Below are 144,179 nucleotides of genomic sequence, written 5' to 3'. Positions count from 1 at the left end.
CACCTTGGTCCATCTCCTGGACAGGATGTTGTTTTGCTTCAAACCCAGCTTAGTTTCCCAGATGCTGACACAATGAGGCATTGTTCTAAACTCTTCCAGGCTCTCAATATCTCGGGTCACACACACCACATCCTGTCTAAAGAATGCCAGCTTTTAGATTTGTATCACCAAGTCCATTGTCAGCTCAAACTATCTCCAGCAAAACTCACTTCCTTAACCAGATGCCCAGACAGGAAGTTAGAGTGGAAACCATAAAAACTCAGCCTTAGCAGGTCTTACTCTTAGTTAAATATTTAACAGTTTACTATTAATCTTAGCTCACGGTCTATTTTCCTGAACTTCCGCCTGTCTGACGTGCCCAAAGTTTTTCATTTTTCAAAATAAAAGCCTGAAACTATGTCTAAAGACTGTTCACACCATGGGGAAGCCATAGGAAAATGATCTGGTTGATGTCCCTTTAAATGGAGCGAAGGCAGGCAATGGAACAGAGAACTTTCAGGAAAAACAGCACTTCCGGGTTGGATTTTCCTCAGGTTTTCGACTTGCAATATCAGTTCTGTTATACTCACAGACAATATTTTGACAGTTTTGGAAACTTTAGAGTGTTTTCTATCCTAATCTGACAATTATATGCATATTCTAGGTTCTGGGCCTGAGAAATAGGCGTTTAAATTTGGGTACGTTTTACATCCAAACATCAAAATACTGCCCCCTACACTCAACAGGGTAACATAACTGATAGCGCAGGCAGAAACTAGAGGAAAATCCATCCGTGAATGTTTTTTGGGGGGGGTCGCTGTCATTTTTAATGGAAGCCTATGGGATATACAAATAAGTAGCCCCCAGAATACAGTATCTATGGCTTCCACTAGATGTCAACAGTCTTTATAGAAGGTTTCAGGCTTGATTCTTCAAAAAGTAGTTGTAGTTTATCCAAGGTGTCCCTCATTAGGAAAGTAGTCTTGTGACGCGTGTGAATGAGGGCGCTCTCTTCGCTATATATCTTCCCTTTTGAACATACTATTCTCCTTATTAAATAAGACGTTTTATTTGGATATTAGAGTACCTGAGGATTAATTAGAAACATCGTTTGACTTGTTTGGACAGATTTTACCGGTAACTGTTTGGATTCCTTTGTCTGCATGTTGAACGAGTGGATTACTGAAATCAATGGCGCCACCTAAACATTATTTTATGGTTATAAAGAAGGACTTTATTGAACAAAACAACCATTCATTGTGTAGCTGGGACCCTTGGGATTGCAAGCAGAGGTAAGTGATTTATTTAGCGCTATTTGTGATTTTGTGACACCTGTGCGGGTTTGAAAAATATGGCGCTGTCCTCAGATAATCGAATGCTATGCTTTCGCTGTAAAGCCTTTTTGAAATCTGACAGTTCGATTACCAAGATTCAAAGCTTTTGAATGATGTAAGACACTTGTATTTCCATGAATGTTTAATATTCCAATTTTTTATTTTGAATTTGGCGCTCTGCAATTTCACCGGATGTTGTCGAATTTCTTCCCGCTAGCGGGATCCGTGCGCTAAGAAGTATCAAAACAAATCAGGTAGGTATGTAATATTTCCCTGACACCATCCACCTTGATCCCGCTCAAGAGTACAGGCCTCGCTCATTCCTTCGACGATAAACGCGAATTTGACCATTACCCCTGGTGAGACAAAACCGAGACTCGCCAGTGAAGAGCACTTTTTGCCAGTCCTGTCTGGTGAGCAACAGTGGGTTTGTGCCCATAGACAATGTTGTTGCCGGTGATGTCTGGTGAGGACCTGCCTTTCCAAGGACTACAAGTCCTAAGTCCAGCCTCTCTCAGCCTACTGTAGACATTCTGATGGAGGTATTTTGCATTCCTGGTGTAACTCGGGCAGTTGTTGTTGCCATCCTTTACCTGTCCCGCAGGTGTGATGTTCGCATGTTCCGATCCTGTGCAGAGTTGCAAAGAAAAATCCATATCTCAGACTGGCCAATAAAAATAAAAGATTAAGATGGGCAAAATAACACAGACACTGGACAGAGGAACTCTGCCTAAAAGGCCAGCATCCCGGAGTTGCCTCTTCACTGTTGATGTTGAGACTGGTGTTTTGCGTGTACTATTTAATGAAGCTGCCCGTTAAAACTTGTAAGGTGTCTGTTTCTTAAACTAGACACTCTAATGTATTTATCTTCTTGCTCAGTTGTGCACTGGGGCCTCCAACTCCTCTATCTATTTTGGTTATAGACAGTTTGCGCTGTTCTGTGAAGGGAGTAGTACACAGCGTTGTACGAGATCTTCCGTTTCTTGGCAATTTCAAGCATGGAATAGTCTTCATTTCTTAGAACATGAATAGACTGATGAGTTTCAGAAGAAAGGTCTTTGTTTCTGGCCATTTTGAGCCTGTAATTGAACTCACAAATGTTGATGCTCCAGATACTCAACTAGTCTAAAGACGGACAGTTTTATTGCTTCTTTAAAAAGAACAACAGTTTTCAGCTGTGCTAACATACTGTAATTGCAAAAGGGTTTTCTAATTATCAATTAGCCCTTTAAAATGATAAACTTGAATGGGCACCTATATTCCATTAAAAAAAAAGTGTTTTTCTTTTCAAAAACAAGGACCCCAAACTTTTGAATGGTAGTCTCTCTCTCTCTGGATATATATATACATATACACACACCTCTCAACCACTCTGTCCCTCTCTCTCTGTGTGTGTGAAAGAGAGTGCTGTAGCTCTGTCCCTGTCTGTGGACAAATGCATGCTATAACGGGAGCTGAGGAGGCAACAGCATGTGTGTCACAATGACTTTAGAAAAGGTTTACCTCAAATCCTCTAGGACTGAAGACTTTAGACCAGAGATGGAAGGGGGAGCCACAAAAAATATGAAGAGAGATGAATACCCAACAGGAAGTCTATACACTACTCTCAGCTCTATAGAGATGAATACCCAACAGGAAGTCTATACACTACTCTCAGCTCTATAGAGATTAATTCCCAACAGGAAGTCTATATGCTACTCTCAGCTCTATAGAGATGAATACCCAACAGGAAGTCTATACACTACTCTCAGCTCTATAGAGATGAATACCCAACAGGAAGTCTATACGCTACTCTCAGCTCTATAGAGATGAATACCCAACAGGAAGTCTATATGCTACTCTCAGCTCTATAGAGATGAATTCCTAACAGGAAGTCTATACACTACTCTCAGCTCTATAGAGATGAATACCCAACAGGAAGTCTATATGCTACTCTCAGCTCTATAGAGATGAATTCCTAACAGGAAGTCTATACACTACTCTCAGCTCTATAGAGATGAATACCCAACAGGAAGTCTATATGCTACTCTCAGCTCTATAGAGATGAATTCCTAACAGGAAGTCTATACACTACTCTCAGCTCTATAGAGATGAATACCCAACAGGAAGTCTATACACTACTCTCAGCTCTATAGAGATGAATACCCAACAGGAAGTCTATACGCTACTCTCAGCTCTATAGAGATGAATACCCAACAGGAAGTCTATACACTACTCTCAGCTCTATAGAGATGAATACCCAACAGGAAGTCTATACACTACTCTCAGCTCTATAGAGATGAATACCCAACAGGAAGTCTATACGCTACTCTCAGCTCTATAGAGATGAATACCCAACAGGAAGTCTATACGCTACTCTCAGCTCTATAGAGATGAATACCCAACAGGAAGTCTATATGCTACTCTCAGCTCTATAGAGATGAATACCCAACAGGAAGTCTATACACTACTCTCAGCTCTATAGAGATGAATACCCAACAGGAAGTCTATATGCTACTCTCAGCTCTATAGAGATGAATACCCAACAGGAAGTCTATACACTACTCTCAGCTCTATAGAGATGAATACCCAACAGGAAGTCTATACGCTACTCTCAGCTCTATAGAGATGAATACCCAACAGGAAGTCTATACTCTACTCTCAGCTCTATAGAGATGAATACCCAACAGGAAGTCTATACGCTACTCTCAGCTCTATAGAGAAGAATACCCAACAGGAAGTCTATACACTACTCTCAGCTCTATAGAGATGAATACCCAACAGGAAGTCTATACGCTAATCTCAGCTCTATAGAGATGAATACCCAACAGGAAGTCTAAACATACAAACACACACAATATAATTCAATCGATCCAGTTCAAATTATACGTGTGTATAAATATTGACAAGCTGTAAATCAAATCACCAATCCCTCTGTTTCCCGCTGTAGATCTAATGCATAAATATAACACAGCCCCCTCTGGTGGTTATAGTGCGTGTGTGTGAGTGTTTGGTTCTTCTGTATGTCTCAGTCGTTTGAAACGGTACCAGACTGTCATTTTGTGGTTCTGAAGGTCACAGAACGGCAGGACAGAATGCCACATAGAGTGAGTTGGGCAATTCCACGGTTACGGAATTGCGATGAGACTCAGATTTTTACGTACAAATTTATGCCAAACTAAAACCGTTGATTTTAAAGTAAGTTCTATATTTTGTTTATGTACATGGACTGCGCTTGAAAAATTGTTATGGCTGCAGTCCCAATACCGGGATCGATATGACAACTACCAGTGAAAATAGAGGGCGCCAAATTCAAACCACAGAAATCTCATAATTAAAATTCCTGAAAAATACATGTGTTTTATATAATTTTAAAGGTAATCTTGTTGTTAATCCCACCAAAATGTCAGATTTCAAATAGGCTTTTCAGCGAAAGCACTACAAACGATTATGTTAGGTCTCCACCAAACCACAATAAGCACAGCCATTTTCCAGCGAAATATAGCATTCACAAAAAGCAGAAATAAAGATAAAATTAATCACTAACCTTGAATTATCTTCATCAGATGACACTCATAGAACTTCATGTTACACAATACATGCATGTTTTGTTTGATAAAGTTCATATTTATATAAAAAAATCTGAGATTACATTGGTTTATTAGATTCACTAGTTCCAAAAACATCAAGTGATTTTGCATAGCCACATCGTTTCAACAGAAATACTCATCATAAATGTAGATGATAATACAAGTTATACACATGGAATTATAGATATACCTCTCCTTAATGCAACCGCTGTGTCAGATTTCAAAAAAAGTTTACGGAAAAAGCAACCCATGCAATAATCTGAGACGGAGTTCAGAACAGAAGCCAAATTAGCCGCCATGTTGGAGTCAACAGAAACCAGAAAATACATGATAAATGTTTCCTTATCTTTGATGAACTTCATCAGAATGCAGTCCTAGGAATTCCAGGTCCACAATAAATGCTTAAATTGTTTGAAAATGGACGTTTTTTATGTCCAATTAGCTACTTTGGTTAGCGCGTTTGGTAAACAATTCCAAAGTCACAAAGCGCGTCCACTATAACGTCAGTAGAAACATGTCAAACGATGTACTGAATCAATCTTTAGAAGGTTGTATACCAGAGAGAATTAGAATGACTTCAGATGAGCGGTGGAACGCAGGTGCTTCCCCTGTGAACGCGCATAGTGAAAGCATGGTCAACTCGTGGCAGTGGGGACTATTTCCTGTGTCATTCGACCCCCCTTCACATTAGAGTCATCAGACAAAGTTATATTGACTGTTGACATCTAGTGGAAGGCTTAGGAAGTGAAAACTCATCCATATCGCGCTGTAATTTCAATGAGAACTTGGTTTAAAAATCTGCCACCCCCAGAAAAAATAACAGGAAATGGAATTTCTCAGGTTTTTGCCTGCTATATGAGTTCTGTTTTACTCACAGACATAATTCAAACAGTTTTAGAAACTTCAGACACTGACTAGTTAAACATTGACTAGTTAAACACTGACTAGTTAAACATTGACTAGTTAAACACTGACTAGTAAAACATGCCAAACATATAGTCTTGACCAGACCCAAAGTCCAATCAGCAAACATTGCACAAAAGTCAATAATTCACAATATTTTATGTGGAGAATACCAGATCAGCAATCTCTTAAAGGTCCATCAATATATCCAATCAGACTCATTTTCTGGTATATTGCTGCTAATCATGAGGGTTAATCATAATAGTGCCCAATTTTCATGAAGACTATAATGGACCCACAATCCACTGAGAAACCAGTGCACACAGGAAGTCGTTTTGAACCATTTAACTTTTGTATGAACTCACTAAGAGTTGTCTTTTTCAAAACCACACCCCTAAATTTCACAACACAAAAATGCGTATCAAAACAGATTAAACTCCTTAAGCTCACTGTTGCATATCTGAAACATTCAGAAAACACGTTTGCCGTGAAAGTATTCAGTAAACCTCACTAAACAGAACCTTTCCAGTTAAAATGTTTTATTCCCACAGTTTGTAGTACAAACATTCTGTAACTGTAGTTGAAAACCATTAAGAGGTGTTCAACTAGCTAGTAAAACATGGCAAACAAGTAGTTCCAGTCTTGACCAGAACCAAAGTCCATTTTTGTAAATAATATAAAATGAACCTACATTTCGTTAAGAAGTTACCTGCCGTTCGAGATTGTCTAGGATATCTTCCATCTCCTGTCGAAGAGCTCCCCTTCTGGCTCTGTATAGTTTGAGGTGAGAGGTGAGAGGTGAGAGGTGAGTGGTGAGTGGTGAGAGGTGAGTGGTGAGAGGTGAGAGGTGAGAGGTGAGAGGTGAGAGGTGAGTGGTGAGAGGTGGGTGGTGAGAGGTGAGAGGTGAGAGGTGAGTGGTGAGTGGTGAGAGGTGAGTGGTTAGTGGTGAGAGGTGAGAGGTGAGTGGTGAGAGGTGAGTGGTGAGAGGTGAGAGGTGAGAGGTGAGTGGTGAGTGGTGAGAGGTGAGTGGTTAGTGGTGAGAGGTGAGAGGTGAGAGGTGAGTGGTGAGTGGTGAGAGGTGAGTGGTTAGTGGTGAGAGGTGAGAGGTGAGTGATGAGTTGTTGATGCGCTTAAACTCAGAGATCTGTTGATGAAAACAAATCAAAAAGTATTTGTTAGTAATGTTTTATCAGTAACTTTTTGAACAGGACCATCTGCGATTTGTATGTTTCGTTTAGCAAGTATCTTTGATATTTCGAAGCATATGAAATTTGTTACTGTACAAAATATCTTGAAATTCTTCAATTATGTTCAGTGTTGCACTTTTAGAAACTTGTAAAATGGTTTGCATACATAAAAACAGAGATGTTCAAGTATTTCACCATCTACATTCTCTCTGCTCCTCTCCTCTGACATGTATCAGACCAGGAAGTCCCTGCCTCTAGATCAGCGGTCAATGTTGTTTGACAGTTTCTGCTGTTATAGATTTTCGAAAATCTATAAGTGTGTGAATTTTTATGGTTTCTACTTCTATGACAGCTGAAGCTTGAACATAAAGACCCAGATACAAACACAGGAGGCTTCACTGCAGCCGACGTGAGTAAAACATTTAAACGTGTTAACCCTCGCAAGGCTGCAGGCCCAGACTTCAGGAAACAGCAGCCTCTTCAACCTCAGGAGGCCGAAGAAATTTGGCTTGTCACCAAAAGCAATCAACAGATGTTTACAGATGCACAATCGAGAGCATCCTGTCAGGCTGTATCACCGCCTGGTACGGCAACTGCTCCGCCCACAACCGTAAGGATCTCCAGAGGGTTGTGCGGTCAGCCCAACACATTACCAGGGGCAAACTACCTGCCCTCCAGGACACCTACACCACCCGATGTCACAGGAAGGCCATAAAGATCATCAAGGACAACAACCACCCGAGGCACTGCGTGTTCACCCCGCTATCACCCAGAAGGCGAGGTCAGTACAGATGCATCAAAGCTGGGACCGAGAGACTGAAAAACAGCTTCTATCTCAAGGCCATCAGACTGTTAAACAGCCACCAGTAACATAGAGTGGCTGCTGCCAACACACTGACACTGACTCAACTCCAGCCACTTTAATAATGGGAATTGATGTAAAATATATCACTAGCCACTTTAAACAATGCTACTTAATATAATGTTTACACACGCTACATTACTCATCTCATATGTATATACTGTACTCGATACCGTCTACTGCATCTACTGCATCTTTATGTAATACATGTATCACTAGTCACTTTAAACTATGCCACTTTGTTTACATACCCTACATTACTCATCTCATATGTATATACTGTACTCTATCTGTCAGGCAGGCAGAAGGGTCAGGCAGGCAGAATGGTCAGGCAGGCTCGAGGTCAGGTCAGGGCAGGCAGAATGGTCAGGCAGGCTTGAGGTCAGGGCAGGGCAGGCAGAATGGTCAGGCAGAATGGTAAGGCAGAATTTCAAGCAGGCTCAAGGTCAGGGCAGGGCAGGCAGAATGGTCAGGCAGGTGGGAATCCAGAAAACAGACAAAGGTCAAAACCGGGAGGACTAGTAAAAGAGAATAGAAAAGCAGGCGCACGGGAAAAACACACTGGTTGACTTGAACATACAAAGACAAACTGGTACAGAGACACAGGAAACACAGGGATAAATACGCTGGTACAGGGAGACAGGAAACACAGGGATAAATATGCTGGTACAGGGAGACAGGAAACACAGGGATAAATACGCTGGTACAGGGAAACAGGAAACACAGGGATAAATACACTGGGGAAAATAAGCAACACCTGGAGGGGGTGGAGACAATCACAGGGACAGGTTAAACAGATCATTGTGTGACATTGAAAGCTTGTTTATTTAAACTCATATGCTCGAAAATGGCACCACCTGTCACGCCCTGACCATAGTAAGCTGTTTATTCTCTGTGTTGGTTTTGGCGTGATTGTGACTTGGGTGGGTCATCTAGGTGTTTTGTATTTCTATGGTAGCCTGGTATGGTAGCCTGGTATGCTAGCCTGGAAGGAAGGTGGGCTGGCATGCTAGCCTGGTATGCTAGCCTGGTATGGTAGCCTGGTATGCTAGCCTGGTATGCTAGCCTGGTATGGTAGCCTGGTATGGTTCTCAATCAGAGACAACTGTTTATCGTTGTCTCCGATTGGGGATTATATTTAGGCAGCCATTGTACTCTGGTCTACTGTACAATGTTCTACTGTACTCTGTTCTACTGTACCCTGGTCTACTGTACTCTGGTCTACTGTACTCTGTTCTACTGTACTCTGGTCTACTGTACTCTGGTCTACTGTACTCTGGTCTACTGTATTCTGTTCTATTATACTCTGGTCTACTGTACTCTGGTCTACTGTACTCTGGTCTACTGTATTCTGGTCTACTGTATTCTGTTCTATTATACTCTGGTCTAATGTACTCTGGTCTACTGTACTCTGGTCTACTGTATTCTTTTATATTGTACTCTGGTCTACTGTACTCTGGTCTACAGTACTCTGGTCTAATGTACTCTGTTCTATTGTACTCTGGTCTACTGTACTCTGTTATACTGTACTCTGTTCTACTGTACTCTGTTATACTGTACTCTGGTCAACTTTATTCTGTTCTACTGTACTCTGGTCTACTGTACTATGTTCTGCTGTACTCTGGTCTACTGTACTCTGGTCTAATGTACTCTGGTCTAATGTACTCTGGTCAACTGTACTCTGTTCTACTGTACTCTGTTCTACTGTACTCTGGTCTAATGTACTCGGTTCTACTGTACTCTGGTCTAATATACTCTGTTCTACTGTACTCTGGTCTACTGCACTCTGTTCTACTGTACTCTGGTCTACTGTACTCTGTTCTACTGCACTCTGGTTAAAAAAGGAAAAAGGCCACAACACACATGCCAGAACCAGACATGAGACAGAGAGAGGGAGGGGAAGTGTGTTTATAGTAATGTGTATTTTCTCATTACTTTGTTTGTCTGTCAGAAAACTTTGAGAGGGAGAGAGAGAGGGATCAATTAATACCAGTTGACCTTATGGTAATAGCAAAACAATTTACTGATTTGGACAACATATAGTGCATTCGGAAAGTTTTCAGACCCCTAGACTTTTTCAACAAAAAAATATGTTACAGCCTTATTCTAAAATTGATTAAATTGTTTTTTTCTCCCTCATTAATCTACACACAATACACCATAATGACAAAGCAAAAACAGGTTTTTGGCAATAAAAAATAGAAATCTCAAATGTGCATAAGTATTCAGACCCTTTACTCAGTACTTTGTTGAAGCACCTTTGGCAGCAATTACAGCCTCAAGTCTTCTTGGGTATGACGCTACACACCTACATTTGAGGAGTTTCTCTCATTCTTCTCTGCTGATGCTCTCATGCTCTGGAGCATGTTTTCATCAAGGATCTCTCTGTACTTTGCTCTGTTAATATTTCCTTCAATTCTGACTAGTGTCCCGGTCCTTGCAGCTGAAAAACATGCCCATAGTATGATGCTGCCATGAACATGCCTCACCGTAGGGATGGTGCCAGGTTTCCTCCAGACGTAACGCTTGGCATTCAGGCCAAATAGTTACATTTTGGTTTCATCAGACCAGACAATCTTGTTTCTCACGGTCTGAGAGTCCTTTAAGTGCCGTTTGGAAAGCTCGATGCCTTTTACTGAGGAGTGGTTTCCGTCTGGCCACTCTACCATAAAGGCCTGATTGTTGGAGTGCTGCAGAGATGGTTGTCCTTATGGATGGTTCTCCCATCTCCACAGAGGAACTCTGGAGCTTTGACAGAGTGACCACCTCCCTGACCAAGGCCCTTCTCCCCCGATTGCTCAGTTTGGCCGGGCGGACAGCTCTAGGAAGAGTCTTCTTCCATTTAAGAATGAGGGAGGCCATTGTGTTGTTGGGGACCATTAATGCTGCAGCAATGTTTTGTCTATCCTTCCCCAGATCTGTGCCTTGACATAATACTGTATCAGAGCTCTTCGGACTATGGGACCTTATATAGACAGGTGTGTGCCTTTCCAAATCATGTCCAATCATTTTAAATTACCCTAGCTTGTCTCCAATCAAGAGAGGGAGAGCGCGAGAGAGACGGAGACAGATTTGTTGATCCTGATACCAACATATTTGACTGTTTTGATCTATGTTGAGCTATGAGCTATGTTAATTAATGTATAATTCCAATCTATAATTCTCTACCAAGGGGCCACATCAGCGACCTTGTTATCAATGATTTACTCTGCGCTCCCTCATGTAAAAAACATGAACGAGTGAGATGGGGGTGCAGAGAGAGAGAAAGGGCGGGTGTATAAAAAGAGGGAGATGAAGAAAGAGACAAAAAGAGAGGGATTGAAATAGAGACCGAGAGAGACAGGGATAAATACTAGTTGACCCTGTGATAATACCAACATATTGAACTGATTAGGAAAACCAGTCAATGATGAATAATGCCAATCTACCAATGGACCACCAATTCAGAGACCTTTACAAACACAATCACTTAATTGGGTGTTGAAGGAATTTAGTCAATAATGACTAAATAATGTATACATTTGGCATAGAGTTATAACAAACAGAGTTATATGTTGTCTGTTAAATAATATGTTGGTACATAGGCAAAGAGGAAGGGTCAACGGACAACTCGTGATCACAGTGAAACTAACAACAGGAAATATGTCTTGTCCCCAACCAGGGAGGGGAGAAACCCGTTGGGTGTGTAGTAGATTGTAGAACATATGGTAGCAGAAGAAAAGCAATGTGTTGGAATGAATTGAAAAACAGCTTTGTCATGGTCCAGGAGGAGGAGGGACATTTTCGCAAGACATGACGCAATGTGTGTTATATAAACTAACTGTACTTTGTGATTATGTTCAGTACACTCGAGAATAAACGCTGTTAATTGATTTTGAGACTGGTCTCTGTCCATTTTATGCAAATAAGTATCTTACAAATTCTTAGAAATGGACAGAGTGTTTTAATTGAATTGGTTAATGAATATATAGGAGTTAAATTCCTCTAACATTGGGGCATACAGAACCATTCACAGGTCCCACTCACCTCAGCCAGACTACGATCCTCTGCACCTCTGATACATTATTTTGCCTCTTGAAATGACAAAAAATACAAATAATTAAAATTAAAAATATTATACATATCTTTATGAACGTCATATCAACTTTGCACAGCACTATAACAACTGTGTCAGTCCTATCAAAAGATGAGTACTCACATTTTGTGAGGTCGCTGTTTCTTACTTTACTCCGTCAGAGGTTTGTCAAGGTTCTGGAAATTCTGCTATGGATTTTTTTTTGACAGATTAGGATTGTGAGCATGTCTGTCCCAGAGAAAGCCACAATATGTGTTCTGGGCTAACACAGTGACAGTAGCAAGCTAAATCCTCATGCCAGCTCACCAACAAATTAACTTGACTTAAACTAATGTTACCTCCAAATTACAAGATAATGTATAACTTCTTAACGGTGGCTAGCTAGCTATATGCACTTCGGCACTAGCGCCATGGAAACATGTTATGAGCTAAACATGTATACGCTAGCTAAATTTGGTTGTTAGCAAAAGTTAACATTCACCGGAGTTTCCATCTTGTCCTATATTTTTTGTGATCTCCATCCCTCAATCATTCCCGTAGCTTTAGCTAGCTAGCTTCGCCTTTTTTGACTATATTTTGCACGGGTCCCTTTATGTAGAAACGTGACGTAGTGATGTAGCTTGAAAAATGAGAAATTCTGCAGTCAACGAGTCACCACGATGACAAGTTGAAAGCAGCAAGTAGGAGAGAGACATAGCTAGCTAGGTATTATTTTTATTTTTTTTCTGAAATTAGTCAAACAGTCACCATGACGACAAGTTGAAAGTACAAAGAGATGAAGATAGCCACGTGGACCTTCTGAGAGTGGCATACCTTGCAACAGGGTTTCATGTGTCGACAACTTCTACACCAGCACAGCCCTATTCCACCACTTGCACAGGTTGAAGTACGGCACCTGTGGCACTTTCAGGGAGACCCGTATTGGACTCTCCTGCAACCGAGAGAAGGCAGACAAGGGGACCATCAGATGGGACACTACTGTACATCCAGTGGAAGGGCACCCGGGATGTTTCCATGCTCTCCTCCATCCACAAGGTGACTCAGTCAGCAGAGAGTCAGTAACCATGACGGGAAATGGACCCCTCGTTGTATCCCAGCACCAGTGAGGGCATTTAACAGCTTAAGCCTTGTGTTCGCATCTGTTGGACCCATTTTCAATGTTTACTGAAAGGAAAATAATACAATTCATTATTTTTTTAACCTGGTCCACTGGACCCCCCTATACATTTATATTATATATGTGGTGTTCTGGTCTGGACCCCTATACATTTATATTATATATGTGGTGTTCTGGTCTGGACCCCTATACATTTATATTATATATGTGGTGTTCTGGTCCACTGGACCCCCTACACATTTATATTACATACAGTGCCTTGCGAAAGTATTCGGCCCCCTTGAACTTTGCGACCTTTTGCCACATTTCAGGCTTCAAACATAAAGATATAAAACTGTATTTTTTTGTGAAGAATCAACAACAAGTGGGACACAATCATGAAGTGGAACGACATTTATTGGATATTTCAAACTTTTTTAACAAATCAAAAACGGAAAAATTGGGCGTGCAAAATTATTCAGCCCCCTTAAGTTAATACTTTGTAGCGCCACCTTTTGCTGCGATTACAGCTGTAAGTCGCTTGGGGTATGTCTCTATCAGTTTTGCACATCGAGAGACTGAAATGTTTTCCCATTCCTCCTTGCAAAACAGCTCGAGCTCAGTGAGGTTGGATGGAGAGCATTTGTGAACAGCAGTTTTCAGTTCTTTCCACAGATTCTCGATTGGATTCAGGTCTGGACTTTGACTTGGCCATTCTAACACCTGGATATATTTATTTTTGAACCATTCCATTGTAGATTTTGCTTTATGTTTTGGATCATTGTCTTGATGGAAGACAAAAATCCGTCCCAGTCTCAGGTCTTTTGCAGACTGCATCAGGTTTTCTTCCAGAATGGTCCTGTATTTGGCTCCATCCATCTTCCCATCAATTTGAACCATCTTCCCTGTCCCTGCTGAAGAAAAGCAGGCCCAAACCATGATGCTGCCACCACCATGTTTGACAGTGGGGATGGTGTGTTCAGGGTGTTGCTTTTACGCCAAACATAACGTTTTGCATTGTTGCCAAAAAGTTCAATTTTGGTTTCATCTGACCAGAGCACCTTCTTCCACATGTTTGGTGTGTCTCCCAGGTGGCTTGTGGCAAACTTTAACCGACACTTTTTATGGATATCTTTAAGAAATGGCTTTCTTGCCACTCTTCCATAAAGGCCAGATTTGTGCAATATACGACTGATTGTTGTCCTATGGACAGAGTCTCCCACCTCAGCTGTAGATCTCTGCAGTTCATCCAGAGTGATCAGGGGCCTCTTGGCTGCATCTCTGATCAGTCTTCTCCTTGTATGAGCTGAAAGTTTAGAGGGACGGCCAGGTCTTGGTAGATTTGCAGTGGTCTGATACTCCTTCCATTTCAATATTATCGCTTGCACAGTGCTCCTTGGGATGTTTAAAGCTTGGGAAATATTTTTGTATCCAAATCCGGCTTTAAACTTCTTCACGACAGTATCTCGGACCTGCCTGGTGTGTTCCTTGTTCTTCATGATGCTCTCTGCGCTTTTAACGGACCTCTGAGACTATCACAGTGCAGGTGCATTTATACGGAGACTTGATTACACACAGGTGGATTGTATTTATCATCATTAGTCATTTAGGTCAACATTGGATCATTCAGAGATCCTCACTGAACTTCTGGAGAGAGTTTGCTGCACTGAAAGTAAAGGGGCTGAATAATTTTGCACAGCCAATTTTTCAGTTTTTGATTTGTTAAAAAAGTTTGAAATATCCAATAAATGTTGTTCCACTTCATGATTGTGTCCCACTTGTTGTTGATTCTTCACAAAAAAATACAGTTTTATATCTTTATGTTTGAAGCCTGAAATGTGGCAAAAGGTCGCAAAGTTCAAGGGGGCCGAATACTTTCGCAAGGCACTGTATGTGGTATTCTGGTCCAGCCTCAGCAACCAGCCCCAGGACCAGCCCATCAGCAACCAGCCCCAGGACCAGCCCAACAGCAAACAGCACCAGGACCAGCCCATCAGCAACCAGCCCCAGGACCAACCCGTCAGCAACCAGCCCCAGGACCAGCCCTTCAGCAACCAGCACCAGGACCAGCCCTTCAGCAACCAGCCCCAGGACCAGCCCATCAGCAATCAGCCCAGGACCAGCCCATCAGCAACCAGGACCAGGACCAGCCCGTCAGCAACCAGCCCCAGGACCAGACCGTCAGCAACCAGCCCCAGGACCAGCTCATCAGCAACCAGCCCCAGGACCAGCCTGTCAGCAATCAGCCCCAGAACCAGCCCATCATCAGCCAGCACCAGGACCAGCCCATCAGCAACCAGCCCCAGGACCAGCCCATCAGCAATCAGCCCAGGACCAGCCCATCAGCAACCAGGACCAGGACCAGCCCGTCAGCAACCAGCCCCAGGACCAGACCGTCAGCAACCAGCCCCAGGACCAGCTCATCAGCAACCAGCCCCAGGACCAGCCTGTCAGCAATCAGCCCCAGAACCAGCCCATCATCAGCCAGCACCAGGACCAGCCCATCAGCAACCAGCCCCAGGACTAGCCCATCAGCAACCAGCCCCAGGACCAGCCCATCAGCAACCAGCCCCAGGACCAGCCCGTCAGCAACCAGCCCCAGGACCAGACCGTCTGCAACCAGCCCCAGGACCAGCTCATCAGCAACCAGCCCCAGGACCAGCCTGTCAGCAATCAGCCCCAGGACCAGCTCATCAGCAACCAGCCCCAGGACAAGCCCCAGGACCAGCCTGTCAGCAACCAGCCTCATGACCAGGACCAGCCCCAGGACCAGCCCTTCAGCAACAAGCCCCAGGACTAGCCCATCAGAAACCAGCCCCATGACCAGCCCATCAGCAACCAGCCCCAGGACCAGCCCATCAGCAACCAGCCCCAGGACCAGCCCATCAGCAATCAGCCCCAGAACCAGCCCATCATCAGCCAGCACCAGGACCAGCCCATCAGCAACCAGCCCCAGGACTAGCCCATCAGCAACCAGCCCCAGGACCAGCCCATCAGCAACCAGCCCAAGGACCAGCCCGTCAGCAACCAGCCCCAGGACCAGACCGTCAGCAACCAGCCCCAGGACCAGCTCATCAGCAACCAGCCCCAGGACCAGCCTGTCAGCAATCAGCCCCAGGACCAGCTCATCAGCAACCAGCCCCAGGACAAGCCCCAGGACCAGCCTGTCAGCAACCAGCCTCATGACCAGGACCAGCCCCAGGACCAGCCCTTCAGCAACAAGCCCCAGGACTAGCCCATCAGAAACCAGCCCCATGACCAGCCCATCAGCAACCAGCCCCAGGACCAGCCCATCAGCAACCAGCCCCAGGACCAGCCCATCAGCAATCAGCCCCAGAACCAGCCCATCATCAGCCAGCACCAGGACCAGCCCATCAGCAACCAGCCCCAGGACTAGCCCATCAGCAACCAGCCCCAGGACCAGCCCATCAGCAACCATCCCAAGGACCAGCCCGTCAGCAACCAGCCCCAGGACCAGACCGTCAGCAACCAGCCCCAGGACCAGCTCATCAGCAACCAGCCCCAGGACCAGCCTGTCAGCAATCAGCCCCAGGACCAGCTCATCAGCAACCAGCCCCAGGACAAGCCCCAGGACCAGCCTGTCAGCAACCAGCCTCAGGACCAGCCCCAGGACCAGCCCTTCAGCAACAAGCCCCAGGACTAGCCCCAGGACCAGCCCAGTCAGCAGCCAGCCCCAGAACCAGCCCGTCTGCATCCAGCACAACGAACAGCCCATCATCAGACAGCACCAGGACCAGCCCATCAGCAACCAGCCCCAGGACTAGCCCATCAGCAACCAGCCCCAGGACCAGCCCATCAGCAACCAGCCCCAGGACCAGCCCATCATCAGACAGCACCAGGACCAGCCCATCAGCAACCAGCCCCAGGACTAGCCCATCAGCAACCAGCCCCAGGACCAGCCCGTCAGCAACCAGCCCCAGGACCAGCCCATCAGCAATCAGCCCCAGAAGCAGCCCGTCAGCAACCAGCCCCAGGACCAGACGGTCAGCAACCAGCCCCAGGACCAGCTCATCAGCAACCAGCCCCAGGACCAGCCTATCAACAATCAACCCCAGGACCAGCTCATCAGCAACCAGCCCCAGGACAAGCCATAGGACCAGCCTGTCAGCAACCAGCCCCAGGACCAGGACCAGCCCCAGGACCAGCCCGTCAGCAACAAGCCCCAGGACTAGCCCCAGGACCAGCCCATCAGCAACCAGGACCAGGACCAGTCCATCAGCATCCAGCCCCAGGACCAACCCGTCAGCAACAGCCCCAGGACCAGCCCATCAGCAACCAGCCCCAGGACCAGCCCATCAGCAACCAGCGCCAGGACCAGCCCATCAGCAACCAGGACAAGGACCAGCCCATCAGCAAACCAGCCACAGGACCAGCCCCAGGACCAGCCCGTCAGTAACCAGCCCCAGGACCAGCCCGTCAGCAACCAGCCCCAGGACAAGCCCCAGGACCAGCCCGTCAGCAACCAGCCCCAGGACAAGCCTCAGGACCAGCCCGTCAGCAACAAGCCCATCAGCAACCAGCACCAGGACCAGCCCGTCAGCAACCGGCCCCAGGACCAGCCCATCAGCAACAAGCCCCAGGACCAGCCCATCAGCAACAAGCCCCAAGACCAGCCCGTCAGAGCCAGCCCCAGGACCAGCTCATCAGCTGCCAGCCCCAGGAGCAGCCTGTAAGCAACCAGCCCCAGGACCAGGACCAGCCCCAGGACCAGTCCATCAGCAGCCAGCCCCAGGACAAGCCCCAGGACCAGCCTGTCAGCAACCAGCCCCAGGACAAGCCCCAGGACCAGCCCGTCAGCAACAAGCCCATCAGCAACCAGCCACAGGACCAGCCCGTCAGCAACCAGCCCCAGGACCAGCCCATCAGCAACAAGCCCCATGACCAGCCCATCAGCAACCAGCCCCAGGACCAGCCCATCAGCAACAAGCCCCAGGACCAGCCCATCAGCAACCAGCCCCAGGACCAGCCCGTCAGCAACCAGCCCCAGGACCAGCCCGTCAGCAACCAGCCCCAGGACAAGCCCCAGGACCAGCCCGTCAGCAATCAGCCCCAGGACAAGCCCCAGGACCAGCCCGTCAGCAACCAGCACCAGGACAAGCCTCAGGACCAGCCCGTCAGCAACAAGCCCATCAGCAACCAGCCCCAGGACCAGCCCGTCAGCAACCGGCCCCAGGACCAGCCCATCAGCAACAAGCCCATCAGCAACCAGCCCCAGGACCAGCCCGTCAGCAACCGGCCCCAGGACCAGCCCATCAGCAACAAGCCCCAGGACCAGCCCATCAGCAACAAGCCCCAAGACCAGCCCGTCAGAGCCAGCCCCAGGACCAGCTCATCAGCTGCCAGCCCCAGGAGCAGCCTGTAAGCAACCAGCCCCAGGACCAGGACCAGCCCCAGGACCAGTCCATCAGCAACAAGCCCCAGGACTAGCCCCAGGACCAGCCCGTCAGCAGCAAGTCCCAGGACCAGCTCATCAGCAGCCAGCCCCAGGACCAGCCCATCAGCAACCAGCCCCAGGATCAGCACATCAGCAATCAGCCCCAGGACCAGCCCATCAGCAACCAGGACCAGGACCAGCCCGTCAGCAACCGGCCCCAGGACCAGCCCATCAGCAACAAGCCCATCAGCAACCAGCCCATCAGCAACAAGCTCCAAGACCAGCCCGTCAGAGCCAGCCCCAGGACCAGCTCATCAGCTGCCAGCCCCAGGAGCAGCCTGTAAGCAACCAGCCCCAGGACCAGGACCAGCCCCAGGACCAGTCCATCAGCAACAAGCCCCAGGACTAGCCCCAGGACCAGCCCGTCAGCAGCAAGTCCCAGGACCAGCTCATCAGCAGCCAGCCCCAGGACCAGACCATCAGCAACCAGCCCCAGGATCAGCACATCAGCAATCAGCCCCAGGACCAGCCCATCAGCAACCAGGACCAGGACCAGTCCATCAGCAACCAGCCCCAGGACCAACCCGTCAGCAACAGCCCCTGGACCAGCCCATCAGCAACCAGCCCCAGGACCAGCCCATCAGCAACCAGCGCCAGGACCAGCCCATCAGCAACCAGGACCAGGACCAGCCCATCAGCAACCAGCCCCAGGACCAGCCCCAGGACCAGCCCGTCAGCAACCAGCCCATCAGCAACCAGCCCCAGGACCAGCCCGTCAGCAACCAGCCCCAGGACCAGCCCATCAGCAACCAGCCCCAGGACCAGCCTGTCAGCAACCAGCCCCAGGACCAGGACCAGCCCCAGGACCAGTCCATCAGCAACAAGCCCCAGGACCAGCCCGTCAGCAGCCAGCCCCAGGACCAGCTCATCAGCAGCCAGCCCCAGGACAAGCCCCAGGACCAGCCCATCAGCAACCAGCCCCAGGACAAGCCCCAGGACCAGCCCGTCAGCAACAAGCCCATCAGCAACCAGCCCCAGGACCAGCCCGTCAGCAACCAGCCCCAGGACCAGCCCATCAGCAACAAGCCCCAGGACCAGCCCATCAGAGCCAGCCCCAGGACCCAGCTCATCAGCTGCCAGCCCCAGGACCAGCCTGTCAGCAACCAGCCCCAGGACCAGGACCAGCCCCAGGACCAGTCCATCAGCAACAAGCCCCAGGACCAGCCCGTCAGCAGCCAGCCCCAGGACCAGCTCATCAGCAGCCAGCCCCAGGACCAGCCTGTCAGCAACCAGCTCATCAGCAGCCTCCAGGAGGAGAAATATGGATGCAAGTGGGTGGACCGCCTTCCCCTGTCTTACAACCCTGGGCCCAACGTTACTGTTGATGAGCAGTTTATGCCGTTTAGGGGCGCGTTTGGCATCGGAATGGCATTGAACCCAAATTGGAAGGGGGAAGCTCCAGAGCTGGGCAAGGCATTGGTAAGACCTCAAATCCAGAAGAGGCAACATATCCCAAGGACCCCACTTTCTGCAGCCATTGTTAAGAGGATTCAGGAGGAGGATGCTGGTGCCCCATCCGCCCGACCCACAGAACCAACAACTCCAATACCGGACATAAGTGTGAGTGATGTCAACCTTGGCCCGCTGTAACTAGAAATGTAAGTGAGTGAGTGAGTGAGTGAGACATTAGTAACATTCCTGAATTCATCGTTCTGGATTGCAGCTGGTAGCAACAAGAAGAAGCGTGATGTGTGAAGAGTCCTCTCTTTTTATTTATTTTATTTATTTTACCTTTATTTAACCAGGTAGGCAAGTTGAGAACAAGTTCTCATTTGCAATTGCGACCTGGCCAAGATAAAGCAAAGCAGTTCGACAGATACAACAACACAGAGTTACACATGGAGTAAAACAAACATACAGTCAATAATAAAGTATAAACAAGTCTATATACAATGTGAGCAAATGAGGTGAGAAGGGAGGTAAAGGCAAAAAAGGCCTTGGTGGCAAGGTAAATACAATATAGCAAGTAAAACACTGGAATGGTAGTTTTGCAATGGAAGAATGTGCAAAGTAGAAATAAAAATAATGGGGTGCAAAGGAGCAAAATAAATAAATAAATTAAATACAGTTGGGAAAGAGGTAGTTGATAGGGCTAAATTATAGGTGGGCTATGTACAGGTGCAGTAATCTGTGAGCTGCTCTGACAGTTGGTGCTTAAAGCTAGTGAGGGAGATAAGTGTTTCCAGTTTCAGAGATTTTTGTAGTTCGTTCCAGTCATTGGCAGCAGAGAACTGGAAAGAGAGGCGGCCAAAGAAAGAATTGGTTTTGGGGGTGACTAGAGAGATATACCTGCTGGAGCGTGTGCTACAGGTGGGAGATGCTATGGTGACCAGCGAGCTGAGATAAGGGGGGACTTTACCTAGCAGGGTCTTGTAGATGACATGGAGCCAGTGGGTTTGGCGACGAGTATGAAGCGAGGGCCAGCCAACGAGAGCGTACAGGTCGCAATGGTGGGTAGTATATGGGGCTTTGGTGACAAAACGGATTGCACTGTGATAGACTGCATCCAATTTGTTGAGTAGGGTATTGGAGGCTATTTTGTAAATTACATCGCCAAAGTCGAGGATTGGTAGGATGGTCAGTTTTACAAGGGTATGTTTGGCAGCATGAGTGAAGGATGCTTTGTTGCGAAATAGGAAGCCAATTCTAGATTTAACTTTGGATTGGAGATGTTTGATATGGGTCTGGAAGGAGAGTTTACAGTCTAACCAGACACCTAAGTATTTGTAGTTGTCCACGTATTCTAAGTCAGAGCCGTCCAGAGTAGTGATGTTGGACAGGCGGGTAGGTGCAGGTAGCGATCGGTTGAAGAGCATGCATTTAGTTTTACTTGTATTTAAGAGCAATTGGAGGCCACGGAAGGAGAGTTGTATGGCATTGAAGCTTGCCTGGAGGGTTGTTAACACAGTGTCCAAAGAAGGGCCGGAAGTATACAGAATGGTGTCGTCTGCGTAGAGGTGGATCAGAGACTCACCAGCAGCAAGAGCGACCTCATTGATGTATACAGAGAAGAGAGTCGGTCCAAGAATTGAACCCTGTGGCACCCCCATAGAGACTGCCAGAGGTCCGGACAACAGACCCTCAGATTTGACACACTGAACTCTATCAGAGAAGTAGTTGGTGAACCAGGCGAGGCAATCATTTGAGAAACCAAGGCTGTTGAGTCTGCCGATGAGGATGTGGTGATTGACAGAGTCGAAAGCCTTGGCCAGATCAATGAATACGGCTGCACAGTAATGTTTCTTATCGATGGCGGTTAAGATATCGTTTAGGACCTTGAGCGTGGCTGAGGTGCACCCATGACCAGCTCTGAAACAAGATTGCATAGCAGAGAAGGTATGGTGAGATTCAAAATGGTCGGTAATCTGTTTGTTGACTTGGCTTTCGAAGACCTTAGAAAGGCATGGTATGATAGATATAGGTCTGTAGCAGTTTGGGTCAAGAGTGTCCCCCCCTTTGAAGAGGGGGATGACCGCAGCTGCTTTCCAATCTTTGGGGATCTCAGACGACACGAAAGAGAGGTTGAACAGGCTAGTAATAGGGGTGGCAACAATTTCGACAGATAATTTTAGAAAGAAAGGGTCCAGATTGTCTAGCCCGGCTGATTTGTAGGGGTCCAGATTTTGCAGCTCTTTCAGAACATCAGCTGAATGGATTTGGGAGAAGGAGAAATGGGGAAGGCTTGGGCGAGTTGCTGTTGGGGGTGCAGTGCTGTTGACAGGGGTAGGAGTAGCCAGGTGGAAAGCATGGCCAGCAGTAGAAAAATGCTTATTGAAATTTTCAATTATGGTGGATTTATCAGTGGTGACAGTGTTTCCTATCTTCAGTGCAGTGGGCAGCTGGGAGGAGGTGTTCTTATTCTCCATGGACTTTACAGTGTCCCAGAACTTTTTTGAGTTAGTGTTGCAAGAAGCAAATTTCTGCTTGAAAAAGCTAGGCTTGGCTTTTCTAACTGCCTGTGTATAATGGTTTCTAGCTTCCCTGAACAGCTGCATATAACGGGGGCTGTTCGATGCTAATGCAGAACGCCATAGGATGTTTTTGTGTTGGTTAAGGGCAGTCAGGTCTGGGGAGAACCAAGGGCTATATCTGTTCCTGGTTCTAAATTTCTTGAATGGGGCATGTTTATTTAAGATGGTTAGGAAGGCATTTAAAAAAAATATCCAGGCATCCTCTACTGACGGGATGAGGTCAATATCCTTCCAGGATACCCCGGCCAGGTCGATTAGAAAGGCCTGCTCGCTAAAGTGTTTCAGGGAGCGTTTTACAGTGATGAGAGGAGGTCGTTTGACCGCTGACCCATTACGGATGCAGGCAATGAGGCAGTGATCGCTGAGATCTTGGTTGAAGACAGCAGAGGTGTATTTAGAGGGGAAGTTGGTTAGGATGATATCTATGAGGGTGCCCGTGTTTAAGGCTTTGGGGAGGTACCTGGTAGGTTCATTGATAATTTGTGTGAGATTGAGGGCATCAAGTTTAGATTGTAGGATGGCTGGGGTGTTAAGCATGTTCCAGTTTAGGTCGCCTAGCAGCACGAGCTCTGAAGATAGATGGGGGGCAATCAGTTCACATATGGTGTCCAGAGCACAGCTGGGGGCAGAGGGTGGTCTATAGCAGGCGGCAACGGTGAGAGACTTGTTTTTAGAGAGGTGGATTTTTAAAAGTAGAAGTTCAAATTGTTTGGGTACAGACCTGGATAGTAGGACAGAACTCTGCAGGCTATCTTTGCAGTAGATTGCAACACCGCCCCCTTTGGCAGTTCTATCTTGTCTGAAAATGTTGTAGTTTGGAATTAAAATGTCTGAATTTTTGGTGGTCTTCCTAAGCCAGGATTCAGACACAGCTAGAACATCCGGGTTGGCAGAGTGTGCTAAAGCAGTGAATAGAACAAACTTAGGGAGGAGGCTTCTAATGTTAACATGCATGAAACCAAGGCTATTACGGTTACAGAAGTCGTCAAAAGAGAGCGCCTGGGGAATAGGAGTGGAGCTAGGCACTGCAGGGCCTGGATTCACCTCTACATCGCCAGAGGAACATAGGAGGAGTAGAATAAGGGTGCGACTAAAAGCAATAAGAATTGGTCGTCTAGAACGTCTGGAACAGAGAGTAAAAGGAGGTTTCTGGGGGCGATAAAATAGCATCAAGGTATAATGTACAGACAAAGGTAAGGTAGGATGTGAATACAGTGGAGGTAAACCTAGGTATTGAGTGATGAAGAGAGAGATATTGTCTCTAGAAACATCATTGAAACCAGGAGATGTCATTGCATGTGTGGGTGGTGGAACTAATAGGTTGGTTAAGGTATAGTGAGCAGGACTAGAGGCTCTACAGTGAAATAAGCCAATAAACACTAACCAGAACAGCAATGGACAAGACATATTGACATTAACCTGTCTACGATACTGGTTCCCAATTGGGAATCAACCCTCCCACGTGCAGCTGGAACGGTGGCGCATGGAACGCAAAAATATTCTTAAAAATATTTAACCTCCACACATTAACAAGTCCAATAGCTCAAATGAAAGATAAACATCTTGTTCATTTAGCCAGCAAGTCAGATTTCTAAAATGTTTTACGGCGAAAACATAGCACATATATATGTAAAACCACCACCAGACACAGCTCATTTCAATAGCCAAAACATGCAATCAACAAACGCAGGATTAAAAAATAAATCGCTCACTAACCTTTTGAAAATCTTCATCAGATGACAGTAATATGACATATTACACAGTACATATTTTTTTTTTTCAATAATATGCCATTTATATCCATAAATGTCCATTTACAGTGAGTTCACCTTCAGAAATTACTCAAAAACGCCCGCAGGAAATCTATGTAGCGCGGCAAGATAACGTAAAATAGACATCATAAACTTTGACTAAATATACATGTTCTACATATAGTTAGAAAGATACACTGCTTCTTTATGCAACCGCTGTGTTAGATTTATTTTTAACGTTACAGAAATCGCACACTATTCCATATTGTGAGACAGCGCTCAGTTCCAAGCTACATTTCCACGTAATGTTGGAGTCAACAGAAACACAGATTTAAGCATAAATATTCCCTTACCTTCGATGGTCTTCGTTCAGAATGTTCTGGAAGGCTTCATACTTACCCAATACATCGTTTGGTTTCAAGTCTTGCGTCTTTGTATTAGCTACTGCTAATAACATCAGCTGAAATGCACCCAAAACGTCCTCTGGTCCGGATAAGTTGCGCATCAAAACTTCAAAATTACACATTATATGTCGACTAAACAGGTCAAACTAAGTGCAGAAGCAAGCTTTATGATGTTTTAGACGTGCAAAACAAACTTCAATTCAATCGCCCATCGTCTGCCCTTCTCTTCAGTGCTGGAAACAAAGGAATGACTGTGACCAATTCGCGCCCATACGCACAGCCTATTCTCTCGTGGCACGCACTAATTTCACTCCCATAGGGTCAATTCTCGCGCGATTTGAACGGTTTGAAGCTCTAATGAAAGAGGACATCTAGCGGAAGAGATAGAAAGTGTCCCCAGAATCATAGCTGGTTGGGAGGGGTGGGGGCATGACGTCAAAGTTGCTCCAACTTTCATGGCCACAGAAACTAGTTTGGAAGAATGCCTGCCCTGTGAGTTCTGCTATACTTACAGACATAATTCCAACGGTTTTAGAATCTTTAGAGTGTTTTCTATCCAATAATAATTTTTATTTGCATATATTAACAATTTTTGAAAGATTTTTTTTCCAGTTTACTAGGGGTACCCAATCTCTCCAAAGGGGGCGTATATCTGCCATATCCTCAACAGGTTTTAGGAGAGGCATGCTTAGTCGAGTGATCAAAAGGGTCCAGTGAGTGGAGAGGTTGGTTGAGGGTCGCGGCGATTTAGACAGCTAGCCAGGCCAACCGGTAGCAAGCTAGCATAGGATGGAGTCTGTTGTTAGCCACCTCTTGCGTTCGGTCAGTAGATTAGTGAGGTTCCGTGTGGTAGAGGGGATTAATCCAAATCACACAACAACAACAAAAATAAGAACAATAGATATAGTTATAGAGGCCCGAGAAGAAAACATAATAATAATAAAAATAAATAAATTGTCCGATTGTCTATTCAGATAGCAGCCGGTAAGACAGCTAACGGTTAGCGGGCCGCAGATGGGCGTTCAGGTAACGTCGTTGAAGATCTGAATAACTTATATATCAATAGCAGTCAATCAGTCATTAATAATGTTTTACCTAATATCAGTCTCATCTGAACGTCGTAAAGTTCTTGGTTATCTGTAAGAACCCAGACTTTACTTATGAATCAACACAAATTGACTCAATTATTTATTTACTAATTAATTAAACAATTACAGAATATACAATACATAATAACATTATACTGTAAGTATCGTCCCTAGTGGACAGACCAAAAACAGTTTGGTTATAACATGATAGATTCAGAGAGAAGAGAAGGGGGTTTTGTAAGGAAGACAAAGGAACATGGGTTTATATCGTACCTGGGTAGCTACTGTCATGAAGTTGGCCTTGGGGTAGGTTTATGACAGTCATAAATACCTCTTCCCCCCTTTTTCCACTCTCTACTCTACTGAGGTAAAAAAAAAATTTAAACATAGAGATTCTGGGAACATCAGTAGGTGGGTTGAAATTAACTATATTTGGGTAATCCGAACAATTGAACATATGCAGTGGTACTTAATGAATATGATGTCAGTTCGGTTGTCATCTCAGACATTATCATCAATGATAAGATGACATAAACTCTACAGTGGAAAGTCTACACATCAGAGTTATCGGATTCACATGGAATTGTTGTTCAATTTAAATGTTTGAATATGAAATTATTTGTGACAGGATGAAATGTGATTTTAGCTTCTAAAATGTGAGATGTGGGTTTTCATAAGTTAGGGCTGCTCCCTCAGTGGCCCGCCTCTGTGAAGGGACATGGGCTATAAAACTTTTCAAACACGCCCTCTTCTCTCTTCCTATATAAAGCCTGTTCCGAAGATGTGGGGACGACGGTTCTAAGTCAAAATGGTTCAGATTAATAACTACAGAACGAAGCCAACATCAGCGTGAGCTTTGGTTGCGAATGGTATGAACTTTGAACTCTTATTCACTACAGAAGTGATACCTCCTAGCCGTTGAGTTAGCAACAGCAGATGCAACAAGGGTTAGGAAGGAACAGACAGAGTATCCCGTCTATCACCCAACGACGTTACTACAACTTATCCAATTGACAACAAGAGACATTCTTCAAAGGACAAAGGACTCGGTTTGGCAACACGGCCTTCCATCTACCACCAACCTACTGAGGCGCAGCTCAGAGTAAATATTTATTGCATTTTCCTTTTCCAAATGGGCGGTAATTTAGAATGCATAAGATACTGTATTTACGATAGCACAGCTTCTTCCCTTTGTTCCTCAGTCTTCCCGCTCTTTCACTCAAACCCAGCCCCTTTTCCTTTGTGTAACAAGCTCTCATATCTGTTCCACCCTCTAGGGACGTTTTCCTTTATGACGTAATTTGTAATCAAGTTATGATTTAATTATGTGTATGTGTAATTCTGTGTGATTAGTTAGATATTTAGTAAATAAATATTTAACCCAATTTTGTATTGCTGATTCAAATTGTTAGCCAGGGTTCTTGCAGATAGCCAAGAATTTACAACTTTCAGATTATGAGACTGAAGTAAAATGACGATTGATATTGACTGCTATTGATGTTGATGTAAAATATTTCTATTACTAGGTCTTTAAGAGTTTATTCATAAGATAACAGCTCTATAAATATTATTTTGTGGTGCCCGACTCTCTAGTCAATTACATTTACATGATTAGCTCAATCAGGTGATATTAATTACTGGATAAATATAATTTTATAGAATAGCATGTCTTATCAATTAATCCGGCATAGCCAAAGACACAACACTTTTCTCACATAAATACATATGCCACTAACGATCGCTCATTCGGTAAAGCAATGCATTGTAGCTGGCTTCGGATGTTGAGCTGGTGATGTGAGGCTCTGGTTTGCCCAGTCGATGTCACCATTGTCCTTTGTGGAATCTTCCAGGTCGTCGTGTGAGAGGTTTGTCTCACTCTGGAGATGCTTCCGCGTCGGTCAGTGTTCAGATGTTCAGACACAGTATGATATACTGTATGCACTTCTTCTTCAGGTGATCAATAGTTCAGAGTTCATACCATTTCACATGTGGAGCAAGCTGTCATGTTTCCTGGACTGTAGAGTTGAAATTAGAATGAGCCTTTTTAAACCATCACGGTATTTGGAACTGAGGTGCTGAGGAACGTCACAGAGGCTTTTATTCATGAGTGGAAAAGGGGTTGGTTCCTCATGTCTAAACAATGTCTATTCACTTGGGCGTGGCTACTGACTTCGTTAGAATTTACCTTTCATGTAAAGTTTAAGTATTAAGTATTTTTAGGTAAATTGTTATGTCTGTATTGTTATAAAAACCCAATAATGATGTGGGTCCATCAGAACATTGGGTGAAGAACAAAAACATTAACCACAAGGGTTAATGGGGGGAGATGTCTGATGTCCTCTGGAAGTGTAAAAACGTAGATGAAGATGCCAAAGTGGTACCAGAAACTGATCTGTTTCACTTGTCTTTGTGCTTGTCTTCACCCCCCTCCAGGTGTCGCCCATCCTTCCCAGTATCCCCAATGTATTTATGCCTGTGTTCTCTGTTTGTCTGTTGCCAGTTCGTTTTGTCTACCAGTGGTTTTACCAGTGGTTTTCCCCCTACCAGTGGTTTTCAATAACGTATTAATCTAGCTCTCTATCCATCTGTTTAGGAGGAAGAGGAGGCTCGTAAAGGGTAATTGGCTGCCGTGGCTGAAGAGGTGGACTGCAAACCCCATTACAATCGTGGATTTACTCACCACTGCCTACTTCAAGTACACCAAGGACAGGCTGAGAAGCTTGAAAATAAGACCCCTTGGAAATGTGAGTCTCGCAACGTGCCACTCTGTCTTACAGTAGACAAGAACTGTTATCTGGCACAAGAGGAGGAGAGAAAGGACAGACGTGTCCGCACCATTGATTGTTGATGTAATCTAGGGCTGAGTGTTGTTGATGGCTGATGTAATCTAGGGCTGAGTGTTGTTGATGGCTCTATGTAATCTAGTGCTGAGTATTGTTGATGGCTCTATGTAATCTAGTGTTTAGTGTTGTTGATGGCTGTATGTAATCCAGGGCTGAGTGTTGTTGATGGCTGTATGTAATCTAGGGCTGAGTGTTGTTGATGGCTGTATGTAATCCAGGGCTGAGTGTTGTTGATGGCTCTATGTAATCTAGTGTTTAGTGTTGTTGATGGCTGTATGTAATCCAGGGCTGAGTGTTGTTGATGGCTGTATGTAATCCAGGGCTGAGTGTTGTTGATGGCTCTATGTAATCTAGGGCTGAGTATTGTTGATTGTTGACATACCTTAAGGGAACATTTTGGCATTTCGTGTATGATTAGTGAAAAAGTCCATATTGCAAATGTACGGTCCCTTACTAGACGTCCGAAATCGTTTGTAAAATTTGCGGTCGGCGTCGGGCCGTGCGGTAGGGCCGGACCTACCGGGAAGTCATCAAATGAACTTTGTCGGACATTCGGTTTCCGTTTTATAAAATAAACAAGTTTTGGACCATTTTTCCGCTATCCCGGAAATTCCCACAAGAGGGCATACGGAACCATATGGCAATTTGGCAAAACATCACGAATCACGACGGGGCCTTATCTCGAAAACGGAAAATATTTCGAAGCCGAAACTTGGTGAGCGTAGGTTTGGCATAATGGGCAGTTGGCCCCGAACAAGATGGCGTCTAGGCCTCAACGGTTTTTGAGTTATGGCCATTTTTCTGGGATTAAAGGTCCAAAATGGAAATAGAGAAATTATTTTTCCACTTCAGGTCAAAGTCAAGGAGCCTCCGGTGTCAATAAAAAAAGAACCAGCCATTTATCTATCGTCATTTAAGAGAAACGGAACAATGACAAATTTGTGATGTTCACAAACAGGCATTTTTTTTGCAGTTGCAGGGTGTTCATACGAATCTTTTTAAAGTGTGCTGCGGAGCTTTGCGAGATTTCTGTGATTTTCTATGATTTTCTGAAATAACACACACATACTAAACCCTCCGTAAATAACTCAGTTCTTAACGTAAATACTTAAAACTCAGGATTCTGTAAAAGAATACCCCAATGAGGATATGTGGTGACTTATAGCTTCCTGTGCCAACCGGAAGTGCCATAATTGGTGTCTCAGGGGCTGTTTCGAGGGGTTAAAAAAGTCTGATCTTTCCAAAACTTCATATGTGTGATTAGGCAACCCCCATGAACTGTAAATCAGTCATTTTTCCCAAAAAAATTCAAAGGAAAAAAAAATCACACTAAAACACAACTTGGAAGGAGGGACGTATTGGGTTGCGTAGAGACAGACAGTGGCTGCAATAGTTAGCTTTGTTTGAGCTAAAAAAGAACCGTCCGACCTAGAGTTCCGAAACTTTAGAAACCTGTTCTAGAACTCCGGTCGATGGTGCGTGGTGAGTTACGTGGCTCTAGAAGGTTCTCGGACCGAGAAACAGCCTCGTACATTTGCAATACCTTCAATTCATTTTTGCATCATGAAAATGACGACATTTAGAAATGTCCCAGAGTCGCAAGACTAGGTGCATTGCGAACGTCTCGGCCCATATAGACAGACCCCAACGTTTCTGTCCGATAGCTCGTTCAAGGACCCCGTAGCAAGTCATGGAAAATAGTGGATTTTCAGCACCAATTAGGGTTTTTCTCGGACACCAAATGACCTATCGAGCCGAAACTTGGATTCGGGGTCGCCTCAGCTAGGCCAACACATAACATAAGAAATGGACCCGCAGCTAGAACGTAACTACGTGTTTTATGTTTTTTTTATGGTTTGAACCGAAGGCGTTGTGAATTTTGGGCCAGCTCTGAAGTATGTAATAGTTGGCTACTAAACGAGTTGGAAAAAGTGGCTTTGGTGTCAGTTTGTATCAGTTTGGTGTCAGAATGATATCTAATTGACTGATGGACTCTTGTCCACTTGACTCTTGTCCATTTGCAATATGTTTAAACAGTGAGGTACCATCACCAAAAGCGACATTCTGAAATCTACCCTAACGAGCGATTGAGATGAACCAGAATCACTGCAAAGCCATCCCGAGTTCATCGGGCAAGTCAATTTCACATTCCTGCAGGATTTTTATAGCATGACAAATTTGTGATGGTACCTGCCCATTAAAACATATTGCAAATGCACAGTGACTTTGAAAAAGTAAGGAAACATAAACAAAAAAAATCACAATTTTTTGGGGGGGGTTACCAGTTGCACATTTCAGATCATCACATTTCAGATCACCATTATGGACATAATGAAATCATCATTTTTTTTTTCGGTTACCAGTTGCACGCGCATTTGCAATATGATTCTATAGTGAAAAAACATCACCAAATGGACATGATGAAATCAACACAACGAGTGATGGAAATGAACAACTATCACTGCCCGGCCATCCCGAGTTTATCAGTTCAGTCAATTTTGGCCCCCCAAAAAATTGACGTTTGACTTTGACTTTTGACTTCCTATGACATCATATTGCAAATGGACAAAACATATGCCTTATGCACATGTAAAACAAAAACAAAATTATGATAATACAAGTTGACAAAGGTATAGTTTGAGCAAAGTATAGTTTGAATTTTGAGCATGACAAATTCGTGATGGTGCCTGCCCATTAAAACATATTGCAAATGCACAGTGACTTTGAAAAAGTAAGGAAACATAAACAAATGGACATAATGAAATCATCATATTTTTTTTTACGGTTACCAGTTGCACGCGCATTTGCAATATGATTCTATAGTGAAAAAACATCACCAAATGGACATGATGAAATCAACACAACGAGTGATGGAAATGAACAACTATCACTGCCCGGCCATCCCGAGTTTATCAGTTCAGTCAATTTTGGCCCCCCAAAAAATTGACGTTTGACTTTGACTTTTGACTTCCTATGACATCATATTGCAAATGGAAAAAACATATGCCTTATGCACATGTAAAACAAAAAAAAAATATGATAATACAAGTTGACAAAGGTATAGTTTGAGCAAAGTATAGTTTGAATTTGGAGCATGACAAATTCGTGATGGTACCTGCCCATTAAAACATATTGCAAATGCACAGTGACTTTGAAAAAGTAAGGAAACATAAACAAATGGACATAATGAAATCACCAATTTTTTGGGGGGGTTACCAGTTGCACGTGCATTTGCAATATGATTCTATAGTGAAAAAACATCACCAAAGTGACATTCTGAAATCAACCCAAACGAGCGATTGAGATGAACAACTATCACTGCCCGGCCGTCCCGAGTTCATCAGTTCAGTCAATTTTGGCCACTGCAAAGCCATCCCGAGTTCATCGGGCCAGTCAATTTCACATTCCTGCAGGATTTTTATAGCATGACAAATTCGTGATGGTAAATGCCCATTGAAACATATTGCAAATGCACGTGCATTTGCAATATGATTCTATAGTGAAAAAACATCACCAAATGGACATGATGAAATCAACACAATGAGTGATGGAAATGAACAACTATCACTGCCCGGCCGTCCCGAGTTCATCAGTTCAGTCAATTTTGGCCCCAAAAAAATTGACTTTTGACTTTGACTTTTGACTTCCTATGAAATCATATTGCAAATGGACAAATCATATTCCTTATGAGTGATAGCAGATGTAATCAAGGGCTGAGTGTTATTGATAGCGGATGTAATCTAGGGCTGAGTGTTGTTGATGGCTCTATGTAATCTAGGGCTGAGTGTTGTTGATAGGTGATGTAATCTAGGGCTGAGTGTTGTTGATGGCTGATGTAATCTAGAGCTGAGTGTTGTTGATGGCTCTATGTAATCTAGGGCTGAATGTTGTTTATGGCTGATGTAATCTAGGGCTGATGGTTGTTTATGGCGGATGTAATCTAGGGCTGAGTGTTGTTGATGGCCGATGTAATCTAGGGCTGAGTGTTGTTGATAGCGGATGTAATCTAGGGCTGAGTGTTGTTGAAGGCTGATGTAATCTAGGGCTGAGTGTTGTTGATTGCTCTATGTAATCTAGGGCTGAATGTTGTTGATGGCTCTATGTAATCTAGGGCTGAATGTTGTTTATGGCTGATGTAATCTAGGTCTGAGTGTTGTTGATGGCTGATGTAATCTAGGGCTGATGGTTGTTTATGGCGGATGTAATCTAGGGCTGAGTGTTGTTGATGGCTGATGTAATCTAGGGCTGAGTGTTGTTGATAGTGGATGTAATCTAGGGCTGAGTGTTGTTGATGGCTGATGTAATCTTGGGCTGAGTGTTGTTGATGGCTGATGTAATCTAGGGCTGAGTGTTGTTGATGGCTCTATGTAATCTAGGGCTGAGTGTTGTTGATGGTGGATGTAATCTAGGGCTGAGTGTTGTTGATGGCTCTATGTAATCTAGGGCTGAATGTTGTTGATGGCTCTATGTAATCTAGGGCTGAGTGTTGTTGATAGGTGATGTAATCTAGCGCTGAGTGTTGTTGATGGCTGATGTAATCTAGAGCTTAGTGTTGTTGATGGCTCTATGTAATCTAGGGCTGAATGTTGTTTATGGCTGATGTAATCTAGGGCTGAGTGTTGTTGATGGCTGATGTAATCTAGGGCTGATGGTTGTTTATGGCGAATGTAATCTAGGGCTGAGTGTTGTTGATGGCTGATGTAATCTAGGGCTGAGTGTTGTTAATAGCGGATGTAATCTAGGGCTGAGTGTTGTTGATGGCTGATGTAATCTAGGGCTGAGTGTTGTTGATGGCTGATGTAATCTAGGGCTGAGTGTTGTTGATGGCAGATGTAATCTAGGGCTGTGTGTTGTTGATGGCTGATGTAATCTAGGGCTGAGTTTTGTTGATGCCTTATGTAATCTAGGGCTGAGTGTTGTTGATGGCTGATGTAATATAGGGCTGAGTGTTGTTGATGGCTGATGTAATCTAGGGCTGAGTGTTGTTGATGGCTGATGTAATCTAGAGCTGAGTGTTGTTGATGCCTTATGTAATCTAGGGCTGAGTGTTGTTGATGGCTGATGTAATCTAGGGCTGAGTGTTGTTGATGCCGGATGTAATCTAGGGCTGAGTGTTGTTGATGGCTGATGTAATCTAGGGCTGAGTGTTGTTGATGGCTCTATGTAATCTAGGGCTGAGTGTTGTTGATGGCTCTATGTTATCTGGGGCTGAGTGTTGTTGATAGGTGATGTAATCTAGGGCTGAGTGTTGTTGATGGCTGATGTAATCTAGGGCTGAGTGTTGTTGATGGCGGATGTAATCTAGGGCTGAGTGTTGTTGATGGCTCTATGTAATCTAGGGCTGAGTGTTGTTGATGGCTGATGTAATCTAGGGCTGAGTGTTGTTGATGGCTCTATGTAATCTAGGGCTGAGTGTTGTTGATGGCTCTATGTAATCTAGGGCTGAGTGTTGTGTATGGCTCTATGTAATCTAGGGCTGAGTCTTGACAGGAATCCATCAGGTCCAATCCCATTGCTGTCTTTCTCCAGGCCGTACATTAGGATTTTGTAATGACCTGAGGGTGCTACTACCACTCTCACACCTAGCAATATTATTGGACGACAGCAGACCAGCCCCCTTTTCTAGGTTGGGGCTCACACACACACTCGGAGAGAGACACACACACACACACACACACACACACACACACACACACACACACACACACACACACACACACACACACACACACACACACACACACACACACACACACACACACACACACACACACACACACACACACACACACACACACACACACACACACACACACACACACACACACACACACACACACACACACACACACACACACACACACACACACACACACACACACACACACACACACACACACACACACACACACACACACACACAACACACACACACACACACACACACACACACACACACACACACACACACACACACACACACACACACACACACACACACACACACACACACACACACACACACACACACACACACACACACACACACACACACACACACACACACACACACACACACACACACACACACACACATACAAGTAGGGTGAGTAAACATGTTGTCTCTACTTGCACACACACACACACACACACACACACACACACACACACACACACACACACACACACACACACACACACACACACACACACAGAGGGAGCCACACACACACACAGTTATCAGTGTTGTTGGGTGATGAACATGTGATTGCCTGCTCTGTACCTCTGTAACTAGGCTCTGACTCACACACCCAGCCATCTGATTGGACCACACTGGACCTGCCCCCTCTCAGACCACAACATGCTTTGGGTTGGGGATGGGAGGGTGAGCTGGAGGGTTCTGTGGAGGCCTGTGGGAGAATTCAGACCCCTTTACTTAATCTCATTCCTCCCTCGTCTCTCCTCCCCCATCTCTCCTCCCCCTTCTCTCCTCCCCCGTCTCTCCTCCCCCATCTCTACTCTCCCGTCTCTCCTCCCCCTTCTCTTCTCCCCCTTCTCTCCCCCCCTTCTCTCCTCCTCCCTTCTCACCCGATTTCTCTCCACATCTGCTATGCATTTTAACCCCCCCCCCCCCCCCTCTCCATCTCTCGGGGCTGTAGTATATCACTAAGTGTTCTACTTTATCCAAACCAGTGGCAGGTCTCCAGATTCCTGCTTCAACATGTGCCTCTGCCTGTCTCACTGGCCGATATAGACAGATGCTTTAACACAGGAACTAATGCCAAGGCAGCAGCTATTCTTCCTGGGGTTTATTATGGATCCCCATTAGTTCCTGTCAAGGCAGCAGCTACTCTTCCTGAGGTTTATTATGGATCCCCATTAGTTCCTGTCAAGGCAGCAGCTACTCTTCCTGGGGTTTATTATGGATCCCCATTAGTTCCTGTCAAGGCAGCAGCTACTCTTCCTGGGGTTTATTATGGATCCCCATTAGTTCCTGTCAAGGCAGCAGCTACTCTTCCTGGGGTTTATTATGGATCCCCATTAGTTCCTGTCAAGGCAGCAGCTACTCTTCCTGGGATTTATTATGGATCCCCATTAGTTCCTGTCAAGACAGCAGCTACTCTTCCTGGGGTTTATTATGGATCCCCATTAGTTCCTGCCAAGGCAGCAGCTACTCTTCCTGGGGTTTATTATGGATCCCCATTAGTTCCTGTCAAGGCAGCAGCTACTCTTCCTGGGGTTTATTATGGATCCCCATTAGTTCCTGCCAAGGCAGCAGCTACTCTTCCTGGGGTCCAGCAAAATTAAAGCTGATTAAAACATTACAATAAATTCAATAGATGTCACAACACACTGTGTACCCTCAGGCCCCTACCCCACCACTACCACTTATCTACAGTACTAAATCCATGTGTACGTGTGTCTGTAGTGTTTATGTTATCATGTGCGAGTGTGTATATGCATGTGTCTGTGCCTATGTGTTGCATCATAGTCCCCGCTGTTCCATGAGGTGTATTTTAACCCCATCAAACACCTTTGGGATGAATTGGAACGGCGACTGCGAGCCAGGCCTAATCGCTCAACATCAGTGCCCAACCTCACTAATGCTCTTGTGGCTGAATGGAAGCAAGTCCCCGTAGCAATGTTCCTACATCTATTGGAAAGCCTTCCCATAAGAGTGGAGGCTGTTATAGCAGCAATGTTCCAGCATCTAGTGGAAAGCCTTCCCAGAAGAGTGGAGGCTGTTATAGCAGCAAAGAGGGGACCAACTCCATATTAATGCCCATGATTTCAGAATGAGATGTTCGATGAACAGGTGTCCACATACTTTTGGCCATGTAATGTATCTCAAATAGCTCATAAAGGTCCAGCTGGCCGTGAATTGAGATGTGTGTGGGTGAGAGGGTGTGAGTCCGTGTGTGGGTGAGAGGCTGTGGGTGAGAGGGTGTGAGTCCATGTGTGGGCGAGAGGGTGTGGGTGAGATTGTGTGAGTTTCCATGTGGGTGAGAAGGTGAGAGGGTGAGAGGGTGTGGTTGAGAGGGTGTGGGTGAGAAAGTGTGGTTGAGAGGGTGAGAGTGTGTGGTTGAGAGGGTGTGGGTGAGAGGCTGTGGTTGAGAGAGTGTGGTTGAGAGGGTGTGGTTGAGAGGGTGTGGGTGAGAGGGTGTGGGTGAGAGGGTGTGGTTGAGAGGCTGTGGTTGAGAGAGTGTGGTTGAGAGGGTGTGGTTGAGAGGGTGTGGTTGAGAGGGTGTGGGTGACAGGGTGAGGGTGTGGGTGAGAGTCTGTGGGTGCGAGGGTGTAAACATTTGTGGAAGAATTTATGGCGAGTCGAACTGAATAGAAATTAAGAGAGTCTTGGCACGGTTATGAGCTTTGCTTGACATACCAATTGGTGTCATTCAACACTGCAGACTTCCTTATTGTTTTTTTTGTTAAAAATCAGGCAAAACAGCGTCCTCTTGTGTTGAAGAAAGCACTGAGCTTATTGCATTGAAAAGACAAAATAAAGACGATCCACACACCTGAAACAGTGAATGAGATCAGTTTAATGTGTTAATTAACGTAACCCGTCTTCAGATTTCATAACTTTTACTAACATACAGCGTCTCTCTGGCAGTGAAGCTGTAAATTATGGTCAATCTCACAAAAATATATGAATCAAACAACTATGAATCAAACAACTATGAATCAAACAACTATGAATCAAACAACTATGAATCAAACAAATATGAATCAAACAACTATGAATCAAACAACTATGAATCAAACAACTATGAATCAAACGTCTATGAATGAAACGTCTATGAATGAAACGTCTATGAATGAAACGTCCATGAATCAAACGTCTATGAATCAAACGTCTATGACGGATGCCAAGAGAAGCCCAAAAAATTTCCAAGACAAAAATATGCAAAATAATCTCTCTTTGTGTTTCATACATTTCCTTCAATTTGCAAGAAGCTGAATGTATCTCACCGGAGAAAACATCTGATGAACAAAACAGCGTCTGTCTATCCGTATCTATCCAATGGTGTCTGGTCAGAAAAGAGTATGACATTGTTGCCCCATGTAGCATTGAATGGAAGGGAAGCCAGTGAGCGTTTGACCTCCTAAAAAAAAACGGTCAAATAATAGCCAATCAGCATTGAGATATACTGTGTGAGCTCAGCTGTGATTGGTCCTGGCGCACCACAACAATGTGTCAAGGGAAGCCGGTTTGGATTTGGCTTCACACCAATCACATCACATCAGAAGCCAGTTTGGATTTGGCTTCTGTTGGGGAATAATCAGAATTGGTTGGTAACATAGGTAAGATGTTTTATATTCATCATATGTTTGTAAGTTACTTCTCATCAGAATGTTATTTTTGTATAATACTGTGGCGGGGTTGCAGTATCTGTTCTATGTCAAGACTAAGTTGTTTTGGGCCGGAGAGAGGGGAGAGGTCAAGCGTGTATCTCTTGGCTCCACAATGTCTGTGTGCCAGTCAGGGTGTCTCTGTGATCTTGTCAAGATAGGATGGATTTGATATATGCCTGTTGATATGGAGGATTGGTTTATGGTTCTGAGTTTGAGAAAGGAGACAAAGCTGAACGATTTATTACGTCTATGCTGTCTTATCCTGTGTGTGTCTTTACTATAAAGGACCTAATTTGAAATGTGGAAGGGGCTCTCAGAGAATTCATTGATAGACACTGAATTGATCTGAGAGTCACAGGGTTGTGATAGAGCTCATATAATTAAAGATGGACTTTGATAACTCTGACTTGTGTTGTGGTTTGCTCTCATGATTTGGTAAATAGAGGAAATTTCCACGACACTTCACACCAATCACATCACATTAGAAGCCAAACGTCATTGACAGAAAACAACTTGAATCGTTGCATCTTGTTGTGTTGTCCTCCAGTGGCTAGCTAGCTAGCTAAAATCGTCACTTGCCTAAATTAACCACGGATGAGGATGAGGATTTGTGGTTTTGCTTAATTCTCCGTACTGGCTAATGATTATATCGTCGATTCTGATCCAACCATTAATTCGTACATTGTTGTGTCCCTGGCCTGAGAGGATGGAAGTTCAATGTAGCTAGACGTAGAAGGCTAATGTTAACTAGATGGCCTGGTGTATCATTTACCATGAAGGGAAGACAGGCAGGCGAGCAAGTATTTTAGCCAGGTAGCCTAGGACAACAAAAAATAAAAGTGTGTACTGTATAACAGAGTCACAGACCGTTTGGTCAACATGAAAGAGAGGAGGATGGATTGGCGTTTCTCTACAAGTAGGGTGAGTAAACATGTTGTCTCTACTTGCACACACACACACACACACACACACACACACACACACACACACACACACACACACACACACACACACACACACACACACACACACACACACACACACACACACACACACACACACAGATAAGTCAGTACCATGGACAACCACGTCATATTGTTGATTGGACAAAAGCATTTTTGGTATAATTTAGTTATCTCTGTATGAGACTAAACATACAGTAGGTGATTTGATGATGTTGAAATGTTGAAGTTGAATTGGTGCTGGAACAGTGGAGGGAGCTCCTGTTGTTGAAATGGTGCTGGAACAGTGGAGGCAGCTCCTGTTGTTGAAATGGTACTGGAATAGTGGAGGCAGCTCCTGTTGTTGAAATGGTGCTGGAACAGTGGAGGGAGCTCCTGTTGTTGAAATGGTACTGGAATAGTGGAGGCAGCTCCTGTTGTTGAAATGGTGCTGGAACAGTGGAGGGAGCTCCTGTTGTTGAAATGGTGCTGGAACAGTGGAGGGAGCTCCTGTTGTTGAATTGGTGCTGGAACAGTGGAGGGAGCTCCTGTTGTTGAATTGGTGCTGGAACAGTGGAGGCAGCTCCTGTTGTTGAAATGGTACTGGAATAGTGGAGGCAGCTCCTGTTGTTGAAATGGTACTGGAATAGTGGAGGCAGCTCCTGTTGTTGAAATGGTGCTGGAACAGTGGAGGGAGCTCCTGTTGTTGAAATGGTGCTGGAACAGTGGAGGCAGCTTCTGTTGTTGAAATGGTGCTGGAACAGTGGAGGCAGCTCCTGTTGTTGAAATGGTGCTGGAACAGTGGAGGCAGCTCCTGTTGTTGAAATGGTACTGGAATAGTGGAGGCAGCTCCTGTTGTTGAAATGGTGCTGGAACAGTGGAGGGAGCTCCTGTTGTTGAAATGGTACTGGAATAGTGGAGGCAGCTCCTGTTGTTGAAATGGTGCTGGAACAGTGGAGGGAGCTCCTGTTGTTGAAATGGTGCTGGAACAGTGGAGGGAGCTCCTGTTGTTGAATTGGTGCTGGAACAGTGGAGGGAGCTCCTGTTGTTGAATTGGTGCTGGAACAGTGGAGGCAGCTCCTGTTGTTGAAATGGTACTGGAATAGTGGAGGCAGCTCCTGTTGTTGAAATGGTACTGGAATAGTGGAGGCAGCTCCTGTTGTTGAAATGGTGCTGGAACAGTGGAGGGAGCTCCTGTTGTTGAAATGGTGCTGGAACAGTGGAGGCAGCTTCTGTTGTTGAAATGGTGCTGGAACAGTGGAGGCAGCTCCTGTTGTTGAAATGGTGCTGGAACAGTGGAGGCAGCTCCTGTTGTTGAAATGGTACTGGAATAGTGGAGGCAGCTCCTGTTGTTGAAATGGTGCTGGAATAGTGGAGGCAGCTCCTGTTGTTAAAATGGTGCTGGAGCAGTGGAGGCAGCTCCTGTTGTTGAAATGGTGCTGGAATATTGGAGGCAGCTCCTGTTGTTAAAATTGTGCTGGAGCAGTGGAGGCAGCTCCTGTTGTTGAAATGGTGCTGGAACAGTGGAGGCAGCTCCTGTTGTTGAAATGGTGCTGGAACAGTGGAGGGAGCTCCTGTTGTTGAAATGGTACTGGAATAGTGGAGGCAGCTCCTGTTGTTGAAATGGTGCTGGAACAGTGGAGGCAGCTCTTGTTTTCTCTGGGGTTTTCTCTGGGAAATCTCTGTAGTTTTAAATCCATAGTTGTTTAGTAGTCATTGTTTACTTGTCATTAACATTAACTTTCTTGACCATGCTATAGGTCATGTCTGTTACATGCAATATGCTTAGTGGACTTCACCATACAGAGGTTGCTCTCTGGTTCTGTGGACTTCACCAGACAGAAGTTGCTCTCTGGTTCTGTGGACTTTACCAGACAGAGGTTGCTGTCTGGTTCTGTGGACTTCACCGTACAGAGGTTGCTCTCTGGTTCTGTGGACTTCACCGTACAAAGGTTGCTCTCTGGTTCTGTGGACTTCACCAGACAGAGGTTGCTCTCTGGTTCTGTGGACTTCACCAGACAGAGGTTGCTCTCTGGTTCTGTGGACTTCACCACACAGAGGTTGCTCTCTGGTTCTGTAGACTTCACCGAACAGAGGTTGCTGTCTAGTTCTGTTGACTTCACCGTACAGAGGTTGCTCTCTGGTTCTGTGGACTTCACCAGACAGAGGTTGCTCTCTGGTTCTGTGGACTTCACCGAACAGAGGTTGCTGTCTAGTTCTGTGGACTTCACCGTACAGAGGTTGCTCTCTGGTCCTGTGGACTTCACCGAACAGAGGTTGCTGTCTAGTTCTGTGGACTTCACCGTACAGAGGTTGCTCTCTGGTTCTGTGGACTTCACCAGACAGAGGTTGCTCTCTGGTTCTGTGGACTTCACCGTACAGAGGTTGCTGTCTGGTTCTGTGGACTTCACCAGACAGAGGTTTCTCTCTGGTTCTGTGGACTTCACCGAACAGAGGTTGCTGTCTAGTTCTGTGGACTTCACCGTACAGAGGTTGCTCTCTGGTTCTGTGGACTTCACCGAACAGAGGTTGCTGTCTAGTTCTGTGGACTTCACCGTACAGAGGTTGCTCTCTGGTTCTGTGGACTTCACCGTACAGAGGTTGCTCTCTGGTTCTGTGGACTTCACCAGACAGAGGTTGCTCTCTGGTTCTGTGGACTTCACCGTACAGAGGTTTCTCTCTGGTTCTGTGGACTTCACCGTACAGAGGTTGCTGTCTGGTTCTGTGGACTTCACCAGACAGAGGTTGCTCTCTGGTTCTGTGGACTTCACCGTACAGAGGTTGCTCTCTGGTTCTGTGGACTTCACCAGACAGATGTTTCTCTCCTCTTTCTTGCATTCTATACCGACTGGCATGAGGGTTTGTGCATCGCTGCGTTAGTTGTTTGTCACAGCCATCCAGAGGGATTGGGACGTGTAGAAATCACTGATGACAGCACACAGCATGTTCGTGTGAGATTTGTGTGTATGTACTTTTATTTCCGTGAGTCTAAGAAATGTGGGTCAGTGGGTGAGTAGTCACTGTAGCTGTCTGTGTGTGTGTGCTCGTACATGTGAGCGTGTGCCTATATGCCTCTTTCTGTCAGTGTGTTAGACTGTATTAGATTGGGGAGGAGCTGTAGCCTTGCAGTCAGAGGAGCTAGCTGCGTTAGATTGGCTGTGTTAGAGTGGGGAGGAGCTGTATCCTTGCAGTCAGAGGAGCTAGCTGCCTGGAATAGCTGTGCTGCCATGTGATTCCTCATGGTTCTATTTTAGAACAGCACTGGTCTCTACACCACCAGCACTCACACTGGAGGAGTTAACAGATATACCTACTAATCAATCTACTATGCTCTCTGTCCGTCTCTCTTCCTTCCTTTCTCTCTCTCTCTCTCTCTCTCTCTCTCTCCGTCCTCTCTTTCAAGTATAACTCCTGGCGGTTGGTTGTGAGTGAGTACATGCTTCCCTTCTGTTAATCTGTGTGTTAAGGAACTTGCTCTGTTAATCTGTGTGTGTAGGAACTTGTTCTGTTAATCTGTGTGTTAAGGAACTTGTTCTGTTAATCTGTGTGTTAAGGAACTTGTTCTGTTAATCTGTGTGTTTAGGAACTTGTTCTGTTAATCTGTGTGTTAAGGAACTTGTTCTGCTAACCTGTGTGTTTAGGAACTTGTTGCATCTAACTTCAGAATAGTCACTACAGAACTTGTAATACATGGTGTGACAGAGCTGAAGTCCATGGTGTGATAGAGCTGTAGTCCATGTGTGACAGAGCTGTAGTCCATGGTGTGACAGAGCTATAGTCCATGGTGTGACAGAGCTGAAGTCCATGGTGTGACAGAGCTGTAGTCCATGGTGTGACAGAGTTGTAGTCCATGGTGTGACAGAGCTGTAGTCCGTGGTGTGACAGAGCTATAGTCCATGGTGTGACAGAGCTGTAGTCCATGGTGTGACAGAGTTGTAGTCCATGGTGTGATAGAGCTGTAGTCCATGTGTGACAGAGCTGTAGTCCATGGTGTGACAGAGCTGTAGTCTATGGTGTGACAGAGCTGAAGTCCATGGTGTGACAGAGCTGAAGTCCATGGTGTGATAGAGCTGTAGTCCATGGGGTGACAGAGCTGTAGTCCATGGTGTGACAGAGTTGTAGTCCATGTGTGAAAAAGCTGTGGTCCATGGTGTGACAGAGCAGTAGTCCATGGTGTGACAGAGCTGTAGTCCATGGTTTGACAGAGTTGTAGTCCATGTGTGACAGAGCTGTAGTCCATGGTGTGACAGAGCTGTAGTCCGTGGTGTGACAGAGCTATAGTCCATGGTGTGACAGAGCTGTAGTCCATGGTGTGACAGAGTTGTAGTCCATGGTGTGATAGAGCTGTAGTCCATGTGTGACAGAGCTGTAGTCCATGGTGTGACAGAGCTGTAGTCTATGGTGTGACAGAGCTGAAGTCCATGGTGTGATAGAGCTGTAGTCCATTGTGTGACAGAGCTGTAGTCCAAGTCCATGGTGTGACAGAGCTGTAGTCCATGGTGTGACAGAGCTGTAGTCCATGGTTTGAAAGAGTTGTAGTCCATGTGTGACAGAGCTGTAGTCCATGGAGTGACAGAGCTGTAGTCCATGGTGTGATAGAGCTATAGTTTATGGTGTGACAGAGCTGTAGTCCATGGTGTGATAGAGCTGTAGTCCATGGTGTGACAGAGTTGTAGTCCATGTTGTGACTGAGCTGTAGTCCATGGTGTGATAGAGCTGTAGTCCATGTGTGACAGAGCTGTAGTCCATGGTGTGAAAGAGCTGTAGTCCATGGTGTGACAGAGCTAAAGTCTATGGTGTGACAGAACTGTAGTCCATGTGTGACAGAGCTGTAGTCCATAGTGTGACAGAGCTGTAGTCCAAGTCCATGGTGTGACAGAGTTGTAGTCCATGGTGTGACAGAGCTGTAGTCCATGGTGTGACACAGCTGTAGTCCATGGTGTGACAGAGCTGTCGTCCATGGTGTGACAGAGCTGTAGTCCATGGTGTGACAGAGCTGTAGTCCATGGTGTGACAGAGCTGTAGTCCAAGGTGTGACAGAGCTGTAGTCCATGGTGTGACAGAACTGTAGTCCATGGTGTGACAGAGCTGTAGTCCATGGTGTGACAGAGCTGCAGTCCATGGTGTGACAGAGCTGTCATCCATGGTGTGACAGAGTTGTAGTCCATGGTGTGACGGAGCTGTAGTCCATGGTGTGACAGAGCTGTAGTCCATGGTGTGACAGAGCTGTAGTCCATGGTGTGACTGAGCTGTAGTCCATGGTGGGACAGACTTGTAGTTCATGGTGTGACTGATCTGTAGTCCATGGTGTGAATGAGCTGTAGTCCATGGTGTGACAGAGCTGTAGTCCATGGTGTGACAGAGCTGCAGTCCATGGTGTGACAGAGCTGTAATCCATGGTGTGACAGAGTTGTAGTCCATGGTGTGACTGAGCTGTAGTCCAAAGGTGTGACAGAGCTATAGTCCATGGTGTGACAGAGCTGTAGTCCAAGGTGTGACAGAGCTGTAGTCCATGGTGTGACAGCGCTGCAGTCCAAGGTGTGACAGAGCTGTAGTCCATGGTGTGACAGAGCTGTAGTCCATGGTGTGACAGAGCTGTAGTCCATGGTGTGACAGAGCTGTAGTCCATGGTGTGACTGAGCTGTAGTCCATGGTGTGACAGAACCGTAGTCCATGGTGTGACAGAGCTGCAGTCCATGGTGTGACAGAGCTGTCATCCATGGTGTGACAGAGTTGTAGTCCATGGTGTGACTGAGCTGTAGTCCATGGTGTGACAGAGCTGTAGTCCATGGTGTGACAGAGCTGTAGTCCATGGTGTGACAGAGCTGTAGTCCATGGTGTGACAGAGCTGTAGTCCATGGTGCGACAGAGCTGTAGTCCATGGTGTGACAGAGCTGTAGTCCATGGTGCGACAGAGCTGTAGTCCATGGTGTGACAGAGCTGTAGTCCATGGTGTGACAGAGCTGTAGTCCATGGTGTGACAGAGCTGTAGTCCATGGTGTGACAGAGCTGTAGTCCATGGTGTGACAGAGCTGTAGTCCATGGTGTGATAGAGCTGTAGTCCATGGTGTGACAGAGCTGTAGTCCATGGTGTGATAGAGCTGTAGTCCATGGTGTGACAGAGCTGTAGTCCATGGTGTGACAGAGCTTTAGTCCATGGTTTGAAAGAGTTGTAGTCCATGTGTGACAGAGCTGTAGTCCATGGTGTGACAGAGCTGTAGTCCATGGTGTGACAGAGCTATAGTCCATGGTGTGACAGAGCTGTAGTCCATGGTGTGATAGAGCTGTAGTCCATGGTGTGACAGAGTTGTAGTCCATGTTGTGACTGAGCTGTAGTCCATGGTGTGATAGAGCTGTAGTCCATGTGTGACAGAGCTGTAGTCCATGGTGTGAAAGAGCTGTAGTCCATGGTGTGACAGAGCTAAAGTCTATGGTGTGACAGAGCTGTAGTCCATGTGTGACAGAGCTGTAGTCCATAGTGTGACAGAGCTGTAGTCCAAGTCCATGTCCATGGTGTGACAGAGCTGTAGTCCATGGTGTGACAGAGTTGTAGTCCATGGTGTGACAGAGCTGTAGTCCATGGTGTGACACAGCTGTAGTCCATGTGTGACAGAGCTGTAGTCCATGGTGTGACAGAGCTGTAGTCCATGGTGTGACTGAGCTGTAGTCCATGGTGTGACAGAACTGTAGTCCATGGTGTGACAGAGCTGCAGTCCATGGTGTGACAGAGCTGTCATCCATGGTGTGACAGAGTTGTAGTCCATGGTGTGACTGAGCTGTAGTCCATGGTGTGACAGAGCTGTAGTCCATGGTGTGACAGAGCTGTAGTCCATGGTGTGACAGAGCTGTAGTCCATGGTGTGACAGAGCTGTAGTCTATGGTGCGACAGAGCTGTAGTCCATGGTGTGACAGCTGTAGTCCATGGTGCGACAGAGCTGTAGTCCATGGTGTGACAGAGCTGTAGTCCATGGTGTGACAGAGCTGTAGTCCATGGTGTGACAAAGCTGTAGTCCATGGTGTGACAGAGCTGTAGTCCATGGTGTGACAGAGCTGTAGTCCATGGTGTGATAGAGCTGTAGTCCATGGTGTGACAGAGCTGTAGTCCATGGTGTGATAGAGCTGTAGTCCATGGTTTGACAGAGCTGTAGTCCATGGTGTGACAGAGCTGTCATCCATGGTGTGACAGAGTTGTAGTCCATGGTGTGACTGAGCTGTAGTCCAAGGTGTGACAGAGCTGTAGTCCATGGTGTGACAGAGCTGTAGTCCATGGTGTGACAGAGTTGTAGTCCATGGTGTGACGGAGCTGTAGTCCATGGTGTGACAGAGCTGTAGTCCATGGTGTGACAGAGCTGTAGTCCATGGTGTGACTGAGCTGTAGTCCATGGTGGGACAGACTTGTAGTTCATGGTGTGACTGATCTGTAGTCCATGGTGTGAATGAGCTGTAGTCCATGGTGTGACAGAGCTGTAGTCCATGGTGTGACAGAGCTGCAGTCCATGGTGTGACAGAGCTGTAATCCATGGTGTGACAGAGTTGTAGTCCATGGTGTGACTGAGCTGTAGTCCAAAGGTGTGACAGAGCTATAGTCCATGGTGTGACAGAGCTGTAGTCCAAGGTGTGACAGAGCTGTAGTCCATGGTGTGACAGCGCTGCAGTCCAAGGTGTGACAGAGCTGTAGTCCATGGTGTGACAGAGCTGTAGTCCATGGTGTGACAGAGCTGTAGTCAATGGTGTGACAGAGCTGTAGTCCATGGTGTGACTGAGCTGTAGTCCATGGTGTGACAGAACCGTAGTCCATGGTGTGACAGAGCTGCAGTCCATGGTGTGACAGAGCTGTCATCCATGGTGTGACAGAGTTGTAGTCCATGGTGTGACTGAGCTGTAGTCCATGGTGTGACAGAGCTGTAGTCCATGGTGTGACAGAGCTGTAGTCCATGGTGTGACAGAGCTGTAGTCCATGGTGTGACAGAGCTGTAGTCCATGGTGCGACAGAGCTGTAGTCCATGGTGTGACAGAGCTGTAGTCCATGGTGCGACAGAGCTGTAGTCCATGGTGTGACAGAGCTGTAGTCCATGGTGTGACAGAGCTGTAGTCCATGGTGTGACAGAGCTGTAGTCCATGGTGTGACAGAGCTGTAGTCCATGGTGTGACAGAGCTGTAGTCCATGGTGTGATAGAGCTGTAGTCCATGGTGTGACAGAGCTGTAGTCCATGGTGTGATAGAGCTGTAGTCCATGGTGTGACAGAGCTGTAGTCCATGGTGTGACAGAGCTTTAGTCCATGGTTTGAAAGAGTTGTAGTCCATGTGTGACAGAGCTGTAGTCCATGGTGTGACAGAGCTGTAGTCCATGGTGTGACAGAGCTATAGTCCATGGTGTGACAGAGCTGTAGTCCATGGTGTGATAGAGCTGTAGTCCATGGTGTGACAGAGTTGTAGTCCATGTTGTGACTGAGCTGTAGTCCATGGTGTGATAGAGCTGTAGTCCATGTGTGACAGAGCTGTAGTCCATGGTGTGAAAGAGCTGTAGTCCATGGTGTGACAGAGCTAAAGTCTATGGTGTGACAGAGCTGTAGTCCATGTGTGACAGAGCTGTAGTCCATAGTGTGACAGAGCTGTAGTCCAAGTCCATGTCCATGGTGTGACAGAGCTGTAGTCCATGGTGTGACAGAGTTGTAGTCCATGGTGTGACAGAGCTGTAGTCCATGGTGTGACACAGCTGTAGTCCATGTGTGACAGAGCTGTAGTCCATGGTGTGACAGAGCTGTAGTCCATGGTGTGACTGAGCTGTAGTCCATGGTGTGACAGAACTGTAGTCCATGGTGTGACAGAGCTGCAGTCCATGGTGTGACAGAGCTGTCATCCATGGTGTGACAGAGTTGTAGTCCATGGTGTGACTGAGCTGTAGTCCATGGTGTGACAGAGCTGTAGTCCATGGTGTGACAGAGCTGTAGTCCATGGTGTGACAGAGCTGTAGTCCATGGTGTGACAGAGCTGTAGTCTATGGTGCGACAGAGCTGTAGTCCATGGTGTGACAGCTGTAGTCCATGGTGCGACAGAGCTGTAGTCCATGGTGTGACAGAGCTGTAGTCCATGGTGTGACAGAGCTGTAGTCCATGGTGTGACAAAGCTGTAGTCCATGGTGTGACAGAGCTGTAGTCCATGGTGTGACAGAGCTGTAGTCCATGGTGTGATAGAGCTGTAGTCCATGGTGTGACAGAGCTGTAGTCCATGGTGTGATAGAGCTGTAGTCCATGGTTTGACAGAGCTGTAGTCCATGGTGTGACAGAGCTGTCATCCATGGTGTGACAGAGTTGTAGTCCATGGTGTGACTGAGCTGTAGTCCAAGGTGTGACAGAGCTGTAGTCCATGGTGTGACAGAGCTGTAGTCCATGGTGTGACAGAGCTGTAGTCCATGGTGTGACAAAGCTGTAGTCCATGGTGTGACAGAGCTGTAGTCCATGGTGTGACAGAGCTGTAGTCCATGGTGTGATAGAGCTGTAGTCCATGGTGTGACAGAGCTGTAGTCCATGGTGTGATAGAGCTGTAGTCCATGGTGTGACAGAGCTGTAGTCCATGGTGTGACAGAGCTGTCATCCATGGTGTGACAGAGTTGTAGTCCATGGTGTGACTGAGCTGTAGTCCAAGGTGTGACAGAGCTGTAGTCCATGGTGTGACAGAGCTGTAGTCCATGGTGTGACAGAGCTGTAGTCCAAGGTGTGACAGAGCTGCAGTCCATGGTGTGACAGAGCTGTAGTCCAAGGTGTGACAGAGCTGTAGTCCATGGTGTGACAGAGCTGTAGTCCATGGTGTGACAGAGCTGTAGTCCATGGTGTGACAGAGCTGTCATCCATGGTGTGACAGAGTTGTAGTCCATGGTGTGACTGAGCTGTAGTCCATGGTGTGACAGAGCTGTAGTCCATGGTGTGACAGAGCTGTAGTCCATGGTGTGACTGAGCTGTAGTCCATGGTGTGACAGAGTTGTAGTTCATGGTGTGACTGATCTGTAGTCCATGGTGTGAATGAGCTGTAGTCCATGGTGTGACAGAGCTGTAGTCCATGGTGTGACAGAGCTGCAGTCCATGGTGTGACAGAGCTGTCATCCATGGTGTGACAGAGTTGTAGTCCATGGTGTGACTGAGCTGTAGTCCAAAGGTGTGACAGAGCTATAGTCCATGGTGTGACAGAGCTGTAGTCCAAGATGTGACAGAGCTGTAGTCCATGGTGTGACAGAGCTGCAGTCCAAGGTGTGACAGAGCTGTAGTCCATGGTGTGACAGAGCTGTAGTCCATGGTGTGACAGAGCTGTAGTCCATGGTGTGACAGAGCTGTAGTCCATGGTGTGACTGAGCTGTAGTCCATGGTGTGACTGAGCTGTAGTCCATGGTGTGACAGAGCTGCAGTCCATGGTGTGACAGAGCTGTAGTCCATGGTGTGACTGAGCTGTAGTCCATGGTGTGACAGAGCTGTAGTCCATGGTGTGACAGAGCTGTAGTCCATGGTGTGACAGAGCTGTCATCCATGGTGTGACAGAGTTGTAGTCCATGGTGTGACTGAGCTGTAGTCCATGGTGTGACAAAGCTGTAGTCCATGGTGTGACAGAGCTGTAGTCCATGGTGTGACAGAGCTGTAGTCCATGGTGTGACAGAGCTGTAGTCCATGGTGCGACAGAGCTGTAGTCCATGGTGTGACAGCTGTAGTCCATGGTGCGACAGAGCTGTAGTCCATGGTGTGACAGAGCTGTAGTCCATGGTGTGACAGAGCTGTAGTCCATGGTGTGACAGAGCTGTAGTCCATGGTGTGACAGAGCTGTAGTCCATGGTGTGACAGAGCTGTAGTCCATGGTGTGATAGAGCTGTAGTCCATGGTGTGACAGAGCTGTAGTCCATGGTGTGATAGAGCTGTAGTCCATGGTGTGACAGAGCTGTAGTCCATGGTGTGACAGAGCTGTAGTCCATGGTGTGACAGAGCTGTAGTCCATGGTGTGACAGAGCTGTCATCCATGGTGTGACAGAGTTGTAGTCCATGGTGTGACTGAGCTGTAGTCCAAGGTGTGACAGAGCTGTAGTCCATGGTGTGACAGAGCTGTAGTCCATGGTGTGACAGAACTGTAGTCCAAGGTGTGACAGAGCTGTAGTCCATGGTGTGACAGAGCTGTAGTCCAAGGTGTGACAGAGCTGTAGTCCATGGTGTGACAGAGCTGTAGTCCATGGTGTGACAGAGCTGTAGTCCATGGTGTGACACAGCTGTAGTCCATGGTGTGACAGAGCTGTAGTCCATGGTGTGACAGAGCTGTAGTCCAAGGTGTGACAGAGCTGTAGTCCATGGTGTGACAGAGCTGTAGTCCAAGGTGTGACACAGCTGTAGTCCATGGTGTGACTGAGCTGTAGTCCATGGTGTGACAGAGCTGTAGTCCAATGTGTGACAGAGCTGTAGTCCATGGTGTGACAGAGCTGTAGTCCAAGGTGTGACAGAGCTGTAGTCCCTGGTGTGACAGAGCTGTAGTCCATGGTGTGACAGAGCTGTAGTCCATGGTGTGATAGAGCTGCAGTCCATGGTGTGACAGAGCTGTCATCCATGGTGTGACAGAGTTGTAGTCCATGGTGTGACTGAGCTGTAGTCTATGGTGTGACAGAGCTGTAGTCCATGGTGTGACAGAGCTGTAGTCCATGGTGTGACTGAGCTGTAGTCCATGGTGTGACAGAGTTGTAGTAAATGGTGTGACTGAGCTGTAGTCCATGGTGTGCCAGAGCTGTAGTCCATGTTGTGACAGAGTTGTAGTCCATGGTGTGACAGAGCTGTAGTCCATGGTGTGACAGAGCTGTAGTCCATGGTGTGACAGAGCTGTAGTCCAAGGTGTGACAGAGCTGTAGTCCATGGTGTGACAGAGCTGTAGTCCATGGTGTGACAGAGCTGTAGTCCATGGTGTGACATAGCTGTAGTCCAAGGTGTGACAGAGCTGTAGTCCTTGGTGTGACAGAGCTGTAGTCCATGGTGTGACAGAGCTGTAGTCCATGGTGTGACAGAGCTGTAGTCCATGGTGTGACAGAGCTGCAGTCCATGGTGTGACTGAGCTGTCATCCATGGTGTGACAGAGTTGTAGTCCATGGTGTGACTGAGCTGTAGTCCATGGTGTGACAGAGCTGTAGTCCATGGTGTGACAGAGCTGTAGTCCATGGTGTGACAGAGCTGTAGTCCATGGTGTGACACAGCTGTAGTCCATGGTGTGACAGAGCTGTAGTCCATGGTGTGACAGAGCTGTCATCCATGGTGTGACAGAGTTGTAGTCCATGGTGTGACTGAGCTGTAGTCCAAGGTGTGACAGAGCTGTAGTCCAAGGTGTGACAGAGCTGTAGTCCATGGTGTGACAGAGCTGTAGTCCATGGTGTGACAGAGCTGTAGTCCATGGTGTGACAGAGCTGCAGTCCATGGTGTGACAGAGCTGTCATCCATGGTGTGACAGAGTTGTAGTCCATGGTGTGACTGAGCTGTAGTCCAAAGGTGTGACAGAGCTATAGTCCATGGTGTGACAGAGCTGTAGTCCAAGGTGTGACAGAGCTGTAGTCCATGGTGTGACAGAGCTGCAGTCCAAGGTGTGACAGAGCTGTAGTCCATGGTGTGACAGAGCTGTAGTCCATGGTGTGACAGAGCTGTAGTCCATGGTGTGACAGAGCTGTAGTCCATGGTGTGACTGAGCTGTAGTCCATGGTGTGACAGAGCTGTAGTCCATGGTGTGACAGAGCTGCAGTCCATGGTGTGACAGAGCTGTAGTCCATGGTGTGACTGAGCTGTAGTCCATGGTGTGACAGAGCTGTAGTCCATGGTGTGACAGAGCTGCAGTCCATGGTGTGACAGAGCTGTCATCCATGGTGTGACAGAGTTGTAGTCCATGGTGTGACTGAGCTGTAGTCCATGGTGTGACAAAGCTGTAGTCCATGGTGTGACAGAGCTGTAGTCCATGGTGTGACAGAGCTGTAGTCCATGGTGTGACAGAGCTGTAGTCCATGGTGCGACAGAGCTGTAGTCCATGGTGTGACAGCTGTAGTCCATGGTGCGACAGAGCTGTAGTCCATGGTGTGACAGAGCTGTAGTCCATGGTGTGACAGAGCTGTAGTCCATGGTGTGACAGAGCTGTAGTCCATGGTGTGACAGAGCTGTAGTCCATGGTGTGACAGAGCTGTAGTCCATGGTGTGATAGTGCTGTAGTCCATGGTGTGACAGAGCTGTAGTCCATGGTGTGATAGAGCTGTAGTCCATGGTGTGACAGAGCTGTAGTCCATGGTGTGACAGAGCTTTAGTCCATGGTGTGACAGAGCTGTAGTCCATGGTGTGACAGAGCTGTCATCCATGGTGTGACAGAGTTGTAGTCCATGGTGTGACTGAGCTGTAGTCCAAGGTGTGACAGAGCTGTAGTCCATGGTGTGCCAGAGCTGTAGTCCATGGTGTGACAGAACTGTAGTCCAAGGTGTGACAGAGCTGTAGTCCATGGTGTGACAGAGTTGTAGTCCATGGTTTGACTGACCTGTAGTCTATGGTGTGACAGAGCTGTAGTCCATGGTGTGACAGAGCTGTAGTCCATGGTGTGACTGAGCTGTAGTCCATGGTGTGACAGAGTTGTAGTCCATGGTGTGACTGAGCTGTAGTCCAAGGTGTGACAGAGCTGTAGTCCAAGGTGTGACAGAGCTGTAGTCCATGGTGTGACAGAGCTGTAGTCCATGGTGTGACAGAGCTGTAGTCCAAGGTGTGACAGAGCTGTAGTCCATGGTGTGCCAGAGCTGTAGTCCATGTTGTGACAGAGTTGTAGTCCATGGTGTGACAGAGCTGTAGTCCATGGTGTGACAGAGCTGTAGTCCATGGTGTGACAGAGCTGTAGTCCAAGGTGTGACAGAGCTGTAGTCCATGGTGTGACAGAGCTGTAGTCCATGGTGTGACAGAGCTGTAGTCCATGGTGTGACACAGCTGTAGTCCATGGTGTGACAGAGCTGTAGTCCATGGTGTGAAAGAGCTGTAGTCCATGGTGTGACAGAGCTGTAGTCCATGGTGTGACATAGCTGTAGTCCAAGGTGTGACAGAGCTGTAGTCCTTGGTGTGACAGAGCTGTAGTCCATGGTGTGACAGAGCTGTAGTCCATGGTGTGACAGAGCTGTAGTCCATGGTGTGACAGAGCTGCAGTCCATGGTGTGACAGAGCTGTCATCCATGGTGTGACAGAGTTGTAGTCCATGGTGTGACTGAGCTGTAGTCCATGGTGTGACAGAGCTGTAGTCCATGGTGTGACAGAGCTGTAGTCCATGGTGTGACTGAGCTGTAGTCCATGGTGTGACAGAGTTGTAGTTCATGGTGTGACTGATCTGCAGTCCATGGTGTGACTGAGCTGTAGTCCATGGTGTGACAGAGCTGTCGTCCATGGTGTGACACAGCTGTAGTCCATGGTGTGACAGAGCTGTAGTCCATGGTGTGACAGAGCTGCAGTCCAAGGTGTGACAGAGCTGTAGTCCATGGTGTGACAGAGCTGTAGTCCATGGTGTGACAGAGCTGTAGTCCATGGTGTGACCGAGCTGTAGTCCATGGTGTGACTGAGCTGTAGTCCATGGTGTGACAGAGCTGTAGTCTATGGTGTGACAGAGCTGCAGTCCATGGTGTGACAGAGCTGTCATCCATGGTGTGACAGAGTTGTAGTCCATGGTGTGACTGAGCTGTAGTCCAAGGTGTGACAGAGCTGTAGTCCATGGTGTGACAGAGCTGTAGTCCATGGTGTGACAGCGCTGTAGTCCAAAGTGTGACAGAGCTGTAGTCCATGGTTTGACAGAGCTGTAGTCCATGGTGTGACAGAGCTGTAGTCCATGTTGTGACAGAGCTGTAGTCCATGGTGTGACAGAGCTGTAGTCCATGGTGTGACAGAGCTGTAGTCCATGGTGTGACAGAGCTGTAGTCCAAGGTGTGACAGAGCTGTAGTCCATGGTGTGACAGAGCTGTTGTCCATGGTGTGACAGAGCTGTAGTCCATGGTGTGACAGAGGTGTAGTCCATGGTTTGACAGAGCTGTAGTCCATGGTGTGACAGAGCTGTAGTCCATGGTGTGATAGAGCTGTAGTCCATGGTGTGACAGAGCTGTAGTCCATGGTGTGATAGAGCTGTAGTTGTAGCAAAGCTGAAACCGTGGATCTACACATCTTAACGATCATTAAAAACAGATTACACCCATAATACATATTAAAATACCAAGTATTAGTAATCACAAAACTCTTATAATGGTGTGACAGAGCTGTAGTCCATGGTGTGACAGAGCTGTCGTCCATGGTGTGACACAGCTGTAGTCCATGGTGTGATAGAGCTGTAGTCCATGGTGTGACAGAGCTGTAGTCCATGGTGTGATAGAGCTGTAGTCCATGGTGTGACAGAGCTGTAGTCCATGGTGTGATAGAGCTGTAGTCCATGGTGTGACAGAGCTGTAGTCCATGGTGTGACAGAGCTGTAGTCCATGGTGTGACAGAGCTGTCATCCATGGTGTGACAGAGTTGTAGTCCATGGTGTGACTGAGCTGTAGTCCAAGGTGTGACAGAGCTGTAGTCCATGGTGTGACAGAGCTGTAGTCCATGGTGCGACAGAGCTGTAGTCCATGGTGTGACAGCTGTAGTCCATGGTGTGACAGAGCTGTAGTCCATGGTGTGACAGAGCTGTAGTCCATGGTGTGACAGAGCTGTAGTCCATGGTGTGACAGAGCTGTAGTCCATGGTGTGACAGAGCTGTAGTCCATGGTGTGATAGAGCTGTAGTCCATGGTGTGACAGAGCTGTAGTCCATGGTGTGATAGAGCTGTAGTCCATGGTGTGACAGAGCTGTAGTTGTAGCAAAGCTGAAACCGTGGATCTACACATCTTAACGATCATTAAAAACAGATTACACCCATAATACATATTAAAATACCAAGTATTAGTAATCACAAAACTCTTATAACACACACACACACACACACACACACACACACACACACACACACACACACACATACACACACGTTTGCGGAATATGAACTGAACGACCTTACCCCGAGTAAAGAGCTATCACCAGGACAACACATGTTATATTATGACAGCAGAGTAAACAGCTATTATTATCAGCTGTGTTATTATGTAATTATTACCGGTTTAAATTAGCTGTGTTGTTCTGTTATTATTACCAGTTCATTGTGCGGCGCACAGTTGGCCTCTCGTCGTCTGGGTTAGTGGAGGGTTTTGCCGGGGTATGTCATCATTGTAAAATAAGAATTTGTTCTTAAGTTACATGCCTAGCTAAATAAAGGTGTAAAAGAGGGCCTGTGTTGTTGTGTAATTATTACCAGTTTAAATGAGTTGTGCTGTTGTGACCTGGAGACATGATCATTCTGGTGGACCGTCTCTTATCCCTATAAAGGGTCTCCTGCTGTCTTCATCACTCTAGGGACAGGAAATCCCTGACTAGCCCACCTACCAACCACTCAACACAAACTTTATGTAAACATTGGACACAGAGAAGTGAAACACAGAAACATACGGACGTACACACAACAACGTACACAGCACAACACATCACAACACATCATAATGCAACACAATGCTCGAAAAACACACAACACCAGGAGCAGGCATATAAACAACTTGCACAAGTCCTATTTAAAGTAGTTTTTCTCAGAGTTGACTGGATGCCAAGTGCCTCCACTTATATGAGGAGATCATAACAACATGACCGTTCTGAAGCTGCTGTACGATGTCCTGTCACTTCCTCTTCCTCTCTGTTTACATCTGTACATTGTCCTGTCACTTCCTCTTCCTCTCTGTTTACATCTGTACGTTGTCCTGTCACTTCCTCTTCCTCTCTGTTTACATCTGTACGTTGTCCTGTCACTTCCTCTTCCTCTCTGTTTACATCTGTACGTTGTCCTGTCACTTCCTCTTCCTCTCTGTTTACATCTGTACGTTGTCCTGTCACTTCCTCTTCCTCTCTGTTTACATCTGTACGTTGTCCTGTCACTTCCTCTTCCTCTCTGTTTACATTTGTACGTTGTCCTGTCACTTCCTCTTCCTCTATGTTTATATCTGTACGTTGTCCTGTCACTTCCTCTTCCTCTCTGTTTGCCTACTGTTGCCTCAGTGAATACCAATATATAGTATTGGTGGAAGGCGGGGGTAGGAGAAAGAGGGGTTAGAGGTGGAAGGGGGGGAGTGACAGGAGGAGCATGTAAACAGTCCCTACATTGGAGGGCTGCAGTTCTGCTACTGTGTTCTTATCAGCATTCTAATGTGTTCAATCTGTCCCATCCTCTTTCTCGTCCTCTCTCGTGCTCAGGTGTATGTGACCTCTCCCCTCTGACCTTTGACCTCCGTCTGACTGTGACCCCTCAGCATGGCCCTGGAGAAGCTGCTAGGCTTTGGGAAGCAGCTGCTGCGTGTCAAGGTTGTGGACTGTAACAGTGAAGATTCCCGTCTGTCCCGATGTCTCAACACCTTCGACCTGGTGGCTTTGGGGGTGGGCAGTACTCTGGGAGCTGGGGTCTACGTCCTGGCTGGGGCCGTGGCCAGAGAGAATGCAGGTAATGTACTGCAGTAGTAGTAGCAGTAATAGGAGTTTTAGTAGTTGTAATAGTAGTTGTAGTAGTAGTTATAGTAGTGGTAGTAGTGGTAGTAGTACTAATAGTAGCAAAATAGTTGTAGTAGTAGTAGTGTAGTTGTATAGTAGCAGTACTGTAGTAGCAGTAGTAGTATAGTGTACTATAATAGTAGTAGTAGTAGTAGTAGTAGTAGTAGTGGTAGTAGTACTGTAGAAGTGGTATTATTAGTCTAATAGTAGTAGTATAATAGTAGTAGTATAGCAGTAGTAAAATAGTAGTAGTTTAGTGGTAGTATAATAGTAGTAGTATAGGGGTAGTATAATAGTAGTAGTATAGTGGTAGTATAGTGATGGTATAATAGTAGTAGTATAGTGGTAGTATAATCGTAGTAGTATAATAGTAGTAGTATAATGGTAGTATAGTAGTAGTATAGTGGTAGTATAATAGTAGTAGTATAATAGTAGTAGTATAGTAGTAGTATAGTGGTAGTATAATAGTAGTAGTATAATAGTAGTAGTATAGCGGTAGTATAATAGTAGTAGTATAGTGGTAGTATAATAGTAGTAGTATAATAGCAGTAGTATAATGGTAGTAGTATAGTGGTAGTATAATAGTAGTATTATAATAGTAGTAGTATAGTGGTAGTATAATAGCAGTAGTATGGCGATAGTATAATAGTAGTAGTATAGCGGTAGCATAGTAGTAGTATAATAGTAGTATTATAGTTGTAGTATAATAGTAGTAGTATAATAGTAGTAGTATAGTTGTAGTATAATAGTAGTAGTATAGTGGTAGTATAATATCGGCAGTATAGTGGTAGTACAAAATATGTAGTATAGTGGTATCATAATAGTAGTAGTACAATAGTAGTATAATAGTAGTATAATAGTAGTAGTATAATAGTAGTAGTATAGTAGTAGTATAATAGTAGTAGTACAGCGGTAGTATAATAGTAGTAGTATAATAGTAGTAGTATAGCGGTAGTATAATAGTAGTAGTATAGTGGTAGTATAATAGTAGTAGTATAATAGCAGTAGTATAGTGGTAGTATAATAGTAGTAGTATAATAGCAGTAGTATAGTGGTAGTATAATAGTAGTAGTATAATAGTAGTAGCATAGTGGTAGTATAATAGTAGCAGTATAGTGGTAGTATCATAGTAGTAATATAATAGTCGTAGTATAGTGGTTGTACAATAGTAGTAGTATAATAGTAGTAGTATAGTGGCAGTATAATAGTAGTAGTATAGTGGTAGTATAATATTAGTAGTATAGTGGTAGTATAAGAGTAGTAGAATAGTGGTAGTATAGTCGTAGTATAATAGTAGTAGTATGGTGGTAGTGTAATAGTAGTGGTATGGTGGTAGTATAATAATATTAATATAGTGGTAGTATAATATCGGTAGTATAGTGGTAGTATAAAATATGTAGTGTAGTGGTAGTATAACAGTAGTAGTATTGTGTTAGAATATTAGTAGTAGTATAATAGTAGTATTATAGTGGTAGTATAATGGTAGTATAGTGGTAGTATGGTGGTAGTATAATAGTAGTAGTATAGTGGTAGTATAATAGTAGTAGTATAGTAGTAGTATAATAGTAGTAGTGCTGTAGTAGTGTAGAGTAGTATAGTGGTAGTGTAATTGTAGTGGTGTAGAGTAGCATAGTGGTAGTATAATAGTAATAGTACTGTAGTAGTATAGTCCTAGTATAGCAGTAGTATAGTAGGAGTACAATAGTAGTAGTATAGTAGTATAGTGGTAGTATAATAGTGGTAGTACTGTAGCAGTGTGGAGTGGTATAGTAGTAGTACATTATTAGTATGGCAGTAGTATAGTTGTAGTAAAATAGTAGTAGTATGTATGGTGGTAGTATAATAGTAGTAATACTGTAGCAGTGTGGAGTAGTATAGTGGTAGTATAATATTAGTATAGCAGTAGTATAGTAGTAGTAAAATAGTAGTAGTATAGTAGTATAGTGGTAGTATACGGGTAACAATCCTTCATTGAAGGGCTTATATTATTATGCGTATTATTTGTCAATTGTGGGAATAAATTAAGATAATCAAGTTTGTATTTTTTAATAGCTAGATGGAGTACAACTGAGGTGAAGTAAGTAGAACAAAACACACATCACGACAAGAGACAACACACCACTTCATAAAGAGAAACCTAAGACAACAACATAGAGTAATTGGAAAGATTTGTTTGTTCTATTAATAATGTCAAATGAACATCTGTAGAGAAAGACTCATGTGAAAGCCAAAATACAGAGGTACTTCTTGATGCAATTAAAATTGTTAAGTCCTGGAAAACTCCAGGGCTGGATGTCATAGCAGTTGACCAAACCTTGTTTTAATGTACTCATGTTTTAACCACTCCTATAAAATGGCAGACTATCAGATACTCAGCAAGAAGAACAGTAACAGGACCCAAGTGGTACATATACAGATCCAGTCCATTTAAAAACAACTGGGGACCCCTTACACATCAGTGTAGTGATGCAAATATTCTTGCAAAATGTAGAAAACATTGAATTAAAAAGGTATTGTCAGATATTATGTATCCTAATCAGACATGGACGATACATTGGAGATAATATAAGTGGGGTGGTAGCCTAGTGGTTAGAGCATTGGGCCAGTAACCAGCAGGTAGCCTAGTGGTTAGAGTGTTGGGCCAGTAACCAGCAGGTAGCCTAGTGGTTAGAGCATTGGGCCAGTAATCAGCAGGTAGCCTAGTGGTTAGAGCGTTGGGCCAGTAACCAGCAGCGTAGCTTAGTGGTTAGAGCATTGGGCCAGTAATCAGCAGGTAGCCTAGTGGTTAGAGCATTGGGCCAGTAATCAGCAGGTAGCCTAGTGGTTAGAGCATTGGGCCAGTAGTCAGCAGGTAGCCTAGTGGTTAGAGCATTGGGCCAGTAATCAGCAGATAGCCTAGTGGTTAGAGCATTGGGCCAGTAATCAGCAGGTAGCCTAGTGGTTAGAGCATTGGGCCAGTAATCAGCAGGTAGCCTAGTGGTTAGAGCATTGGGCCAGTAATCAGCAGGTAGCCTAGTGGTTAGAGCATTGGGCCAGTAATCAGCAGGTAGACTAGTGGTTAGAGCATTGGGCCAGTAATCAGCAGGTAGACTAGTTGTTAGAGCATTGGGCCAGTAATCAGCAGGTAGACTAGTGGTTAGAGCATTGGGCCAGTAATCAGCAGGTAGACTAGTGGTTAGAGCATTGGGCCAGTAATCAGCAGGTAGCTTAGTGGTTAGAGCATTGGGCCAGTAACTGAAAGGTTGCTAAATCGAATCCCCGAGTTGACAAGGTAAAAATCTGTCGTTCTACCCCTGAACAAGGCAGTTAACCCATTGTTCTCCGGTAGGCTGTCATTGTAAATAAGAATTTGTTCTTAACTTGTCTAGTTAAATATAGGTTCAATCAAATTATTGGAAACAATAGAACACTATGAACAATCTGTGAAACTAGGCCTGGTGTTCATAGATGACTTTGAAAAGGCCTTTAATAAAGTAGGACTGGAGTTTCTATATATACGTAATTGCCTGGAATACTTTGATTTTGGAGAATCTCTTACACAATGGGGTAAAGTTATGTACAGTATTAAACTGTCAAGAGGAGTAAAAACAAGGTTTTTCACTTTTAGCATATTTATTTACCATGGCCATCAAAATGTCAGCTGTTAAATTAGATCCAACAGTAGCATCAATGGGCTTAAAAACAAAGGTGTTGACGATTGATATTTTCCCTTAAATCCTCATTTTGGATCCCTCCACAGCCTCATAGAGGATCTAGATAATTTTTCTAATGTAACGGTTTTCTTCGTGAGAAGGAGAGTCGGACCAAAATGCAGCGTGTAGATTGCGATCCATGTTTTAATGAACAAACGTAAAACACGAATCAATGCAAACACTACAAAATAAAGAACGTGATGAACGTAACGAAAACCTAAAACAGCCTATCTGGTGAAAAACACATAGACAGGAACAATCACCCACAAACACACAGTGAACCCCAGGCTACCTAAATATGGTTCCCAATCAGAGACAATGACGAACACCTGCCTCTGACTGAGAACCATATCAGGCTGAACATAGAAATAGACAAACAAGACATGAAACATAGAATGCCCACTCAGATCACACCCTGACCAATCAAAACATAGAAAATACAAAGTAAACTATGGTCAGGGCGTGACAGTACCCCCCCCCCCAAGGTGCGGACTCCGGCCGCAAAACCTGAACCTATAGGGGAGGGTCTGGGTGGGCATCTGTCCGCGGTGGCGGCTCTGGCGCTGGACGTGGACCCCACTCCATGACAGTTTTAATCCCCCTCCTAAACGTCCCTAAATAGGTTATCCACCACAATGATAACATGGGACAGAGGGACAGCTCGGGACAGAGGTAACTCGGGACAGATGGGTAGCTCAGCCCTGAGAGGAAGCTCAGCACTGAGAAGAAGCTCAGCACTGAGAAGAAGCTCAGGCAGGTGGTTAGATCCGGCAGATCCTGGCTGGCTGGCGGTTCTGGGAGAATCTGGACGGCTGGCGGTTCTGGGAGAATCTGGACGACTGGCAGATCTGGGAGAATCTGGCCGACTGGCAGATCTGGGAGAATCTGGCCGACTGGCAGATCTGGGAGAATCTGGCCGACTGGCAGATCTGGGAGAATCTGGCCGACTGGCAGATCTGGAAGAGTCTGGACGACTGGCAGATCTGGAAGAGTCTGGACGACTGGCAGATCTGGAAGAGTCTGGACGACTGGCAGATCTGGAAGAGTCTGGACGACTGGCAGATCTGGAAGAGTCTGGACGACTGGCAGATCTGGAAGAGTCTGGACGACTGGCAGATCTGGAAGAGTCTGGACGACTGGCAGATCTGGAAGAGTCTGGACGACGGGCAGATCTGGAAGAGTCTGGTCGACTGGCAGATCTGGAAGAGTCTGGTCGACTGGCAGATCTGGAAGAGTCTGGTCGACTGGCAGATCTGGAAGAGTCTGGACGACTGGCAGATCTGGAAGAGACTGGTCGACACAGACTGGCTGCTCTGGCTGCTCCATGCTGACTGACAGCTCTGGCTGCTCCATGCTGGCAGACTGCTCTGGCTGCTCCATGATGACTGGTAGCTCTGGCTGCTCCATGCTGACTGGCTGCTCCATGCTGACTGTCAGCTCTGGCTGCTCCATGCTGACTGGCTGCTCCATGCTGACTGGCAGCTCTGGCTGCTCCATGCTGACTGGCTGCTCTGGCTGCTCCATGCTGACTGGCTGCTCCATGCTGACTGGCTGCTCCATGCTGACTGGCGGACCTGGCTGCTCCATGCTGACTGGCGGCCCTGGCTGCTCCATGCTGACTGGCGGCCCTGGCTGCTCCATGCTGACTGGCGGCCCTGGCTGCTCCATGCTGACTGGCGGCCCTGGCGGCTCCTTGCAGACTGGCAGCTCTGGCGGCTCCTTGCAGACTGGCAGCTCTGGCGGCTCCTTGCAGACTGGCAGCTTTGGCGGCATCCTGCAGACTGGCAGCTCTGGCGGCTCCTTGCAGACTGGCAGCTCCATGCAGACTGGCAGCTCTATGCAGACTGGCAGCTCCTTGCAGACTGGCAGCTCCTTGCAGACTGGCAGCTCCTTGCTAACTGGCAGCTCTAAGCTAACTGGCAGCTCTATGCTAACTGGCAGCTCTATGCTAACTGGCAGCTCTATGCTAACTGGCAGCTCTATGCTAACTGGCAGCTCTATGCTAACTGGCAGTTCTGAACAGGCGGGAGACTCCGGCAGCGCTGTAGAGAAGGCAGGCTCTAACAGCGCTAAACAGGCGGGAGACTCCGACAGCGCTGAAGAGAAGGGAGGCTCTGGCAGCGCTGGACAGGCGAGGCGCACTGTAGGCCTGATGCGTGGTGCTGGCACTGGTGGTACTGGGCCGAGGACACGCACAGGAAGCCTGGTGCGGGGAGCTGCTACCGGAGGGCTGGGGTGTGGAGGTGGTACTGGAAAAACCGGACCGTGCAGGCGCACTGGAGCTCTTGAGCACCGAGCCTGCCCAACCTTACCTGGTTGAATGCTCACGGTCGCCCTACCAGTGCGGCGAGGTGGAATAGCCCGCACTGGACTATGCAGGCGAACCGGAGAAACCGAGCGCAAGGCTGGTGCCATGTAAACCGGCCCAAGGAGACGCACTGGGGACCAGCTGCGTAGAGCCGGCTTCATGGCATTAGGCTCGACGCTCAATCTAGCCCGGCCGACACGCGGAGCTGGAATATACCGCACCGGGCTATGCACCCGCACTGGAGACACCGTGCGCACCACTGCATAACACGGTGCCTGTCCGGTCTCTCTAGCCCCCCGGTAAGCACAGGGAGTCTGCCCAGGTCTCCTACCTGGCATAGCCATACTCCCTGTTAGCCCCCCCCCAAGAAATTTTTGGGGCTGCCTCTCGGGCTTCCTTCCGCGTCGCCGTGCTGCCTTCTCATACCAGCGCCTCTCTGCTTTCACCGCCTCCATTCTACGGTAACCTTCCTCGCACTGCTCCAGCGAATCCCAGGCGGGCTCCGGCACTCTCCCTGGGTCGGCCGCCCACCTGTCGATCTCCTCCCAAGTAGTATACTCCATACTGTACTCCTCCTTGGGCTGTTCCTGTTGTTTCTTCTCCCGCTGCACCTTAGTGCGGCTACACTCCCCTGGTTTAGCCCAGGGTCCTCTCCCGTCGAGGATTTCCTCCCATGTCCAGAAATCCTTATTGCGCTTCTCCTCGCGCTGCTCCTGCCTGTTGACACGCTGCTTGGTCCTTTTGTGGTGGGTGATTCTGTAACGGTTTTCTTCTATCTCCTCCTCTGATGAAGAGGTAGAACAAGGATCGGACCAAAATGCAGCGTGTAGATTGCGATCCATGTTTTAATGAACAAACGTAAAACACGAATCAATGCAAACACTACAAAATAAAGAACGTGATGAACGTAACGAAAACCTAAAACAGCCTATCTGGTGAAAAACACATAGACAGGAACAATCACCCACAAACACACAGTGAACCCCAGGCTACCTAAATATGGTTCCCAATCAGAGACAATGACGAACACCTGCCTCTGACTGAGAACCATATCAGGCTGAACATAGAAATAGACAAACAAGACATGAAACATAGAATGCCCACTCAGATCACACCCTGACCAATCAAAACATAGAAAATACAAAGTAAACTATGGTCAGGGCGTGACATCTAACCTCTCTGGATTACAACCCAAAGTATATATTACTTATATATATATATAAGTATATATTGTATCATATTACATATTGATTCACAAAAAAATACAAGTGGACAAACTCAGTATTCATATCCAAAAATAAATAAATAATCTCACTACAATATATTTTAATAGAAAGTTAGCCAAATTAGATCAAATCTTGCTACCGTGGAAAGGACAACACCTGTCTATTTGTGGAAAAAAATCACCCTGATTAATTCTATAGTCATGTCACAGTTAACCTATTTACTTATGGCCCAGCCTACACCTAACGATTAGTTTTAATAATTTTATGAGCAAAGAATATTCCACTTTATTTGGAACAGCAAGCCAGACAAAATTAAACAGAATACCTGAATACGAATTCGGAGGGCAGAAATGATTCAATATTAAAGCATTGGACCTCTCACTAAAGGCTTCAGTCTTACAAAAAAATATTCTTTAATCCGACTGGATCTGTAGCAGATTAGTAAGAATGGCTTACCCCATGTTTTCCCTTTATTCAGATAACAACCTCTCACTTTGAATTATTTTAAAATAAAAACAGCTCCAAATATCGCAATTTTTAAAACAAGCGATAGAAAGTTGGTTGCAATTTCAGTTTAATCCACCAGAAAAGACAGAACAAATATTACCACAAATATTGTGGTTCAACTCAAATATACTAATTGACAAAAAAAAAAACTTATTGTATAATGTATAAATATGTAAAGGATATAACCAATAGGATTGGTGGACTTATGTCATACAAGCAGCTAACAAAATATATGGAAATATCTGCTCTATCGAAAAGTAAAACCAACTGATTGCAGGATTACAGGCAAGTGGGAGTAGGTAAGGAACTTGTCTGTCGGCATTAAAGAGCAAAATTGACTAAAGAAAATTGTGATGAATAAAAAAGTATAACAGTTTAATTTAAGGACCCAAAAACAGCTGTTCCATACAGGTTGACAGCTGTGCCATACAGGTTGACAGCTGTGCCATACAGGTTGACAGCTGTTCCATACAGGTTGACAGTTGTTCCATACAGGTTGACAGCTGTGCCATACAGGTTGACAGCTGTTCCATACAGGTTGACAGCTGTTCCATACAGGTTGACAGCTGTGCCATACAGGTTGACAGCTGTGCCATACAGGTTGACAGCTGTGCCATACAGGTTGACAGCTGTTCCATACAGGTTGACAGTTGTTCCATACAGGTTGACAGTTGTGCCATACAGGTTGACAGTTGTTCCATACAAGTTGACAGTTGTTCCATACAGGTTGACAGTTGTGCCATACAGGTTGACAGTTGTTCCATACAGGTTGACAGCTGTTCCATACTGGTTGACAGCTGGTCCATACAGGTTGACAGCTGTTCCATACAGGTTGACAGCTGGTCCATACAGGTTGACAGCTGGTCCATACAGGTTGACAGCTGTTCCATACAGGTTGACAGCTGTTCCATACTGGTTGACAGCTGTTCCATACAGGTTGACAGCTGTTCCATACAAGTTGACAGTTGTGCCATACAGGTTGACAGCTGTTCCATACAAGTTGACAGTTGTACCATACAGGTTGACAGCTGTGCCATACAGGTTGACAGCTGTTCCATACTGGTTGACAGCTGGTCCATACAGGTTGACAGCTGTTCCATACAAGTTGACAGTTGTGCCATACAGGTTGACAGCTGTTCCATACAAGTTGACAGCTGTTCCATACAAGTTGACAGCTGTTCCATACAGGTTGACAGCTGTTCCATACAGGTTGACAGCTGTTCCATACAAGTTGACAGCTGTTCCATACATGTTGACAGCTGTTCCATACTGGTTGACAGCTGTTCCATACTGGTTGACAGCTGTTCCATACAGGTTGACAGTTGTTCCATACAGTTTGACAGCTGTTCCATACATGTTGACAGTTGTTCCATACAGTTTGACAGCTGTTCCATACATGTTGACAGCTGTTCCATACTGGTTGACAGCTGGTCCATACAGGTTGACAGCTGTTCCATACATGTTGACAGCTGTTCCATACATGTTGACAGCTGTTCCATACTGGTTGACAGCTGGTCCATACAGGTTGACAGTTGTTCCATACAGTTTGACAGCTGTTCCATACATGTTGACAGCTGTTCCATACTGGTTGACAGCTGGTCCATACAGGTTGACAGCTGTTCCATACATGTTGACAGCTGTTCCATACATGTTGACAGCTGTTCCATACTGGTTGACAGCTGGTCCATACAGGTTGACAGCTGTTCCATACAGTTTGACAGCTGTTCCATACATGTTGACAGCTGTTCCATACTGGTTGACAGCTGGTCCATACAGGTTGACAGCTGTTCCATACATGTTGACAGCTGTTCCATACTGGTTGACAGCTGTTCCATACAGGTTGACAGCTGTTCCATACAGGTTGACAGCTGTTCCATACAGGTTGACAGCTGTGCCATACAGGTTGACAGCTGTTCCATACAGGTTGACAGTTGGTCCATACAGGTTGACAGCTGTTCCATACAGGTTGACAGCTGTTCCATACAGGTTGACAGCTGTTCCATACAGGTTGACAGCTGGTCCATACAGGTTGACAGCTGTTCCATACCATACAGGTTGACAGCTGTTCCATACAGGTTGACAGCTGTTCCATACAGGTTGACAGCTGTTCCATACAGGTTGACAGCTGTTCCATACAGGTTGACGGCTGTTCCGTACAGGTTGACAGCTGTTCCATACAGGTTGACAGCTGTTCCATACAGGTTGACAGCTGTTCCATACCATACAGGTTGACAGCTGGTCCATACAGGTTGACAGCTGTTCCATACCATACAGGTTGACAGCTGTTCCATACAGGTTGACAGCTGTTCCATACCATACAGGTTGACAGCTGTTCCATACAGGTTGACAGCTGGTCCATACAGGTTGACAGCTGTTCCATGCAGGTTGACAGCTGTTCCATACAGGTTGACAGCTGTTCCATACAGGTTGACAGCTGGTCCATACAGGTTGACAGCTGTGCCATACAGGTTGACAGCTGGTCCATACAGGTTGACAGCTGTTCCATACAGGTTGACAGCTGTTCCATACAGGTTGACAGCTGTTCCATACAGGTTGACAGCTGTTCCATACAGGTTGACAGCTGTTCCATACAGGTTGACAGCTGGTCCATACAGGTTGACAGCTGGTCCATACTGGTTGACAGCTGTTCCATACAGGTTGACAGCTGGTCCATACAGGTTGACAGCTGTTCCATACAGGTTGACAGCTGTTCCATACAGGTTGACAGCTGTTCCATACAGGTTGACAGCTGTTCTATACAGGTTGACAGCTGTTCCATACAGGTTGACAACTGTTCCATGCAGGTTGACAGCTGTTCCATACAGGTTGACAGCTGTTCCATACAGGTTGACAGCTGTTCCATACAGGTTGACAGTTGGTCCATACAGGTTGACAGCTGTTCCATACAGGTTGACAGCTGTTCCATACAGGTTGACAGCTGGTCCATACAGGTTGACAGCTGTTCCATACAGGTTGACAGCTGGTCCATACAGGTTGACAGCTGTTCCATACAGGTTGACAGCTGTTCCATACAGGTTGACAGCTGTTCCATACAGGTTGACAGCTGGTCCATACAGGTTGACAGCTGTTCCATACAGGTTGACAGCTGGTCCATACTGGTTGACAGCTGTACAATACAGGTTGACAGCTGTTCCATACAGGTTGACAGCTGTTCCATACAGGTTGACAGCTGTTCCATACAGGTTGACAGCTGGTCCATACTGGTTGACAGCTGTTCCATACAGGTTGACAGCTGGTCCATACTGGATGACAGCTGTACAATACAGGTTGACAGCTGTTCCATACAGGTTGACAGCTGTTCCATACAGGTTGACAGCTGTTCTATACAGGTTGACAGCTGTTCCATACAGGTTGACAGCTGTTCCATACAGGTTGACAGCTGTTCCATACAGGTTGACAGCTGTTCCATACAGGTTGACAGTTGTACCATACAGGTTGACAGTGGTTCCATACAGGTTGACAGTTGTACCATACAGGTTGACAGTTGTACCATACAGGTTGACAGTTGTTCCATACAGGTTGACAGTTGTACCATACAGGTTGACAGTTGTACCATACAGTTTGACAGCTGTTCCATACAGGTTGACAGCTGGTCCATACTGGTTGACAGCTGTTCCATACAGGTTGACAGCTGTTCCATACAGGTTGACAGCTGGTCCATACTGGTTGACAGCTGTACAATACAGGTTGACAGCTGGTCCATACAGGTTGACAGCTGTTCCATACAGGTTCTACATTGTAGAATAATGGTGAAGACATCAAAACTATGAAATAACACATATGGAATCATGTAGTAACCAAAAAAGAAAAACTGTGGAATGAGTAGGTGTGTCCAAACTTCTCTATATGTGGGATGCAACCTTTCCAGCGCTGTAGATTTCGCTGTGAAGAGACAGAATCATTAGATCATTTGTTTTGGTACCGTCCTTATGTAGCTAGCTTTTGGATCGATGTTCAGGAATGGCTGAATAATTGTAATATTTACCTGGAGCTAACTCTGCAGATAACACTCTTGAAAATCAATAACATAATAATACACTTTGTAAATGAAATGTTTTTTTTTTGCTATCTGTAGAAACTATTAGAATAGAAAGGTTCAGAACGTTTGTGAAACATCACAGCACAGTGGGAAAATATATGGCAAATAGAAACTGTATGGTCTTCAGAGATAGATGGGAGGGGCTGAGGGTTAGGTGTAGAGTAGTAGTAGTAGTGGTAGTATGGTTTATTGTAGTAGTAGTAGTACTGTATTAGTGTAGTAGTAGTATAGTAGTAGTAGTACTAATAGTAGTAGTTGTAGTAGTGGTGGTAGAGTGTTGTATAGTAGTAATAATACTGTATTAGTATAGCAGTAGTAGTAGTGGTAGTGTAGTATATTAACGGTAGTGGTAGTGTGGTTTAGTATAGTACTAGTAGTAGTGTAGTATAGTAACGGTAGTGGTAGTGTGGTTTAGTATAGCAGTAGTAGTAGTAGTGGTAGTGTGGTTTAGTATAGTAGTAGTAGTAGTAGTGTAGTATAGTAACAGTAGTGGTAGTGGTAGTGTGGTTTAGTATAGTAGTAGTAGTAGTGTAGTATAGTAACAGTAGTGGTAGTGTTATAATGTTGTATAGTAGTAGTAATACTGTATTAGTATAGCAGTAGTAGTAGTAGTAGTGTAGTATAGTAGTGGAAGTGGTAGTGTGGTTTAGTATAGTAGTAGTAGTAGTAATGGTAGTGTGGTTTAGTATAGTAGTAGTAGTAGTAGTGGTAGCAATACTGTATTAATATAGTAGTAGTATAGTAATATTATATTAGCAGTAGTACCGCATTAGTGTAGTAGTAGTAGTAGCAGTGGTAGTGTGATTTAGTGTAGTAGTAGTGTTAGTAGTAGTGGTAGTACTGTATTAATATAGTAGCAGTATCATAGGAGTAGTAGTACTGTATTAATATAGTAGCAGTATTATAGTAGTAGTAGTACCGCGTTAGTGTAGTAGTAGTAATAGCAGTAGTAGTAGTAGTAATAGTATAGTGTAGTAGAAGTAGTACTGCATTAGTATAGCAATAGTATTATAGTGTGGCACAGTAGTAGTAGTGATGTATTAGTATAGTGGTAGTACTGGTGGTAGTATAGTGTAGTATAGTAGTACAGTTGTACTGTATTAGTATAATAATAGTATAGTAGTACTATTTTGGTGGTGGGAGGTACTCTGGGAGTTGGGATTTAAGTACTATCTGGAGCCGTGGCCAGAGAAAATGCAGGTAATGCACTGTAGTAGTATACTAGTAATATAGTAGTAATATAGTAGTAATATATTAATAATATAGTAGTAATATAGTAGTAATATATTGGTAGTAATATAGTAGTAAAATAGTAGTAATATATTAGTAATATATTAGTAATATAGTAGTAATATAGTAGTAATATATTAGTAATATAGTAGTAATATATTAGTAATATAGTGGTAATATAGTAGTAATATATTAGTAATATGGTGGTAATATATTAGTAATGTAGTGGTAATATATTAGTAATATAGTGGTAATATAGTAGTAATATAGTGGTAATATAGTAGTAATATAGTGGTAATATAGTAGTACTATAGTAGTGATATAGTAGTAATATAGTGGCAATATATTAGTAATATAGTAGAAATATAGTGGTAATATAGTGGTAATACAGTAGTAATATAGTAGTAATATATTAGTGATATAGTAGTAATATAGTAGTAATATATTAGTAATATAGTAGTAGTATAGTAGTAATATATTAGTAATATAGTGGTAATATAGTAGTAATGTAGTGGTAATATAGTAGTAATATAGTGTTAATATATTAGTAATATAGTAGTAATATAGTGGTAATATATTAGTAATATAGTGGCAATATAGTAGTAATATATTAGTAATATAGTGGTAATATATTAGTAATATAGTAGTGATATATTAGTGATATAGTAGTAATATATTAGTAATATAGTAGTAATATATTAGTAATATAGTAGTAATATATTAGTAATATAGTAGTAATATATTAGTAATATATTAGTGATATATTAGTGATATAGTAGTAATATATTAGTAATATAGTAGTAATATATTAGTAATATAGTAGTAATATATTAGTAATATAGTAGTAATATATTAGTAATATAGTAGTAATATATTAGTAATATAGTAGTAATATAGTGGTAATATAGTAGTAATATATTAGTAATATAGTGGTAATATAGTAGTAATATAGTGGTAATATAGTAGTAATATAGTGTTAATATATTAGTAATATAGTAGTAATATATTAGTAATATAGTGGTAATATATTAGTAATATAGTAGTAATATAGTAGTAATATAGTGGTAATATAGTAGCAATATAGTAGCAATATATTAGTAATATAGTGGTAATATATTAGTAATATATTAGTGATATATTAGTGATAAAGTAGTAATATATTAGTAATATGGTGGTAATATATTAGTAATGTAGTGGTAATATATTAGTAATATAGTGGTAATATAGTAGTAATAGAGTGGTAATATAGTAGTAATATAGTGGTAATATAGTAGTACTATAGTAGTGATATAGTAGTAATATAGTGGCAATATATTAGTAATATAGTAGTAATATAGTGGTAATATAGTGGTAATACAGTAGTAATATAGTAGTAATATATTAGTGATATAGTAGTAATATAGTAGTAATATATTAGTAATATAGTAGTAATATAGTAGTAATATATTAGTAATATAGTGGTAATATAGTAGTAATATAGTGGTAATATAGTAGTAATATAGTGTTAATATATTAGTAATATAGTAGTAATATAGTGGTAATATATTAGTAATATAGTGGCAATATAGTAGTAATATATTAGTAATATAGTGGTAATATATTAGTAATATATTAGTGATATATTAGTGATATAGTAGTAATATATTAGTAATATAGTAGTAATATATTAGTAATATAGTAGTAATATATTAGTAATATAGTAGTAATATATTAGTAATATAGTAGTAATATATTAGTAATATAGTAGTAATATAGTGGTAATATATTAGTAATATAGTGGTAATATAGTAGTAATATAGTGGTAATATAGTAGTAATATAGTGTTAATATATTAGTAATATAGTAGTAATATAGTGGTAATATATTAGTAATATAGTGGCAATATAGTAGTAATATATTAGTAATATAGTGGTAATATAGTAGTAATATATTAGTAATATAGTGGTAATATAGTAGTAATATAGTAGTAATATAGTGGTAATATATTAGCAATATAGTAGCAATATATTAGTAATATAGTAGTAATATAGTAGTAATATATTAGTAATATAGTGGTACTATAGTGGTAATATAGTAGTAATATAGTGGTAATATAGTAGTAATATATTAGTAATATAGTAGTAATATAGTGGTAATATAGTAGCAATATAGTAGCAATATATTAGTAATATAGTGGTAATATATTAGTAATATATTAGTGATATATTAGTGATATAGTAGTAATATACTAGTAATATGGTGGTAATATATTAGTAATATAGTGGTAATATAGTAGTAATATAGTGGTAATATAGTAGTACTATAGTAGTGATATAGTAGTAATATAGTGGTAATATAGTAGCAATATAGTAGCAATATATTAGTAATATAGTGGTAATATATTAGTAATATATTAGTGATATATTAGTGATATAGTAGTAATATATTAGTAATATAGTGGTAATATAGTAGTAATATAGTGGTAATATAGTAGTAATATAGTGGTAATATAGTAGTACTATAGTAGTGATATAGTAGTAATATAGTGGCAATATATTAGTAATAAAGTAGTAACATAGTGGTAATATAGTGGTAATACAGTAGTAATATAGTAGTAATATATTAATGATATAGTAGTAATATAGTAGTAATATATTAGTAATATAGTAGTAATATAGTAGTAATATATTAGTAATATAGTGGTAATATAGTAGTAATATAGTGGTAATATAGTAGTAATATAGTGTTAATATATTAGTAATATAGTAGTAATATAGTGGTAATATATTAGTAATATAGTGGCAATATAGTAGTAATATATTAGTAATATAGTGGTAATATATTAGTAATATATTAGTGATATATTAGTAATATAGTAGTAATATATTAGTAATATAGTAGTAATATAGTGGTAATATAGTAGTTATATATTAGTAATATAGTGGTAATATAGTAGTAATATAGTGGTAATATAGTAGTAATATAGTGTTAATATATTAGTAATATGGTGGCAATATAGTAGTAATATATTAGTAATATAGTGGTAATATATTAGTAATATAGTAGTAATATATTAGTAATATAGTAGTAATATATTAGTAATATAGTAGTAATATATTAGTAATATAGTAGTAATATAGTGGTAATATAGTAGTTATATATTAGTAATATAGTGGTAATATAGTAGTAATATAGTGGTAATATAGTAGTAATATAGTGTTAATATATTAGTAATATAGTAGTAATATAGTGGTAATATATTAGTAATATGGTGGCAATATAGTAGTAATATATTAGTAATATAGTGGTAATATATTAGTAATATAGTAGTAATATATTAGTAATATAGTGGTAATATAGTAGTAATATAGTAGTAATATAGTGGTAATATATTAGCAATATAGTAGCAATATATTAGTAATATAGTAGTAATATAGTAGTAATATATTAGTAATATAGTGGTACTATAGTGGTAATATAGTAGTAATATAGTGGTAATATAGTAGTAATATATTAGTAATATAGTAGTAATATAGTGGTAATATAGTAGCAATATAGTAGCAATATATTAGTAATATAGTGGTAATATATTAGTAATATATTAGTGATATATTAGTGATATAGTAGTAATATATTAGTAATATAGTAGTAATATATTAGTAATATAGTAGTAATATATTAGTACTATAGTAGTAATATAGTGGTAATATATTAGTAATATAGTAGTAATATATTAGTAATATATTGGTAATATAGTAGTAATATATTAGTAGTAATATAGTGGTAATATATTAGTAATATAGTAGTAATATATTAGTAATATAGTGGTAATACGTGGGGGTATTACTCTGGAAGCTGAAGTATATTTACTGGATTTGACTAAACCTGATGATCATCCCAACCCTCTCCCTGTCCCCAGGTCCTGCCATTGTCCTATCCTTCTTCATCGCAGCGCTGGCCTCTGTGATGGCTGGTCTGTGTTATGCTGAGTTTGGGGCCCGCGTCCCCAAGACGGGCTCAGCCTACCTGTACAGCTACGTCACAGTGGGAGAACTCTGGGCCTTCATCACGGGATGGAACCTCATCCTTTCTTACGTTATCGGTGAGACAGGCAGACATTGGTATTATTAAAAGGTAGACTAATCAAGGTGCTGTTGCATGCACAAAGTAAACACAAAGCGGATTAATTTCCACAACAACTAAGAGTGTTGAAGAAAGAGGCTAAACTTGTCCTCTGTTTTCGTCCCGTCCCGTAACAGCATGAAGCGCACCACAGACACCGTATGAAGGAATGTGGAAGTCAAGCATCAAGCTGATCTCAATATTTGTGGTGCTTTGTGTCCATTTATTTTCACCTTTATTTTCACCAGATTTGAAAATGTTTATCAGCTACAAGCTGGGCAATGAAACTCAAATCAAATGTATTTATAAAGCCCTTCGTACATCAGCTGATATCTCAAAGTGCTGTACAGAAACCCAGCCTAAAACCCTAAACAGCAAGCAATGCAGGTGTAGAAGCACGGTGGCTAGGAAAAACTCCTTAGAAAGGCCAGAACCTAGGAAGAAACATAGAGATGAACCAGGCTATGTGGGGTGGCCAGTCCTCTTCTGGCTGTGCCGGGTGGAGATTATAACAGAACATGGCCAAGATGTTCAAATGTTCATAAATGACCAGCATGGTCAAATAATAATAATCACAGGCAGAACAGTTGAAACTGGAGCAGCAGCACGGCCAGGTGGACTGGGGACAGCAAGGAGTCATCATGTCAGGTAGATCATTCTTGATACACACAGGAAACTGTTGAACATGAAACGCCCAGCAGAGTTGTTGTTCCTGACACAAACCGGTGCACCTGGCACCTACTACCATACCCAGTTCAAAGGCCCTTTTATAGTCTTGCCCATTCACCCTATGAATGGCACACTAACACCATCCATGTTTAAATTCTATCAAGACTTTACAATCCTTCTTTAACCCGTCTCCTCCCTTTCATCTACACTGATTTAAGGGGATTTATCAATAAGGGATCATATATTTCACCTGGATTCACCTGGTCAGTCAATGTCATGGTGCTCCTAACGCTTTGTATACTCAGTGTAAAGACAGAGCTTTTATTGTTAGATCACTAACTTGCTTCATATGTGGTGACGGTTGGGTAGAGACTTGGGTAGAGAGTTGGGTAGAGAGTTGGGTAGAGTGTTGGGTAGAGAGTTTGGTAGGGTGTTGGGTAGAGAGTTGGGTAGAGACTTGGGTAGAGAGTTGGGTAGAGTGTTGGGTAGAGAGTTGGGTAGAGTGTTGGGTAGAGAGTTGGGTAGAGAGTTGGGTAGAGAGTTAAGTAGTTTAGAAAGGGCTAGGGGTTGAGTTGGTTCTTTAAATAAATTCTATATGCAAATGTTTGGTTCATACATTTCACTCTCTTTTCATCTCTCTGTCTCTCCCTCTATCTGTCTCTGTCTCCGTCTCTCCCTGTCTCTGTCTCTGTCTCTCCCTCTATCTGTCTCTCCCTCTATCTGTCTCTGTCTCCGTCTCTCTTTGTCTCTGTCTCTACCTCTATCTGTCTTTGTCTGTCTGTCTCTCCCTCTATCTGTCTCTGTCTCTCCCTCTATCTGTCTCTCCCTCTATCTGTCTCTGTCTCTCCCTCTCTGTCTCTCCCTCTATATGTCTCTGTCTCTCTCCCTCTCTGTCTCTCCCTCTATCTGTCTCTCCCTCTATCTGTCTCTCTGTTTGTCTCTGTCTCTGTCTCTCCCTCTCTGTCTCTCCCTCTCTGTCTCTCCCTCTATCTGTCTCTGTCTCTCCCTCTATCTGTCTCTCCCTCTATCTGTCTCTGTCTCTCCCTCTGTCTGTCTCTGTCTCTCCCTCTATCTGTCTCTGTCTCTCCCTCTCTGTCTCCCCCTCTCTGTCTCTCCCTCTATCTGTCTCTCTGTTTGTCTCTGTGTCTGTCCCTCCCTCCCCAGGTACCTCCAGTGTAGCACGGGCATGGAGCGCAACGTTTGATGAGTTGACAGGGAAACATATAGAGGCGTTCTGCAGACAGTACATGACCATGAAAGCACCTGGGATACTGGCAGAGTACCCTGACATGTTCGCTGTGCTCATCATCATTACCCTCACAGGTACACACACACACACACACACACACACACACACACACACACACACACACACACACACACACACACACACACACACACACACACACACACACACACCTTCACCCGTCTTTTCAGCTCTAATCTTCAACTCTCTTTTCTACCCTTTTTCCTATCTTATTATAAACGTTCTCTCCCTCTAGGTCTGTTGTCGTTTGGAGTGAAGGAGTCAGCTGTTGTCAACAAGGTGTTTACGTGTATCAACGTCCTGGTGTTGTTGTTTATGGTGGTCTCTGGACTGGTCAAAGGAACCCTGAAGAACTGGCATCTGGACCCTGATGTCATCTTACACAACAACTCCAGCCAAAAGTAAACACACACACACACACACACACACACACACACACACACACACACACACACACACACACACACACACACACACACACACACACACACACACACACACACACACAGAGTATACTAGTGTGTATTTAATGATCTCTCTTTCTCTCAGCATGACAGAGCCCTTGCTGTCGGCGGAGAGTCTAGGAGTGGGCGGGTTCATGCCATTTGGCTTCACCGGTGTCCTATCAGGCGCTGCCACCTGTTTCTACGCCTTCGTGGGATTTGACTGCATCGCCACGACAGGTCAGTGTGGGAGGGGCCAACTTACATCACCAGTGGAGGTAAACACACGTCGCTGGTGAAACCTCCACAGTCTTCAAATTACATCTAAAAGGGATTGTTCTTTACTATCGATCTACACAACTTACTAAACATTTTCAAAAGAGAAATAAAACGTTGTGAACATTTTATACATTTCTAAGACATGTAAAATGAAGATGAATTGATTGCATATGTCTTCACCCCCCTGAGGTATTACTTGGTGGAAACACCTTTGGCAGCCATTACAGCTGGGAATCATTTGGAATATGATTCAACCAACTTGAATCAACTCTTAGGGAGACATTCAGTCTCTTCAGAATGTTTTCTACCAACCTGAATCAACTCTTAGGGAGACATTCAGGCTCTTCAGAACGTATTCTACCAACCTGAATCAACTCTTAGGGAGACATTCAGTCTCTTCAGAACGTATTCTACCAACCTGAATCAACTCTTAGGGAGACATTCAGGCTCTTCAGAACGTATTCTACCAACCTGAATCAACTCTTAGGGAGACATTCAGGCTCTTCAGAACGTATTCTACCAACCTGAATCAACTCTTAGGGAGACATTCAGGCTCTTCAGAACGTATTCACACCCCTTCACATTTTCTACAGTTTGTTGAGTTACAGCCTGAATTTAAAACATTGAGAGTTGTTGTGACTGACCTCCTCACAATACCTCATTATGTCAAAGTGGAATTACATTTTTCTAAACATTACCAAATTTATAAAAAATTAAAATCTGAAATATCTTGAGTCAAGTATTCAACCTCTTTGTTGTTATGGCCTAAATAAGTTCAGGAGTAAAAATGTGCTGAACAAGTCACGTCATGTTTGAATGACGACCTAATCTCAGTAGCCCACAAATACAATTATATCTAGGGTCCTCAGTGAAGCAGTGAATTTAAAACCGATTGTTCCACGAAGACGGTGTGGATAAGGGGGTGATTGAGGTCATGGGCTAAGCTGCTGTCCAGTCAGACAGTCACAGGGTTTAGGGTTAGGGTTAAGGTTAGGGATAGGGTTTAGGGTCAGGAGGTTCTACAGGGGTCAGAGGTCATTGAGGTCATGGGCTAAGCTGCTGTCCAGTCAGACAGTCACAGGGTTTAGGGTTAGGAGGTTCTACAGGGGTCAGAGGTCATTGAGGTCATGGGTTAGGGTTAGGGTTCTTAGCTCTCAGTCAAATTCCACAAAAGTGAAACTAAAACTTTAGTTTAGGTATTAATTCTGAGTGGTTAAGTTAAGGGTTAAGGTTAGGGATAGGGTTTAGGGTTAGGGTTGGGGATAGGGTTTAGGGTTAGGGATAGGGTTTAGGGTTAGGGTTAAGGTTAGGGATAGGGTTTAGGGTTAGGGTTAGGGATAGGGTTTAGGGTTAGGGTTAAGGTTAGGGATAGGGTTTAGGGTTAGGAGGTTCTACAGGGGTCAGAGGTCATTGAGGTCATGGGTTAGGGTTAGGGTTAACCCTACATTTCCACTGCCTCTAAATCAGTTGAACCAGGCTGTTTTACCTGTGGACAGTGGATACGGAAAGTTTTCAGACCCCTTTGGCTTTTTACACATTTTGTAATGTTACAAAATTACTATTTAAGTTTATTTTCCTCATCAATCTGCACACCATACCCCATGAAGACAAAGGAAAAACAGGTTTTTAGATTTTTTTTCAAAAGTATATAAAAAAATGTATCTATCACATTTACATAAGTATTCAGACCCTTTACTCAGTACTCTGTGCCTCGACACAATCCTGTCTCAGAGCACTATGGACAATCCCTTCAACCTAATAGCTTGGTTTTTGCTCTGATATGCACTGTCAACTATAGGACCTTATATAGAGAGGTGTGGGAATTTCCAAATCATGTCCAATCAATTGAATTTACCACAGGTGGACGGACTCCAATCAAGTATTTTTTTATTTCACCTTTATTTAACCAGGTTGGCCAGTTGAGAACACCTTTATTTAACCAGGTAGGCCAGTTGAGAACACCTTTCATTTAACCAGGTAGGCCAGTTGAGAACACCTTTATTTAACCAGGTAGGCCAGTTGAGAACAAGTTCTCATTTACAACTGCGACCTGGCCAAGATAAAGCAAAGCAGTGTGACACAAACAACAGCACAGAGTTACACATAAACAAACATACAGTCAATAACACAATAGAACAATCTATATACAGTGTGTGTAAATGAGGTAAGAGTAGGGAGGTAGGCAATACATACACCATAGAGGATAATAATAAATACAATTTAGCAAATTAAACACTGGAGTGATAGATGTGCAGATGATGATGTGCAAGTAGAGATAGTGAGCAAGAAGATAAATAACAATATGGGGATGAGGTAGTTGGATGGGCTATTTATAGATTGGCAGTGTACAGGTACAGTCATCGGTTAGCTGCTCTGACAGCTGATGCTTAAAGTTAGTGAGGGATATATAAGTCTTCAGCTTCAGTGATTTTTGCAATTCGTTCCAGTCATTGGCAGCAGAGAACTGGAAGGAAAGGGGGCCAAGGCCTTTGGGAAAGACCAGTGAAATATACCTGCTGGAGAACGTGCTACAGGTGGGTGTTACTATGGTGACCAGTGAGATATACCTGCTGGAGAGCATGCTACAGGTGGGTGTTGCTATGGTGACCAGTGAAATATACCTGCTGGAGAGCATGCTACAGGTGGGTGTTGCTATGGTGACCAGTCAGCTGAGATAAGGCGGGGCTTTACCTAGCAGAGACTTATAGATGACCTGGAGCTTGTGGGTTTGGTGACAAATATGTGGTGAAGGCCAGTCAACGAGAGCATACAGGTCGCAGTGGTGGGTATATTGGTTCCTAACTGACTGAGTAAATTGGTTCCTGACTCGCAGGGGCTATTTGATGCTAATGCAGTAAGCCACAGGATGTTTTTGTGCTGGTTGAGGGCAGTCAAGTCTGGGGTGAACCAAGGGCTATATCTGTTCTTAGTTCTAAATTTTTTGAATGTGGAATGCTTATTTAAGATGGTGAGGAAAGCACTTTTAAAGAGCAACCAGGCATCTTCTACTGATGGAATGAGGTCAATATCCTTCCAGGATATCCGGGACAGGTCGATTAGAAAGGCCTGCTCGCTGAAGTGTTTTAGGGAGCGTTTGACAGTGATGAGGGGTGGTCGTTTGACCGTGGATCCATTATGCACGCAGGCAATGAATGATCGCTGAGATCCTGGTTGAAGACAGCAGAGGTGTATTTAGAGGGCAAGTTGGTCAGGATGATATCTAAGAGGGTGCCCATGGTTACGGATTTAGGGTTCTACCTGGTAGGTTCCTTGATTATCAGTGTGAGATTGAGGGCATCTAGCTTAGATTGTAGGACGGCCGGGGTGTTAAGCATGTCCCAGTTTAGGTAACCTAACAGTACGACCTCTGTAAATAGATGGGGGGCGATCAATTCACATATGGTGTCCAGGGCACAGCTGGGGGCTGAAGGGAGTCTATAACAAGCAGCAACGGTGAGAGACTTGTTTCTGAAAAGGTGAATTTTTTTGAAAGTTAAAGCTCGAACTGTTTGGACACTACCTGGATAGTATGACAGAACTCTGCAGGCTCTCTCTGCAGCAGATTGCAACTCCGCCCCCTTTGGCAGTTCTATCTTGTCGGAAAATGTTACAGTTAGGGATGGAAATTTCAGGATTTTTGGTGGCCTTCCTAAGGCAGGATTGAGACACGGCTAGTAAATCCGGGTTGATGGAGTGTGCTAAAGCAATCGATAAAACAAACTTAGGGAGGTGGCTTCTAAGGTTTTTACAGTTTCAGAAGTCAACAAAAGAGAGCGCCTGGGGAATAGAAGTGGTGCTGGGGGCTGCAGGGCCTGGATTAACCTCTTCATTACCAGAGGAACAGAGGAGGAGTAGGATAAGGACACGACTAAAGGCTATAAGAACTGGTTGTCTAGTGCGCTCGGAACAGAGAGTAAAAAGAGCAGAATTCTCGCCACGGGAGAAAAATTCAAGGCATAATGTTTAGACTATGGAAGGATATAAGTACAATGGAGGTAAACCTTGGCATTGAGTGACAATGAGAGAGGTTTTGTCTCTAGAGGCACCATTTAAGCCAGGTGAGGTCACGCATGTGTGGGGGGTGGAATTAAAGGGCTATCCAAGGAATATTGGGCAGGGCTGGAGGCTCTACAGTGAAATAAGACAATCACTAACAAAAACAGCTATGGACAATGTAGTGCACTAATAATAATCAGTAACCAAAACAGCAATAGGCATACTGGCATTAGGGCGAGGCATGTGTATCCGAGTGATCATAGGGTCCAGTGAGTAGCAATACCTGAGTCAGGGAGCCAATTCAGTACCATGCTAGGCGAGCTGGAGACACAGCGATTCAGACAGCGGGCAGATGGGCATGGGACGGAAGAGTTTAAACCTCATCGAATGGTCGGCAGACCAGCTGCAGTGTGTGCAAACCTGGTCAAGAACTACAGTATTTTTGTTTTAGATTCCGTCTCTCACAGTTGAAGTGTACCTATAATAGAAATGACAGACCTCTAAATGCTTTGTAAGTAGGAAAACCTGCAAAACCGACAGTGTATCAAACACTTGTTCTCCCCACTGTATGATGAAAATGATATATACACGGGACGGGACAAGGCCAAGACTTCTACGCCATCTTGGAATCTAAAGTCATAGAAACATCTCAAGGATGATCAATGGAAACAGGATGCACCTGAGCTGAATTTCAAGTCTCATAGCAAAGGGTCTGAATACTTATGTAAATAAGGTATGTGTTTTTTATTTTTAATAAATGTGCAAAACAATTATCCAAACCGGTTTTCGCTTTGTTATTATGGGGTATTGTGAGGATAAAAAAAAATATATATATATGTAAGGCTGTAAATGTAACAAAACGTGGAATAAATGAGTAGTTCTGAATACTTTCTGAAGGCACTGTTGTGTCGGTAGAATATTATTCAACACGACAACCTGGGGTTCAATCCCAAGCTGTGTCATTACCGGCCGTGACCAGCAGTCCCAATTGGCCCAGCATCGTCCGGGTTAGGGGAGGGTTTGGCCGGAGGGGCTTTACTTGGCTCTAGCGACTCCTTGGGTTGGCTGGGAAAGTGCAGGCTGACTTCGGTCGTCAGTTAAACGGTGCCTCCGACACATTGGTGCAGCTTCCTGGTTAAGCGGATAGGTGATATTATTAAGAAGTACGGTTTGGTCATGTTCCGGAGAACGCATGACTCGACATACTCCTCTCCCGAGCACGTTGGGGAGTTGCAGAGATGAGACAAGATCGTAATCACGAAATTGGGGAGGAAAAGGGGGGTAAAAATTACAACAACTAAAAATATATACATATTTTTTGAATATCAAAATGATTGACAGCTGCCCAAGGTGCTCCCACCAATAATTAATTATAATTCTGGGGTGTGAAGACCTACGCAACGAAGACGTCTTCATTCATTTAGAACATTAACTTTCTTTCTCTTTGAAATAGGTTGTGTAGATCTTGAGGAACCTTTGACATCTAACCCCTGACATCTGACCTCTGACCTCTAACTCCTGACCTCTGCCCCCAGGTGAGGAGGTGAAGAACCCTCAGAAGGCCATTCCCATAGGCATCGTGTCGTCTCTCCTCATCTGCTTCGTGGCCTACTTCGGAGTGTCTGCTGCTCTCACCATGATGATGCCCTACTACCTCCTAGACAACAACAGTCCTCTGCCCGCAGCCTTTAAATATGTAGGCTGGGAGGGAGCCACTTACGCTGTGGCTGTAGGGTCACTGTGTGCTCTGTCCACCAGGTTAGTACACATACTGTACATCTATGTATAGAAGGTGATTCAACACACACACCTAGCCTCACCTAGACAAACTAACCTGTATGTACACACACACACCCTGCTGATGTGATCAGTGAGTTTAGCTCACACCACCAGGTGTGTGCGTGTGTGTGTCTCTTAGTGAGTATATATTTAACCATGGGGGTATTTGATTCCCCAGCTGTCTATTAATATCAGTAGAGAGATCTGTCATATTGTCCCATAAATCTAACAGGTATATCATGTTCATTATAAACTGGGTGGTTCGAGCCCTGAATGCTGATTGGCTAACAGACGTGGTATATGAAATCAATCAATCAAATGTATTTATAAAGCCCTTCTTACATCAGCTGATGTCACAAAGTGCTGTACAGAAACCCAGCCTAAAACCCCAAACAGCAAGCAATGCAGGTGTAGAAGCACGGTGGCTAGGAAAAACTCCCTAGAAAGGCCAAAACCTAGGAAGAAACCTAGAGAGGAACCAGGCTATGTGGGGTGGACAGTCTCTTCTGGCTGTGCCGGGTGGAGATTATAACAGAACATGGCCAAGATGTTCAAATGTTCATAAATGACCAGCATGGTCAAATAATAATAATCACAGGCAGAACAGTTAAAACTGGAGCAGCTGCACGGCCAGGTGGACTGGGGACAGCAAGGAGTCATCATGCCAGGTAGTCCTGAGGCATGGTCCTAGGGCTCAGGTCCTCCAAGAGAGAGAGAGAGAATTAGAGAGAGCATACTTAAATTCACACAGGACACCGGATAGGACAGGAGAAGTACTCCAGATATAACAAACTGACCCTAGCCCCCATGACACAAACTATTGCAGCACAAGTACTGGAGGCTGAGACAGGAGGGGTTGGGAGACACTGTGGCCCTGTCTGATGACACCCCCGGATAGGGCCAAACAGGCAGGATATACTGTATATCAGACCGTATACCACGGGTATGACAAAACATGTAGTTTTCCTGCTCTAATTCAGTTGATAACCAGTTTATAGTAGCAGTAAGGCTCTCGGGGGGTTGTGATATATTGCCAATATACCACTGCTAAGGGCTCTGTCCAGGCACTCCACATTGCGTCGTGCTTAAGAACAGCCCTTAGCCTTGGTATATTGGCCACATACCACACCCCCTCGGCCTTATTGGTTAAGTATGACAAACCTATACACTCTTACTTCCTATTTCAACTATTAAAAATGTTAAATTATTGAAAAACAGAAATGAAATGTATTACTATTCAGCCCGTTCGCGGTTCTAAAGGCATTGAGTTGTATTCATTTGTAGACTTCTAATTTGATTCCCAGACGTTAGGGAAAAAAAGTATTTCAAAAGGGTTCTCCGGCTGTCCCCGTAAGAAAACCCTTGTTGGTTCCAGGAAGAACCATTTTGGGTACCATGTAAAATGCTGTGTAAAAAGGATTCTACATTGAAGCCAAAACAGCTCTACTTAAACCCAAAAAGGTTCTACCTGGAACCAACAAGTGTTCTTCAAAGGGTTCCTCTATGGGGACAGTCGAATAACCCTTTTAGGTTCTAGAGGGCACCTTTTTCCCCTGAGGGTGTAGTTCCATTCCGTGTCTGTGATAAGATGTCTAAATGATTAGCGTCTCCTGATATTCCAATATGAAATGTGTTTTATTTCAACCTTGATCTCTCTGTCTGAATTGCCTGTTTCGTGATTATGGGTTTGTCCCACACGGCATCCTATTCTCATTATAGTGCACTACATTACACCAGGGTCCATAGGGCTTTATAGGGTCCATAGGGCTCCGTAGTGCTTTATAGTGCACCACATTACACCAGGGTCCATAGGGCGTTATAGTGCACTACATTACACTAGGGTCCATAGGGCTTTATAGTGCACTACATTGCACTAGGGTCCATAGGGGTCTTGTCTAAAGAAGTGTGCAATATAGGGAGTACGATGTCATTTGGGATTGAGCCTCTAACTCTGTGTTTATGCATGAAGGAATATGAACTATTTTAAATGGTTATTGCTCTCACTAACACCCTTCATCACTATCGTAACCCCCGCCTGCTAACACTTTCAGTCCTGTGATCGGATGCCCCAGCCTTCAGTCAAATCTCAGCACCCTGCTCATACGTCGTAAGTGCGGGAAAATCACACCCCTTTGGAAATAAAAGTCCAATCAAACCAAAATGTTCAAATGATACTGTCTTTCCAAAACTCCATCCATGGACCTTCAACATAAAAAAAATCTACTCCAACCTTCCAAAAGAACATAAGCCTAAAACAATTATGAAACATGTTCATTTATCTACTATTTGGAATCAATTGAATGTGTTAGCTGCTCTGTGATTAACTCCCAACGTGACTGGCCTGCGTGGCATTGCCTGTATTCTGTCTGTATGTGTCCGGCTGTCCATCTGTGTGTGTGTGTGTGTCTGTTTGTGCATGTGTGTGTGTGTGTGCATGCATGCGTCTGTGTGATCGTCCATCTTGTGCCTGTATGTGTCTGTGTGTGTGCAGCCTGTTGGTGTGCTATGTTCCCTATGCCTCGTGTGATCAGGGCCATGGCGAATTATGTTCTGCTGTTCAAGAACATAGCAGAGATCATAGCACCAAAACACCCCTAATCCCCACCCTCACCTCTGGCTTTATGGCAGAGATCAGCCCTCTCACCAAAATACCATGGTACAACATGGTTATCACTAACAACATGGTTATCACTAACAACAAGGTTATCGCTAACAACATGTTATCACTAACAGCATGGTTATTTCTAACAACATGGTTATCTCTAACAACATGGTTATCTCTAACAACATGTTATCACTAACAACATGGTTATCTCTAACAACATGTTATCACTAACAAAATGGTTATCTCTAACAACATGTTATCTCTAACAACATGGTTATCGATAACAACATGGTTATCACTAACAGCATGGTTATCGATAACAACATGTTATCTCTAACAACATGGTTATCTCTAACAACATGTTATCACTAACAACATGGTTATCACTAAAACCATGGTTATCACTAACAACATGGTTATCTCTAACAACATGTTATCTCTAACAACATGGTTATCTCTAACAACATGGTTATCGATAACAACATGTTATCTCTAACAACATGGTTATCTCTAACAACATGTTATCTCTAACAACATGGTTATCTCTAACAACATGTTATCACTAACAACATGGTTATCTCTAACAACATGTTATCTCTAACAACATGGTTATCTCTAACAACATGGTTATCTCTAACAACATGGTTATCTCTAACAACATGGTTATCTCTAACAACATGTTATCACTAACAACATGGTTATCTCTAACAACATGTTATCTCTAACAGCATGGTTATCGATAACATGGTTATCACTAACAACATGGTTATCACTAACAACATGCTTATAACTAACAACATGGTTATCACTAACGACACGGTATAGCTAACAACATGGTTATCACTAACAACATGCTTATAACTAACAACATGGTTATCACTAACATGGTTATCACTAAAACCATGGTTATCACTAACACTATGGTTATCACTAACAACATGGTTATCACTAACAACATGCTTATAACTAACAACATGGTTATCACTAACAACATGCTTATAACTAACAACATGGTTATCACTAACGACACGGTATAGCTAACAACATGGTTATCACTAACAACATGCTTATAACTAACAACATGGTTATCACTAACATGGTTATCACTAAAACCATGGTTATCACTAACACCATGGTTATCACTAACAACATGGTTATCACTAACAACATGGTTATCACTAACATCATGTTATCACTAACATGCTTATAACTAACAACATGCTTATCACTAACGGCACAGATTAGCTAACAACATGGTAATCACTAACATCATGGTTATCGCTAAGAACATGGTTATCACTAACAACATGGTTATCAATAACACCATGGTTATCACTAACAACATGGTTATCACTAACAACATGCTTATAACTAACAACATGGTTATCACTAACAACATGGTTATCACTAACAACATGCTTATAACTAACAACATGCTTATCACTAACGACACAGATTAGCTAACAACATGGTAATCACTAACATCATGGTTATCGCTAAGAACATGGTTATCACTAACAACATGGTTATCAATAACACCATGGTTATCACTAACAACATGGTTATCATTAACAACATGGTTATCACTAGCGACAAGGTTATCGCTAACAACAGGGTTATCGCTAACACCATGGTTATCGTCAGAAACAAGGTTATCACTAACAACATGGTTGTAGCTAACACCATGGTTATCGCTAACAACAAGGTTGTCCCAAACAACATGGTTATCACTAACAACATGGTTATGACTAACAACAAGGTTATCGCTAACAACAAGGTTATCACTAACACATGGTTATCGCTAACAACATGCTAACCACTAACAACATGCTTATCACTAATGACATGGTTATCACTAACGGCATGGTTATCACTAACACCATGGTTATCACTAACAACATGGTTATCGCTAACAACATGGTTATCGCTAGCTACAAGGCTATCGCTAACTCCATGGTTATCGCTGGCAACAAGGTTATCGCTAACGACATGGTTATCGCTAGCGACAAGGTTATCGCTAACAACAAGGTTATCTCTAACTGCAAGGTTATCTCTAACGGCAAGGTTGTCGCTAGCGCGGTTATCGCTAGCGCAGTTATCGCTAACAACAAGGTTATCGCTAACGGCAAGGTTATCGCTAGCAAGGTTATCGCTAACAACAAGGTTATCGATAGCAACAAGGTTATAGCTAACAACACGGTTATCACTAACAACAAGGTTATCGCTAACGACATGGTTATCGCTAACAACAAGGTTATCGCTAACAACCTGGTTATCGCTAACAGCAAGGTTATCGCTAACGACATGGTTATCGCTAACAACAAGGTTATCGCTAACAACCTGGTTATCGCTAACAGCAAGGTTATCGCTAACAGCCTGGTTATTACTAACAACATGGTTATAGCTAACGGCATGGTTATCGCTAACAACATGGTTATCGCTAACGACATGGTTATCGCTAACAACATGGTTGTCGCTAACAACAAGGTTGTCGCTAACAACATGGTTGTCGCTAACAACAAGGTTGTCGCTAACAGCAAGGTTGTCACTGACAACATGGTTATCACTAACAACATGGTTATCGCTAACAACATGGTTATCGCTAGCAACATGGTTATCGCTAACAACATGGTTATCACTAACAACATGATTGTCGCTAACAACATGGTTATCGCTTGCAACATGGTTATCGCTAACAACAAGGTGGTACCCAGACAGAGGGACATCAATAACGGAAGCCAAGATCATGATATGCTGAAACAGACTGGCACCCACTCTAGACTCAAGAGGTTAATGGTGGAAGGGTCAGGTCTGGTAAGGGAGCTACATTACAGCTAAATTACAGGGAGCAACATTACAGCTACATTACAGGGAGATACATTACAGGGAGCTACGTTACATGGAGCTACATTCCTGGGAGCTACATTATAGGGAGCTACATTACAGCAACATTACAGGGAGCTACGTTACAGGGAGATACATTACAGCTACATTACATGGACCTACATTACAGCTACATTACAGGGAGCTAGCTACATTACAGGGAGCTATGTTACATGGAGCTACATTACAGGGAACTACATTCCTGAGAGCTACATTACACCTACTTTACAGGGTGGATTTTGTAGTTTGACTCCTTGTCTCTTCTTGCTCTATACTAGTTTGACCCTCTATTAAGCCGTCACACTCCTCCTCCCTTGACTGTCACTTCACCCTCTCTCCTAGCGAATATCTCCCTCTCAACCCTTCCTCCTCCCCTCTATCAAATCTCCCCCCTCATCCCTTCCTCCTCTCCTCTATCAAGTCTCTCTTCTCTCAACCCTTCCTCCCCCCTCAAGCCTTCCTCCTCCCCTCTATCAAGTCTCTCTCCCATCAACCCTTCCTCCTTCCCACAACCCTTCCTCCTCTCCTCTATCAAGTCTCTCCCCTCAACCCTTCCTCCTCCCCTCAGCCCTTTCTCCTTCCTCATTCCTTCCTCCGCCCCTCAACCCTTCCTCCTCTCCTCTTTCAAGTCTTTCTTCTCTCAACCCTTCCTCCTCCCCTCAACACTTCCTCCTCTCCTGTATCAAGTCTCTCTTCTCTCAACCCTTCCTCCCCCCTCCCCCCTCAACCCTTCCCCCTCCCCTCTATGAAATCTCTTCCCTCAACCCTTCCTCCACCCCTCAACCCTTCCTCCTCTCCCCTATCAAGTCTTGCCCTCAACCCTTCCTCCTCCCCTCAACCCTTCCTTCTCTCCTCTATCAAGTCTTTCCTCTCAACACTTCCTCCGCCCATCAACCCTTCCTCCACCCCTCAACCCTTTATCAAGTCTCTCTCCTCTCAAATCTTCCTCCCCCTCAACCCTTCCTCCCCCCCTCAACTCTTCCTCCCCTCAACTCTTCCTCCCCTCAACCCTTCTTCCTCTCCTCTATCAAGTCTCTCTCCCCTCAACCCTTCCTCCTTCCCACTACTCTTCCTCCCCCCTCAACCCTTCCTCCTCTCCTCTATCAAGTCTCTCTCCCCTCAACTCTTCCTCCTTCCCTCAACCCTTCCTCCTCCCCTCCCCTCAACTCTTCCTCCTCCCCTCAACCCTTCCTCCTCCCCTCAACTCTTCCTACTCCCCTCAACTCTTCCTCCTTCCCACAACTCTTCCTCGCCCCTCAACCCTTCCTCCACCCCTCAACCCTTACTCCTCCCCTCAACCCCTCCTCCTCTCCTCTATCAAGTCTCTCCCCTCAACCCTTCCTCCTCCCCTCAACCCCTCCTCCTCTCCTCTATCAAGTCTCTCTCCCCTCAACCCTTCCTCCTTCCCACAACCCTTCCTCCTCTCCTCTATCAAGTCTCTCTCCCCTCAACCCTTCCTCCTCCCCTCAGCCCTTCCTCCTCCCTCAACCCCTCCTCCACCCCTCAACCCTTCCTCCTCTCCTCTATCAAGTCTCTCTTCTCTCAACCCTTCCTCCACCCCTCAACCCTTCCTCCTCTCCTGTATCAAGTCTCTCTTCTCTCAACCCTTCCTCCCCCCTCAACCCTTCCTCCTCCCCTCCCCTCAACTCTTCCTCCTCCCCTCAACCCTTCCACCTCCCCTCAACTCTTCCTACTCCCCTCAACTCTTCCTCCTTCCCACAACTCTTCCTCCTTCACACAACCCTTCCTCCTCCCCTCAACCCTTCCTCCTCCCCTCAACCCCTCCTCCTCTCCTTTATCAAGTCTCTCTCCTCTTAACCCTTCCTCCTTCCCACAACCCTTCCTCCTCTCCTCTATCAAGTCTCTCTCCCCTCAACCCTTCCTCCTCCCCTCAGCCCTTCCTCCTCCCTCAACCCCTCCTCCACCCCTCAAGCCTTCCTCCTCTCCTCTATCAAGTTTCTCTTCTCTCAACCCTTCCTCCACCCCTCAAGCCTTCCTCCTCTCCTCTATCAAGTCTCTCTTCTCTCAACCCTTCCTCCCCCCTCAACCCTTCCTCCTCCCCTCTATCAAATCTCTTCTCTCAACCCTTCATCCACCCCTCAACCCTTCCTCCTCTCCTCTATCAAGTTGCCCCTCAACCCTTCCTCCTCTCCACAACCCTTCCTCCCCCCTCATCCCTTCCTCCTCCCCTCATCCCTTCCTCCTCCCCTCAACCCTTCCTCCGCCCCTCAACCCTTCCTCCTCCCCTCAACTCTTCCTCCTTCCCTCAACACTTCCTCCTTCCCGCAACTCTTCCTACCCCCCTCAACCCTTCCTCCTCTCCTCTATCAAGTCTCTCTCCCATCAACCCTTCCTCCTTCCCACAACCCTTCCTCCTCCCCTCAACTCTTCCCTCTCCTCTATCAAATCTCTCTCCCCTCAACCCTTCTTCCTCTTCTCTACCAAATTCTCCTCCCCTGTTCCCCCACTTTACCCTCACCCCTCATACCTACTATTCTACCAAAATATCCCTTTCTCATCCCTTTCCTCTCCCTCCCTTCCTCCCCCCAGTCTCCTGGGCTTTATGTTCCCTCTCTCCTCAACCCTCTCCCCTCACTTCCTTCCTCCCCCCAGTCTCCTGGGGTTTATGTTCCCTCTCTCCTCATCCCTTTCCTCTCCCTCCCTTCCTCCCCCCAGTCTCCTGGGCTCGATGTTCCCTCTCCCTCGTATAATATTTGCCATGTCTCGCGACGGCCTCCTCTTCTCCTTCTTGGCCCGCATCAGTGAGAGGAAGACACCCATCATGTCCACCATGGCTGCTGGAGTCATGTCTGGTAAGCAGCGTCAGGGGTTAAATTACTAGAGTTAGAGGTTAGGGAAGACACCCATCATGTCCACCATGGCCACTGGAGTCATGTCTGGTAAGCAGCGTCAGGGGTTAGGGGTTAGAGGTTAGAGGTTAGGGAAGACACCCATCATGTCCACCATGGCTGCTGGAGTCATGTCTGGTAAGCAGCGTCAGGGGTTAGGGGTTAGAGGTTAGAGGTTAGGGAAGACACCCATCATGTCCACCATGGCTGCTGGAGTCATGTCTGGTAAGCAGCGTCAGGGGTTAGGGGTTAGAGGTTAGAGGTTAGGGAAGACACCCATCATGTCCACCATGGCCACTGGGGTCATGTCTGGTAAGCAGCGTCAGGGGTTAGGGGTTAGAGGTTAGAGGTTAGGGAAGACACCCATCATGTCCACCATGGCTGCTGGAGTCATGTCTGGTAAGCAGCGTCAGGGGTTAGGGGTTAGAGGTTAGAGGTTAGGGAAGACACCCATCATGTCCACCATGGCCACTGGGGTCATGTCTGGTAAGCAGCGTCAGGGGTTAGGGGTTAGAGGTTAGAGGTTAGGGAAGACACCCATCATGTCCACCATGGCTGCTGGAGTCATGTCTGGTAAGCAGCGTCAGGGGTTAGGGGTTAGAGGTTAGAGGTTAGGGAAGACACCCATCATGTCCACCATGGCCACTGGGGTCATGTCTGGTAAGCAGCGTCAGGGGTTAGAGGTTAGAGGTTAGGGAAGACACCCATCATGTCCACCATGGCTGCTGGAGTCATGTCTGGTAAGCAGCGTCAGGGGTTAAATTACAAGAGTTAGAGGTGGGAAGACAGTGGTAGAGCGAGCAGCTGCATGGTGTCGTTGTTTACCTAGCTGTGATTACCTAGCTGTCATCTCCTCGAAGAGAGAGGTTAAAGTTAATAAATACATAATAATAAATCAACCTGGTGTTCAGAGTGCTGTGACCCAGTTAGTCACCTGAGGACCTACAGTCAGATTGGACCCCAGCTCTGTGGATGATGTGGCCAAGCTGTTCTGTGTTTGAACCACACATCATCAGTTTGTAGTATTGTTGTCACTCTTTCAGAAGTCTCGGGCCAGTGATATTTACTTATCTGACAACTATTATCAAGCATACGACTGAAAAGAGTGGAGGGAGAGCAGAGAGCGTAGTGAAAGGAGAGAGTAGAGAGAGTAGGGAGAGGAGAGAGAGTAGGGGGAGGAGAGATTGTAGGGGGAGGAGAGATTGTAGGGGGAGGAGATAGAGTAGGGAGAGGAGAGAGAGTAGGGAGAAGAGAGAGAGTAGAGAGTAGGGAGAGGCAGGAGATATTAGGGGGAGGAGTTAGAGATAGAGGGGTAAGTGTAGACAGAGGAGATAGAGGGGTTAGTGTAGACAGAGGAGATAGAGGGGTTAGTGTAGATAGAGGAGATAGAGGGGTAAGTGTAGACAGAGGAGATAGCGGGGTTAGTGTAGATAGAGGAGATAGAGGGGTTAGTGTAGACAGAGGAGATAAAGGGGTTAGTGTAGACAGAGGAGATAGAGGGGTTAGTGTAGACAGAGGAGATAGAGGGGTTAGTGTAGACAGAGGAGATAGAGGGGTTAGTGTAGACAGAGGAGATAGAGGGGTTAGTGTAGATAGAGGAGATAGAGGGGTTAGTGTAGACAGAGGAGATAGAGGGGTTAGTGTAGATAGAGGAGATAGAGGGGTTAGTGTAGACAGAGGAGATAAAGGGGTTAGTGTAGACAAAGGAGATAGAGGGGTTAGTGTAGATAGAGGAGATAGAGGGGTTAGTGTAGACAGAGGAAATAGAGGAGATGGAGGAGATAGAGGGGTTAGTGTAGACGGAGGAGATAGAGGGGTTAGTGTAGACAGAGGAGATAGAGGGGTTAGTGTAGACAGAGGAGACATAGGGGTTAGTGTAGACAGAGGAGATAGAGGGGTTAGTGTTGACAGAGGAGATAGAGGAGATGGAGGGGTTAGTGTAGACAGAGGAGATAGAGGGGTTAGTGTTGACAGAGGAGATAGCGGAGATAGAGGGGTTAGTGTTGACAGGGGGATAGCGGAGATAGAGGGGCTGTGTAGACAGAGATAGAGGAGAAAGAGGGGTTAGTGTAGACACAGGAGATAGAGGAGATAGAGGGGTTAGTGTAGATAGAGGGGTTAGTGTAGACAGAGGAGATAGAGGGGTTAGTGTAGACAGAGGAGATAGCGGAGATAGAGGAGTTAGTGTAGACAGAGGATATAGAGGGGTTAGTGTAGATTGAGATAGAGGGGACTTATGGCCTTTCTGTCTCTCCCCCAGCTATCAATGCCTCATGGCCTTTCTGTCTCTCCCCCAGCTATCATGGCCTTTCTGTCTTTCCCCCAGCTATCATGGCCTTTCTGTCTCTCCCCCAGCTATCATGGCCTTTCTGTCTCTCCCCCAGCTATCATGGCCTTATGGCCTTTCTGTCTCTCCCCCAGCTATCATGGCCTTATGGCCTTTCTGTCTCTCCCCCAGCTATCATGGCCTTATGGCCTTTCTGTCTCTCCCAAAGCTATCATGGACTTTCTGTCTCTCCCCCAGCTATCATGGCCTTTCTGTCTCTCCCCCAGCTATCATGGCCTTTCTGTCTCTCCCCCAGCTATCATGGCCTTTCTGTCTCTCCCCCAGCTATCATGGCCTTTCTGTCTCTCTCCCAGCTATCATGTCCTTTCTGTCTCTCCCCCAGCTATCATGGCCTTTCTGTCTCTCCCCCAGCTATCATGGCCTTTCTGTCTCTCCCCCAGCTATCATGGCCTTTCTGTCTCTCCCCCAGCTATCATGGCCTTATGGCCTTTCTGTCTCTCCCCCAGCTATCATGGCCTTACGGCCTTTCTGTCTCACCCCCAGCTATTATGGCCTTATGACTTTTCTGTCTCTCCCCCAGCTGTCATGGTCTTTCTGTCTCTCCCTCAGCTATCATGGCCTTTCTGTCTCTCCCCCAGCTATCATGGCCTTTCTGTCTCTCCCCCAGCTCTCATGGCCTTTCTGTCCCTCCCTCAGCTCTCAAGGCCTTTCTGTCTCTCCCCCAGCTATCATGGCCTTATCGGCTTTCTGTCTCTCCCACAGCTATCATGGCCTTTCTGTCTCTCCCCCAGCTATCATGGCCTTATGGCCTTTCTGTCTCTCCCCCAGCTATCATGGCCTTATGGCCTTTCTGTCTCTCCCCCAGCTATCATGGCCTTTTGGCCTTTCTGTCTCTCCCAAAGCTATCATGGCCTTATGGCCTTTCTGTCTCTCCCCCAGCTATCATGGACTTTCTGTCTCTCCCCCAGCTATCATGGCCTTTCTGTCTCTCCCCCAGCTATCATGGCCTTATCGCCTTTCTGTCTCTCCCACAGCTATCATGGCCTTTCTGTCTCTCCCCCAGCTATCATGGCCTTATGGCCTTTCTGTCTCTCCCCCAGCTATCATGGCCTTTCTGTCTCTCCCCCAGCTATCATGGCCTTTCTGTCTCTACCCCAGCTATCATGGCCTTTCTGTCTCTCCCCCAGCTATCATGGCCTCATGGCCTTTCTGTCTCTCCCCCAGCTATCATGGCCTTATGGCCTTTCTGTCTCTCCCCCAGCTATCATGGCCTTATGGCCTTTCTGTCTCTCCCCCAGCTATCATGGCCTTATGGCCTTTCTGTCTCTCCCAAAGCTATCATGGCCTTATGGCCTTTCTGTCTCTCCCCCAGCTATCATGGACTTTCTGTCTCTCCCCCAGCTGTCATGGCCTTTCTGTCTCTCCCCCAGCTATCATGGACTTTCTGTCTCTCCCCCAGCTATCATGTCCTTTCTGTCTCTCCCCCAGCTATCATGGCCTTTCTGTCTCTCCCCCAGCTATCATGGCCTTATCGCCTTTCTGTCTCTCCCCCAGCTATCAATGCCTCATGGCCTTTCTGTCTCTCCCCCAGCTATCATGACCTTTCTGTCTCTCCCCCAGCTATCATGGCCTTTCTGTCTCTCCCCCAGCTATCATGGCCTTTCTGTCTCTCCCCCAGCTATCATGGCCTTATGGCCTTTCTGTCTCTCCCCCAGCTATCATGGCCTTTTGGCCTTTCTGTCTCTCCCCCAGCTATCATGGCCTTATGGCCTTTCTGTCTCTCCCAAAGCTATCATGGACTTTCTGTCTCTCCCCCAGCTATCATGGCCTTTCTGTCTCTCCCCCAGCTATCATGGCCTTTCTGTCTCTCCCCCAGCTATCATGGCCTTTCTGTCTCTCCCCCAGCTATCATGGCCTTTCTGTCTCTCTCCCAGCTATCATGTCCTTTCTGTCTCTCCCCCAGCTATCATGGCCTTTCTGTCTCTCCCCCAGCTATCATGGCCTTTCTGTCTCTCCCCCAGCTATCATGGCCTTTCTGTCTCTCCCCCAGCTATCATGGCCTTTCTGTCTCTCCCCCAGCTATCATGGCCTTATGGCCTTTCTGTCTCTCCCCCAGCTATCATGGCCTTACGGCCTTTCTGTCTCTCCCCCAGCTATCATGGCCTTTCTGTCTCTCTCCCAGCTATCATGTCCTTTCTGTCTCTCCCCCATCTATCATGGCCTTTCTGTCTCTCCCCCAGCTATCATGGCCTTTCTGTCTCTCCCCCAGCTGTCATGGTCTTTCTGTCTCTCCCTCAGCTATCATGGCCTTTCTGTCTCTCCCCCAGCTATCATGGCCTTTCTGTCTCTCCCCCAGCTCTCATGGCCTTTCTGTCCCTCCCTCAGCTCTCAAGGCCTTTCTGTCTCTCCCCCAGCTATCATGGCCTTATCGGCTTTCTGTCTCTCCCCCAGCTATCATGGCCTTTCTGTCTCTCCCCCAGCTATCATGGCCTTTCTGTCTCTCCCCCAGCTATCATGGCCTTTCTGTCTCTCCCCCAGCTATCATGGCCTTTCTGTCTCTCCCCCAGCTGTCATGGTCTTTCTGTCTCTCCCTCAGCTATCATGGCCTTTCTGTCTCTCCCCCAGCTATCATGGCCTTTCTGTCTCTCCCCCAGCTCTCATGGCCTTTCTGTCCCTCCCTCAGCTCTCAAGGCCTTTCTGTCTCTCCCCCAGCTATCATGGCCTTATCGGCTTTCTGTCTCTCCCACAGCTATCATGGCCTTTCTGTCTCTCCCCCAGTTATCATGGCCTTATGGCCTTTCTGTCTCTCCCCCAGCTATCATGGCCTTATGGCCTTTCTGTCTCTCCCCCAGCTATCATGGCCTTTTGGCCTTTCTGTCTCTCCCAAAGCTATCATGGCCTTATGGCCTTTCTGTCTCTCCCCCAGCTATCATGGACTTTCTGTCTCTCCCCCAGCTATCATGGCCTTTCTGTCTCTCCCCCAGCTATCATGGCCTTATCGCCTTTCTGTCTCTCCCACAGCTATCATGGCCTTTCTGTCTCTCCCCCAGCTATCATGGCCTTATGGCCTTTCTGTCTCTCCCCCAGCTATCATGGCCTTTCTGTCTCTCCCCCAGCTATCATGGCCTTTCTGTCTCTACCCCAGCTATCATGGCCTTTCTGTCTCTCCCCCAGCTATCATGGCCTTATGGCCTTTCTGTCTCTCCCCCAGCTATCATGGCCTTATGGCCTTTCTGTCTCTCCCCCAGCTATCATGGCCTTATGGCCTTCATGTCTCTCCCCCAGCTATCATGGCCATATGGCCTTTCTGTCTCTCCCAAAGCTATCATGGCCTTATGGCCTTTCTGTCTCTCCCCCAGCTATCATGGACTTTCTGTCTCTCCCCCAGCTGTCATGGCCTTTCTGTCTCTCCCCCAGCTATCATGGCCTTTCTGTCTCTCCCCCAGCTATCATGTCCTTTCTGTCTCTCCCCCAGCTATCATGGCATTTTGGCCTTTCTGTCTCTCCCAAAGCTATCATGGCCTTATGGCCTTTCTGTCTCTCCCCCAGCTATCATGGACTTTCTGTCTCTCCCCCAGCTATCATGGCCTTTCTGTCTCTCCCCCAGCTATCATGGCCTTATCGCCTTTCTGTCTCTCCCACAGCTATCATGGCCTTTCTGTCTCTCCCCCAGCTATCATGGCCTTATGGCCTTTCTGTCTCTCCCCCAGCTATCATGTCCTTTCTGTCTCTCCCCCAGCTATCATGGCCTTTCTGTCTCTACCCCAGCTATCATGGCCTTTCTGTCTCTCCCCCAGCTATCATGGCCTTATGGCCTTTCTGTCTCTCCCCCAGCTATCATGGCCTTATGGCCTTTCTGTCTCTCCCCCAGCTATCATGGCCTTATGGCCTTTCTGTCTCTCCCCCAGCTATCATGGCCATATGGCCTTTCTGTCTCTCCCAAAGCTATCATGGCCTTATGGCCTTTCTGTCTCTCCCCCAGCTATCATGGACTTTCTGTCTCTCCCCCAGCTGTCATGGCCTTTCTGTCTCTCCCCCAGCTATCATGGCCTTTCTGTCTCTCCCCCAGCTATCATGTCCTTTCTGTCTCTCCCCCAGCTATCATGGCCTTTCTGTCTCTCCCCCAGCTATCATGGCCTTATCGCCTTTCTGTCTCTCCTCCAGCTTTCATGGCCTTTCTGTCTCTCCTCCAGCTATCGTGGCCTTTCTGTCTCTCCCCCAGCTATCATGACCTTTCTGTCTCTCCCCCAGCTATCATGGCATTTCTGTCTCTCCCCCAGCTATCATGGCCTTTCTGTCTCTCCCCCAGCTATCATGTCCTTTCTGTCTCTCCCCCAGCTATCATGGCCTTTCTGTCTCTCCCCCAGCTATCATGGCCTTATCGCCTTTCTGTCTCTCCCACAGCTATCATGGCCTTTCTGTCTCTCCCCCAGCTATCATGGCCTTATGGCCTTTCTGTCTCTCCCCCAGCTATCATGGCCTTATGGCCTTTCTGTCTCTCCCCCAGCTATCATGGCCTTTTGGCCTTTCTGTCTCTCCCAAAGCTATCATGGCCTTATGGCCTTTTTGTCTCTCCCCCAGCTATCATGGCCTTTCTGTCTCTCCCCCAGCTATCATGGACTTTCTGTCTCTCCCCCAGCTATCATGGCCTTTCTGTCTCTCCCCCAGCTATCATGGCCTTATCGCCTTTCTGTCTCTCCCACAGCTATCATGGCCTTTCTGTCTCTCCCCCAGCTATCATGGCCTTATGGCCTTTCTGTCTCTCCCCCAGCTATCATGGCCTTTCTGTCTCTCCCCCAGCTATCATGGCCTTTCTGTCTCTCCCCCAGCTATCATGGCCTTATGGCCTTTCTGTCTCTCCCCCAGCTATCATGGCCTTATGGCCTTTCTGTCTCTCCCCCAGCTATCATGGCCTTATGGCCTTTCTGTCTCTCCCCCAGCTATCATGGCCTTATGGTCTTTCTGTCTCTCCCAAAGCTATCATGGCCTTATGGCCTTTCTGTCTCTCCCCCAGCTATCATGGACTTTCTGTCTCTCCCCCAGCTGTCATGGCATTTCTGTCTCTCCCCCAGCTATCATGGCCTTTCTGTCTCTCCCCCAGCTATCATGTCCTTTCTGTCTCTCCCCCAGCTATCATGGCCTTTCTGTCTCTCCCCCAGCTATCATGGCCTTTCTGTCTCTCCCCCATCTATCATGGCCTTTCTGTCTCTCCCCCAGCTATCATGGCCTTTCTGTCTCTCCCCCAGCTATCATGGCCTTATGGCCTTTCTGTCTCTCCCCCAGCTATCATGGCCTTACAGCCTTTCTGTCTCTCCCCCAGCTATCATGGCCTTATGGCTTTTCTGTCTCTCCCCCAGCTGTCATGGCCTTTCTGTCTCTCCCCCAGCTCTCATGGCCTTTCTGTCCCTCCCTCAGCTCTCAAGGCCTTTCTGTCTCTCCCCCAGCTATCATGGCCTTATCGCCTTTCTGTCTCTCCCACAGCTATCATGGCCTTTCTATCTCTCCCCCAGCTATCATGGCCTTATGGCCTTTCTGTCTCTCCCCCAGCTATCATGGCCTTATGGCCTTTCTGTCTCTCCCCCAGCTATCATGGCCTTTTGGCCTTTCTGTCTCTCCCAAAGCTATCATGGCCTTATGGCCTTTCTGTCTCTCCCCCAGCTATCATGGCCTTTCTGTCTCTCCCCCAGCTATCATGGCCTTATCGCCTTTCTGTCTCTCCCACAGCTATCATGGCCTTTCTGTCTCTCCCCCAGCTATCATGGCCTTATGGCCTTTCTGTCTCTCCCCCAGCTATCATGGCCTTTCTGTCTCTCCCCCAGCTATCATGGCCTTTCTGTCTCTCCCCCAGCTATCATGGCCTTTCTGTCTCTCCCCCAGCTATCATGGCCTTTCTGTCTCTCCCCCAGCTATCATGGCCTTCCTGTCTCTCCTCTAGCAATCATGGTCTTTCTGTCTCTTCCCAGCTTTCATGGCCTTTATGTCTCTCTCCCAGCTATCATGGCCTTATGGCATTCCTGTCTCTCCTCATCTATCATGGCCTTTCTGTCTCTCCCCAGCTATCATGGCCTTCTGTCTCTCCCCCAGCTATCATGGCCTTTCTGTCTCTCCCCCAGCTATCATGGCCTTTCTGTCTCTCCCCCAGCTATCATGGCCTTTCTCTCTCTCCCCAGCTATCATGGCCTTTCTGTCTCTCCCCAGCTATCATGGCCTTTCTGTCTCTCCCTCAGCTATCATGGCCTTTCTGTCTCTCCCTCAGCTATCATGGCCTTTCTGTCTCTCCCTCAGCTATCATGGCCTTTCGGTCTCTCCCTCAGCTATCATGGCCTTTCTGTCTCTCCCTCAGCTATCATGGCCTTTCTGTCTCTCCCTCAGCTATCATGGCCTTTCTGTCTCTCCCCAGCTATCATGGCCTTATGGCCTTTCTGTCTCTCCTCCAGCTATCATGGCATTTATTTTCTCTCTCCTCCAGCTATCATGGCCTGCCTGTCTCTCCTCCAGCTATCATGGCCTTTCTGTCTCTCCCCCAGCTATCATGGCCTTATGGCCTTTCCGTCTCTCCTCCAGCTATCATGGCCTTTCTGTCTCTCCCCCAGCTATCATGGCCTTTCTGTCTCTCCCCCAGCTATCATGGCCTTTCTGTCTTTCCCCCAACTATCATGGCCTTTCTGTCTCTCCCCCAGCTATCATGGCCTTTCTGTCTCTCATCCAGCTATCATGGCCTTTTTGTCTCTCATCCAGCTATCATGGCCTTTCTGTCTCTCCCCCAGCTATCATGGCCTTATCGCCTTTCTGTCCCTCTCTCAGCTATCATGGCCTTTATGTCTCTCCCCCAGCTATCATGGCCTTTCTGTCTCTCCCCCAGCTATCATGGCCTTATCGCCTTTCTGTCCCTCCCTCAGCTATCATGGCCTTTCTGTCTCTCCCCCAGCTATCATGGCCTTTCTGTCTCTCCCCCAGCTATCATGGCCTTTCTGTCTCTGCCCCAGCTATCATGGCCTTTCTGTCTCTCCCCAAGCTATCATGGCCTTTCTGTCTCTCCCCCAGCTATCATGGCCTTATCGCCTTTCTGTCTCTCCCCCAGCTATCATGGCAATTTCTGTCTCTCCCCCAGCTATAATGGCCTTTCTGTCTCTCCCCCAGCTCCCATGGCCTTTCTGTCTCTCCCCCAGCTCTTGTGGCCTTTCTGTCTCTCCCACAGCTATCATGGCCATTCTGTCTCTCCCCCAGCTATCATGGCCTTTCTGTCTCTCCCCCAGCTATCATGGCCTTTCTGTCTCTCCCCCAGCTATCATGGCCATTCTGTCTCTCCCCAGCTATCATGGCCTTATGGACTTTCTGTCTCTCCCCCAGCTTTCATGGCCTTAAGGCCTTTCTGTCTCTCCCCAGCTATCATGGCCTTATGGCCTTTCTGTCTCTCCTCCAGCTATCATGGCCTTATGGCCTTTCTGTCTCCCCTCCAGCAATCATGACCTTATTGCCTTTCTGTCACTCCCCTAGCTATCATGGCCTTTCTGTCTCTCCTCCAGCAATCATGGCCTTTCTGTCTCTCCCCAGCTTTCATGGCCTTTATGTCTCTCTCCCAGCTATCATGGCCTTTATGTCTCTCCCCCAGCCATCATGGCCTTATGGCCTTCCTGTCTCTCCTCATCTATAATGGCCTTTCTGTCTCTCCCCAGCTATCATTGCCTTCTGTCTCTCCCCCAGCTATCATGGCCTTTCTGTCTCTCCCCCAGCTATCATGGCCTTTCTGTCTCTCCCCCAGCTATCATGGCCTTTCTGTCTCTCCCCAGCTATCATGGCCTTTCTGTCTCTCCCCAGCTATCATGGCCTTCCTGTCTCTCCCTCAGCTATCATGGCCTTTCTGTCTCTCCCCCAGCTATCATGGCCTTTCTGTCTCTCCCTCAGCTATCATGGCCTTTCTGTCTCTCCCTCAGCTATCATGGCCTTTCTGTCTCTCCCTCAGGTATCATGGCCTTTCTGTCTCTCCCTCAGCTATCATGGCCTTTCTGTCTCTCCCCAGCTATCATGGCCTTATGGCCTTTCTGTCTCTCCTCCAGCTATCATGGCATTTCTTTTCGCTCTCCTCCAGCTATCATGGCCTTTCTGTCTCTCCTCCAGCTATCATGGCCTTTCTGTCTCTCCCCCAGCTATCATGGCCTTTCTGTCTCTCCCCCAGCTATCATGGCCTTTCTGTCTTTACCCCAACTATCATGGCCTTTCTGTCTCTCCCCCAGCTATCATGGCCTTTCTGTCTTTCCCCCAGCTATCATGGCCTTTCTGTCTCTCCCCCAGCTATCATGGCCTTTCTGTCTCTCCCCCAGCTATCATGGCCTTTCTGTCTCTCCCCCAGCTATCATGGCCTTTCTGTCTCTCCCCCAGTTATCATGGCCTTTCTGTCTCTCCCCCAGCTATCATGGCCTTTCTGTTTCTCCCCCAGCTATCATGTTCTTTCTGTCTCTCATCCAGCTATCATGGCCTTTCTGTCTCTCCCCCAGCTATCATGGCCTTTCTGTCTCTCCCCCAGCTATCATGGCCTTATCGCCTTTCTGTCCCTCCCTCAGCTATCATGGCCTGCCTGTCTCTCCTCCAGCTATCATGGCCTTTCTGTCTCTCCCCCAGCTATCATGGCCTTATGGCCTTTCCGTCTCTCCTCCAGCTATCATGGCCTTTCTGTCTCTCCCCCAGCTATCATGGCCTTTCTGTCTCTCCCCCAGCTATCATGGCCTTTCTGTCTTTCCCCCAACTATCATGGCCTTTCTTTCTCTCCCCCAGCTATCATGGCCTTTCTGTCTCTCATCCAGCTATCATGGCCTTTTTGTCTCTCATCCAGCTATCATGGCCTTTCTGTCTCTCCCCCAGCTATCATGGCCTTATCGCCTTTCTGTCCCTCCCTCAGCTATCATGGTCTTTATGTCTCTCCCCCAGCTATCATGGCCTTTCTGTCTCTCCCCCAGCTATCATGGCCTTATCGCCTTTCTGTCCCTCCCTCAGCTATCATGGCCTTTCTGTCTCTCCCCCAGCTATCATGGCCTTTCTGTCTCTCCCCCAGCTATCATGGCCTTTCTGTCTCTGCCCCAGCTATCATGGCCTTTCTGTCTCTCCCCAAGCTATCATGGCCTTTCTGTCTCTCCCCCAGCTATCATGGCCTTATCGCCTTTCTGTCTCTCCCCCAGCTATCATGGCAATTTCTGTCTCTCCCCCAGCTATAATGGCCTTTCTGTCTCTCCCCCAGCTCCCATGGCCTTTCTGTCTCTCCCCCAGCTCTTGTGGCCTTTCTGTCTCTCCCACAGCTATCATGGCCATTCTGTCTCTCCCCCAGCTATCATGGCCTTTCTGTCTCTCCCCCAGCTATCATGGCCTTTCTGTCTCTCCCCCAGCTATCATGGCCATTCTGTCTCTCCCCAGCTATCATGGCCTTATGGACTTTCTGTCTCTCCCCCAGCTTTCATGGCCTTAAGGCCTTTCTGTCTCTCCCCAGCTATCATGGCCTTATGGCCTTTCTGTCTCTCCTCCAGCTATCATGGCCTTATGGCCTTTCTGTCTCCCCTCCAGCAATCATGGCCTTATTGCCTTTCTGTCACTCCCCTAGCTATCATGGCCTTTCTGTCTCTCCTCCAGCAATCATGGCCTTTCTGTCTCTCCCCAGCTTTCATGGCCTTTATGTCTCTCTCCCAGCTATCATGGCCTTTATGTCTCTCCCCCAGCCATCATGGCCTTATGGCCTTCCTGTCTCTCCTCATCTATCATGGCCTTTCTGTCTCTCCCCAGCTATCATTGCCTTCTGTCTCTCCCCCAGCTATCATGGCCTTTCTGTCTCTCCCCCAGCTATCATGGCCTTTCTGTCTCTCCCCCAGCTATCATGGCCTTTCTGTCTCTCCCCAGCTATCATGGCCTTTCTGTCTCTCCCCAGCTATCATGGCCTTCCTGTCTCTCCCTCAGCTATCATGGCCTTTCTGTCTCTCCCCCAGCTATCATGGCCTTTTTGTCTCTCCCTCAGCTATCATGGCCTTTCTGTCTCTCCCTCAGCTATCATGGCCTTTCTGTCTCTCCCTCAGGTATCATGGCCTTTCTGTCTCTCCCTCAGCTATCATGGCCTTTCTGTCTCTCCCCAGCTATCATGGCCTTATGGCCTTTCTGTCTCTCCTCCAGCTATCATGGCATTTCTTTTCGCTCTCCTCCAGCTATCATGGCCTTTCTGTCTCTCCTCCAGCTATCATGGCCTTTCTGTCTCTCCCCCAGCTATCATGGCCTTTCTGTCTCTCCCCCAGCTATCATGGCCTTTCTGTCTTTACCCCAACTATCATGGCCTTTCTGTCTCTCCCCCAGCTATCATGGCCTTTCTGTCTTTCCCCCAGCTATCATGGCCTTTCTGTCTCTCCCCCAGCTATCATGGCCTTTCTGTCTCTCCCCCAGCTATCATGGCCTTTCTGTCTCTCCCCCAGCTATCATGGCCTTTCTGTCTCTCCCCCAGCTATCATGGCCTTTCTGTTTCTCCCCCAGCTATCATGTTCTTTCTGTCTCTCATCCAGCTATCATGGCCTTTCTGTCTCTCCCCCAGCTATCATGGCCTTTCTGTCTCTCCCCCAGCTATCATGGCCTTATCGCCTTTCTGTCCCTCCCTCAGCTATCATGGCCTTTATGTATCTCCCCCAGCTATCATGACCTTTCTGTCTCTCCCCCAGCTATCATGGCCTTTCTGTCTCTCCCACAGCTATCATGGCCTTTCTGTCTCTCCCCCAGCTATCATGGCCTTTCTGTCTCTCCCCCAGCTATCATGTCCTTTCTGTCTCTCCCCCAGCTATCATGGCCTTTCTGTCTTTACCCCAACTATCATGGCCTTTCTGTCTCTCCCCCAGCTATCATGGCCTTTCTGTCTTTCCCCCAGCTATCATGGCCTTTCTGTCTCTCCCCCAGCTATCATGGCCTTTCTGTCTCTCCCCCAGCTATCATGGCCTTTCTGTCTCTCCCCCAGCTATCATGGCCTTTCTGTCTCTCCCCCAGCTATCATGGCATTTCTGTCTCTCCCCCAGTTATCATGGCCTTTCTGTCTCTCCCCCAGCTATCATGGCCTTTCTGTTTCTCCCCCAGCTATCATGTTCTTTCTGTCTCTCATCCAGCTATCATGGCCTTTCTGTCTCTCCCCCAGCTATCATGGCCTTTCTGTCTCTCCCCCAGCTATCATGGCCTTATCGCCTTTCTGTCCCTCCCTCAGCTATCATGGCCTTTATGTATCTCCCCCAGCTATCATGACCTTTCTGTCTCTCCCCCAGCTATCATGGCCTTTCTGTCTCTCCCACAGCTATCATGGCCTTTCTGTCTCTCCCCCAGCTATCATGGCCTTTCTGTCTCTCCCTCAGCTATCATGGCCTTTCTGTCTCTCCCTCAGCTATCATGGCCTTTCTGTCTCTCCCTCAGGTATCATGGCCTTTCTGTCTCTCCCTCAGCTATCATGGCCTTTCTGTCTCTCCCCAGCTATCATGGCCTTATGGCCTTTCTGTCTCTCCTCCAGCTATCATGGCATTTCTTTTCGCTCTCCTCCAGCTATCATGGCCTTTCTGTCTCTCCTCCAGCTATCATGGCCTTTCTGTCTCTCCCCCAGCTATCATGGCCTTTCTGTCTCTCCCCCAGCTATCATGGCCTTTCTGTCTTTACCCCAACTATCATGGCCTTTCTGTCTCTCCCCCAGCTATCATGGCCTTTCTGTCTTTCCCCCAGCTATCATGGCCTTTCTGTCTCTCCCCCAGCTATCATGGCCTTTCTGTCTCTCCCCCAGCTATCATGGCCTTTCTGTCTCTCCCCCAGCTATCATGGCCTTTCTGTCTCTCCCCCAGCTATCATGGCCTTTCTGTTTCTCCCCCAGCTATCATGTTCTTTCTGTCTCTCATCCAGCTATCATGGCCTTTCTGTCTCTCCCCCAGCTATCATGGCCTTTCTGTCTCTCCCCCAGCTATCATGGCCTTATCGCCTTTCTGTCCCTCCCTCAGCTATCATGGCCTTTATGTATCTCCCCCAGCTATCATGACCTTTCTGTCTCTCCCCCAGCTATCATGGCCTTTCTGTCTCTCCCACAGCTATCATGGCCTTTCTGTCTCTCCCCCAGCTATCATGGCCCTTCTGTCTTTACCCCAACTATCATGGCCTTTCTGTCTCTCCCCCAGCTATCATGGCCTTTCTGTCTTTCCCCCAGCTATCATGGCCTTTCTGTCTCTCCCCCAGCTATCATGGCCTTTCTGTCTCTCCCCCAGCTATCATGGCCTTTCTGTCTCTCCCCCAGCTATCATGGCCTTTCTGTCTCTCCCCCAGCTATCATGGCATTTCTGTCTCTCCCCCAGTTATCATGGCCTTTCTGTCTCTCCCCCAGCTATCATGGCCTTTCTGTTTCTCCCCCAGCTATCATGTTCTTTCTGTCTCTCATCCAGCTATCATGGCCTTTCTGTCTCTCCCCCAGCTATCATGGCCTTTCTGTCTCTCCCCCAGCTATCATGGCCTTATCGCCTTTCTGTCCCTCCCTCAGCTATCATGGCCTTTATGTATCTCCCCCAGCTATCATGACCTTTCTGTCTCTCCCCCAGCTATCATGGCCTTTCTGTCTCTCCCACAGCTATCATGGCCTTTCTGTCTCTCCCCCAGCTATCATGGCCTTTCTGTCTCTCCCCCAGCTATCATGGCCTTTCTGTCTCTGCCCCAGCTATCATGGCCTTTCTGTCTCTCCCCCAGCTATCATGGACTTATCGCCTTTCTGTCTCTCCCCCAGCTATCATGGCAATTTCTGTCTCTCACCCAGCTATAATGGCCTTTCTGTCTCTCCCCCAGCTCCCCTGGCTTTTCTGTCTCTCCCCCAGCTCTCGTGGCCTTTCTGTCTCCCCCACAGCTATCATGGCCTTTCTGTCTCTCCCACAGCTATCATGGCCTTTCTGTCTCTCCCCCAGCTATCATGGCCTTTCTGTCTCTCCCCCAGCTATCATGGCCTTTCTGTCTCTCCCCCAGCTATCATGGCCTTTCTGTCTCTCCCCCAGCTATCATGGCCTTTCTGTCTCTCCCCCAGCTATCATGGCCTTTCTGTCTCTCCCCCAGCTATCATGGCCTTTCTGTCTCTCCTCCAGCTATCATGGTCTTTCTGTCTCTCCCCCAGCTATCATGAACTTTCTGTCTCTCCCCCAGCTATCATGGCCTCATCGCCTTTCTGTCCCTCACACAGCTATCATGGCCTTTATGTCTCTCCCCCAGCTATCATGGCCTTTCTGTCTCTCCCACAGCTATCATGGCCTTTCTGTCTCTCCTCCAGCTATCATGGCCTTTCTGTCTCTCCCCCAGCTATCATGGCCTTCTTGTCTCTCCCCCAGCTTTCATGGCCTTATGGCCTTTCTGTCTCTCCTCCAGCTATCATGGCCTTTCTGTCTCTCCTCCAGCTATGATGGCCTTATGGCCTTTCTGTCTCTCCCCAGCTATCATTGCCTTTCTGTCTCTCCCCCAGCTGTCATGGCCTTTCTGTCTCTCCCCCAGCTATCATGGCCTTCCTGTCTCTCCCCCAGCTATCATGGCCTTATGGCCTTTCTGTCTCTCCTCCAGCTATCATGGCCTTTCTGTCTCTCCCCCAGCTATCATGGCCTTTCTGTCTCTCCTCCAGCTATCATGGCCTTTCTGTCTCTCCTCCAGCGATCATGTCCTTTCTGTCTCTCCCCAGCTATCATGGCCTTTCTGTCTCTCCCCCAGCCATCACTGCCTTATGGCCTTTCTGTCTCTCCCCAGCTATCATGGCCTTTCTGTCTCTCCCCCAGCCATCATGGCCTTATGGCCTTTCTGTCTCTCTCCCAAGCTATCATGGCCTTTCTGTCTCTCCCCCAGCTATCATGGCCTTATGGACTTTCTGTCTCTTCCCCAGCTTTCATGGCCTTCAGGCCTTTCTGTCTCTCCCCAGCTATCATGGCCTTATGGCCTTTCTGTCTCTCCTCCAGCTATCATGGCCTTATCGCCTTTCTGTCCCTCACACAGCTATCATGGCCTTTATGTCTCTCCCCCAGCTATCATGGCCTTTCTGTCTCTCCCCAAGCTATCATGGCCTTTCTGTCTCTGCCCCAGCTATAATGGCCTTTCTGTCTCTCCCCCAGCTATCATGGACTTATCGCCTTTCTGTCTCTCCCCCAGCTATCATGGCAATTTCTGTCTCTCCCCCAGCTATAATGGCCTTTCTGTCTCTCCCCCAGCTCCCATGGCTTTTCTGTCTCTCCCCCAGCTCTCGTGGCCTTTCTGTCTCTCCCACAGCTATCATGGCCTTTCTGTCTCTCCCACAGCTATCATGGCCTTTCTGTCTCTCCCCCAGCTATCATGGCCTTTCTGTCTCTCCCCCAGCTATCATGGCCTTTCTGTCTCTCCCCCAGCTATCATGGCCTTTCTGTCTCTCCCCCAGCTATCATGGCCTTTCTGTCTCTCCCCCAGCTATCATGGCCTTTCTGTCTCTCCTCCAGCTATCATGGTCTTTCTGTCTCTCCCCCAGCTATCATGAACTTTCTGTCTCTCCCCCAGCTATCATGGCCTCATCGCCTTTCTGTCCCTCACACAGCTATCATGGCCTTCATGTCTCTCCCCCAGCTATCATGGCCTTTCTGTCTCTTCCCCAGCTATCATGGCCTTTCTGTCTCTCCCCAGCTAACATGGCCTTCCTGTCTCTCCCCCAGCTATCATGGCCTCCTGGCCTTTCTGTCTCTCCTCCAGCTATCATGGCCTTTCTGTCTCTCCCCCAGCTATCATGGCCTTCTTGTGTCTCCCCCAGCTATCATGGCCTTATGGCCTTTCTGTCTCTCCTCCAGCTATCATGGCCTTTCTGTCTCTCCTCCAGCTATCATGGCCTTATGGCCTTTCTGTCTCTCCCCAGCTATCATTGCCTTTCTGTCTCTCCCCCAGCTGTCATGGCCTTTCTGTCTCTCCCCCAGCTATCATGGCCTTCCTGTCTCTCCACCAGCTATCATGGCCTTATGGCCTTTCTGTCTCTCCTCCAGCTATCATGGCCTTTCTGTCTCTCCCCCAGCTATCATGGCCTTTCTGTCTCTCCTCCAGCTATCATGGCCTTTCTGTCTCTCCTCCAGCGATCATGTCCTTTCTGTCTCTCCCCAGCTATCATGGCCTTTCTGTCTCTCCCACAGCCATCATTGCCTTATGGCCTTTCTGTCTCTCCCCAGCTATCATGGCCTTTCTGTCTCATCCCCAGCCATCATGGCCTTATGGCCTTTCTGTCTCTCTCCCAAGCTATCATGGCCTTTCTGTCTCTCCCCCAGCTATCATGGCCTTATGGACTTTCTGTCTCTTCCCCAGCTTTAATGGCCTTAAGGCCTTTCTGTCTCTCCCCAGCTATCATGGCCTTATGGCCTTTCTGTCTCTCCTCCAGCTATCATGGCCTTATGGCCTTTCTGTCTCTCCTCCAGCTATCATGGCCTTATCGCCTTTCTGTCCCTCACACAGCTATCATGGCCTTTATGTCTCTCCCCCAGCTATCATGGCCTTTCTGTCTCTCTCACAGCTATCATGGCCTTTCTGTCTCTTCCCCAGCTATCATGGCCTTTCTGTCTCTCCCCCAGCTATCATGGCCTTTCTGTCTCTCCCCCAGCTGTCATGGCCTTTCTGTCTCTCCCCCAGCTATCATGGCCTTTCTGTCTCTCCCCCAGCTATTATGGCCTTTCTGTCTCTCCCCCAGCTGTCATGGCCTTTCTGTCTCTCCCCCAGCTATCATGGCCTTCCTGTCTCTCCCCCAGCTATCATGGCCTTATGGCCTTTCTGTCTCTCCTCCAGCTATCATGGCCTTTCTGTCTCTCCTCCAGCTATCATGGCCTTATGGCCTTTCTGTCTCTCCCCAGCTATCATGGCCTTTTGGCCTTTCTGTCTCTCCCCCAGCTATCATGGCCTTTCTTTCTCTCCTCCAGCTATCATGGCCTTATGGCCTTTCTGTCTCTCCCCAGCTATCATGGCCTTTCTGTCTCTCCCCCAGCTATCATGGCCTTATGGACTTTCTGTCTCTCCCCAGCTATCATGGCCTTATGGACTTTCTGTCTCTCCCCCAGCTTTCATGGCCTTAAGGCCTTTCTGTCTCTCCTCCAGCTATCATGGCCTTATGGCCTTTCTGTCTCTCCTCCAGCAATCATGGCCTTATTGCCTTTCTGTCTCTCCCCTAGCTATCATGGCCTTTCTGTCTCTCCTCCAGCTATCATGGCCTTTCTGTCTCTCCCCAGCTTTCATGGCCTTTATGTCTCTCTCCCAGCTATCATGGCCTTTCTGTCTCTACCCCAGCTATCATGGCCTTATGGCCTTTCTGTCTCTCCCCAGCTATCATGGCCTTATGGCCTTTCTGTCTCTCCCCCAGCTATCATGGCCTTATGGCCTTTCTGTCTCTCCTCCAGCTATCATGGCCTTATGGCCTTTCTGTCTCTCCCCCAGCTATCATGGCCTTATGGCCTTTCTGTCTCTCGTCCAGCTATCATGGCCTTATGGCCTTTCTGTCTCTCCCCAGCTATCATGGCCTTATGGCCTTTCTGTCTCTCCTCCAGCTATCATGGCCTTATGGCCTTTCTGTCTCTCCCCCAGCTATCATGGCCTTTCTGTCTCTCCCTCAGCTATCATGGCCTTTCTGTCTCTCAATCAGCTATCATGGCCTTTCTGTCTCTCCTCCAACTATCATGGCCTTTCTGTCTCTCCTCCAGCTATCATGGCCTTTCTGTCTCTCCCCCAGCTATCATGTCCTTTCTGTCTCTCCCCCAGCTATCATGTCCTTTCTGTCTCTCCCCCAGCTATCATGGCCTTTCTGTCTCTCCCCCAGCTATCATGTCCTTTCTGTCTCTCCCCCAGCTATCATGGCCTTTCTGTCTCTACCCCAGCTATCATGGCCTTTCTGTCTCTCCTCCAGCTATCATGGCCTCCTTTCTGTCTCTCCTCCAGCTATCATGGCCTTTCTGTCTCTCCCCCAGCTACCATGACCTTTCTGTCTCTCGCCCAGCTATCATGGCCTTTCTGTCTCTCCCCAGCTATCATGGCCTTATGGCCTTTCTGTCTCTCCTCCAGCTATCATGGCCTTATGACCTTTCTGTCTCTCCTCCAGCTATCATGGCCTTTCTAACTCTCCCCCAGCTATCATGGCATTATGGCCTTTCTGTCTCTCCCCAGCTATCATGGCCTTATGGCCTTTCTGTCTCTCCTCCAGCTATCATGGCCTTTCTGTCTCTCCTCCAGCTATCATGGCCTTTCTGTCTCTCCCTCAGCTATCATGTCCTTTCTGTCTCTCCCCCAGCTATCATGGCCTTTCTGTCTCTCCCCCAGCTATCATGTCCTTTCTGTCTCTCCCCCAGCTATCATGGCCTTTCTGTCTCTACCCCAGCTATCATGGCCTTATGGCCTTTCTGTCTCTCCCCAGCTATCATGGCCTTATGGCCTTTCTGTCTCTCCCCCAGCTATCATGGCCTTTCTGTCTCTCCCCAGCTATCATGGCCTTATGGACTTTCTGTCTCTCCTCCAGCTATCATGGCCTCATGGCCTTTCTGTCTCTCCTTCAGCTATCATGACCTTTCTGTCTCTCCACCAGCTATCATGGCCTTATGGTATTCCGTCTCTCCTCCAGCTATCATGGCCTTTCTGTCTCTCCCCCAGCTACCATGACCTTTCTGTCTCTCGCCCAGCTATCATGGCCTTTCTGTCTCTCCCCAGCTATCATGGCCTTATGGCCTTTCTGTCTCTCCTCCAGCTATCATGGCCTTATGACCTTTCTGTCTCTCCTCCAGCTATCATGGCCTTTCTGTCTCTCCCCCAGCTATCATGGCATTATGGCCTTTCTGTCTCTCCCCAGCTATCATGGCCTTATGGCCTTTCTGTCTCTCCTCCAGCTTTCATGGCCTTTCTGTCTCTCCTCCAGCTATCGTGGCCTTTCTGTCTCTCCCCCAGCTATCATGACCTTTCTGTCTCTCCCCCAGCTATCATGGCTTTTCTGTCTCTCCCCCAGCTATCATGTCCTTTCTGTCTCTCCCCCAGCTATCATGGCCTTTCTGTCTCTCCCCAGCTATCATGGCCTTATGACCTTTCTGTCTCTCCTCCAGCTATCATGGCCTTATGGCCTTTCTGTCTCTCCCCAAGCTATAATGGCCTTTCTGTCTCTCCCCCAGCTATCATGGCCTTTCTGTCTCTCCCCCAGCTATCATGGCCTTTCTGTCTCTCCCCAGCTATCATGGCCTTATGACCTTTCTGTCTCTCCTCCAGCTATCATGGCCTTATGACCTTTCTGTCTCTCCTCCAGCTATCATGGCCTTATGGCCTTTCTGTCTCTCCCCAAGCTATAATGGCCTTTCTGTCTCTCCCCCAGCTATCATGGCCTTATGGCCTTTCTGTCTCTCCTCCAGCTATCATGGCCTTATGGCCTTTCTGTCTCTCCCCCAGCTACCATGACCTTTCTGTCTCTCGCCCAGCTATCATGGACTTTCTGTCTCTCCCCAGCTATCATGGCCTTATGGCCTTTCTGTCTCTCCTCCAGCTATCATGGCCTTATGACCTTTCTGTCTCTCCTCCAGCTATCATGGCCTTTCTGTCTCTCCCCCAGCTATCATGGCATTATGGCCTTTCTGTCTCTCCCCAGCTATCATGGCCTTATGGCCTTTCTGTCTCTCCTCCAGCTTTCATGGCCTTTCTGTCTCTCCTCCAGCTATCGTGGCCTTTCTGTCTCTCCCCCAGCTATCATGACCTTTCTGTCTCTCCCCCAGCTATCATGGCCTTTCTGTCTCTCCCCCAGCTATCATGTCCTTTCTGTCTCTCCCCCAGCTATCATGGCCTTTCTGTCTCTCCCCAGCTATCATGGCCTTATGACCTTTCTGTCTCTCCTCCAGCTATCATGGCCTTATGGCCTTTCTGTCTCTCCCCAAGCTATAATGGCCTTTCTGTCTCTCCCCCAGCTATCATGGCCTTTCTGTCTCTCCCCCAGCTATCATGGCCTTTCTGTCTCTCCCCAGCTATCATGGCCTTATGACCTTTCTGTCTCTCCTCCAGCTATCATGGCCTTATGGCCTTTCTGTCTCTCCCCAAGCTATAATGGCCTTTCTGTCTCTCCCCCAGCTATCATGGCCTTATGGCCTTTCTGTCTCTCCTCCAGCTATCATGGCCTTATGGCCTTTCTGTCTCTCCCCCAGCTACCATGGCCTTTCTGTCTCTCCCCCAGCTATCATGGCCTTTCTGTCTCTCCTCCAGCTATCATGGGCTTATGGCCTTTCTGTCTCTCCTCCAGCTATCATGGCTTTTCTGTCTCTCCTCCAGCTATCATTGTCATGTACTGTCATGTTGTGTCTTGTCTCTGTCCTTTCCCTTCACCCTGTCTCCCTCTGCTGGTCGTTGTTAGGTTACCTTTTCTCCCCCTCTTTCCCCCAGCTGTGCCTTGTCTCCTCCTAACCACCTCGTCACCCCTTTTCCCACCTGTTCCCTTTTTCCCTCTGATTAGTCCCCTATATCTCTCTCTGTTTTTGTTCCTGTCCTTGTCGGTTTCTTGTTTGTTGTGTTTCATGCCTGAACCAGACTGTCGTCATGTTTGCTGTAACCTTGTCTTGTCCTGTCGGAATCTGCCGGTCCGTCTGAGCCTACCTATGTTTGGTAATTAAAGAAGCTCTGTTTAAGTTAATTCGCTTTTGGGTCCTCATTCACGCACCGTAACAATCATGGCCTTATGGCCTTTCTGTCTCTCCCAAAAGCTATCATGGTCTTTCTATCTCTCCCCCAACTATCATGGCCTTCCTGTCGATCCCCCAGCTATCATGGCCTTTCTGTCTCTCCTCCAGCTATCATGGCCTTTCTGTCTCTCCTCCAGCTATCATGGCCTTTCTGTCTCTCCCCCAGCTATCATGGCCTTATGGCCTTTCTGTCTCTCCCCAAAGCTATCATGGCCTGTCTGTCTCTCTCCCAGCTATCATGGCCTTTCTGTCTCTCCTCCAGCTATCATGGCCTTTCTGTCTCTCCTCCAGCTATCATGGCCTTTCTGTCTCTCCTCCCAGCTATCATGGCTTTATGGACTTTCTGTCTCTCCCCCAGCTATCATGGCCTTTCTGTCTCTCCTCCCAGCTATCATGGCCTTATGGCCTTTCTGTCTCTCCCCCAGCTATCATGGCCTTTCTGTCTCTCCTCCAGCTATCATGGCCTTATGGCCTTTCTGTCTCTCCCCCAGCTATCGTTGCCTTATGGCCTTTCTGTCTCTCCCCAAAGCTATCATGGCCTTTCTGTCTCTCCCCCAGCTATCATGGCCTTTCTGTCTCTCCCCCAGCTATCATGGCCTTTCTGTCTCTCCTCCAGCTATCATGGCCTTATGGCCTTTCTGTCTCTCCCCCAGCTATTGTGGCCTTATGGCCTTTCTGTCTCTCCCCAAAGCTATCATGGCCTTTCTGTCTCTCCCCCAGCTATCATGGCCTTATGGCCTTTCTGTCTCTTCCTAATGCTATCATGACCTTTCTGTCTCTCCCCCAGCTATCATGGCTTTTATGTCTCTCCCCCAGCTATCATGGCCTTTCTGTCTCTCCCCCAGCTATCATGGCCTTTCTGTTTGACCTGAAGGACCTGGTAGATCTGATGTCTATAGGTACTCTGCTGGCCTACACCCTGGTTGCAGCCTGCGTTCTGGTACTCAGGTTAGTATCCTGAACCCTACACCCTGTGTTCTGGTACTCAGGTTAGTATCCTGAACCCTACACACTGTGTTCTGGTACTCAGGTTAGTATCCTGAACCCTAAACCCTGTGTTCTGGTACTCAGGTTAGTATCCTGAACCCTAAACCCTGTGTTCTGGTACTCAGGTTAGAGGACAATCATATCTATCAACAGATGACGCCCATTAAAAAAGGATCATCTCCATCTGTAATGGTCTGCCTGTGTCCTCTAACCCTAAGAGATTGATCCTCGTTCTGACTGTGTCCTCTAAACCTAAGAGATTGAACGAGGATCAGACTATGTCCTCTAACCTTAAGAGTACTGGCGTGGTAATACTGATGGTCTGTTAACAGAGCAGGTTAAGAGAACTAACACAGCAGGTTAGGAGAACTAAGACATCAGGTTAGGATAACTAACACAGCAGGTTAGGAGAACTAAGACAGCAGGTTAGGAGAACTAACAAAGCAGGTTAGGAGAACTAAGCCATGTGTTTAGGATGATTAACACAGCAGGTTAGGAGAACTAACAAGGCAGGTTAGGAGAACAAACACAGCAGGTTAGGAGAACTAACACAGCAGGTTAGGAGAACTAACACAGCAGGTTAGGAGAACTAACACAGCAGGTTAGGAGAACAAACACAGCAGGTTAGGAGAACTAACACAGCAGGTTAGGATAATTAAATTGGCAGACTAGGATAACTAATTTAGCAGTTTAGCTGAATTAATTTAGCAGGTTAGAAGGATGAGGTTTAAAGTTAGGAAAAAGGTTCGGTTTTGCTACAATGATAAAGTTAATTGTTGTCCCCAATGTCACTACTAGATAGAGCTGTAGGACTAATCCATCTAGCCAGAAACGTAAACAAACCGTCTGTGGCAACAAATCATCAGTATCATAACACCAGAACAAAGAGCTCCACCCTCTCTCTTTGCAAGTTACGGGCAAGTCTATGAGCCTCCCCTTCCGAAATGTGAAAGATACAAAATCACGATTTATCCAAAGCACTGCTGCTTGTTGTCTCATATGCATCTCGTTGTATCATGACAGATCAACGCTACCATTTATGTTTACATAGTCTGTCCACCAGATTACCTACATAGCACAATAGGACAGTGTTTCTCAAACCTTTCCTCTGGACCCCCCCAGCGGTTCCATGTATTTAATATATTCCAGAACTAGCACACCTGATTCAACTTAACAATTAATCATCATCGCTTTATGTCTCTCTCAAATGTCAAAATGCCTTGTATACTGTTGTTTAGGATAGTTATCATTGTTTTAGTTTACTGTGGAGCCCCTAGTCGCAATCAACATGCCTCAGATACCTTCTTTGTCCCAGCCCCCCACACATGCGGTGACCTCACCCAGTATAACCAGCATGTCCAGAGACGCAACCTCTCTTATCATCACCCAGTGCCTGGGCTTACCTCCGCTGTACCCGCACCCCACCATACCCCTGTCTGCACATTAAGCCCTGAATCTATTCTACCACGTCCAGAAATCTGCTCCTTTTATTCTCTGTCCTCAACGCACTAGATGACCAGTCTTGACAGCCTTTAGCCATACCCTCATCCTACTCCTCCTCTGTTCCTCGGGTGATGTGGAGGTTAACCCAGGCCCTGTGTGTCCCCAGGTGCTCTCATTTGCTGAATTCTGTAACCAAAAAAGCCTTGGTTTCATGCATGAAAACATCAGAAGCCTCCTCCCTAAGTTGGTTTTACTCACTGCCTTAGCACACTCCGCCAACGCTGATGTCCTTGCCATTTCTGAATCCTGGTTTAGGAAGGCCGCCACAAATTCTGAGATTCCCATACACAACTACAACATTTTCCATCAAGATAGAACTGACAAAAAAGGGGAGAAGTTGCAATCTACTGCAGAGATAGCCTGCAAAGTTCTGTCATACTTTCCAGGTCTGTGCCCAAACAGTTTGAGCTGCTCATTTTACAAATGAATCTCTCTAGAAACAAGTGCAAATGCACTGTTGCCACCTGTTAAAGACCCCCTCAGCTCCCAGCTGTACCCTGGACACTATATGTGAATTGATTGCCCCCCATCTATCTTCAGAGTTTGTTCTGTTAGGTGACCTAAACTGGGATATGCTTAACACCCCGGCAGTCCTACAATCTAAGCTAGATACCCTCAATCTCACACAAATTATCAAGGAACACACCAGGTATAACCCTATATCCCTAAAGATGGGGACTCTCATAGATATTATCCTGACCAACTTGCACTCCAAATACACCTCTGCTGTTTTCAATCAGGATTTCAGCGATCACTGCCTCATTGCCTTAATGGGTCTGCGGTCAAACGACCACACCTGATCACTGTCAAACGCTCCCTAAAACACTTCTGCGAGCAGCAGGCCTTTCTAATTGACCTGTCACAGGTATTCTGGAAGAATATTGACCTCATCCTGTCAGTAGAGGATGCATTGTTGTTCTTTAAACGTAATTACCTCACCATCTTAAATACAGTGCCTTGCGAAAGTATTCGGCCCCCTTGAACTTTGCGACCTTTTGCCACATTTCAGGCTTCAAATATAAAGATATAAACTGTATTTTTTTGTGAAGAATCAACAACAAGTGGGACACAATCATGAAGTGGAACAACATTTTTTGGATATTTCAAACTTTTTTAACAAATCAAAAACTGAAAAATTGGGCGTGCAAAATTATTCAGCCCCTTTACTTTCAGTGCAGCAAACTCTCTCCAGAAGTTCAGTGAGGATCTCTGAATGATCCAATGTTGACCTAAATGACTAATGATGATAAATACAATCCACCTGTGTGTAATCAAGTCTCCGTATAAATGCACCTGCACTGTGATAGTCTCAGAGGTCCGTTAAAAGCGCAGAGAGCATCATGAAGAACAAGGAACACACCATGCAGGTCCGAGATACTGTTGTGAAGAAGTTTAAAGCCGGATTTGGATACAAAAAGATTTCCCATGCTTTAAACATCCCAAGGAGCACTGTGCAAGCGATAATATTGAAATGGAAGGAGTATCAGACCCCTGAAAATCTACCAAGACCTGGCCGTCCCTCTAAACTTTCAGCTCATACAAGGAGAAGACTGATCAGAGATGCAGCCAAGAGGCCCATGATCACTCTGGATGAACTGCAGAGATCTACAGCTGAGGTGGGAGACTCTGTCAATAGGACAACAATCAGTCGCATATTGCACAAATCTGGCCTTTATGGAAGAGTGGCAAGAAGAAAGCCATTTCTTAAATATATCCATAAAAAGTGTTGTTTAAAGTTTGCCACAAGCCACCTGGGAGACACACCAAACATGTGGAAGAAGGTGCTCTGGTCAGATGAAACCAAAGTTGAACTTTTTGGCAACAATGCAAAATGTTTGGCGTAAAAGCAACACAGCTGAACACACCATCCCCACTGTCAAACATGGGCCTGCTTTTCTTCAGCAGGGACAGGGAAGATGGTTAAAATTGATGGGAAGATGGATGGAGCCAAATACAGGACCATTCTGGAAGAAAACCTGATGGAGTCTGCAAAAGACCTGAGACTGGGACGGAGATTTGTCTTCCAACAAGACAATGATCCAAAACATAAAGCAAAATCTACGATGGAATGGTTCAAAAATAAACATGTCCAGGTGTTAGAATGGCCAAGTCAAAGTCCAGACCTGAATCCAATCGAGAATCTGTGGAAAGAACTGAAAACTGCTGTTCACAAATGCTCTCTGTCCAACCTCACTGAGCTCGAGCTGTTTTGCAAGGAGGAATGGGAAAAAATTTCAGTCTCTCGATGTGCAAAACTGATAGAGACATACCCCAAGCGACTTACAGATGTAATCGCAGCAAAAGGTGGCGCTACAAAGTATTAACTTAAGGGGGCTGAATAATTTTGCACACCCAATTTTTCAGTTTTTGATTTGTTAAAAAAGTTTGAAATATCCAATAAATGTCGTTCCACTTCATGATTGTGTCCCACTTGTTGTTGATTCTTCACAAAAAAATACAGTTTTATATCTTCATGTTTGAAGCCTGAAATGTGGCAAAAGGTTCCAAAGTTCAAGGGGGCCGAATTCTTTCGCAAGGCACTGTAAGCATGCCCCTTTCAAAAAATGTTGAACTAAGAAAATATAGAGTCATTGGTTCACTCCAGACCTGACTGCCCTTGACCAGCACAAAAACATCATGTGGCGGACTGCACTAGCATCGAATAGTCCCGGCGATATGCAACTTTTCAGGGAAGTCAGGAACCACTACAAGCAGTCAGTCAGGAAAGCAAAGACTTGCTTTTTCAAATAGAAATTTGCATCCTTTAACTCCAAAAAGCTCTGGGACACTGTAAAGTCCATGGAGAATAAGAGCATCTCCTCCCAGTTGCCCACTGCACTGAGGCTAGGAAACACTGTCACCACCGATAAAACGATAATCGAGAATTTAAAGAAGCATTTTTCTACAGCTGGCCATGCTTTCCTCCTGGCTACCCCAACCTCGGCCAACAGCTCCGCACCCCCCGCAGCCTCTTGCCCAATCCTCCCCAGCTTCCCAGCTTCTCCTTCACCCAAATCCAGAGAGCAGATGTTCTGAAAGAGCTGCAAAACCTGGACCCTTACAAATCAGCCAGGCTAGACAATCTGACCCTCTCTTTCTAAAATTATCCGCCGCCATTGTTGCAACCCCTATTACCAGTCGGTTCAACCTCTATTCCATATTGTCCAAGATCCCCAAAGATTGGAAAGCTGCCGCGGTCATCCCCCTCTTCAAAGGGGGTGACACTCTAGACCCAAACTGTTACAGACCGATTTCCATCCTGCCCTGCCTTTCTAAAATCTTCGAAAGCCAAGTCAATAAACAGATCACTGACCATTTCAAATCCCACCGTACCTTCTCCGCTGTGCAATCCAGTTTCCGAGCTGGTCAGGGGTGCACCTCAGCCACGCTCAAGGTACTAAATGATATCATAACCGCCATTGATAAAAGACATTACAGTGCAGCCGTCTTCATCGACCTGGCCAAGGCTTTTTTTCACCGTATTCTTATCGGCAGACTCAACAGCCTTCGTTTCTCAAATGACTGCCTCGCCTGGTTCAGCAACTACTTCTCAGACAGAGTTCAGTGTGTCAAATCGGAAGGCCTGTTGTCCTGACCTCTGGCAGTCTATGGGGGTACCACAGGGTTCAATTCTCGGGGCGACTCTTTTCTCTGTACATATCAACGACGTCGCTCTTGCTGCAGGTAATTCCCTGATCCACCTCTACGCAGACGACACCATTCTGTTTACATCTGGCCCTTCATTGAACACTGTGTTAACCTCCAAACGAGCTTCAATGCCATACAACACTCCTTCCGTGGTCTCCGACTGCTCTTAAATGCTAGTAAAACCAAATGCATGCTTGTCAACCGTTCGCTGCCCACACCCGCCTGCCCGACTAGCATCACCACTCTGGACGGATCTAACTTAGAATACGTGGACAACTACAAATACCTAGGTGTCTGGCTAGACTGTAAACTCTCCTTCCAATTCATATTAAACATCTCCAATCCAAAATTAAATCTAGAATTGGCTTCCTATTTCGCAACAAGCCGCCTTCACTCACGCAGCCAAACATACCCTTGTAAAACTGACTATCCTACCGATCCTCGACTTCGGCAATGTCATTTACAAAATAGCTTCCAATACTATACTCTGCAAACTAGATACAGTCTATCACAGTGCCATCCATTTTGTTACCAAAGCCCCATATACTACCCACGCCTGCGACCTCTATGCTCTCGTTGGCTGGCCCTCACTACATATCTGTCGCCAAACCCGCTGGCTCCAGGTCATCTATAAGTCTTTGCTAGGTAAAGCTCCGCCTTATCTCAGCTCACTGGTCACCATAGCAACACCCACCTGTAGCACGCGCTCTAGCAGGTACAGTGCCTTGCGAAAGTATTCGGCCCCCTTGAACTTTGCGACCTTTTGCCTCATTTCAGGATTCAAACATAAAGATATAAAACTGTATTTTTTTGTGAAGAATCAACAACAAGTGGGACACAATCATGAAGTGGAACGACATTTATTGGATATTTCAAACTTTTTTAACAAATCAAAAACTGAAAAATTGGGCGTGCAAAATTATTCAGCCCCCTTAAGTTAATACTTTGTAGCGCCACCTTTTGCTGCGATTACAGCTGTAAGTCGCTTGGGGTATGTCTCTATCAGTTTTGCACATCGAGAGACTGACATTTTTTCCCATTCCTCCTTGCAAAACAGCTCGAGCTCAGTGAGGTTGGATGGAGAGCATTTGTGAACAGCAGTTTTCAGTTCTTTCCACAGATTCTCGATTGGATTCAGGTCTGAACTTTGACTTGGCCATTCTAACACCTGGATATGTTTATTTTTGAACCATTCCATTGTAGATTTAGCTTTATGTTTTGGATCATTGTCTTGTTGGAAGACAAATCTCCGTCCCAGTCTCAGGTCTTTTGCAGACTCCATCAGGTTTTCTTCCAGAATGGTCGTGTATTTGGCTCCATCCATCTTCCCATCAATTTTAACCATCTTCCCTGTCCCTGCTGAAGAAAGGCAGGCCCAAACCATGATGCTGCCACCACCATGGTTGACAGTGGGGATGGTGTGTTCAGCTGTGTTGCTTTTACGCCAAACACGTTTTGCATTGTTGCCAAAAAGTTCAATTTTGGTTTCATCTGACCAGAGCACCTTCTTCCACATGTTTGGTGTGTCTCCCAGGTGGCTTGTAGCAAACTTTAAACAACACTTTTTATGGATATCTTTAAGAAATGGCTTTCTTCTTGCCACTCTTCCATAAAGGCCAGATTTGTGCAATATACGACTGATTGTTGTCCTATGGACAGAGTCTCCCACCTCAGCTGTAGATCTCTGCAGTTCATCCAGAGTGATCATGGGCCTCTTGGCTGCATCTCTGATCAGTCTTCTCCTTGTATGAGCTGAAAGTTTAGAGGGACGGCCAGGTCTTGGTAGATTTGCAGTGGTCTGATACTCCTTCCATTTCAATATTATCGCTTGCACAGTGCTCCTTGGGATGTTTAAAGCTTGGGAAATCTTTTTGTATCCAAATCCGGCTTTAAACTTTAAACTTACAACAGTATCTCGGAACGGCCTGGTGTGTTCCTTGTTCTTCATGATGCTCTCTGCGCTTTTAACGGACCTCTGAGACTATCACAGTGCAGGTGCATTTATACGGAGACTTGATTACACACAGGTGGATTGTATTTATCATCATTAGTCATTTAGGTCAACATTGGATCATTCAGAGATCCTCACTGAACTTCTGGAGAGTTTGCTGCACTGAAAGTAAAGGGGCTGAATAATTTTGCACGCCCAATTTTTCAGTTTTTGATTTGTTAAAAAAGTTTGAAATATCCAATAAATGTCGTTCCACTTCATGATTGTGTCCCACTTGTTGTTGATTCTTCACAAAAATTTTTTTAAGTTTTATATCTTTATGTTTGAAGCCTGAAATGTGGCAAAAGGTCGCAAAGTTCAAGGGGGCCGAATACTTTCGCAAGGCACTGTATATTTCAAAGCCAACTTGTCCTTTGGCCCCCTTTCCTTCCAGTTCTCTGCTGCCAATGACTGGAAAAAATTGCAAAAATTGCTGAAGCTGGAGACTTTTATTTCCCTCACTACCTTTTAACATCATCTATCTGAGCAGCTAACCGATCGCTGCAGCTGTACATAGCCCATCTGCAAATAGCGCACCCATTCTACCTCATCCCCATATTGTTTTATTTGACTTTTCTGCTCCTTTGCACACTAGTATTTCTACTTGCACATCATCATCTGCTCATCTATCACTCCAGTGTTAATTTGATAAATTGTAATTACTTCGCTACTATGGTCTATTTATTGCCTAACTCCTCACGCCATTCACACACACTGTATATAGACTTATTTTTTTTCTATTGTGCTATTGATTGTACGGTTGTTTATTCCATGTGTAACTCTGTGTTGTTGTTTGTGTCGCACTATGCTTTATCTTGGTCAGGTAGCAGTTGTAAATGGGAACTTGTTCTCAACTGGCCTACCTGGTTAAATAAAGGTGTTCTCAACTGGCCTACCTGGTTAAATAAAGGTGTTCTCAACTGGCCTACCTGGTTAAATAAAGGTGTTCTCAACTGGCCTACCTGGTTAAATAAAGGTGTTCTAAACTAGCCTACCTGGTTAAATAAAGGTGTTCTCAACTAGCCTACCTGGTTAAAAAATCATGAAACATCTGGGAGTCCGCAAGGAGGAGGGTTGAGAAACACTGCAATAGGGAAATAGCAGGTTAGGAGAACTAACACAGTAGGTTAGGAGACACAGTAAACCTCCTCTCTGTTCCAGGTACCAACCAGAGCATCCCAGCTCCTTGGCCTATCAGATGGCCAGTACCGTGGAGGAGATGGAGCTAAATGATGGTATCTCCGCCCCCAGTATGGGCATCCTGCCTGGTGTGAAGGAGCACTTCAGCCTGAAGACTGTCCTGTTCCCTGACAACACTGAACCCTCAGCCCTGTCCGGCTGCACTGTCAACATCACTGTCAGCCTCATGGGTAAAGGGGGGTACAGGAAGACTACAGATAAGCTACACAGACACACACACACCTCCCCTCCCATCCCATCCTTCTCCGTCGTCTCCTCCCTTCTCATCCCTTTCAATCTCTCCTCTGTCATCTATTGCCTGCCCTCCCCTCTCCTCCATTGCCTGCCCTCCTCTCCTCCTCCCTCTCCTCTTCTCCTCCCCTCTTCCACCTCCTCTCCTCCCTCCTTCCCTCTCCTCACGCCTCCCTGCAGTGTGGAACATTGTAGCTCTGACCGTCATCTTCATGGTGTGTGTTTTCCTCCTCTCCTCCCTCTCTTCCCCTCTTCCTCTCCTCCTCCTCCTCCTCATCCTCCTCCCCATATAGGCCTTCTGATCCTGGTGTTCAGTATACTAGCAGTACAGGGTGGATTTGCAGTGTGGAACATCGTAGCTCTAACCGTCATCTTCATGGTGTGTGTTCTCCTCACCTTTATAATCTGGAGACAACCAGAGAGCAAGACCAAGCTGTCCTTTAAGGTGGGTATACAATACCTAACCCCACCAAGACCCCAACACCAAGACCCCAACACCCTAACACCAAGACCCTAACACCAAGACCCCAACACCAAGACCCCAACACCAAGACCCCAACACCCTAACACCAAGACCCCAACACCCTAACACCAAGACCCTAACACCAAGACCCCAACACCAAGACCCCAACACCAAGACCCCAACACCCTAACACCAAGACCCTAACACCAAGACCCCAACACCAAGACCCCAACACCAAGACCCTAACACCAACACCCCAACATCAAGACCCCGACACCAAGACCCCAACACCCTAACACCAAGACCCTAACACGAAGACCCCAACACCAAGACCCCAACACCCTAACACCAAGACCCTAACACCAAGACCCTAACACCAAGACCCTAACACCAAGACCCTAACACCAAGACCCTAACACCAAGACCCCAACACCAAGACCCCTACACCCTAACACCAAGACCCCAACACCAAGACCCCAACACCAAGACCCCAACACCAAGACCCCAATACCCTAACACCAAGACCCCAACACCAAGACCCCAACACCAAGACCCTAACACCAAGACCCCAACACCAAGACCCTAACACCAAGACCCCAACACCAAGACCCCAACACCAAGACCCCAACACCAAGACCCCAACACCAAGGCTCTAACACCAAGACCCTAACACCAATACCCCAACACCAAGACCCTAACACCAAGACCCCAACACCAAGACCAATCCACCCCATACTAAAACCTCTCACCTCAACAAGATAAAGCACATTGGACCAAATAACCTCCTAGCTGTTAACTTTCTGCCAATCTAGCCTGCTTTGAAGGATCCTGCCCATTCCACAAACTCCCAATCACCCTCTTGACACGCCCCCTCTCCTGCCAACTAGTCACACCTGAACTCATTGTGATAATCACCTCTCCTGAAATCACTGTGATAATCACCTCTCCTGAACTCACTGTGATAATCACAGACATAAGTTGGCAGATCTGCTATACTGACTTCAGACTGTAAAGCAAAACGTAGAACACCATCGTGTTTGTTAGAGTCTCATCTTTCCATAGATAGGTCATAATAGTTTATAGGCCTAACCATTCGGATGCTATGAACGATTTTGTGAGAATAGCTATTTTTGGGATGTCTCATGGTCTGACAAACACCTCCAACACCCCATCTTCATGTCTCATGGTCTGACAAACACCTCCAACACCCCATCTTCATGTCTCATGGCCTGACAAACACCTCCAACACCCCATCTTCATGTCTCATGGTCTGACAAACACCTCCAACACCCCATCTTCATGTCTCATGGCCTGACAAACACCTCCAACACCCCATCTTCATGTCTCATGGTCTGACAAACACCTCCATCACCCCATCTACATGTCTCATGGTCTGACAAACACCTCCAACACCCCATCTACATGTCTCATGGTCTGACAAACAACTCCATCACCCCATCTTCATGTCTCATGGTCTGACAAACACCTCCAACACCCCATCTACATGTCTCATGGTCTGACAAACAACTCCATCACCCCATCTTCATGTCTCATGGTCTGACAAACACCTCCAACACCCCATCTACATGTCTCATGGTCTGACAAACAACTCCATCACCCCATCTTCATGCGGAAGTGTGACATTATTGGATGCGATGGATTGAGACGCATCCAAACTATCTCCAGAGAAGGTTTATTGTCGGCATTTATAAAGTCGTAGTGTACCCTTACGGAAAAACAAACACGTTGTAGCCGAGGTATTTTCAAGGGGGGTGGCAGGGTAGCCTAGTGGTTAGAGCGTTGGACTAGTAACCGGAAGGTTGCAAGTTTAAATCCCCGAGCTGACAAGGTCCAAATCTGTCATTCTGCCCCTGAACAGGCAGTTAACCCACTGTTCCTAGGCCGTCATTGAAAATAAGAATTTGTTCTTAACTGACTTGCCTAGTTCAATAAAGGTTTTAAAAAAATGTAAAGGGTGTGACTGCAGTAGATATACATTCATTGCCCGACCCTAGCGTTCCAACATAGGTAATTGGACCATTAATCTGCATTGTGAATTGATGAGTAAATTAATGATTTTTTTCTTAACGGAAAACCAAATTGTCCATTTGACTTGTTGTCTGCTTGTTTTAGTCAACTACAAAACTACATTTAAGAAAAGTACAACATATCTAAATATGTTTTTTCAACACTGCCTGCTTCTGAGTGTTCTCACTACATAGAAAAACATAACATTGTAAGGTTTCCCTCATGCGGGGCGGCAGGTAGCCTAGTGGTTAGAGACAGGTAGTTTAGTGGTTAGAGGTAGGTAGCCTAGTGGTTAGAGACAGGTAGTCTAGTGGTTAGATACAGGTAGTCTAGTGGTTAGAGGTAGGTAGTCTAGTGGTTAGAGGTAGGTAGTCTAGTGGTTAGAGGTAGGTAGTCTAGTGGTTAGAGGTAGGTAGTCTAGTGGTTAGAGGTAGGTAGTCTAGTGGTTAGAGACAGGTAGTCTAGTGGTTAGAGCAGGTAGCCTAGTGGTTAGAGACAGGTAGTCTAGTGGTTAGAGGTAGGTAGTCTAGTGGTTAGAGGTAGGTAGTCTAGTGGTTAGAGGTAGGTAGCCTAGTGGTTAGAGTAGGTAGCCTAGTGGTTAGAGACAGGTAGTCTAGTGGTTAGAGGTAGGTAGTCTAGTGGTTAGAGACAGGTAGCCTAATGGTTAGAGACAGGTAGCCTAGTGGTTAGAGTAGGTAGCCTAGTGGTTAGAGCATGTAGCCTAGTGGTTAGAGTGTTGGACTAGTATTCAAAAGGTTGCAAGATCTAATCCCCGAGCTGACAAGGTAACAATCTGTTGTTCTGCCCCTGAACAAGGCAGTTAACCCACTGTTCCTAGACCAGTTAATCCACTGTTCCTTGACCAGTTAATCCACTGTTCCTAGACCAGTTAACCCACTGTTCCTAGACCAGTTAACCCACTGTTCCTAGACCAGTTAACCCACTGTTCCTAGACTGTCATTATAAATAAGACTTGCCTAGTTAAATGAAGGTTAAATAAAATGCCCCTTGTGATGTCCTAGCAGCCATGTGAATGAGTGCCAGCTAGCTAACGACCGGAGCATTAAGCTAGCCAAGACCAACAACACAAACAAACAGACTATATACAGTGGGGAGAACAAGTATTTGATATACTGCTGATTTTGCAGGTTTTCCTACTTACAAAGCATGTAGACGTCTGTAATTTTTTTTATCAGAGGTACACTTCCACTGTGAGAGACGGAATCTAAAACTCAAATCCAGAAAATCACATTGTATGATTTTTAAGTAATTAATTTGCATTTTATTGACATAAGTATTTGACATAAGTATTTGATCACCTACCAACCAGTAAAAATTCCGGCTCTCACAGACCTGTTCGTTTTTCTTTAAGAAGCCCTCCTGTTCTCCACTCATTACCTGTATTAACTGCACCTGTTTGAACTCTGGAGAACTCTGGGAACCTGGATAAAAGACACCTGTCCACACACTCAATCAAACAGACTCCAACCTCTCCACAATGGCCAAGACCAGAGAGCTGTGTAAGGACATCAGAGACAAAATTGTAGACCTGCACAAGGCTGGGATGGGCTACAGGACAATAGGCAAGCAGCTTGGTAAGAAGGCAACAACTGTAGGCGCAATTATTAGAAAATGGAAGAAGTTCAAGATGACGGTCAATCACCCTCGGTCTGGGGCTCCATGCAAGATCTCACCTCGTGGGGCATCAATGATCATGAGGAAGGTGAGGGATCAGCCCAGAACTACACGTCAGGACCACATTCTCAAAGAAAACCATTAGTAAAACACTATGCCGTCATGGATTAAAATCCTGCAGCGCACGCAAGGTCCCCCTGCTCAAGCCAGCGCATGTCCAGGCACGTCTGAAGTTTGTCAATGACCATCTGGATGATCCAGAGGAGGAATGGGACAAGGTCATATGGTCTGATGAGACAAAAATAGAGCTTTTTGGTCTAAACTTCACTCGCCGTATTTGGAGGAAGAAGAAGGATGAGTACAACCCCAAGAACACCATCCCAACCGTGAAGCATGGAGGTGGAAACATTCTTTGGGGATGCTTTTCTGCAAAGGGGACAGGATGACTGCACCGTATTGAGGGGAGGATGAAGGGGGCCATGTATAGCGACCTCTTGGCCAAAAACCTCCTTCCTTCAGTAAGAGCATTGAAGATGGGTTGTGGCTGGGTCTTCCAGCATGACAACAACCCGAAACACACAGCCAGGGCAACTAAGGAGTGGCTCCGTAAGAAGCATCTCAAGGTCCTGGAGTGGCCTGGCCAGTCTCTAGACCTGAACCCAATAGAAAATCTTTGGAGGGAGCTGAAAGTCTGTATTGCCCAGCGACAGTCCCAAAACCTGAAGGATCTGGAGAAGGTCTGTATGGAGGAGTGGGCCAAAATCCCTGCTGCAGTGTGTGCAAACCTGGTCAAGAACTACAAGAAACGTATGATCTCTGTAATTACAAACAAAGGTTTCTCTACCAAATATTACGTTCTGCTTTTCTGATGTATCAAATACTTATGTCATGCAATAAAATGCAAATTAATTACTTAAAAATCATACAATGTGATTTTCTAGAATTTTGTTTTAGATTCCGTCTCTCACAGTTGAAGTGTACCTATGATAAAAATTACAGACCTCTACATGCTTTGTAAGTAGGAAAAGCTGCAATATCGGCAGTGTATCAAATACTTGTTCTCCCCACTGTAGCTACAAATAGTGAGTGGAGTTACTAACAGCCTATATTAAACAAGTTAAATGTCTCTGATTAAATGTTTTCCACACACATACCTTCGTGTTTCTTGCTTGGACACCGTCTCCCACACCGAATAGACTCTTCTCATAGGCTCTATATATCCCTACGTGGGATTGGGTAGGGATATTTTACCTTGTTTGACCTGAACAACACAATATATTTTTGGCATGTTTTGTTATTTCTGTATGACAGAAAATCGACGACAAAGTAGGCTCTTTTACACAATATTTGTTTTCTCCAATTTGTGGGCTTGGTTGAGGAGAATTTCTTATTTTAAGGTGAATATCGACTCGGATGACGCCTCTTTTTTCTGACGCACTGACCTCTGCATAATCTTTGTATTTTACCTCCGACCCCTTAAGGTGCCCCTGTTGCCGTTCATCCCAGTGGTCAGCATGTTTGTCAACGTCTACCTAATGATGCAACTGGACAGAGGCACGTGGATACGCTTCGCTGTCTGGATGGCTATAGGTAAGAAACTATTTTCTATAACAATGTCATCTCTATAGAGATATCCTCTTCCAAGACATTATCAGAATATTATCAACTCCTCTATAGAGATATACCGCTGCTGGCTTGGCTCTGAAGCTAAGCAGGGTTGGTCCTGGTCAGTCCCTGGATGGGAGACCAGATGCTGCTGGCTTGGCTCTGAAGCTAAGCAGGGTTGGTCCTGGTCAGTCCCTGGATGGGAGACCAGATGCTGCTGGCTTGGCTCTGAAGCTAAGCAGGGTTGGTCCTGGTCAGTCCCTGGATGGGCGAACAGATGCTGCTGGCTTGGCTCTGAAACTAAGCAGGGTTGGTCCTGGTCAGTCCCTGGATGGGAGACCAGATGCTTCTGGCTTGGCTCTGAAGCTAAGCAGGGTTTGTCCTGGTCAGTCCCTGGATGGGAGACCAGATGCTGCTGGCTTGGCTCTGAAGCTAAGCAGGGTTGGTCCTGGTCAGTCCCTGGATGGGAGACCAGATGCTGCTGGCTTGGCTCTGAAGCTAAGCAGGGTTGGTCCTGGTCAGTCCCTGGATGGGAGACCAGATGCTGCTGGAAGTGGTTTTGGAGACACTCTGTCCTCTGGTCTAAAAACATATCCCAATGCCCCAGGGTTAAATCAAAAATAAAATAAACATATCCTCTTCCAAGACATTCCATTGTTAACCCCTCTGTTTATTGCAGGGTTTGTGATCTACTTTGGCTACGGGATCCACCACAGTGCTGAGGCGGCTCTGGACCGCTCCTGTCCTGGGTCTGATGTAGAGCTGAACGGCTACATAGCCAGCCACTCACACAACATGGAGCCCATGTCTCCTGAGAAAGAGGCGTTTCTACATAATGGTCTGGAGGCCCGGGGAGAGGAGGACCGAGACCTGTAGAGTGCTAGGACCCAGCTGACAACTGCCACAGCCTGCCCTGACCACCCTACATACCACACCTTATCACGCCCCTTTGGAACTTTTGTCTGTCTGGAACCTTTATCAAACAGGATAGAACCCTCTTGGAATGAACCGTCTCATTTTGGGATGTACCATGCCGTTTTTTAACAGAGTCCTGGATTTAGACTTTAGTCTAACATCTCACTGTGGCGTATGCACATGTAGCTTCTCGCAGGTGTTTCTGGGTAGGGGAAATACAATTCTAATGCAGAAAATAAAGGAGTAGAGAAAAAGAAGGAAGAGAGGATAGACTGCTGTTTGCTCCTGAGGGCGTATTGTGAGCTCACAGGGGGTTTCCTACTACAGACAGGAGAACCATATCAACCCAGGGAAACCTAGAGAAACTGAGCAGACATCTTGGATCTTGTCCTCCTTCATTTTAGGGAGAGTGTGGGTTGATGTGGTGGGAGTGGGGTAGTGTAGTGTTGCTGTTGAGGACTGGGTTTGATTGGACCCACTGGTTGAATCAACGTTGTTTCCAACGTTTTGTTACTAATATACTCTACCTTTAGATCTGCTAAAACCATGGATGAGCTATATATGTGTGTTTCCTCTGAAACAGTGTATTTTCTAGTCTCAACTGTTACCATCTCCCCTAGCAGGATATAGGCTACCTTGTAAACTTCCGTTATCTCCCCTGTGATGTAGTGGTTGTGGCTCACCACTAGAGATCGCTGTGTATCACACAACGTCAGTAGACCTTTCAAATCAAATGAAATAAAATTGTATTCATCACCTGCGCCGAATACATAAGGCGTAGACTTTACCGTGAAATTATTACTTACAAGCCCTTAACCAACAATGCAGTTCAAGAAAGAGTTCAGGAAATATTTACAAAATATACTTAACGTGAAAAAATTAAATATCAAAAAGTAAGACAAGAAAATAACAAAACATTAATGAGGCTATATACAGGTGATACCGAGTCAATTTGGGTGGGGGGGGGGGGGGGGGGTACCGGTACCGAGTCAATGTGCAGAGGGCACAGGTTTCTCAAAGTAATTTGTAAAGTGGCTATGCATAGATAGGTAACAGCGAAAAGTAGCAGTGTGAAAACAAAGCGGGTGTCAATGTTAATGGTCCGGTGGCCATTTGACTAGAGTCTTCTACAATGTTTGGGGCCTTCCTCTGACAAAACCTAGTATATAGGTCCTGGATGTCAGGAAGCTCTCGAGTGGCGCAGCCGTCTAAGGCACTGCATCTCAATGCTAGAGATGTCACTACAGACACTGGTTCAATTCCAGGCTGTATCACAACCGGTCGTGATTGGGAGTCCCATAGGATTGCGCACAATTGGCCCAGCGTCATCCGGGTTAGGGTTTGGCTGGGGTAGGCCATCATTGTAATTAAGAATTTGTTCTTAACTGACTTGCCTAGTTAAATACTTTTTTTTTTTAAGCTTGGCCCCAGTGATATACTGGGCCGTACAAACTACCCTCTGTAGCGCCTTTCGGTCGGATACCGAGCAGTTTCCATACCAGGCGGTGATGCAACCAGTGCTCTCGATAGTGCGGCTGTATAACTTTTTGAGGATCTGGGGAACCATTCAGTCTCCTGAGTAAATATGGTCACCAAGGAACTTGAATCTCTCTACCTCTCATCCACTTCAGCCCAGTCGATGTTAATGGAGGCCTGTTCAGCCCTCCTTTTCCTATAGTCCACGATCAGATCCTTCATCGTTCTCACATTGAGGGAGAGGTTGTTGTCCTGGCACCACACTGCCAGCTCTCTGACCTCCTCCCTATAGGCTGTTTCATCATTGTCGGTGATCAGGCCTACCACTGTTGTATCGTCAGCAAACTCAATAATGATGTAGCTTACTTTTGTCCAGGTAGGAAAGGGCAGTGTGGAGTACGATTGAGATTGTGTCATCTGTGGATCTGTTGGGGTGGTATGCATATTGGGTCGGTCTAGTGCTTCCGGCATGATGATGTTGATGTGAGCCATGACCAGCCTTTCAAAGACCTTCATGGCTACAGACGTGAGTGCTACAGGGCGGTAATAATTTAGGCAGGTTACCTTCGCTCTTCTTGGGCACAGGGACTATGTTGGTCTGCTTGAAACATGTAGGTATTACAGACTTGGTCAGAGAGAGGTTGAAAATGTCAGTCAAGACACTTGCCAGTTGGTCGGTGCATGCTTTGAGTACACGTCCTTGTAATCCGTCTGGCCCCGCGGCCTCGAGTCTTCTTGGGTATGACGCTACAAGCTCGTCGCAACTGTATTTGGGTTGTTTCTCCCATTCTTGTCTGCAGATCCTCTCAAGCTCTGTCAGGTTGGATGGGGAGCGTCGCTGCACAGCTATTTTCAGATCTCTCCATATATGTTAGAGCGGGTTCAAGTCCGGGCTCTGGCCGGGCCACTCAATGACATTCAGAGACTTGTCCCGAAGCCACTCCTGCATTGTCTTGGCTGTGTGCTTAGGGTTGTTGTCCTGTTGGAAGGTGAACCTTCGTCCCAGTCTGAGGTCCTGAGCACTCTGGAGCAGGTTTACATCAAGGATCTCTTGATCCTGACGAGTCTCCCAGACCCTGCCGCTGAAAAAACATCCCCAGAGGATGATGCTGCCACCACCATGATTCACCATAGGGATGGTGCCAGGTTTCATCTAGACGTGACACTTGGCATTCAGGCCAAATAGTTCAACCTGGGTTTCATCAAACCAGATCAGACTCTCATGGTCTGAGAGTCTTTAGGTGCCTTTTGAAAGCAAGCTGAAAGAAAGCTGTCATGGGCCTTTTACGTAACAAAATGTGGAAAAAGTCATGGGCCCTGAATACTTTGCAAAAGTTTGTTGGATACCCCTTCAAATGAGTGGATTCAGCTATTTCAGGCACACCCATTGCTGAGAGGTGTTTAAAATTGAGCACACAGCCATGCAATGTCCTTAGACAAACAATATCAGTACAATGGCCTTACTGAAGAGCTCACTTGCCTTCAATGTGTCACTGCCATAGGATGCCACCTTTCCAATAAGTCAGTTTATCAAATTTCCTCCCTGGTAGAGCTGCCCCGGTCAACTGTAAGTGCTGTTATTGTGAAGTGGAAACGTCTAAGAGCAACAGCTTCTCAGCCAGTAAAATAGTCTGTCTTAGTTGCAACAATCACTACCGAGTTCCAAACTGCCTCTGGAAGCAACGTCAGCACAAGAACTGTTTATCGGGCGCTTCATAATATGGGTCTCCATGGCCGAGCAGCCGCACACAAGCCTAAGTTCGCCGCCATTGGACTCTGGAGCAGTGAAAAAGTGTTCTCTGAAATGACAAATCACGCTGTCCGCAGACAAATCTGGGTTCGATGGATGCCATGAGATTGATACCTGCCTGAAAGCATAGTGCCAACTGTAAAGTTTGGTGAAGGAGGAATAATGGTCTGGGGTTGTTTTTCATGGTTCGGGCTAGGCCCTTTTGTTCCAGTGAAGGGAAAACTTAACGATGCAGCATTGAATGACATTCTAGATGATTCTGTGCTTCCAACTTTGTGGCAACAGTTTGGGGAAGGCCCTTTCCTGTTTCAGCATGACAATGCTGCACAACGCGAGATCCAGTTAGAGCAGACAAACTCCAAGTCAATGGCCGTGATTTTGGAAGTTCGACGAACAGATGTCCACATACTTAAGTCAATGTGTTATTAATTTAGATATAGGGAATGGATAAATGTTTTAAATACTATGTTTTCTAGAGGCGAGAATATGAATAGCAGAGAGACTTTATATACCTGTATACCTGTTGTAATATGCTCAATACATTTTCTGCATGTAACATATTGTATATATTTCTTGCAGTAAATTATTTGTAAATTACCAAAAATATGCTTTTAAATGTTTTTTTGCCAAAGTGCATGGGTTTGTGTGTCCGATCCTGCTACACTGAATGTTTTCAATGTTTTTTTTGCCAAAGTGCATGGATTTGTGTGTCTGAATGTTTTGGGCGTAGAGCTAATGTATTTGACATACCATAAAACTTCAATTAAACGCTGTCTCAGAAAGCTGACTGTCCCTTTTAATAGCCGGGCAAAGACACACATTTCAGCAAATAAACACCTGTTTCAAATAAATTAATTGTTTACGATGTTATCGTTAATTACCATTAATTATTTACAAGGTTTAAAGTTTGTTTTGTTACATAAAATAATTCAGTAATGACTCGAAAAAATGACGTCAATCATCCGTTTTATCGCCAGTAAGAAACTGCCGTCGACTGATAACAGCTGAGAACCGACAGCATAAAAAGTCAACTTTAGGAGCACAAGCACCCAGAAATCGGCCGAAAATGCACAGTCAAAGAGGTTAAATATTTCCCTTGACAGAATAGTCAATGTCACTTTTTCATTGAGGCATATTAAGAGAAAATTAATTTGACACAGTGTGAAAATGATAACAATAAATGTTTTAAAAATGCAGGAAGTGAATGCTGGAATTAAACAATTAACTTAATAAGAGGTAACATTAAGAAAAAAGATGCTCAAATAGAAGCCTGTCTTTAATAAGCAGCTGTTGTGTTCAGTTATGTAAGCAAAAAAAAAACGCCTCTGGATATTAAAGTTTTACAATATGTTAACTTAGGGCTCGATTCAATCAGATCCGCTTCAGCTGAAATCCACAAAGTTGATGTTTCGATGGATTGTCACTGGTGTAGAGAGGAGTAGTAGGCAGGAGGCATTCGTAGGTTTAGAGCTACAGAATTTATTTAAACACCATTGAACAAAGCTGGACGAAACCCAAACGCTGTTGTTCTAAAAAAATGTATCTTCATAAACAAAAAAGCACAGGGCGAACCCAAAATATTAAGTACTAAGGAAATAGTAAGAGAGATTCCTCTCAGGAAAACAAGCAACATTTACAATGACCGACAAAGACAAATGACAGAGGGAGTACGTATACAGTGATAGAGTGGGGATTGGAACCAGGTGTGTAATGATGACGAGACAAGTTCGGGATTGATGACTGAAGGGTGCTTGCCAGCAACAGGTTGGGCAGCAGCTAGAAGGCTGGCGACGCCGAACACCTGAGCTGGACGGAAGGGGGAGCCAAAGAGAAGGCTGTTGTAACAATGGTGCCAGAGGTGGAACTGTGTTAGAGCTGTCAAATCCACAACAGCTCCTGGTATTAGAACTAAAGCAGACGTTGACATTGGTCGAATTAAGAGAAATCCAATCTACTCCTCCATTAGGATGATAGATATAATCTACTCCTCCATTAGGATGATAGATGTAATCTCCAGGATGACAGATGAAATCTACAGGATGACAGATGTAATCTACAGGATGACAGATGTAATCTACAGGATGACAGATGAAATCTACAGGATGACAGATGTAATCTACAGGATGACAGATGTAATCTACTCCTCCATTAGGATGATAGATGTAATCTACAGGATGATAGATGTAATCTACTCCTCCATTAGGATGATATATGTAATCTACAGGATGATAGATGTAATCTACTCCTCCATTAGGATGATAGATGTAATCTACTCCTCCATTAGGATGATAGATGTAATCTACTCCTCCATTAGGATGATATATGTAATCTACTCCTCCACTAGGATGATAGATGTAATCTACAGGATGATAGATGTAATCTACTCCTCCACTAGGATGATAGATGTAATCTACAGGATGATAGATGTAATCTACTCCTCCATTAGGATGATAGATGTAATCTACTCCTCCATTAGGATGATAGATGTAATCTACTCCTCCGTTAGGATGATAGATGTAATCTACAGGATGACAGATGTAATCTACAGGATGATAGATGTAATCTACTCCTCCATTAGGATGATAGATGTAATCTACTCCTCCATTAGGATGATAGATGTAATCTACTCCTCCATTAGGATGATAGATGTAATCTACTCCTCCATTAGGATGATCGATGTAATCTACTCCTCCATTAGGATGACAGATGTAATCTACAGGATGATAGATGTAATCTACTCCTCCATTAGGATGATATATGTAATCTACAGGATGATAGATGTAATCTACTCCTCCATTAGGATGATAGATGTAATCTACTCCTCCATTAGGATGATATATGTAATCTACAGGATGATAGATGTAATCTACTCCTCCATTAGGATGACAGATGTAATCTACAGGATGACAGATGTAATCTACAGGATGACAGATGTAATCTACAGGATGACAGATGTAATCTACAGGATGATAGATGTAATCTACTCCTTCATTAGGATGATAGATGTAATCTACTCCTCCATTAGGATGACAGATGTAATCTCCACCTCCATTAGGATGATAGATGTAATCTACTCCTCCATTAGGATGATAGATGTAATCTACTCCTCCATTAGGATGATATATGTAATCTACTCCTCCATTAGGATGATATATGTAATCTACTCCTCCATTAGGATGATAGATGTAATCTACTCCTCCATTAGGATGATAGATGTAATCTACTCCTCCATTAGGATGATAGATGTAATCTACTCCTCCATTAGGATGATCGATGTAATCTACTCCTCCATTAGGATGATAGATGTAATCTACTCCTCCATTAGGATGATAGATGTAATCTACTCCTCCATTAGGATGATAGATGTAATCTACTCCTCCATTAGGATGATAGATGTAATCTACTCCTCCATTAGGATGATAGATGTAATCTACTCCTCCATTAGGATGATAGATGTAATCTACTCCTCCATTAGGATGATAGATGTAATCTACAGGATGATAGATGTAATCTACTCCTCCATTAGGATGATATATGTAATCTACAGGATGATCGATGTAATCTACTCCTCCATTAGGATGATATATGTAATCTACAGGATGATAGATGTAATCTACTCCTCCATTAGGATGATATATGTAATCTACAGGATGATAGATGTAATCTACTCCTCCATTAGGATGATAGATGTAATCTACTCCTCCATTAGGATGATAGATGTAATCTACTCCTCCATTAGGATGATCGATGTAATCTACTCCTCCATTAGGATGACAGATGTAATCTACAGGATGATAGATGTAATCTACTCCTCCATTAGGATGATATATGTAATCTACAGGATGATAGATGTAATCTACTCCTCCATTAGGATGATAGATGTAATCTACTCCTCCATTAGGATGATAGATGTAATCTACTCCTTCATTAGGATGATAGATGTAATCTACTCCTCCATTAGGATGACAGATGTAATCTCCACCTCCATTAGGATGATAGATGTAATCTACTCCTCCATTAGGATGATAGATGTAATCTACTCCTCCATTAGGATGATATATGTAATCTACTCCTCCATTAGGATGATATATGTAATCTACTCCTCCATTAGGATGATAGATGTAATCTACTCCTCCATTAGGATGATAGATGTAATCTACTCCTCCATTAGGATGATAGATGTAATCTACTCCTCCATTAGGATGATCGATGTAATCTACTCCTCCATTAGGATGATCGATGTAATCTACTCCTCCATTAGGATGATAGATGTAATCTACTCCTCCATTAGGATGATATATGTAATCTACAGGATGATAGATGTAATCTACTCCTCCATTAGGATGATATATGTAATCTACAGGATGATAGATGTAATCTACTCCTCCATTAGGATGATCGATGTAATCTACTCCTCCATTAGGATGATAGATGTAATCTACTCCTCCATTAGGATGATAGATGTAATCTACTCCTCCATTAGGATGATCGATGTAATCTACTCCTCCATTAGGATGATAGATGTAATCTACTCCTCCATTAGGATGATCGATGTAATCTACTCCTCCATTAGGATGATAGATGTAATCTACAGGATGATAGATGTAATCTACACCTCCATTAGGATGATAGATGTAATCTACTCCTCCATTAGGATGATAGATGTAATCTACTCCTCCATTAGGATGATAGATGTAATCTACAGGATGATAGATGTAATCTACTCCTCCATTAGGATGATATATGTAATCTACAGGATGATCGATGTAATCTACTCCTCCATTAGGATGATATATGTAATCTACAGGATGATAGATGTAATCTACTCCTCCATTAGGATGATATATGTAATCTACAGGATGACAGATGTAATCTACTCCTCCATTAGGATGATATATGTAATCTACAGGATGATAGATGTAATCTACTCCTCCATTAGGATGATATATGTAATCTACAGGATGACAGATGTAATCTACTCCTCCATTAGGATGATCGATGTAATCTACTCCTCCATTAGGATGATATATGTAATCTACAGGATGATAGATGTAATCTACTCCTCCATTAGGATGATAGATGTAATCTACTCCTCCATTAGGATGATAGATGTAAACTACTCCTCCATTAGGATGACAGATGTAATCTACAGGATGATAGATGTAATCTACTCCTCCATTAGGATGATATATGTAATCTACAGGATGATAGATGTAATCTACTCCTCCATTAGGATGATAGATGTAATCTACTCCTCCATTAGGATGATAGATGTAATCTACAGGATGATAGATATAATCTACTCCTCCATTAGGATGATATATGTAATCTACTCCTCCATTAGGATGATAGATGTAATCTACTCCTCCATTAGGATGATAGATGTAATCTACTCCTCCATTAGGATGATAGATGTAAACTACTCCTCCATTAGGATGACAGATGTAATCTACAGGATGATAGATGTAATCTACAGGATGATAGATGTAATCTACAGGATGATAGATGTAATCTACTCCTCCATTAGGATGATAGATGTAATCTACAGGATGATAGATGTAATCTACAGGATGATAGATGTAATCTACAGGATGATAGATGTAATCTACAGGATGATAGATGTAATCTACTCCTCCATTAGGATGATAGATGTAATCTACTCCTCCGTTAGGATGATAGATGTAATCTACAGGATGATAGATGTAATCTACAGGATGATAGATGTAATCTACTCCTCCATTAGGATGATAGATGTAATCTACTCCTCCATTAGGATGATAGATGTAATCTACAGGATGATAGATATAATCTACTCCTCCATTAGGATGATATATGTAATCTACAGGATGATAGATGTAATCTACTCCTCCATTAGGATGATAGATGTAATCTACTCCTCCATTAGGATGATAGATGTAAACTACTCCTCCATTAGGATGACAGATGTAATCTACAGGATGATAGATGTAATCTACTCCTCCATTAGGATGATATATGTAATCTACAGGATGATAGATGTAATCTACTCCTCCATTAGGATGATAGATGTAATCTACTCCTCCATTAGGATGATAGATGTAATCTACTCCTCCATTAGGATGATCGATGTAATCTACTCCTCCATTAGGATGATCGATGTAATCTACTCCTCCATTAGGATGATCGATGTAATCTACTCCTCCATTAGGATGATAGATGTAATCTACTCCTCCATTAGGATGATAGATGTAATCTACTCCTCCATTAGGATGATAGATGTAATCTACAGGATGATAGATGTAATCTACAGGATGACAGATGTAATCTACAGGATGATAGATGTAATCTACTCCTCCATTAGGATGATAGATGTAATCTACTCCTCCATTAGGATGATCGATGTAATCTACTCCTCCATTAGGATGATCGATGTAATCTACTCCTCCATTAGGATGATCGATGTAATCTACTCCTCCATTAGGATGATCGATGTAATCTACTCCTCCATTAGGATGATCGATGTAATCTACTCCTCCATTAGGATGATATATGTAATCTACAGGATGATAGATGTAATCTACTCCTCCATTAGGATGATAGATGTAATCTACTCCTCCATTAGGATGATAGATGTAATCTACAGGATGATAGATGTAATCTACAGGATGATAGATGTAATCTACTCCTCCATTAGGATGATAGATGTAATCTACTCCTCCATTAGGATGATCGATGTAATCTACTCCTCCATTAGGATGATCGATGTAATCTACTCCTCCATTAGGATGATCGATGTAATCTACTCCTCCATTAGGATGATATATGTAATCTACAGGATGATAGATGTAATCTACTCCTCCATTAGGATGATAGATGTAATCTACAGGATGATAGATGTAATCTACTCCTCCATTAGGATGATATATGTAATCTACAGGATGATAGATGTAATCTACTCCTCCATTAGGATGATAGATGTAATCTACTCCTCCATTAGGATGATAGATGTAATCTACTCCTCCATTAGGATGATAGATGTAATCTACTCCTCCATTAGGATGATAGATGTAATCTACTCCTCCATTAGGATGATGGATGTAATCTACTCCTCCATTAGGATGATCGATGTAATCTACTCCTCCATTAGGATGATATATGTAATCTACAGGATGATAGATGTAATCTACTCCTCCATTAGGATGATAGATGTAATCTACTCCTCCATTAGGATGATCGATGTAATCTACTCCTCCATTAGGATGATATATGTAATCTACAGGATGATAGATGTAATCTACTCCTCCATTAGGATGATCGATGTAATCTACTCCTCCATTAGGATGATATATGTAATCTACTCCTCCATTAGGATGATATATGTAATCTACAGGATGATAGATGTAATCTACTCCTCCATTAGGATGATATATGTAATCTACAGGATGATAGATGTAATCTACTCCTCCATTAGGATGATCGATGTAATCTACTCCTCCATTAGGATGATAGATGTAATCTACTCCTCCATTAGGATGATAGATGTAATCTACTCCTCCATTAGGATGATCGATGTAATCTACTCCTCCATTAGGATGATAGATGTAATCTACTCCTCCATTAGGATGATAGATGTAATCTACTCCTCCATTAGGATGATAGATGTAATCTACTCCTCCATTAGGATGATAGATGTAATCTACTCCTCCATTAGGATGATAGATGTAATCTACTCCTCCATTAGGATGATATATGTAATCTACTCCTCCATTAGGATGATCGATGTAATCTACTCCTCCATTAGGATGATATATGTAATCTACAGGATGATAGATGTAATCTACTCCTCCATTAGGATGATAGATGTAATCTACAGGATTACATTACATGACAGCTTCATTCTGACAGGGAGAGGAACACACCTGAGGTAACAGCTCCATGCTGACAGGGAGAGGAACACCCCTGAGGTAACAGCTCCATTCTGACAGGGAGAGGAACACACCTGAGGTAACAGCTCCATGCTGACAGGGAGAGGAACACACCTGAGGTAACAGTTCCATTCTGACAGGGAGAGGAACACACTTGAGGTAACAGTTCCATTCTGACAGGGAGAGGAACACACCTGAGGTAACAGCTCCATTCTGACAGGGGGAGGAACACACCTGAGGTAACAGCTCCATTCTGACAGGGGGAGGAACACACCTGAGGTAACAACTCCATTCTGACAGGGGGAGGGACACACCTGAGGTAACAGCTCCATTCTGACAGGGAGAGGAACACTCCTGAGGTAAAGGCTCCATTCTGACAGGGAGAGGAACACACCTGAGGTAACAGCTCCATTCTGACAGGGGGAGGAAAACCCCTGAGGTAACAGCTCCATTCTGACAGGGAGAGGTACACCCCTGAGGTAACAGCTCCATTCTGACAGGGGGAGGAACACACCTGAGGTAACAGCTCCATTCTGACAGGGGGAGGAACACACCTGAGGTAACAGCTCCATTCTGACAGGGGGAGGAACACACCTGAGGTAACAGCTCCATTCTGACAGGGGGAGGAACACACCTGAGGTAATAGCTCCATTCTGACGAGGGAGAGGAATAGTGTAGAATAGTCTTAATCTCTCATTATAATCCCCTATAGTGTAGAATAGTCTTAATCTCTCATTATAATCCCCTATAGTGTAGAATAGTCTTAATCTCTCATTATAATCCACTATAGTGTAGAATAGTCTTAATCTCCCATTATAATCCCCTATAGTGTAGAATAGTCTTAATCTCTCATTATAATCCCCTATAGTGTAGAATAGTCTTAATCTCTCATTATAATCCTCTATAGTGTAGAATAGTCTTAATCTCTCATTATAATCCCCTATAGTGTAGAATAGTCTTAATCTCTCATTATAATCCCCTATAGTGTAGAATAGTCTCAATCTCTCATTATAATCCCCTATAGTGTAGAATAGTCTTAATCTCTCATTATAATCCCCTATAGTGTAGAATAGTCTTAATCTCTCATTATAATCCCCTATAGTGTAGAATAGTCTTAATCTCTCATTATAATCCCCTATAGTGTAGAATAGTCTTAATATCTCATTATAATCCCCTATAGTGTAGAATAGTCTTAATCTCTCATTATAATCCCCTATAGTGTAGAATAGTCTTAATCTCTCATTATAATCCCCTATAGTGTAGAATAGTCTTAATCTCTCATTATATATCCCCTATAGTGTAGAATAGTCTTAATCTCTCATTATAATCCCCTATAGTGTAGAATAGTCTTAATCTCTCATTATATATCCCCTATAGTGTTGAATAGTCTTAATCTCTCATTATATATCCCCTATAGTGTAGAATAGTCTTAATCTCTCATTATACTCCCCTATAGTGTAGAATAGTCTTAATCTCTCATTATAATCCCCTATAGTGTAGAATAGTCTTAATCTCTCATTATAATCCCCTATAGTGTAGAATAGTCTTAATCTCTCATTATAATCCCCTATAGTGTAGAATAGTCTTAATATCTCATTATAATCCCCTATAGTGTAGAATAGTCTTAATCTCTCATTATAATCCCCTATAGTGTAGAATAGTCTTAATCTCTCATTATAATCCCCTATAGTGTAGAATAGTCTTAATCTCTCATTATATATCCCCTATAGTGTAGAATAGTCTTAATCTCTCATTATAATCCCCTATAGTGTAGAATAGTCTTAATCTCTCATTATATATCCCCTATAGTGTTGAATAGTCTTAATCTCTCATTATATATCCCCTATAGTGTAGAATAGTCTTAATCTCTCATTATACTCCCCTATAGTGTAGAATAGTCTTAATCTCTCATTATAATCCACTATAGTGTAGAATAGTCTTAATCTCTCATTATAATCCCCTATAGTGTAGAATAGTCTTAATCTCTCATTATATATCCCCTATAGTGTAAAATAGTCTTAATCTCTCATTATATATCCCCTATAGTGTTGAATAGTCTTAATCTCTCATTATATATCCCCTATAGTGTAGAATAGTCTTAATCTCTCATTATATATCCCCTATAGTGTAGAATTGTCTTAATCTCTCATTATATATAACCTATAGTGTCGAATAGTCTTAATCTCTCATTATAATCCACTATAGTGTAGAATAGTCTTAATCTCTCATTATAATCCCCTAAAGTGTAGAATAGTCTTAATCTCTCATTATAATCCCCTATAGTGTAGAATAGTCTTAATCTCTCATTATAATCCCCTATAGTGTAGAATAGTCTTAATCTCTCATTATAATCCCCTATAGTGTAGAATAGTCTTAATCTCTCATTATAATCCCCTATAGTGTAGAATAGTCTTAATCTCTCATTATAATCCCCTATAGTGTAGAATAGTCTTAATCTCTCATTATATATACCCTATAGTGTAGAATAGTCTTAATCTCTCATTATAATCCCCTATAGTGTAGAATAGTCTTAATCTCTCATTATAATCCCCTATAGTGTAGAATAGTCTTAATCTCTCATTATAATCCCCTATAGTGTAGAATAGTCTTAATATCTCATTATAATCCCCTATAGTGTAGAACAGTCTTAATCTCTCATTATAATCCCCTATAGTGTAGAATAGTCTTAATCTCTCATTATAATCCCCTATAGTGTAGAATAGTCTTAATCTCTCATTATAATCCCCTATAGTGTAGAATAGTCTTAATCTCTCATTATATATCCCCTATAGTGTAGAATAGTCTTAATCTCTCATTATAATCCCCTATAGTGTAGATTAATGAACTCCCTTGCCTTTTTTGCACTTACACTTTTCTTAGCCACTTTATTGAGGGAACATGTATTTAATATGACTGCGACACGTTGGTGGATGCACTAAATGTCATTTCATTTGACTAAAGTGTAATTGTAATGTAATATACGCATATTTAATGTAATGTTCTTGATTGAAGATTGTGTCATCTGTCTGTCAAAATGTGGAGTAACACGCTAAACCATGATTGGCTGAGATAATGAGTGGGCTGGACATGCTGAGAGATGAGTTTGGATTGGTCTGCTGTGTTACATCTTGTGTCTATAAAATGAGCTGCTTGTAATGATTACTGCAGTTTTTTTCTCCAAAAGATAAAACTTTAGCCATGGAGAACTGCAAATATGTTGCTACTACTCTCAATAATTTAACCCTGCTGCTCTATGGATTGGGATGTAACCCTGCTGGTCATCTATGAACATTTGAAAATCTTGGCCACATTCTGTTATAATCTCCACCCGGCACAGCCAGAAGAGGACTGGCCACCCCACATAGCCTGGTTCCTCTCTAGGTTTCTTCCTAGGTTCTGGCTTTTCTAGGGAGTTTTTCCTAGCCACCGTGCTTCTACATCTGCATTGCTTGCTGTTTGGGGTTTTAGGCTGGGTTTCTGTACAGCACTGTGAGATATCAGCTGATGTACGAAGGGCTATATAAATACATTTGATGGATTGACTAAACATTGCTGCCCTGAATTTATCAGGCGCTATCGACAAAGATCGGTGGGGAAAAAGTTGCGATGGACTGCTTTCTGGATGACGAACGTGCCATTCAATGCTGACTCTCACTCTGAAATAACACGTTTTGAAATCAGTGGAACACTGTTTACACCTTCTGTGGAGACCCATCCACCTAGCAAAATATTGATATATAAAATTAATATTGATATGTGTTGTTGTGACATGATTTGGTGACATGCCACAACAATATCATGTGACCGTATCAAGTGTCCACCACTTAAATATATGGCACATGCATCTGTTAATGTACTGGACATGTGCACCTCGCTCAGGTTTCACATCAGGCCTTAACTTATGAATTAAATACTACGTGATAAGTGGGTGTGTTACAGTATATTAAGTAATGTACTATGTGATAAGTGGGTGTGTTACAGTATATAAAGTAATGTACTATGTGATAAGTGGGTGTGTAACAGTATATATAGTAATGTACTATGTGATAAGTGGGTGTGTTACAGTATATATAGTAATGTACTATGTGATAAGTGGGTGTGTTACAGTATATATAGTAATGTACTGTGTGATAAGTGGGTGTGTTACAGTATATAAAATATGTACTGGTGTGAAGGCATTTTGGCAGAGATTTTTACTTAAGTAAAAAATACTTGAAAGTACTAAAGTATTTTTTGTGGTATCTGTACAGCACTTTACTATTTTATATTTTTAGCTATATTTACTTAACTACATTTGTAAAGAAAATACTGTACTTTTTTTTTCAATACATTTTCCTTGACATGCAAAAATACAGGAAAATGGTCCAATTCACACACTTATCAAGAGATCATCTCTGGTCATCCCTACTGCCTCTGATCTGGAGGACTCACTAAACAGAGAACATCCCTGGTCATCCCTACTGCCTCTGATCTGGAGGACTCACTAAACAGAGAACATCCCTGGTCATCCCTACTGCCTCTGATCTGGGGGACTCACTAAACAGAGAACATCCCTGG

General features: G+C 45.3%; 1 protein-coding gene across 2 annotated transcripts; it reads left to right on the top strand.

Moving 5' to 3' along the window:
• Positions 1–41,998: 41,998 nt before the first annotated feature.
• On the top strand, positions 41,999–129,451 carry LOC110533230 (high affinity cationic amino acid transporter 1). 2 transcript variants are annotated; one of them, XM_036989484.1, is made up of 13 exons: positions 41,999–42,243; positions 56,134–56,377; positions 73,346–73,528; positions 75,382–75,540; positions 75,720–75,885; positions 76,034–76,167; positions 81,738–81,960; positions 90,146–90,282; positions 113,133–113,235; positions 121,577–121,785; positions 122,140–122,291; positions 127,454–127,562; positions 128,257–129,451. In XM_036989484.1, exons 2-13 carry the CDS (start codon positions 56,191–56,193, stop codon positions 128,451–128,453), a joined length of 1,959 nt encoding a protein of 652 aa, XP_036845379.1. In that variant the 5' UTR covers positions 41,999–42,243; positions 56,134–56,190; the 3' UTR covers positions 128,454–129,451. The 2 variants fall into 2 exon arrangements, with proteins under 2 accessions (XP_036845379.1, XP_036845380.1); XM_036989485.1 differs by lacking the exons at positions 90,146–90,282; positions 113,133–113,235.
• Positions 129,452–144,179: the final 14,728 nt, after the last annotated feature.

This window comes from Oncorhynchus mykiss, chromosome 10, assembly GCF_013265735.2.
Source record: "Oncorhynchus mykiss isolate Arlee chromosome 10, USDA_OmykA_1.1, whole genome shotgun sequence".
Lineage (NCBI taxonomy): Eukaryota > Metazoa > Chordata > Actinopteri > Salmoniformes > Salmonidae > Oncorhynchus > Oncorhynchus mykiss.
Note: the sequence above shows the minus strand (reverse complement) of the source record. Positions and strands in the feature narration are given on the sequence as shown.

Excerpts from the sequence above, each read along its gene's own strand:
- LOC110533230 (XM_036989484.1), top strand. The coding sequence starts at position 56,191 with ATGGCCCTGGAGAAGCTGCTAGGCTTTGGGAAGCAGCTGCTGCGTGTC. Across the intron at positions 90,283-113,132 it reads GGCTGCTGGAGTCATGTCTG|CTATCATGGCCTTTCTGTTT; the intron begins GTAAGCAGCGTC and ends TCTCTCCCCCAG. Across the intron at positions 122,292-127,453 it reads AGACCAAGCTGTCCTTTAAG|GTGCCCCTGTTGCCGTTCAT; the intron begins GTGGGTATACAA and ends CGACCCCTTAAG.